Source organism: Apteryx mantelli, chromosome 10, assembly GCF_036417845.1.
Source record: "Apteryx mantelli isolate bAptMan1 chromosome 10, bAptMan1.hap1, whole genome shotgun sequence".
In the NCBI taxonomy this organism is placed as follows: domain Eukaryota; kingdom Metazoa; phylum Chordata; class Aves; order Apterygiformes; family Apterygidae; genus Apteryx; species Apteryx mantelli.
Genome location: NC_089987.1, coordinates 9,945,849 through 10,090,027, shown reverse-complemented (window position 1 = coordinate 10,090,027; position 144,179 = coordinate 9,945,849). Strand labels below are relative to the sequence as shown.

Here is a 144,179-nt window from a genome sequence, read left to right as displayed (position 1 = left end):
AATGGAGTTTAAAAAGTTCAAACAAGCAAACAAAGCCCCCATTCCATCTCAGATTCAATTCCAATTTTTTTTTTTTTGAAAATTGAACATAGATTAAGAAATCTTTATGGAAATTCTAAAAATGTCATGCTCATTTTTCTTTTCCCTTTCATATGCTTTCTGAGTCGCAATCAGAGTGATAATTAAAATGCAATGAAATAAGCTGTCTGTGAAGTGTTTCCAACCAGAAACTAAGATCTCTTGCAAGTTTTACAGCTCAGTTTTGCAGACCGAGAGGATCTGGCTCTTTCTGATAAGCCCTGATAAGCCCCTGGACTTCTGAATGCTCATCAGAACTGAATTCAAATTCTGAGCTTGATGAAGTTCCCATGTCTCTGGCTTGGGTATTGTTTTATCGCCTGTCATTGTATCACTTCCCTTCCTCCCTTCCCTCCATCCCCCCCCCCCCCCCCCCAGAATCCTAGCTGGCATTTTAAACCTGAATCTGACTTACTGACTTCCATAAAAAAGTTATTAGATCACTGTTTTCTGAGTTGTAGTCTGCAGATCCTGGTAGAGATTGACAACTATATTGAACAGTAAAACGTGCAAGGTGTCAGTTCTATGTGGCTCCTTAGTGACCTGTGAGAGCATTTGGGAGACATGGGCATCTCCCAGCTCAGAAGACTGGTTGGGAATCTTGTCTTTATCTGTAAAATTTTGGACCCCATACCTTAAATCCATAAATATTTAGTTGTTAAATATTATTTATATAAGTAATTCCATTGAAATCAATGTAGATTTACACATAAGCCTAACTTGTTAGAAACACTAATTTCACACTAAGACCTGAACTGGGGAAAAAATGTGTTTCTATTACTGTATTAAACACAATCCTATATTATTCTTTAGTTTCTACAAGACCTCAAAATATTAGGAATGTTATCAAATATTTTATAACCTTTTTGATTGCGTGGCAAGGAAAAGCTGGCTGAATAGTTCTAATTATTTTCCAAACATAGTACCTATAATGTTGCTATTGTAATTAGGGACAATTCATTATAATGGTAGGATTTTTTTTTTTGAGAGTAATTCATGCTTGCTGATCTGTGTTCAACAATGCTCATCACTTTAAATTTAGAAATGTTTAAAGGTAATTATACTTATCTTGAGCTGTACTGAAGAAACGTACAATTACAAGTTTGCTTAAGGGCTGTTCAACATTGGTGTTTTCTTTTTAAACTCTTCACGCTTCAAAATTTATAATTGTCCAGGACACTCACATGACTTGCCTAACTGACTTTGTTACCGGAGTGATACTTGGTGATACATAAGCATAGTTGGGAAAAATACATCCAGAGGCCTGTAACTGGAGCCTAGTCCTGCCTCCTGGAGTTCAAGGGAGTGCCCCTTACGCTAGTGGTGTTTAGAACATCTGATTCCATGATAGATTCGGTATTTCATTATTGATATTGGATTCTGTAATTACTAGGCATTTCAACTTCTCATCACAGTTCAGGAGGGATTGAAAAATGGTGACTTTCTATGGGACAGAACTTCCAAATTCCAGTGAGTTTGATGTTAAGTTGTTGCATTTTCAGATATGAAATAATTCGGATTAATTATTCTGGCATTTAAGCTGCCCTTTCACTTCATTGCAGTGTCATTTCCACTCCCTATTGAGTTCCTGGGAACTTTTAATGTTCTACTTCTACTCAGCACTGGAAAAGAAACTCGTGTCAGGAGAGGAGAACCTAAATATTTCTAGCAGGCAAGGTGCATATGTAATCTCCTGCATCCTTAATTCAAATTAAATAGGAACATAAAATTTATGTGAACAAACATAAAAATCTGGCCTTTTAAGAGGCAACATCAGATGCTGGAGAAAATAGAAAAGTAGTGGGGTTATATAAGATTGCAAATTCAAGATTTAGTGTGAGGAAGCATGCCTTGTCTAACCTATATTAGAAGGATAAGGTCATGCCTATTCCAAATGCTGCTGTGCCCTGGACCAGTGACAGTAGTGTAATGCAGTTATGCTGTTTCCATCTAAGAGAACAGAATAACTGCTCCTTTGTTTGTGGAAAAAATTTTGCAGAAATTGATAATTAAGAGCAGTTCTGGTAAATACTGTAAGACAAAGCGGTTTCTGTTCTGCAAAGTGACAGAGTGAAGCTTCTGGTTTGCTTTGTATCTCGTGTTTGAAGGTAGAGGTGACTCTCCTATGTACACAGACAGCTTGCAGAGCTGCATTTTTCCCCCTCAAGCTGTGTATTTAAAGGTCCTTAGGAGATTATATAAAAGATGTTGGCAGTTTCTGAAAGACAGGAGTGCTGTAGATTCATCTGCCATGTAGATGAATCTTTGTTTCTATCAATTATAAAGTAATTATAGTCAGGCAAGTTTAGAAAGCTGCAGAGCTCTCACGTGTGCCGGTTCAGCTGAACTTGTTAGCTGAGAAGGGGAGTTTGTCCAACTCCCGGATCAAAAGACTTGGCACGGCCGTCGGTCTCCTTGGTGAATGGCGTTGCTTTAAATACAGACTGAAAATAATAATATTATAATAGCTGTAATATTATTGATTCTTTACTGGGGATATTAATCTTTTCTTTTAGCACTAGATAACAGACGTGGGGGACCGGGAGCTAAGGGTGAGATAGGCTCTGCTTCCCAATGCAATATTAAGTAATTAAACTTTGAGCTATAGATGTTGGATGTAGGTATTTCATAGGAGGACTCTGTTTTTAATACATCATTTTCTGCAAAAGCATTATATTTGCATTTTAGGTAGAAAAGGGTGAACTTGGTTTGTGCGGTATGAATTTACTGAACTTCATGGCTTTGGGAAGCTGACTCATATTCAATTCCTGCTATAGAGAGTCTGGAAAAGAGCAGGATGGAAAACAGAAAGAGAATACTCTTTCAAAAGAAGTAAAAAAACAAATATTGTAAGGGGCAAAGTCATGGCTTGAGGAAATAGGGCAGTAAGTTTTTCGGAGAACTGCAGCCTCAGGTTAGATTCTGATTCATATTTAGGCTGAAAAAAATATTTGTCCTCATTTTCAGAATTATTCAGCGCATTCTAAATTCACTAGGAGTGATTTGAGCTCCGCGCTTTTAAAACCTAGACACTTATTTTACCTTAAATAGGGACATGAGGCCAGTTATAACCCTTTTATTTTAAGCTGCATCAAGGTGTACTATATACCATCATAGCATATTCACAGACTATCTAGCTAGTGAAAGACATTTTTATATCCCTTAAGACATTTATGAAACCAAAATAAAAACTCAGCCTGGTAAAATGGTTTTAATTACGCAGTGGCAGAGCTTGCTAAGGTGGTTGAGTTTTGTGAGCCTGCAATAGCCTTTGAAAGGTATGCACGTTATCCAGTTGCATGGCATGGAGCTACTGCTCAGGTAAGCGATCGTCTGGACGGCACGTGGCCCGGTGAGGCAAGGTGGGGCGCGCTTGGGACTCTCTTGGGGTTTCGTGGGACTGAGGGCATCTGTCCTTTCCAGCGCTGGATGCAAATTGTGACGGTCTGCCGTAATTGAGGTCGGGACTCTGTACGCTTAATAGCCTTGTGCCTCGGCGTTAGTTAGATATCTAGCGCAATCTAAAATACTTTATGTGTAAGACAGAGACTGGCAAATTTTAAGAACGGCAGCTGGAAATAGTTTCTTTATTGTAACTGACAGATTAAGGATGTCTCTACCTTATTGATGCTGCTCTAATGAACACTTTCAGCTGGTGACATGATCAGTGACGGTGGTAACAGAAAATTGCGCACCTGTTTTCAGCAAGGTCTTGTGGTAGCTTACGAAAAGCTAAATGCTGAGAATGCCCAGCCTTCTCCAAAGCAATCCTGGCTTTGCTAGTTCTCCTCGTATCTGTGAAATTAAAGTGGAGTCTTCCTGAAAATGTTCAGATGAGATGTTGTATTTCATTCTGTTTTTCAGACTGAAAATTGGATTTTCTGGACTATTTTCTGCTGAAAACCTTAATTTGGATCTGCTGGATGCATGTTTTAGTTTGTGTGTTCCATGTTTTCTTTCATTTCCATGGCCCGAGACTTTCCTCCCTGGCAGCCGAGCCAGAAGACTATGCTGCATTCTGGCAAGAGCAATCTGAGGGTGTTGATCACCTGAGGAGGACAGGAATGAAAGGTATATAGATAATACAGGTAATAAGAAAGCAGATAGCTTAGAAGTATTCTGGAATTGAATGTTTTCCTCGTCATCCCATATTCCAAGAAATCTACATCTTCCCCTGGAAAAAATAGCATGCAAATTCATGGTTCCAGCATGAATAATCCTATTTGTTTAATGAATACAATATGACATAGAAGTTCACTTTTGACATACTTAGTTTGAGAACAGAATAGACATATGTGAGAGAGAAAGAGATGCAACCTCCTAATCATCTGTCTAAAGATTAAAACTAAACTCAGGTTGCTCAGAGGACAGTCATGGGGAAACTAAAACATGGGTTTAGGACAAAGCTCTGGGCAATACCAATGCAACAGTCATCTGCATTTTAAAAACCCTGCATTTACGAAGTGTGGTCAGTTTATGCTTTCAGAGACATGCCAACATTTAACACCCATTTCTGTGGCCTCTTCTGGAGGAAGTAAAAGCATTTTAGTGTATTTAGAAATACAGAATGTATTGCAAAAGCACTGTCCACATTCCACATTCCTGTCCAGATGACTTTTAATTCCTAAGTCAAGAACTGTTTAACAGAATGCTAGCCCTGCATGCGAGACAAATTAGGAAATTCTGTGTTCTGAGCTTTTTGTACACACAAAGCATAATCATACGTATTCTGCTAGTAGAACACATCATTTATTTTGCATGTTAAGCAGCATGTTAACGTTCACTGTAGCTGGTATTGACTAATGCAGTCCAAATAAATGTATGATTTTCTGGATCAGATTCAGCAATTGTGCAACCCGTCCCCTAGAAAAATAGTTCATGCTAATAGTGCTGGTAAAGGACAAGGGATCCTCGCGGACTGCTCCCCCCCAACATGCTGCCGTGAGTGATAACTTCTGGCTTTGTGCCGTGGCTGGGTCCCACAAGATATTTTCAGGAATCACGTATGTTTGAGGGCAGTGTTTCAAAGCTTGGCATACAGTAACATACAATACCAGTTAAATTAACAACAGAAACTTCACCGATTTATGTATTTTTATTCTGGTTTTCTTTCTCTTCATGCTTTCCCTTTTCAGGCTAAAAATCTGCAACATGCATCAGTATGTAGGAGTGCCTCTAAAAATGCCTCTTAATGGAAGGCTTGATTATTAATTCAGAGATTGGGAGCTAAAAGCAGGGTAAATTGTGTCCAAGAATGAGGACAGAGTATGACTATTGAGGCACTGCAGTTGTTCAGTACAGCAATTCACACCTGGTTTTTCATCTCATGTCAATTAAATGTCCTCAAAACTGACTTCTTGACTGATGTGTTGGGAATGGACAGAAAGGGGATTCAAACCTGAGCCGTGCTGGCCTGTGGTGCTATTCACCTAACTGTAAGTCTAAAAAGGGCCCAAGAATTTTTTAATTTATAGTGTTTTTTCCAAAATAAAATTTGATTATTTGTGAACAAACAAATCCCCAAATTAAAACAAAAAACAGATACAGTGGTAATTAGAAAGTTCCTGTACTGAACAGAAATAGTGAATGGCTCTCACAGTTGCCTAAAGTACATATAAGAAATTTAGAAAGTGTATTTGTCATGGGTCAAGCTATAGCTAATATCTACAGTACATCAGTGTATTTTATTGTTTATGCCAATGGTCTTTTTTGTTATCGTCTCTGCTCATTGGTGAAAAAAAATAGAAATAGAAAAACAGGATTGTTCTAAAAAAATGCTTAATATTTATTCAAGTAACTTGGTGCTGGTAGGTACTTGCATCTATGCAAATAGAAATGTAGCTATATTTGTGCAGAAATGCAATCAAAATACTTCCTTCAAGTTATTTTATCTTCCTTTTAATTGAATATAATGTGTGAAATATTTGAGGCTTTAGGTTGCTTCCTCCTGGTAGCACTGGGCCTTGTTCATCTCTTGTGGCTTTTCATAGGGCTGGTCAACCTGAAATTTTTTATGCCCATTTTAGGACAAACGCTGTATTCCCATTTTTCTGAGATGAGGTGAGCCTAGGGTAATTGTACTAAACTTTCTTCTCAATTTCAGGATAAGATGTTATTGCCACGGTGTGGAAAAAAAGGAGCAGAAAGAGGAAATTGTTCTATTTTTAAAATAGGCGTTTTATGAGTGCCTTCCAGGAGTATATTAAGCAACATGACTTACATCTGTCTCATCTGTTTTGTTCTCTGATTCTCTCCCTGAGGGAGAGTTGTGTGTGCAGTGGTGCATTTTGTTTTGGTAGGGTTTTTGTCATTTGTTTTGTTGTATATACAAGCGGTCTGAGTTGAGGTTGGAGGGGAGTGTGCCTTGCATTTGGAGCCCAGGCAATGAAACTGGTGATGCCGCCAAAGTCCTGCAGGAGCCATTCATGGAAACACCACCAGGCTGACCCAGGCACATCCCTTTAAAGAGGGTCTCTAAGCTGGAACAATACTCGATGAGGCAATTCTTGTTAAACATTTTGAAATCACACTGATTCAAAGCGTTTTGTGGGGCCTTTCATTAGTTTTGATTTGAGGGCTTCATTTTCATAGTTGCGTTGGTAATTCCTGCAACTAATTGGAAAACCTCTGTATCCAGAGGTGAAACTGGGTCATACCATTGCCCAGCTCCCATAAAATGAGGGAATTTTAATTTAGGAAATGTCAACCAGAGTTCCCTTTTTAAAGACCAGCAATAAAAACCAAACCTTTGATTTGCTAACAAAAGCATTTTTCAATCTTTTCAGTGAAGGGCACAAGAAATAAATGATAGGAGAAAAAGCTGATGGGAACAAGTACGGTTTGCTATTATTACCATTCTCTGTTTGGTTTTAGATAGTGTCCAAAAAGACCAATTAGAATTAGTCCTCTTGTGTTAGACCCTATATGAACTGGAATAAATTATACAGCTTTTTCTCAGCTGTATATCCTTTAGATAAATAACTCTCATGGCACAGACAGGCTGAATACCAAGCAATAGAGAGATGCAGGAAAACATGTGGCCTCCTTCATGAAATCCAAACGTACGTAATGCGTATTTGTTTCTGCTGTTGTGTTCACCGCTGTGCAACAGAGAAGTGCATGTGTATCTGTGCTGCAATTTTCCTGTGTAATACATTATCTACTAGGTATCAACAGCTAAATTTGGAATGTATAGAGTACTGAATTTAATTTTTTAAATCAAACTTACGCTAGAGCTGTGCGCACAAGGATGCCTTAAATTGAGTATTGAAGGACAAAAGAAATGGACTAAATCACTTTTAATTTATCTGAGAAAAAATCTGTAAAATATGTCCAAGGATACAAACAGGCAGAGAAATACCATTGTAAACGGGGATTCAGCCCTGCCGGTGTTTCTTTGGCCAGCTGTAAAGCGAGGGAGAATAGAAGCCTTCCCGAATGGATGCGGTCCCAACGGTGTCGCTGTGATGCTGGTGCCGCAACAATGAGATCATTGCCTTTTGTCGTCTAGCAGATGCAGAAAGGATGTGTATCCTTCTAAGAAGAATCAAACATAATTATCTGTAATTTATGGAAATACAGCATTGCCCACATAAGTGGCATGAATATTTGAAAGTGAAACAAAGTGCAGTCTGATCTAAAGATGTCTCCTAGAAGAAACTCTCAGTTTTGTTTTGTTTTCATTTTATTTATTCTAGGGGCTCAATAGATAAAAGTGTAGACAAGGAAATTTCTTATCAGTGGAATTTTTATGCTATTTACACTTTTGCCACTTCATTATATGGTAAGTTGGGCCAGACATTTAAATGTAACAGAAAATCTGGTGTACTCCAACGCAATTTAATATTGGAAGCATTAAGAAATTTAAGGAAAACACACACACTTTATTAAAGATGCTTCAACTTGTAATTGAATATGTATATAAGGCCTATCTTCTTACAGAACATGTAACTAAAAAGCTACGCAGAATCTGTGTATCTGCATATACATGTCTATGCATTTTTAACATTTGAAAATAACCTTTATAAATCAAGTCATTAAGAAATCCTCTAAAACTAATAAAAGCATCTTATATCATTATTAGTATATAAATATTTTGAGGTTCTTCTATCCCTGTTAGTCTTGAAATCAGCAGAAGTAATGCTCTCATGTTTCCTGCAGTAGCCACGGCTGGAAGCCTGGCACTGCGCAGATGAGCTGTGTGGCTCTAGTTGGTGCGGCTATGCCTACTGTCAGGAGGGGCAGCTCCGTCTTCCTCTCATGGGCAATCCCCTGCTATTTTCTATTTTGAAAGATACCAAATAGTCTGTATTTTGCTAACTGCACTTATTTGGAAGTCATAAATTGCCCTATTCTGAGTAATTAAGGATAGTTTCAAATAATGGGGAACTAAATTATTTATCCTTTTACTCTACTTTTCAGATGGAAGCCATATTTTTACTTTTTTTTACCTTTTTAGAGAAATAAAATTTACCCTGCTCAGGGAGCTGGGACTGTAAGAAAAACATGCAGTATCTCAAAATTTGCAGTAAGGTAATGAGCTCTCATTAACACTTCATTCCACCCAAAAGTCTCTTACTCTTGCTGATAGTTTTATATATCAACACAGTTTTTCCCAGTACAATTAGAGACTATGTATAGTACCTAATTTTAAAATGACAAATACATTCAAAGACATGTTATTGGCATTTTTACTGAATGATTAGCTAAAATAAATACACATTCGCTTATAATTTCCATGAGCAGGAAAAGGAATACCCACAATTGCATCTTGCTAACATGGTTACGTTCGTCAGCTTTTTTGGAACTCTTTGTAATACATCGATTCCTCAGAAGTTATATTGTGCTTAAAGGTATAATGTTAACTGAATTCTTGTAACAGGTCTCAGCAGTATTTCTATAGAAAAAGCCAAAGAGTGGAAGGACATTAAAGTAAGGATTTTTTTTAATTTGTTTTTTAGCTTGAGTCATTCTATGACTTAAGTCCAAAATCCAAAATATCCCAAAATAAGCCCAAATCCAAAATATCACCAAAAACCACACAATTGAGGATTTCAAATTATATTAATATAAAAATGGATACAGTAACTGGGTGCACACGTACACTGCTTTGGTCTGTTTATTCAAGTCTTAGAAACTAAACAAAATTGAGCTTGCACTAGGGTAGGCAGAGCGTGTGGGCGGAGGGTGGATGTGGAGTGAAAGAGAAAGTGGGTGAGAGCTGGTTGCCTTATAAATGTTTCAGCAGGAGGTACTTGGAATGGCTCCCTCCCTCCCATGTTGCAAAATCATGAGGGAGTTATGCTGCATCCCAAATGAGTGCTAATGAAACCTTCATACCAAGCACCATCATGTATTCTGCGTATGCTACATGCAACGTGGGAAAACGCAAATTAAAATTGAGGGAGAGAGAGAGAATATGTGATGGAGTGACATAAAGGTTTTATCAGCATGAGGTTGAGAGGGGGTGCCTTATGCACAAAAGCAAAGCTGAATTTATTAGTTGGATTTTTTTTCTGCCTCTGAGCTCTCAATCTTGGCACTCGCTGTGGAGCTGGGGCTTATGGGCATAGGCTACAGAAATAGTTCTAATAATCTATTTTAAAACTCCTTTTAATCTTTCAATAATTACTTATTTGACAGAATATATGAGCTGGTTCTGGGTGCAAAAGTCTTACCAGCAGTTGTTGGGAATGTTCTGCATTTCTCACTCATAGTTTTGCAGCCTGGAAACGTATATGCGTTTGCATTTTGAGTGCTTTTAAGCTCCTTCATCTGAGCTTCATCCATTAACCTATACAACTGAAATAAAAACGTCTTTTTAAGAAGGAACTTTTCTTCCTTCCCTTCCTCCTTTCCATTTTCTCTTTTCTGCCGCAGAAATGCTTTGTTCCTTCGTCCTAGGTGTGCCATTTGCTCTTCCCTTCCCAGCGGTCATCGCCTGGCCACTGTGCGGCTCTGGGTTGGCGAGTTTGATGTTGTGCCCCGTCACTAATCAAAAGTTAGAAATGTGTGGGGGTGTTGCACAGACTCTCCCAAGGTATTTAACTTCAGTGTTACAGTGTGCTGCTCATTACAGCTGTTGGAGTGTGAATCAGACTACCTTGCCGCTCTTGCCAAGTCCAGGACAGTTAGGAGTCGTGCCGTCTTTAGAAATCAATAACCTTTCAAGAAGTCTTGGAAAAGACCGAGGACTGACGTGTACAGATGTACATCCTTTGGCTTGTGATAATGACAAAGCATCATATATGCAGAATTTAAGCTTTTCTAGGAGAATAACCACTGTGACGTCTTAGTGCCATTAGGAAGTCACCTCCTACCTTCACCGGTGGCTGCGGCAGTAAACTTCCTGTTCTCGCCCTCCCCTTCCCTGCCGTTTTGTTTGACCCGTCTGTGTCTGTAGTCCCAGAACAACCACTAGCCCTATAATTTTTTTAGTACGTTAGCTGACTTGAGATTTTAAAACTAATAATAGACAAAAGCAGTCTTTAATAAAGATAACCTTTATGTTACTTGTACTTTAGTTGCACTCTAAAAAATAATTGAAAGACTGACTAGGAATATACTAAAACATGAGGATTTTGTGGCACTTGTTAGTGATGGGGAAAAGCAATGCAAGTCTTTTATTACTCATTATTGTCAAATGGTCAATATGGTCTTGCGTCTATTGACTTTGAATCATGGAGGAAGAAAATCTTTCCGGATTTTACAGGGAGCTAAGGTAGCTTGGATAAGGATTTTTCCTTCCATGCTTTGTTTTCTTTCTCTCAGCAGCTCGAGTTTCTCACCTGACTTTTGCCTGCTTGTCCAAAATGAATGCTTCACTAACCAGAAAAAATATATAATATCTACAGAGAAAAAAAAATTTGGGGGAGCAAAAAGATCTGTTCCTACATCTGATAAAGTTTAAACTTTCTATCCTGTTGTTTCTCTCCTTGAACATATTCTCTTTGATATGTGGACAAAGGGAGAAAAATCAAGTCATAGAAAAGGAAATGGAAACTATTCTTATTAGAAATCTTCCCTTTTACTCCATTTACAAAAATGGAAAATTATCTAGGAATTGAAATACAGAATGTGCGTGTATGCATGCATGCATGCTTCTGAGCCTTCCTTACTAATGTAAGAAGTGACATTTTCCTAATTTCAATTTATATAAAAAAGGCTTTGCAGGACTTTGATTTTCATAATGTGAAGGTCAAAATTCAGAACAGAAGCAATAATACTCTCCAGAAACTGACCCATGAAAATGTATTTAAGTTTTTCTCTGGAAAAGTGCCCTTCAAAGCTCCTTCCCAAGTAAACTTGTAATGACGTTTCAAAAATGGAACATGGATGCCAGTAACTATGGGGAGTTTTTGAATTGCTTCTGCTAATTTGCTAACCACGCACAAAATACCTGTTACACAAATCAAACTCCAGTAATTTACTATCCAGGTGCCTGATCTTGTGATAGCCAACACGCTGAGAAAACATTTGAGGATATTCAGCTTGGTTTATATATGTTCCATATTGCTTTTTGTATTGCTCTGATTGCTGGTCTAACTTCCCAAGGCCTTTAACATTGAGAAAGATAAAGCTGCTACCCTGTTAAGGCCTAAGTAACTGTAATATCAGAGTAATTTTTGTCAAATGGGTCATTCAGTTAATTAAGATTTCTTCATGGTTTTATATCATTTTTTGTACCTTTTCATGAAAAAATGAAATGTGGTGCTGCTTAGGTGGGCTCAGTGTCCGGGTGAGTAAGGTAAATGTGCTGTGTAGATACAACACCCCCATGCCTCTAGCAGTAAGGTGGACAGGAAGGATTGCAGGGCTGGAAGATCACAAGTCCAGAGCATCCAGGGATCTGCGTTATCTTCCCGTCAGACTTCATTAATGAAACTCTGTGACAGCCTTCAGAGGTAAGCATGGATACCCTCATTTTACAGGATACTTATTGATCATTACAGGATACATTTGATCATCAAAAATGAACAACAGAATGATTCACAAGAACGGAAATGCAGGGTGTGAATTTTAGCTGAAAACACAAAAGAAGCCTGACAGAGCTGGGGAGCTAGCTCAGAGCTCCTCATGAAGTTTGGTAGAGAGCATTTGTGTGGCTAGTTCATCCTCAATTTTCTTCTAATGTAGAAGTCAAGCTAGGAATCTTTGCTCTTATCAGGAACATTGCAAAAGGGTGAGAAGGGGAAGATTTTTTTGATACACAACATGCTGGGAAAATATCTTTATTTACCTTCTATCGATATTCTTTGACTTCTGTCTTGAGCTCTTTCTCCCTCTTTGTTTCATAAGAATATTATTGTCTCCATAAGTATATTCATTTAAACAATATATTACAAATGCATCAAATTATGCATTGAAAAACATGTGAGTCAAAAACACAGTAATGAAGATCTGGTAAAGGATAAAAAAGTCTGCAATCAACTGGTTGTATGTCTGGAGGGAGAGGAGTTCCATATCCTGCGACCACGCAGATCTCCCTGGCCTGACTCCCTCCGGCCCTACTAACCCTTGAGCTGAGAGGACAGTGCTTTAACATTTAAGGGCCTGATTCCTAGAGGAAATCTTGCTTAAGTGCAAGCAAGTTTTGCCTTCCTAAGTAGCACAGAACTGACTTAGCGGTTCTATGCAGTGCCTGAATCCCAGAAGTGAATTACTCGACACCACTCTCATTAATATTAGTCTTGTTACTATATTTTCAATAGAAGCTGAAGAAGCTTGGCAGAATATCTGGTGGATTGCTATTTAAAATATATCTTTCCTCTTAAAAACTAACGGTAACTTTGGGTGAGTATGTGGGTGCGTTCACCCTGAAGAGATAGACCCATGAGAACAAATGTGATGAGTTGTCCCTGTCTCATTTTTATCATGTGGGCAGTGATTGCCCCATGAGTCTCTTCTGCTTGTTCCCTGTGCTTTTAATTCTTTAAACTTAGACCTGACCAGATTTTATTTTTCTCTCTACAATTGTAAAGCAGGAAAAAATATTTCCAGACTGAAAACCCTATGTCATTATTGCTAAAGGAAATGCCACTTATTGATCCATAGTCATATGGTCTTTTGGGGTTGGCACTGTTTTATTGCCTAGGTTTAATAGTTTTTATTGGTTAAAGCTTTTAGTCTCAAGTCACAGCAGTTACAAGGGAGCACTGTGGATGTAAGCAGGGTATTAACCTGTCTCATTTAACTGCTAGTTCATTCCTCCAGAGGCATCATGTTTGTCAGATCGTTTTTCAACTGTGCCACACAAGCCTGTGTGTGATATTTATTCTGCCTGTAATAAGTTCTTTAATTAATTTACAGATGGGGTACCTAGGAGCTCCATTTTGTTACTACTCTTATTATCATTACTTTTAAAGTTAGTTTTAGATAAGTCTTCATTTTGTCTTTTTTTTTTTTAATTGGAAGGATGTACTCTGCCCTCAATAGCCTTGGTATAATATTGCAGCAACCACTGAAAGTCATATGGCTCTGATCGGGGTAAGCATGAGCAGAGCATGGCCGGATGGACTGGTATCTGGTGGAACTTCTCTGGTTTTTTTACTGAATTTCTGCTTATCTTCCTGAAGAGCGCCAGGTACTTTCAGAGGCTTCTCAAAGGGTGCTAGAATCACAGGCTTGTCTGAAGAAGGACCCCAAGAAGATTGCTGTTTGCTCCAAATCTTTCAAGATCAATTAATTTTACATCTACTTCAGAGCTGAAGTTCCTCGCTCTCGGCTCTGACCCTTGAATTTGCGTACTCATTACACAGAAACAAACAAGTGGAAAACACAGCTGTGTTAAAAAATCTGATATACAAGGTGAACAAGCGCTGGCAGAAGCACTGCTGTGTCTGAGCTGCCTGTTCCTTAGGTGAAGACCAAGGAAGCATTTCCCATCTTGAAGCAGTTTGCTGCTTCCTTTTAGCTGCTGTCAGTCACCTTTATCTATTGCAGGTATTTATAAGGCACCTATCACTACAGAATCTAAATGGCATGGGCCTCCCATGAAAAGCAGTTTAGATAAAATAACTGCATGGCATAACTAACTGACAGACTGTATAGGCTCTTCAGATGTGAATTCACTTGGGAGAACGAATACAGCCCACAACATTTGACTACTAATATGTAAACTCAATTGTAAATATTCATACTCTACATTATAACATGCAGTTTTGGCACATTGTCCGTAAGATCTTTATATTTTGAGGCTGGTAGAATTAATTTTCATATATTTTATACAGCTTTATTTTTACTTGATTTTCCACAGACTTGTATGCTGAACTGCAGCAGGAGTAAAGTAACTGTTAATGAAAATACATTTCAAATAATCATTTAATAATGAAGATATATTGCATAAGACTAGAGCATTACATGTTTTATGCATATGCAAAAATATCCTTGGTTAAATTCTGAAGTATTACTGAGGTGAGTTTCCAGGGCCTCAGTTAGCAGCTGACAAACGGAGGGATAATAGATTTGGGGCAGTATATGTTTTCCTGTAGGCATGAGCAGAAACATTTTGCAGAATGTTGCTTGGGTATCACTGAAATGGTATTTTCTGCAGAAGTAAAATTCAGCATCAGAAAGCTCTTTTACATTAGTTTGACTTTACAGGAAGAAGTAGTTCAATTCATCTCTGATAAAATATCCAAAAATCATTTTAGTGTGAAGCAGAAGTATTCAGAAGATAGAGGTTACTTTAAAAGTGGTGCCCTCTGGTATGAGCAGAGGGAAATTAAAGAACTCTTAACATGTTCTAGTAAAAGTGCTTAAATACAATCTAAACGTGTGTATGTTTTAACCAGGGGTCCTGGCTTGCAGTCATTAATTATACTTGAAGCTGTCATTCCCAGTGATGTTGAACTCTGGTTTGATTAACTGTAGTGAATATACAATGAAGAAATTGGTATAATTTATTCAGTTAAAATCTGGATTTCCTGAAAATTTTGGGAATATATTTCTCTACAGGTCCTAGACTTGCTCTCCTCCTCTTATCTGGAATATAATGAAGTGTCCTTTGAAAAACCTACTTAGGCATTTTATCATTGCCATGATTCTACCACCTAAGCATCAGCGAAGCACTAGTTGTACGCAAGTAAAGGAAGTCTTTTTGGAACTAAGCTGGGTACCTCACAGTGGATATATTTTATCCTAATGGAAGAAGGAAGAAGCCAATTATCATTCTGACATTCAGCGCAGTCTAACTAGGTTGTAACCAAGGCTAGACACAGTCCTGCTGCGGAGATGCCTGGGGGAAGAGATTGGTCCTCTCTGGGTCCTAGATGTTCCTTTTTCTTCTGGTCATCAGTTCCCAATTTTTGGTGGGCTTTTTTAGCTTTAAGTTCCTGTGGGTGCCACAGTGACAAGACCCAGTGTTTATGGCACCATCAGGGGTGCACATAGGTCGCTGCCATAATGAGATTGTAGTATTGGTCAGATGCTATGCTTTTGTGTTTAGCAGGTAGGATACTGGTGAATCTTTTGCACAGAATCACCCAACATTGGTCTATATAACTGGGGCCATGCTAAGACGTTTCGTGTCTTGAGTAAGAGGTTCATGTACTCCCATCCTGCTCTTGCTCAGCTCCAAGAGAAGGATGGTTCCTCCTTGTGCTTTACAACACAATCATGGCTAATGCCATCTACGAGAAATCAGGGGAAGGGAAAACAAGTTAGAAAGTTAGAAAAAGTTTAAAAAGTTAGGAAAAAACAGCTGTTTTGGTGTTATTAGAAAAGCGAAAGTTGTGGGGTTTGGGGGAGTTCTTTGTTGTTTGCACTAAGTATTTCCTATGTTGAAGTGCTATGTAGGTAGGCAAAAATACTTCTGTGAACTGAGACACAAAACGTACCTTCATGTACTGTGAAAGTTTCAATTTATCCCATTCTTATGAGCTCTAAATCTGAAAAGGTGACAAAAATGGCTGTTTCAGTGAGTTCTTCCACAGTGTCACACTAGACCTAAAACCCACAGCATCTATAAAACATGTGACATACTTTGAGCAAGTAAAATACATTTCCTTTTCCTAAACAAAGTTTAATATTTTTCATCTGGACTTGGTTTTCTACTGTCAGCAAAAAAAGACCATGTATGCAGTTGTGTATTTATGAGCAAGTTTTATCTCTAAACAGATTTGTAACTAAAAACAGAAATATCTTTTTATGGGAGACAGCTGGTTGGGAGATTAAAGAAACACAGCAAGGGAGGGGAGTTCAAATTAACAAACATTCCTAGACAAGGAATGCCTGTAAGCATTAGCAAGCTTTTAGCTTGCGACCTAAAAACGTATCTAATCTCATCCACGGGTCTGTACTGATGGGTTTCACTTTGTTATTTGATGATAAAGAAGTCTTTGAAAAGCCCAGTGTGGAGCCATAACTCTTGTCCATCTTAAAGTATGAGACGGAGTCTATAAATATGTGTCAGTGTAAAAATTTCCAATTAGGCTATGAGTTGGGGCTCAGACAGTGACAAGCAGTTAAATCTAAGGGATTTTGCGCTGGTGGAGTTTTTGCTGGAACAAACTGTACTGACTCTTCAGTAGCTTCCCCAGAAGCTTCAAGGTCTTTGAACACTGGCGGAGACGGTTCAGCAGAGCAGACGTCGCGTTCTAGGGAAAGCAAAATTTGCTCCCTGAAGAGCAAAATATCTGAAGATGGGCAGCCCAGAGGCAGCTTGTCCACAGCCCCTCAGAGTATAAGTCAGGTCATAACAGTCCATTGCATCGGTCATTTTAAAACCAGTTTCTGTCACGAGAAACTGTGTAGGAAAATCCATGTGATGTTCTTGCTGGCACACAAGATGGTAGCTCTCAGCTGGGAGCTTCGAAGGAGATTTTTAGTAACTATACAGAAATCGAACTTTTGAAAAAAGCAGGCATTTTTTATATGCTGTGAGCATTTACATAGCTGGACCTTGAGTTATTTGACAAGTCTAGTTGAACTTTTCTCATAAAGTATACAGTAATATGTCATTTAAAAATAGTTAGAGAATGCCTATGCATATTGTATTCTGTCTTTCCTTGTTTAAATATTATTATTGGGAATGCTGCCAGTTTCTAACAGACTATTGTTTGTTTTTAAGTCAGTGAAGTTCCATTTGGAATTGTGTACATCCTTCATAGCGGGTTCGTTTTTATGATTTTTGAAGTTTGTCTTACAAGGGCAAATGTTCTGCTGGAATAAATTAGCTCAGATTTACTGACTTCCAATTGCACCATCATAGAATCGTATCCATGTTCAGAAAATTTCCAGAAACAATTGGTCCAAGGGGAGAAACACAGTATCAGCACTCTTACCAGCAACTGCTTCATAGCCAAGTTTCTTCTTCTTAAGTTCTACCTATTGTGTTTTTATGCTGCATCTCCTACTTTCTCCTCCAAAAAAGTAACTGAGGGGTGGAAAATCATGTCCTCAATGTGGTTAGTTAAATCAACTCTCCTGATATCCACATGTTCCTCACATCTGCTCTGCTTGTCCAAAAAAAAAAAAAATTTTTGCTCTGAAAGAATGAATGGAAGAAAGGAGACTAAAGCTATTTATCCTAATGGCTAATAAATGTATTAAGGATGGAGAAGATTGGTCAGTATGTGGCTTTCTTTATGTTATAGCTCAGAGCTTGGAGAAAAGTTTTGAGGAGTATATATGCTAGGCTGCATGTGCTTGTGCAGATCTCTGTGCTCTGCCACTGACTCCCCTAAAGGCTTCTGGTTCCTGATATTTAGCCATACCTTATGGCTTACTTAATGCGTGTACGTGAATGAGTGGCAGTAACTTGAGATATTTTAGCTCTGTGTTGCTTACATGGCATCATTTCCCCTGCTCCACTCAGGATTTTGGTGCTGTATGGAAGATAATTTGTCTTACCTGTAGGTGACATCTGTGTTAAATCAATACAGGTTTCTCTGGAAACTCACAAACCAGACTTTCCAAGCAAAATATCAGGGATTATTTGAATGTTGTACCCAACACAAAGACTGGGTCTGTGCACCTTTGGAGATTTCTCATCACTGTCTTCTAGATAAAACAACAAAATAGATTGTTTGTAGAAAAACATTCAGATTAAATTTTAAAACTGAAGTATTTTAAGATCTCTACATAATGTCTCTGTCAAATCATTGATCTGATGCAGAATTTTTTCCTGTTTTTTTTTAAGCTTTTAGATCTTTAGCCACTTGGGTAGATATAGTTTGTTTTATTTTCCTCTGCTGGATTGTGACTTGAATATATTGGGGGCTAAATATGAAATTTTAGAACCGTTCTATTTACTTTTTAAAGTGGATTGGCTGCAGGTGTTTGTGGCAATTTATGCTTTCTCCTTCATAGCTGCAATTATGTATATACATTACAAAATCAGAATCCTGCCTCTCAAAATCTGTTTCTTTCATTGCTTACTGAGAGAGTATCTTCAGTTTAGATCTTTCTGGTGCATGTTCATGATTATATCCTAACGAGGAAACATTTTTCAAATTCATAAGTTAAGAAAAAAAGGGAAACAATATATCTGATGCTTCAACCCAGGAAAATAATGTGGTTTTTTGCTTTATTTTGACTAGAATTCTGTCTTCATTATGTACAATTCTAAGCTGAAACTAATTTTTATTTCCCTCAAATTGACATGCTTAGTTTCAACAAGTGCTTGAATAGACATCTGCTTCTGTGAAAAGACTGAAATGCATTGTAACAGCTCAAGTTTTGGTTATGTGAAGATAGTATTGGTGGATAGCTACTCCATATATTTACACAGGGAAAACTGCGTTTTTCGTAGTACTCTCTTTAGGTTTTCCAATCATAGAAATTGAGATGGAAAGGACTTGTAAATCATTTGATATATTTGTGTGCCATACAAATTTCACTGCATATTTCAAAATCAGCATTGTCTTTCCAAAATTATATAATTTGGCTCTTCCATTTACAGTTATGCCATATTAACTAATCTTGTCAAGCCTCTTCATAGCCATTTCTGTAGATAGCACTTGTTTCCTAGTTTTATTCCTTCTGAACGTATGCCTTGAATGCATCCTTGTACATTCTTTTGCCCAGAAAAAAGGATAAATATTTATGATTATGAAAGTCAAAGTCAATGTGAAACATGAACATTAGATAAATATGAAAAAATCTAAACTAACATTTTCATTTGAGCAACATTCATTGTTTCAGTATGAACTAGTATTTTCAGTATGAAGAGCCAAAATTTTATAACTTTGAAAAAACAATACTAATTTTGAAATATGTAGTGAAATCTGCATGGCACACAAATATATCAAATTATTATTTTAGCCTTTGACTGCCTGGTACATACTTTAGAGCACCCATACCCTTTGCTGGTAAGGAATTTTAGTGTTAAAAATATAAGCCATATGGGGGCTAGTTATATAACCTGTATTAAGAAGAGATACTAGACTTTTGCCATCCTGTTTCTTCTCCACAGAAAAATCAGTGTGGAGAACAGTAGTAGTTGCGAGTAAAGGGGCAGGATGAAGGAAATTCTTTCACTGCTCCTCTATAGTGCAGGCACTTAGAAAGATGTGCACATGTACAGAAACCAGAGAGTAAGTAATCAGAAAGTGTTTTTAAAGTCAGGACTGGGTGGAACCATTAAATTATCTAGTTTGACCTTTTATGTGCAATAAATCTTATCCTTTTGCTTTACTGCACTGGGCCCCATGATGCGCATGTGGCAATAATATTTTAATCAGAAAAGCATCTAGACAGGAAGCACCGAAGCCTCCATCCTTGCTCTTGTTTACTGCTATGCCCGGTTCCCCGTTACAGATACGCGCCTGGTTTGACTTTGTCTCTTTTCAGCATGTTGTGTGTCACATATGTTTAGGGTTTCCCCAGCTAAGTTTGCTGTCTATTAACTGTATTCATCAAAGAACGTAAGTAATACTATTCTTCTGTAAAAAGTAACATTTGTTCTCGCATGCCCTCCGTTTGTCACTGGAAGCGTCACGCTGACATTACGGAGACGGAGTAATTATATGCCAGCGCAGTTCTAGTCACCAGCGGAGCCGTTAAATTCCAGCCTTGCTTGGGTGTTTCAGGGCTTCTGTGCGGGGCTGCCTAAAGTCCTGTTTTCTAAGCCATCTCTTTTCTCTTCCAAGGATTATCTCATCTTGTGGAGTCCACACCATTTTCTATGTGCATAGTCAGGCACATAAAGGAAACGCTGAAGGAATTTCCTAACAGCATTTCTGAGAGCAAGACCCAAACATTTCCTTAAAATAGAGAGCCACCAGAAAGATTTTTATTTAATTTCACAGTTTCATTTATAAGCATTGTTTGTTTTAAACATTAATGTTAATATTTTTAATGCTTTACAACACTTTTGCTAGTACCTTCTTAGTAGCCATAATACTTATAGCTATTAATTCTGTTAAGAAGACATTTATACTCTGCAGAACTGAAATCATAAAAATCTCTGCTAGTGTAATAGGATATTCAGAATTACAACAAAACTGAAAAGTAGGTATGCTATGTTTTTTTCTTTAACGTTGCACCACTTCCCCTTATTGCCAGGTATACATCACCACCAGTATTCTAGTACTTACCTATCACCTTGTTAGTGAGGCTTTTCAGAAATTTTAAATAATTCTGATCTGAATTTTGGAGGATACTGGGGTCTGAGCAGTTGCTGTGGCATGAAGAGGTCTAGAGAAAGGCCCAGGACTGAAATAAGTCAGGATGAAGAAATTAAGCCGAGGAACTTAATTTTGGTCACTGTTGCATTTTTCGAATTTTTGGAATCAGTAAGTGTCCGTGTAGTAACAATTGAAAGCACTGCAAACATAGAAAATACATTCTTATCACACTGGGACCATGAAGAATGTTATGTTAAAAATGGATAAAACACCCTGACATTAATGCAAAAAGCAAGGAGATTATATACCACACTATTGATTTAATACAATTATTACTGCTGTTTCTTAACAGGTTAGCTGAAGTTTAAATAAGAGTATTAGTAATGTAGAAAGAAAGAAGAAAAAAGAAGCAGAGGAAGAGATAGGAAGATAGACTGGAATTATCTTATCAATAGTCTGGAATCAATTATTTTTTCTCCTGGGAGATTTTATGAGCTATCCTATCATCATCCCTAATTATCTCCTACCAACTCAATAGCTGTTTCTCTGTTCTAGCAGCTAGACAGTTTGGCATCTACAATGTAGCATCCAATTTATTTTTATGTAGTAGTCTTCATTCAAGGAATAACAAAATGCTTTTCAAACAGAGGCAGTGCTACATTTTTTCATAAAATTTCCTTACTGTTTTCCCTAGTGGGTTTTTCCTGATGGAGGCACTGTTCACTGTAGCAGCAGTGTAAGATGTGTAACATCTAGACTTTCTTTGGGCTGGATTAGGAGATACTGCTATATTGCATTGAGCTAGTCAATAGGAACAGGTCACAGATGGAGCTTCACTAATAGAAGATTTTAATAAAAATGTCTAAAATATTTCTTCATTGAGTATTTTGGTATGTTTGGATGAATGTATTAGTACATATAAACCTCTTAGCGCTGTCAAAGTTTGAGGATTTTTATGGCTCCCCCGAGAAAATGTGTAAATGCTAAGACCTGTGTGACCAAAGCCCTCAAGATGATAGGATCACGACTTGTGCAGCATGTGTTATTTAGTCCCATACTAATATCAGAAATTCATTCTTATGCAAGAAAATTCAGAGGGAGAAATTAGTTATGGTGCAGCTTTTCTAATCAGCATAGACTGTGTGTAATTCGGGTCCTAGTATGGTCTATTCCAAAAGGATTTAGGAAAAATGTTGAAGAGAAATGTTGTAACAGTGGAGAAATGACTAAGGCCAGAATAAATATTTCAGCTGAAATGGGGTAGACTTTTCAAGGTGAGGACGATTCCCTGCAGTATCCTTGAAAGAGGAAGATTTACTGTAAGTAAGGCTAGAAAAGGCAAGACAGTCAGGTGTGGCCCTCGTTTTGTGCAATAGAGAGCATGATAAAGGTTAGAAACAAGACAAGCAATGATGGCGTAAGAATCCAGAACAATAACTTTTTATCCCAAAGTCTTTGAAACACTAATTGAGAGAAAATGATGGAAGTCATCTTTATTTCCCCATTCTATACCATATTATTTTTAACCACCTTTGAAAAAATAGCTTCCTTATTTGAGTTAGGATTTTCTAATATAGATCATGAATTCTACTTTCTTGATTTTTTGGAAAATTATACTTCAAATGTTATCTGAATGGGCATCTTACCACATTTAAACCATCAGTGGAGGAAAACAGAGATACTGCTCCTGTCAGAAAACATGTATGAACACTTCAGAAAATGATACTGGGTATAGGCACTCCTAATCTGTAGTGATGGGACTGCAGTGTAGAGTCTGACTTGTTCCCAAAAGGTTTCTCAGGGAGCTCCTAAACTCTAATAAGCTTTTTTGGAGACTAAGAAGTGATTTCAGCCGCCGAATTAGGGCTGTAAATGTATGGGAAGAGCTCCAAAGTTTTCACGTGCTCCGTATCTCCTTGCCTGGAACCTGAACAGCTGAGGATGTATTTTCCTGCAATTTTCTGTTGACTAAGGGAACATGATGTCTAAAACTCAAGAAGAAAATGCATTTTTATGTGTTTATTTTAACAGTAAATATAACAGTTAGTTAGAAAGCAAGCATTTTCATTTTTAAAGTGATAGTTTAAGCAAAGCTATGACTAGCATTATAAAGGAATAAGCCCCAAGACTCCTAAAAACATTTTATTTGTCTCCAGATGGTTGTGCTAAATGATACAAATAATCATGTTAGCCTGCTCACTAAGACATTGCTTACAAAGGATGATGTGATGATTAAAGGCAGCGTATTAGTATCTCATGCTTTATTTTTCTAAAACTGGTCAGATGAGTTCAATTTATTCAGAATATTCCATGTTTTCTTATTTAGATTTTATTTTATTTTGCTCTATATTTGAAGTCCTCTACCTGAAATGTTCTTCTGTACTAATACGAATAATATAGCTAGTTAGAATGCATTAGAAAATTGCATACTTTCAAGCAGAATGGCAATTAACACCTTTTTATTTTAGGATTCTTGTAATATCTCTTTTCTTTCACCTTTGTACATTGCCTTGTAGCTATTATCCTCACTGCTTTATACTGCATTTGATGTCTTGCCTAGTTTTCTTCTATCTTGTGGCTCAAACATCAGGTGTTTATGACTTTTGTAGGTCACCTCAATGTTACATTCATACTGGATTCTTTCAGGCAGTCTGTGCTTTGAACAGAAACAGCAATATGTGGTTTTCTTCCATACTTTTTCATTTCCTTCATTTTATATTGTTTTAGTGCACTTCTTGGACAGTTTTTCATGTCTCTCTAAGTTTTCTAGTAGGAAACAGCACTTCATTTTTTATAACTACATTGTGAAGTGCAGAGGGACAAAGATCAACATAAAGAAACAGCATACCTCTCTTTGGCAATGACATAAATGTAAGTGGGTGCAGTGGTGACCTGAAGAACAGCAGCATGAAAAGAAAAGTTGTATTCTAAATCAGAGAAGTGATCCAAATAAGAAGTTGTGGAGAGTGAATTGTACTTTAAGCAACACTGATTTCCTTGTGTACTTTATGACCTTTCCCTAAAGACCCTGTAAGACATGAAGTAGTGGTGGGCTGCTGGTTCTTCTCCACTGCTAGGGCAGGCAGGAGCTGTTGGCGCTTGCGGAGTTGGCTGCTCAGTCAGAGCCTCCTGAGCCGTGGAGTATGTCCTATGTATTCCACATTGCTCTTCTAGATGGGGAATTAAGTTTGTATGGCCATGGAGTATGGATAATAATTTGTCCTGGTATGAGGAAGGGAGAGAATATATTGCTATTTATTAGATTTTTAAAATTTTGTTTATTCTTTTGGAAGTCATGTTTTAGGAAGCATTACTCAGATACTGTTCTGTAACAAGAGACTTAGGCAGGCAAGCGTCGGTCAAGGCCAGGCTGTGGTAGATAGGTCTGTGGTGTGGAGATGTCATACTGAACTGCCCCAGGAACAAAATCCTCACCTTCCTCACTATGCACTTTAACACTACGCTAATCACTTAGTAGACGGGATTAGCACTGTGCTAGTCATTCCTCTGAACGGTGAGCACGTATGTCCAGCTTGTCTGATGCCTGGTTGGGGTCAGAGATAACAGCCGTGCTGTCTGCTCTTCACCCTTTGTACATGGCATGTGTGTCCTTTAACTAATTACCCCAAACGATTCTGTGCGAAGAGCTGAGAAAGCTGATAATTATGTCCCAAGCCATCAGTAAAAGGAAGGAAAACAAAGAAACTGCTCCAAAACTAGTCTATTATGCTATTAAAAGTAACACACATGTTAGTTTCCAGTGTATTCTAATGGAAACCTTTTCTGTATATCTGACACGATGTTTCCACAAAGAATTACAGTTACCTGGAGCATTATGAAGGCAAAAGGAACCCATCATTCCTTAGAGGAATTTACATAAAAATGAAGCTATTCCACCCCCATATTGTAAGTAATACAGTAATCTACTCTTTATACTCCCTTGGTTTTTTAAGCCTTTTCTAAAGTGTTGTACAATACAATATACTTGATTTAAAGAAACTGTTTCTTGATAAAAACAAGGAGTCTGGTAGAACTTTTCTATAATTGTGTGATGCCAGGAATAATGGGCAGAATATTCTGCAGATGAAAACTGGCACAGCTCCATTGACTTCAATACAGTTTTGTGAATTAATACCAGAATTTAATAGCCATAGGTGTAAGTGGTCACAGGCCCGATACGTGAAGACTGGACAGCGCTATTGAAGTCAGTAACGTTGTTTAGATTTACATGGAGAAAAAACAAGGGGAGCTTGGTCCTCCCCGGCAGGAACAAATGACTTCAGTTGCAATCAATAGAAGTTGCTTTTATCCAGGAGAGGGAATAATTAGGTCCAAAATCTTTAATATACGCATTTACTCTCTGCCCCTAAACAGTAACAAACAAATGCAAAACAGTTCAGGAGTGGAGTAAAACCGAAAGGAGTAGTTAATTATGATTTATAAATGTATTAACCTGCTGCATATTCTAATGAACCAAAGCAGGAATTTAATTTCAATGCTATTCACCTGAGGAATGTTGCTGAAACCAACACCTATGAAAATCACACCTGTCACAGCCTGTTTTTAAGATCAATGAACAATGTAACCTTTTACACCTTGATTTCATTTGCTTGCTTTTAGAAGAGTGAGCAGAAGTGACAGATTTCCAGAGTGGTGCAGCTGAACCTTGAGAAGACCGGTGGGTACTGGGCGGGCAGGGACGCGGGTGGAGGCAGCCCTCGGCGGCGCTTTGCTGGCGCTGGGGAGCCCGCGGCCACCCCGCGTGGCGCTGAGCGGGATCCGGGCCGGGAGCGCCGAGGCATCGCTGCCCTGATGCGGTGCCGCGATGCGCTCCTCAATGTGAGCCATGCCGCCAGCTAGAACCGGGGGAAAAAAAATTTCAGTTTTCAGCTAATAATGAAGGAATTCTGGGGAGATTCAAGCTATTTGTGAAGTTCTGTTACTTACAGAAAATGATTCATTTGGATGGAGAAGCGGGAGAAATATCTCTTTTACCTGGCAAAATTTAGAGGGAAAGGGCCATTTTTAAAAAAATTATGCTTTCATTTTTTATTTCATTTATCTGCATATATTTTTCTTTGGGACACTGTGCTCTAGAATAACGCTTGCATAAAGTCAAAAGAGACTATTAATATGCACGGCATCCTGCAGGAAAGGTGCTCCCGCAGCTGCCACTTGCCTGGGTAGATGCTGCATTGGCAGACAGAGACTAAATGCGACCGTGCCTTGCTAAGCTGTAATTCGGATGCAGTTCTCTGGCTACCGATGACATCTGGGAGCTGGGAATGCACAAATATATTCAGAATAGTTTCACTCCCTGGATCCGGGTTTGGGTCTAATAGTAAGAGCAGCTTTACACTGGAATGTGAGCTGTTAAAATCACAAATTAATTCATGTGTAAAAGCGTCCTTTCCTACAGCACTTTGTTTGATGACAATGATAATACTGCTTTGTAATGACAATACTTTGCGTTTCTTGGGCATCTTTCATCTCAGGGTTTCAAAGCACTTTATAAACCTAATGAATCATGCCTCACAACACCTTTGTAAAGGAGATGCATGGCGGGTTTCGTTATAACAACTTGGTTATGGGGACAGATTTTTACCATTTATTTTTAACGGAGTTATGGTATTTTGTTTGTTGAGAAAGCAGTATATAGGGTTTTAATATATAGCTCTTCAAATCCACAGATCCCTTAGACAGTGTTTCATTTTGACCTAGGTTATGAGTTATTCTTTCCTCTTCTTGATCTGGATCATCCCTCTGTAGATTAGTATGGTTAGGAACGTGATTAGATCTGTATTAGTTCTTGCTTTGTTTCCACCTGATGCTGTGCGTATTTCAGAATATTTCCAAAAAATACAGTTTTGGACACAAGGCCTTCTCCTTTGGAAAGTAGCCGTGTTTAATTATTCAATGCACTGAAATGAAATTTCTTCCCAGCCCTTAGCCACCACCAGAGTCTCTTTTATTTTTTCTCTTTTTCCTGGTTTGAGCTGGTAGCACATAGCACAGGCCACCACTGTATTTAACGGCTTTCTTGTGTTTTGCATATCTGTTTCTTCATTCAGGGCAAACGTTTATTTTTGATATATGGATCATATCTCTTTGTTTTTTTCTGAGTGCATCTTATCAAGACTACAAAACAATATAATGCTTTTGTTTTCTGTGGAAGAACTCCATTATGTAATTATGAGCAAAACTTAATATGTATATTTTCCTTCTTCTTTATTTTTATGCATTTCCATGATTTTCTAGTTATGCAACAATATCTGACAATGGATTCTCTAGTCCTGTCTCTCTCTGTCATTTAGATACACAGGTTTTCAAATATCTGCCTTCAAGGACTTTGATTACAATACAGTATTTTGATGGTCAATGAGGCTTACCTGCTATTCCATCCAGAAAATGCATAATAGTGTGGTAACCTTGTTATCTTGAACATCACACTGCTTTTAATAGAACTTCACTTAACCATCTTCATCAATCATCAAATGTCATGTAGTTTGCACCATGAATAAGTCGAAAATTGTGCTCAGGCTTGATTGTATCATTATAAATGTTTGTTTTCACACATTTCAGCTGCTGCCTTTTCACATTTCATTGCATGTTACATACCTAATATGTATGAAGATCGATAAAGATAGGCAGGTTTTTTTCCAGGAATATAAAAAGATATTTATACTGGATACATTATCATGAGAAGCAATCCATGAGTTCGTGAAGAACAAAGTCATAAAAATACTTTGTTATCAAATCAGTGAACTTCATAATGTGAAAGTTCAGCAGAATATTTTTTGTACATCATTAAACAGTTTAAGCATTCAGTTTTTCTCATTCAAATGAAACTCTCAAACTATTTTTACAGTTGAATTAAATGCTGTATTCTACCCCAAGAGGGCATTACAGTTAGATTCTAATCTTGTAGATTTGAAATTTTAATTTAGCTAAGTTTCATCTTCTGTTTTTCATTTATAAGTAACTTTTTCATGCATTTTGTTTAAACATATGAAAACAATGCTTTGACTTTTCTAAAATGTTTTCCTTCCCCACCTCCTCTCAGTTAAACCTGCTCACTAGATTTAATGTCAATTTACTAATAGTTTTTTGTTAAACCTTAAATTTAATATTTTGATTTATAACATAAAACTTCAAGTAAAGCTGTTATGGAATGGAACATCCTAAACCATAGCTGATAAAAAGATAGACATACAAATTAATACCAAATTAGACAAAGCACTGAATATTTTGTGCTGAAAATAAATATTCTTTTCATTAATTGGGATTTTAATTGGAGTTTTACGAAAGCAGACATGCTAAATCCTTTGAAAGGTGTGTGCAAGGAGGGAATCAGCACAGACTGAATGGTAGGAGGGCTATTTGATTTAGGACAGAGATGTGAAATGCATTATAGGCCGTAGATGTAGCTTTAAGCTACACAAACTAGGCATATTCTACTGCAAAAATAAATTTTCTTTAATGGATTTCTTAGGGAGATCATGTGGGAGATGCTTCAGTGCATGGTATATACTTTGGGGGATTTTTACTGTAATTAATAAAAGGTATCAGTATTATATTTCCCAGTGACAACTTTGTATCTAGAGAATGAAGTTGTGTCAAGATTTGACTACTGTCTTGTTGTCTTTTGTATCAGCCTCTGCAGCCTTTATATCTGATTCAAGCCTTAATTATTCTGGGTGAGAGCAATAAACTATTTTACTTTGTATTAAAAAATATATATCTCATTTTCTTTCAGAAAATCTGATACATAATTGTATGGAATGGGGACTAGAGCTCTGTTGCATCATGTAGTCCAAATATTGAAGAATAACTTCTGGAATAGACAAAAGCATTGCTCTGAGGCTTTTTTCTCAACCAAATTTAAGGACAGTGGAACTTGGAGACGTCTTCAAATTAGTCCATGATATAATGCATACCTATTTATATGTAGTTTAGATTATTTAAAATTATTCTCTTGGTATCTTTAAAAACTGAATACTTCAGTTACTGCAGCACATCCCTGAAGAGGATGATTTACGGGGCTTGCTTTTCAAGGTTAAAGATGAAAAAAATCTGTCTACTTTGTGTGGGTTTTATTCAATACTTTTGCCTGCACAGACATCATCATTGTACTCAGAAAGCATACATGTATCTAGTCAGCTTCATGTCTAGTCATCGTGTACATGAGTGCATAGACAAATTAAATGGGTGCACAATATGCAAAAATTGCACAGATGGCTAGGGAATATAGCATTCAACTTTTGAATTTTAATCTCTCCATCAAAATCTCTTATCTGTAGATCAGTACCAGAATGCAGTTCACTATTTGTTAATCAGTTCTTTGAGATTCTCATTTTTTCAGGAATATTTATCAACTGAGTCTATGACTTTCAAAGTATCAGAAAGATGGATATTGTGTGTCCTCTTATGCCAGGTGAGAAATTAATTTGAATGAAATGAAAATCATCCTCTGTCTCAAGAATTACAGATTAGATAGCTGAACTCATCTTGCTGTTGCTGTTGAGTATCCTGCAAATAACAGAAAGATCCAAGAACCCAGACTTGCAGAAAAAAGATCCATTAAGTTCTGTAGGAATATTGTTTAATGAATAGAAGAAAGCAAGATGAGGCACCTTCTGTGTGTCTTTAAATCAATATTCAGACATGGAAATGCTGAATACCAGTCTTGTCCAAGCAAAAAGCAAAATAATTTAGGCCAAGATACTGAAATGTCTACTGAGTTGATTTCAATAAGAGTGATTCATGTAAGCAGGAATTAGGTAGCTAAACACTTTCAAGGACCGGGGCCTTAGTATCAAAATACACGCAGCTACGCTTTAAACCTGAGCTCAAAATTTTACTGAATGAGTGCATAAAAGAATAGCACAAACCTTTCCAATACCTGAGGTCAAATGTATCTAGTCACATACGTGTGCTCTTAGAAATACTCCTGGAGTTCCCTTCTCCCTGCTTGCAGACTCAGTCGCTCTGTTACCCTCCTCTGTGATGCTCAGTTTGTCTGCCAGCTTTCAGGTCCTTAAAACAGGTTCTTTTGGCAGCTGCAAATGCTCTTATCAGCAACTGCATTTGAAATTTATCCAACTCTCAGACAGTTGTAAAATCTTGCAAATTGAAAAATCCTTGGATCTCCTGGGATATCACTGTTTAAGATCATGTTTAATCTCCTTTTAATATCCTCTCAGCAGTTTGATCCTGATCTCACAGAGATGTAAATTCAAAGTAACTCTCCTGAAGTCAGTGTAAAATCTGAGCAAGCCAATGGTGTTATTTTGGATTTATGGCATGAGAACAGAATCTGGCATATCATCTTTATGTTTTAGCTCATTGAAATAGCAGGTGTAAAAGCTTCTGAATTGTGTAGTCTTGCTGTTGCTTCTTCAGTGGCCAGAAGGTTTGTTAAGTTTATTTGAGCCTGATCTGAAGGATAATTACATAAATAATTAAACAGATACATTTTCTAGCTTCTATGCTTCATCTATCATTCTGCAGTTCTCCTATATTGTTTATTTGTGTGTAAAATTTTGAACAGAACAGATACAGAAAATGTTAAAGGAAGAGTATTAATTTAATTGCCTGAATCACTGTAATGAAAGAAAAAAATATCTCTCCTTTCTGCATATAATCAGGAACTTCAACCATTTGGGCATATTTTTTGATCTTTGTTTTGTTGGACATTTGCAGCCATCAGTACTATCAGTTTTAGTATTACAATTAACAGGCTATCATGGTCCATGGGTCCAGTCTTTTATGAATGTGTGTCTTGGGGACATAAGGGTATTATGTATCAACACTGTTCTTTAATTCTCTGTTTTTTATATTCTTGAATCAAAATTTGCAAATACTATTATCTATCACAACCAGTGAAATTTAATTAAAACTTTAAAACAATGCCGAAAAACACTGTCAAACTAAGAAAAAAAAAATGCATGGAGATGTGAGATAGTACCACATACTTTATGTATGGCACTATAAAAATCAAGTTGTTGGAGGCAGGGCCAGGACTTTGCTTGCAGGAGGCCAAATGAAACTCCACTGAAATCGTGGGTCTTTAAAATCTGAGGAATCTACTTATTGGCTAATTTTACCATCTTGCGCATATGCTCTTGAAGTTTTAGATGAGTATCTTGGTCGGTTCAGGACATGTCTCAGGGCCTGCTGTGCAGTGTAGAGTAGCTAGCAATGGGAGAGAACACTTGCTTCTTCCTGAAATGCTGGGAAAGCAACCGCTTTCCAAGAAGATGCTTAGAAAAGCTGAGGAGAGTCAGACTAATAGCTACGCACCTAAAAAGGGAAGGCAAGAAAGCAACCACAGAGTACCTCTTAAGGGTAACTACATGGGAGAGGGTTGCAAACTGCTGGTTTCCATGGAAATGAGTTCATCTAGATGCTGAACAGTTAAGTGAGGACCACTTCCACATTCCTAGACTGCAGCAGTGGAAAACAGAGGAAGATGAGGCTTTCTGTGAGTAGGTTTCATGGAAATGAGGGCTTTTTCCATGGGTTAAGAGATTGGTAAATTCAGAACATCTGTAATTTTCTCCAATGCTCCTAGGACTGAGCCACTTGGATGTGTTAAATTGTCTGAAATGCTTACGTGAAGCATTTTTTTGTGTTGTGTAACCTGAACGCTGGCTGAGGAGGCCTAGTCCAAGTGGAAATTTGTGCTAGTTTCTTTTTTAATTATGCTGGTTTTCTTCTGCCATTGTTTAAATTAATGGGATGGAGTGTTGAATTTTAAGGTGGAATATGTTTTTCTTCTAGTTGTGTTTGGCAGCGTGGCGGCATAGTCTGAGCATGTTTCCTACGATTTGCTAGCACCCACAATATTTCACTGGGAAAAAACTGACATTGTTTGATGTTTTAAGCGTCTGTGTTAATCTGCCTTCTGATTTTGAAAAATGGATGGCAAACAGTAACACATCTCGGCTATTGAATCAACAGAAGATTTGGGTTCTTTCTCAAAAACATCACCAAATAAATAATGAGAACGAATAACCAGGAGCAACCAATGGCCAAGAAACAGCAAGTGCATTGTGAAAAGCGGTGTTTCTCGCTGGTGTCATTATAGATATAAAGGGGGCAGAAATCTCCCTTCTTCAGTGCACATCCTCAGCCAGCACCGCGCCGCCTCCGGCCATGGCAGAGCCCCGGGGCTGGCTCCAGAGCTTGCTGAAGTCGATGCAAACCTTTCCCTGGCTCCCGGAGTCGCTGGGCATGCCCTGTCCAAACGCCTGCCTCGTCTTCCCTCAGACGTACAGCCTTAACGTTGGTGCTGATTTCTAATAGGGGCTAAATGTTTTTCTTAGAAGTCTGCCAGGTTACCTATCCAGACACCAATTAAAGATACATATATATTTGGACTTCCTCAAGTGAAGCCTAACATTTTCAAGCATGCCTCCTATCACATCTCAGGGTGTGATTTATACTCCTTGCCCTAATTGTACATCAAACTAAAAATGCCATGCAGATTGTTTTTAAGTTATCGGGAAATGCAGAAAAAAATATCACCAGACTCTTTAAATAATCATCTAGACTCAAATAAAATGATACCTTATTATACATAGGATTTTCAAAAAAAAAAGAAATGATATTGTACTCAGTGATCAATGGACTTTTAAACTACATGGCAGGTTTATACTAAAGCAGCATAGTTTCATTTTTCAACAAGTTAACTGAGATTGTTTTCCTGTTTTGTGATTGATTATTATGTGAATCATCTAATATTTTTAGTTATGACTCATCTGACAAACTGTAAAGTCTAGTTATATTTTTATCTTATGATAAAAGCAATATTAAAGAATTATAACCCAATGGACTTTAAATAGTCAAGCAAATCTATATTTCTTTTTATAACATTTTTCCTCACTTCAGCTCATTAGACAAAAGTGACTTTGTATTTTTTTCAGCATCAGATGGATATTAATGCAGTGATAGCAGCTCACTCAGTTCACTGTTATGTATGGTTTACAGTAGAATTCATGGTTAAAGATTTATCATTTTGTCATTGTTTTGCTAGCCTATATACAGCAGCTCAATTTTTAGTTTTTCACCAAACTCTTACAGTCATAGTGGTTGAGCTCCTGGATCTGTGCAACACGGTCATTCATATACTGGTATAAAAAGGCCTTTGATTATGGCCTTGTATGGGTAGATAAGTAGCTACTGGCTCACAGTAGCTGGAATAGCGTAGGGACATACACAAAAATCACAAATAAAAATCAGAAATACTTGAGGCGCATGCTGGCAAGATTGACTATCTCAAGCTGCGGGCATTAAATGAAGAAAGATCATTGTGCTAGATAAGCATGACTGCCTGGTGTTCATCAGTACAGAAGGGTTAGCAGCTGAGATTACAGGAACATCATTCTCCCTTAAATCTTCTTGGACACAGTTTGGACTATTTGCAAACTGATGTTAGATATACCCAATATACATGGAAAAAGTATTCCTAGCAGAGTGGAAGTGTATTCTAACAAATCAAATATGTATTCTTTAAACAGAACATGGAAAAATAGAAAAAAGTAATATTATGAAGACTTTAAATATCCTTTTCTCATGTTTTGGAAGAGGCATAATCATTAATTGTGAAGCACGTCTTGCACAAAACAAGTGTGTGGTTGCACAACACTCAGAAACAGAATTAAAAGGCATAATTGTTACTAAGTATTTAGCTGTGCTATATTTTACTGTCGAATGATGTGTGCTCAATATATGCATGCTGTCTAGTAAGAGGTAAGAGATTTTTTTCAAGCTTGTTTTCTAATAAAATGAATTATGTAAGCTATTTTATCCATTAACAATAGAAGTCAAATAGATTAGAGGAATCTATTTTGAGGCCTCATCCTGTTTGCCAGCCCATGCAGACAGTGCCATACACAGATGTGTGTGCATACACACATATATAAAAATGCATTTATTTCTTTTTAATGTGCAGTGTCAGGAATAAATGAGTCTCAAGTTCCTAACTAAATAATACCTTGTCTAAATGAGAAATTATTTTTCTGATCTGTATTTCTAAAAACCCATTAGCAAAAGACATTGATATATTAAAAAGTTTATGATGTCTGTCTGACTTACCATTTACGCCTTTTTTTCCCCCTGAATTCTTTCATGCTGTAATTTTTTGGGTACTAGGTTAGAAATATAAACAGAATCTATAGCTGCAAATCTGTATTGGTCAGCAGACTCTTTGCATAAAGTATTTTTCTGTTAATGTGGATAATTCTTATGGATACTATTCTCTGTTAATGTACTTAAGTATTGTAAAAAAAAAAAAAAGAAAACATTTTGGACTTGGTTCTTGATTATATCAAATCTGTACCTTAAGTCAACCAAAAGGTTGACTCAGGTGCCTCTAGAGATTTCCAAGGTTTGAGCAGCATTGAAGCAGACTAGTCTAGTCCTGTCTAGTCCTAGTCCGTCACAGGAGAACTGAGGAAATGGGACGAAGGCCAGAACACCACTGCATCCTTACTTATCACAGCAGTTTTAAAAACTGAATAAAATAGTCCCGAAACATCCTGAGCAGTGTATCAGGGTAAGATGGTCTCAAAGCTCAGACAGTGGCAAAAGCATCTCATCATCTATGTGCAGTACATACCAAACCAGATCCTTAGATTTTATAAAACAAGGTAGCTCTCCTCATTAAAGTCATAATAAAAGCAGGCCTAACTTGAAAAGGTCTGCAAACTGGAGAGAGAAAGACTTTTCTTCTATTTCAGCCTAAGCTAATTTGGACTCAGTTGGACTCAGTATCCTCTGTTGGACATATTTTATGTATGGGCAGGTTCTTATTCTGTGACCTGTGTCTGTCCACTTGGATTTGGTTGAAGATGGAGAATCTGAAGTTAAAATGTGGAATGCTGTCAATGAGACTACATCAGCAGAGTGGTGAGAAGTGCTTTGCTTTGCTCTGGTGTAGGAATGAGACCTTTTTGCAGTGGACGGGGAGAGGAGATGACCAAACCCAAAGTCTAGGAGCCTCCTTGATACACCAGGCGTGTCAGTCCTGTATTTGACAGGAGAACCACCCTGGGCACCACTTGGATTAGGTGATACAAGTTGAAAGTTTATCAGTGTAGCTTGTGCATTTACAGGAAGTTGCAGGTGCACATCTAAAAATGAAAAAGAAAAAAATAAAGTAATTCCTCTGAAAAGCACTGTTCATAAGACTGCAGCATTTCCATAGTTCACGGTTGGTTCTTTACTGTAACCCTCTTCCCACTTCAAAATTCCCTTTTCTCTTCAGGTTTCAATACTTCAAGTAACACACTGGTATAGCCAAGGAAAGACTTTTACATTGCTAACTTTATGGAAGTAGCATCTGTATCAGTTGTGTTTTATGTTTTGGTTTTTTTTTACTTCAGTGTTTTTGCCCTTCTTTTAGCTTTTCCCAAGTAAACACCTGTTATATTTTTATATTTCCACAAGGAAGACATTTGCTATTGGAAAAAACAGTTTTAGATTCCAGCTGCTTTGAGCTGTCCATTCTCCATTGTAAAGAAGCCTTGTTTCCTCCCCAGGAGATGCACGCTTTTAAGTTACACTCTTCTTACACACTAGTCTTCTCACTGTGCTGGTCCTGCGGCTTTCGTTAGCGTTCCTTCTTTTGGTGTCATTAAGAACAATTTTTGTCTCTGTGCCCACTCTTTGCTTTTTCACACAGGAAACAAATTCTGATTTGTCTGATCAGCAAAATCACAGTGAAGTTGTAGGGTGTTTGGGAGGAAAACTTTACTCAGGAATAGCCTTTATTATAACTCTCTTCCATCCTTCTCTTTTACTCTCTGTCTTCCTCCTTCATAAACTCCCAGCTCCTGCTGCTAGCAATATGCTGTTTGTGTGGCTTTTAAATCTCCAATACTTGCCAGGAGAGAAGAAAAGTGTAGGAAATTGCATGTCTGTTAAAGGTAGCTGAGAAGGACGAAAGTCTGTGGGAAGCCATATGGGAAATGGGCCTACCCTGTTTTCTGCAGGGCCAAAACATGGAAAGAAGATTCTTCTTTCATATTGATAGTGTAGATGTGCCCAAGTTATTGAGAAGATGACGTATTGATAATTTTTAAATTTTGAAAGGCTTACTGGAGTTCAGTTTCTGAGCTTCACAATTCAAGCTTTTTATGTACTCTAATACAAATGTCCAGCTTAAACTTATGAGGCACCTGCTTATGAGTTTTAGCTCAGTCATAAAAATTCTTCTGAAGTGTGGCTTTCTCTGCATGTATTTGAGGAAAATTTCATGAACTCAAACACAATACTACGTTCTGAGAACAATAATTCAATTAGCAGAACGGCGTGTACCTCTTCAGATTCTTGGAAAACAATTCAGCTAGCTTATTTTCAGATGATAAATGTGTTAACTTAGCAAGCAAGGAGCAGAATTTTAACAAACTTCAGATTCTGCAAACCCACAGTAGATAAAATAACCTTTTTTTAGATTTCACAGATTTGTTATCACAGATGTTCTTAACCTAAATATATGGATATGCATAAATAAATACTGTTTAAAATATGTATAAACTTCCTTTATTTATGTCTGATTTCATTCTAACACCAGGTTTCAAGCAGCTGCAAGTGCTAACTACAGGCCTTGCTCTCACTGCTTCTGTGCCATGACTTCCATGGCAGCAGGCTAGCTAAGGCCTGCTTTTTTATTTCACATCTAGCTTTTTTGTGAAGAGAGGTGGCAACTGTATTTAGAAAGATTTTCCACTAATTATTCTGGTACAGTCCACATTCAGTGTATGTTGACTGCAATGTGCCATTCTTAAAGGTAGTGTCTGGCCTAAGGCTTCATTCGTGAAGAGTCACCAAGCGGCAGAAATAGTCTATAAGGAGCAGAAATTTACCACAGTGTATCCTCTTTTCCATCAATCTGTACGTAGCAGGAATGGCAAGATGTGATTTGGATAGTCTGTGAATATGTCCCATCTAATGTCCTGTGAAGCACACATGAATGCTGAGCTGGCATAAATTCAGCTGAGTAGTTCTGCAGATACTTCGTGGTATCCTTCCTCCCTGCGCATTTCTCTTTTATTATTTTCCTTGTGCAAGAACTGTGTGCAATAATTCTCCAGAAATGATGTCAGAGTAGCTTGGAACTGTCCAGATATAATTTGTAATGGCTGAAGGGAATGTCCTCATTTGTCAGCACTATGTACTAATCTTGATTTGACCACTTCTTATTTTCTGTATTTAACACAAAAAGGTAGGACTTATCTCATCTGATTTTTAGATAGTCAAAGGTAGGTTTCTAGTCCAAGCCAGTTGTTTAGAACCCTTCAGGGGATAGAGAGAGGTATCTTCAGCAGCAAGCCATCCAGGAGACCTTTTTCACTGATGCTGAAGGAGCCTTCACTACTGCAGATAGCCTAATAAATACTCAGCTTTAAAATGGCTTGAGTTAGGTGAAATGAATTCCACACTGATTATTAATGTAATCAGTCTGGTGACTTAGCAAAGAGATGCAAGCATATAGATCGCCGTAGGAGTTTTGCTTTGATTTTGGTTGCAGATAGGACCTTCCATCTATAGATGCTGTAGAAAGAGGAACAAAGGGGAGGAAAGTCATAGCAGAATCTGATTAGTTTTACTCTGAGATTTCAGTGCAGAAGGAAGGGAGCAAACTCAAGTCAATCATCAGATTAGATGTTGCTATACTCATTTGTTAACATGCCTCCTTGAATGGAATTAATAAAACCTTTCATTATAGATCAATATGCTCTTTGATGAGAATATGATGCGTACCTATTGTATATGCCTAATTAGATAGAAATTGCTTTCACATTTCCTTTATATCCAAAAAAATCTGCTCTCAGCAGTTTAAAAATGGAATTACAAAAGTCATCCCTCCACTATGCTGCCAAAGCTAGCAAGAGAAGGGGAAAGGAAAAAACTCTTCAGCCAGCTGCCCAGCTCTGGGTTTTAGTTTACTGGCAATTTTAGCAGCCACAGCAGCAGAACTGCACTAAGCAGTACTCACGACAGTGTATCTGTAAAGAAAACACATGCTAATTCTCATATTATTATCACAGGAGACTAATGGTATCTGTTAAAGTCAATCAGTCAAAGAGTTGGAATGGGACTACTATTCTGAAACTTATTCCCGTTCCTCTCATTTTCTCTCCTAAAACAATTTCTTAACAAAGTTCTCCCCAAATTAATGTGCATCACCTTCCTTCTTGAACTTCTCCTCCTCAAAAAAAATTAAGTGCTCCTTTTTCATGTTTTATTTCTTGATAACAACTTAGTACTCCTCAGATTTCCTATCAAAAGCACTTCTTCCCAAAAACAAGTTTTCTTATCACCACAGCCCTCTTCCTATTGGAATAAAGCCTTTAGTACTTTAATATCAATTAATTGGCTGTCTTGCTACCTCATTCTTTCAGCTCAGCCCAGGGCGTTTCTGGGTTTGTCCACTTTTTTCTTCTGTCTTAGCCAAACTCTAGGTTTTCTTGTTCCTTGCCTGCCTCGTGCTCTACCAGCTGGGCCTGTGGGGGAGGTTTTGGGGTGCCATGAGGGCACATCAGCCCACCTCTCCCTGCGCTTCCTCAGACCACTCCTACGTGTGCCCTCCCACCTCATGGGGAAAGCAGACCTTTCCCTAGGGTACTTGGGTATCAGCTTGTGAACTCTCAGTTTGAAGCAAACTTTAAGCTTTAAGTCTCATTGAATTCTTGTTCCCAGTTCTCCAACCGGGGAGACTCCTGTGCTGTCCCTGGGACTGACATGGGTCAGGAGGAATTACTGTGCTGTGTTAAGGTGTTTGGTGTCCCGCGGCCTCCTCAGGACACGTTATTTATCAGCTTCGCTCTTCCAAATTCTTCTGTTTGTATAGTGGCAGCTTTTGTGCCAATTTTTTTTCTTTGCCTGGAGTTATTGGCAGAGCTAATTAACCACAGAGTACAAAAGCCTTGCTCTTGGGGCCTCGTGGTGTGGTGGCAGCACAGCGTGAGTGCTGCCTGGTGGGCTGGGAGATGAATTGTGGGATGGGTAGCCTGAAGATGGCCAGAATATCTTCACAGAGATGTACCTAGTTATTTCCAGCAGCGAATGCAATCCCTCGTCTTGAGGGACAGTGTACTGCATCCTTCCCTGCTCTGCTCCACTCCACTGCTACACAGATGGCACCTACTGGGCTGGCAGCAGCCTCGGAGAGCACGTAGGTCCTGGCCACGGCAATGGAAGCTGGTGGACGGGAGAGTGGATGTGCAGGCTCACGTGTGCCTGTGCAAACAGGATGCAAAGGGGTTTGGATGGTTCGTCTACTCACTGCGCTTCCCCAGAGGTTCACAGAGCTGAGCCGCTCGGCCCCACCTGAGGAGCTGCCCCTGGCAGTCGCTTGAGGCGACCGAAAAAGTGAGAGTGGGAGAGTGGCAGCCCCTCGGATGGGATGTGTTCAGAGAAGGAAAGGATGGCCCCGTTCACCCCCAGGAGAGGAGAGGGGAGGCTGGCCTGGGCCTCAGACCACGAGCTAGAACAGGCCAATATTTTCCAAATCTAGAAATGCCTAGGAAACTTTTTTTTTTCCTGGAGAAATGTCTAATTATGACAGGAAACATGACTGGATGCAGCACAAAGCACTCCTGCTGTTTGTCCGTCTCGGACGATAGCTGTGCCGGGGCCGCGAGGCGGCGGCAGGGGAGCTGCCCAGGCAGGAGAGCCCCGGCTGCCGCGGCGGCGCGGGGGGCCGTGGTGCAGGCTCGGCCCACCCGCGGGGATGCAGCCCTGCGCTGGCAAGCGGGGTGGTTGTGGGCGGCCTGGCGGCGCAGCAGCGTGGGCGGCCCTGTCCCCCCTCGTGGCGTGGGCGGGTGAGCGGGGCGCAGGGCCAAGCCATGGGGCACGGGGACACTGCACCCCTCCAGCCCTGGGGGCACCGAGGCAGAAGGTGCCCTGGGCTCCTCACCCATCCTCACTTGGCCCTTCCGAACCCAACTTGGCCCCCTCGCCCCTCGTTGGTGGGCACTCCGGCCGCGGGGGCCCTGCAGGAGAGCAAGCTCCAGCCGCCGCTCCCGGGGTTTGCACTTCTCCTGGGGCTGGGGGGAAGGGAGAAGAAACAGAGAAGAAGCAACAGCCTCCAGCTTTTCCCTTCCTCTAATCTTGCTTCACTCCCCCTTGCTCCCTCTCCCTCCCTCCCTCTCCCCTTTCCTCTCCCCTTTTCCCCTCCCTCCCTCCCTCCTTCTAATTCCTGCCGCTAGCTCGGAGCCTCATTCAGCAGCCGCTGCCGTGGAGTGTAATAGGCTGAAGATGCTGCCGCGCCCGCCCGGCGTCCACTTGTGAATGGGACTCGCCTCCTCTCCCTCCTCCGGCGGCGGCCGCGGGAAGCAGCCGGCCCGGCCGGACCGCAGGTGAGCGGGGCGCCGGGGCCGCGCCGGGGCCGCGCCGGGGCCGCGCCGGGACCGCGGGGCGGGGGCGGCGGCTGGCACGGGGCAGGCAGGCGGGCAGGCGGGCAGGCAGGCAGGCGGGCAGGGAGCGGGCGCCCGGCTCCGCCGCTCCGCTCGCGGAGCAGGAGAGGACCGAGCGGGGAGGACGCGTGTGCGGGCGAGCGCGCTCCGGAAACTTGACAGCGGCGGGGAGCCGCGGGTGGAGGCGCCTGCGGGCGGCGGGCGGCGGGCGGCGGGCGGCGGCGGCGGCGGGGCTGGAGCGGGGCCGGAGCGGGCGGCGGCGGCGGCGGGCGGCGCGCCGGGCGCAGCTGGCAACTCCGCCGAGGCGCTCCGGAGCGAGTCCGCCTGGATTTCCGTGCCGCGGCTCTGTGCAGAGCCCTGCTGGCTCCAGACCGGGAAGAAATAGGTCTTTCCCGAAAGGAGAAAGGCAACACTGTGGCAAACGTTTCTTTTCCTTCTCCCCCCCCCCCCCCCAAGCTCTTACTTAGGGGAGGGAGGGGGAGGGGAGCGCGAGCATTTGTCTGTTTTAAAATGTTCCTCCAGATTAGCAGATACTGAAAGCCCCGAACTGAAAATCTTTTTCTTGCACTGTAGCTCCTAGGCATGAAATGGATATGCAGAAATTATGAGTGCATGCAATGAAGGATACTCTATCCAGAATGAAAAGGGGAAAGACTCTGATTTTTATCTGGTTTTTTTTGTTTGTTTTTTTTTTTAATTTGCTTGCTGGCTTTCAAATGCATTACTATTCACAAGGTACCAAAATGGTATCTGTCTCTAACATGGGCTAGTCCAAAAATCATTAGACTCTTGGGTGATATACACACAAGCACATCTCTGAGAAAGGTAAAATAGATCAGGCTGGAGGTCCACATAAATACCATTAACTTTTAGAATATAACTGCTTCCCGTGCAGTCCTTCAGGAGCGCATATTGCAATCTGACATCATCATATAAATGCCTTTACCTTCTATAGAAGTCCCCCTTTATTGTCTACTCTTTTAAATATTCATTTGGTGAGGAGAGAGCTGGTATATGCTAGGAGATCTTCTTTGTAGCATTGCTACAAAGGACAGTGTGGCTATGTAACACAGTATTTACCTACCAAGATATCTGTGACAAAGAAACCTCTTTAGCAAATGAGGTCACTAATTCAGAAATTGGCCCTTTATAAGGAGAATGCTCATTTCTTTTTCGCATTCTAGTGGCTAGTAACTCCCTGGGAAAGACTTTCTTCCTGTTGATTTGTGATGGTCATACAATAGGAATTTCACAGACTGAACCGTCTATTAAGAAATTAAATTTTTTTGATTATTTAATAATAAAAGTCTTGAATGAAAAAAGCAATAACAGATTCAGAAGCAGGGAAGCAAACACTCAGACATGACTGAATGTCTTTTTCCCCCCTCCCTTCCTCTTAAGCTTGCTTCAATGTTTCTAAAGTGTGTGTGATTCTCCAGGTAAATACTTTGTTCTCTTTTCTACACTGGCTAACTTAATAGATAAATTTGCTTTTGATAATGAAATTCTGCAATAATTAATCTGATATCTGCCTCAAATCAGTTCTGTCCACTGAGATCTGAAACACAAATCGATGATCGTACTCAATCCTTTGGATGATTTTATATGGAGAGATACATAGAAGTAGATGGAAGTAGAATTGCAGATGTTTTCTTATGAAGAACATTTTCATAGCAGAGCATCAGCACAATTCATGTTGTTGGCAGACAGGCAGTAAAGAACAGGGGGGAGATTGAGAGCAAAAGGTCTGAGCTTCATACCTTAATGCACGAAGCATTTTTCTAGCATATTTCTCAGTCTACTACACTCTAGAAAACAGAAGTTTCTGACTGTACTTTTAAAGCAGTTCTCCTTCCTCTTGGAGGAGAAGAACAAAATAAAGTTACAAAACAAAGAACTACATCTTCAGTAAAAAATGTGAAATTCTTTAGGAAAATTGCTTCAAAGGCATCTTTCTCCTTCTGACTCTTGTGCTTTGGCCCTGCAATAGGAAATTTATATTTTCACCTCAGCCTTGCACTAGAGCATCTGGGAATGAGCAGGGACAAAATATGCTATTTGTAGCCTTCTCTACATCAGCTTCAACTTCGCTAAAATTGAAGTGTTTTGTGTCCAAAAAAATCACTAAGAACTAGATTACTTCATTACCGCAGAAGCTGCTACAGTCAAGTATGTCAAGAGATGAGATAAGTCATTGCAATTTATCATCAGCAGTTTCAGAAGGAAGATGTGTATGGAAACAGTTGACCGAGAGACAGGACAACAAAATCAAATTTTCGATTGCATAACAATATGGGGAAACTACAAAGATTAGAAGCATTTTCATGATTTATCTGATAAAATGTTTTAAAATATAACATGTGATTTCACCTTCAATTAATATGCCATTTCGATAATTTTTGATGTATTTAATTTAGTGCAAGAAACGTATGTGAAGTTCAGAGATGCAGTAGTTTAAGAGACTAACATTTTTGTATTCTGCAAGTGCTGAAACTGAACAAAGCATTTTGATTAAGAAGCTGTTGAGAAGAAACAAACGTTTTATTTCTGAGATTACTATGATATTCTCAGATACTGTTTTCTAACTCAGGTATCATAAAAATTTAAAGGAATTTCAAACTTAAAAGTAATATCTCCTCTTTCTTGGTGAACTCCTTAAAACCATTTGAATCCATTTTGTGAGCTGGATGTTTGGCCAAGTATCTTTAGTGTGTGAGAAACAGGCTTGTCATCTGGAATCAATTTGTTTGAAACAGTTATGCAGCATACTTTCTTGACTTTTTTTTATGTTAGAGCTTTTCTATTTGTATTTAAAACTAAAAGTCTGTGCATAGTTTTCTATGCTACACCCATTTGTTTTAAAACAGCACTTCAGTTTGTGTTGTTCATTTGTTGGGTCCAAGGAATGCTATAGAGTATCAGTCATATACTTCTAAGACTGTTGTAATATTTTAGGGGGAAATGTAGTCTTGTGTTTGAACTTCCATGCTGAAGACCTGGGATACTACTAGACTGTGAAATTATTGGTTCATTTACGGGCAAGCCTGCCTATGCAGAATTATTAAACTCATTCATTTTCTTTTTTTCTGTGCAAGGAAGGCGTTTAAAGTCATTGAAATATTACTGAGCGATAACCAATTTGTAACCGATACTCCCCGAGGGGCAGGTTTTGTGGAAGGAGCCGGAGGTTTTTCAGGAATCCGCGCGAGCGCCGAGTTTTCAGCACGGCTCCGGTTGCATCAACAGGTCCGGCGCGGGCGGCGGCGGGGGCGGAGCTGGGGGCGCCCGAGCGCAGGGGGCGGCGGCGGCGGGGCGCTGCGCGGGGGGCGGCGGCGGCGGGGCGCTGCGCTGCGCGGGGGGCGGCGGCGGCGGGGCGCTGCGCGGGGCGGCGGGCGCGGGCGCGGGCGCGGTGGGGCCGCTCGGCGCCGCGGCGGCGGGCGCTAGAGGGCACTGACGCTCTTCCGTGCCCGCCGCCTCCGGCCCAGCTGCTTTCCAGGGCGCTATGAAAAGCCGTTTTGTTACCACCAGCATTGCCGGCCCTCTCAGGGGAGACAGAATTCAATCTAGCTGCGGTTCGGGCTAATGCTCAGGCAGTTTGTCAGGATTAACATCTTTCTAGTCGGCGGATCGCGTTACCTTCGGCGTCGCGTTACCACCTTGGCGTGCACTACAAAGTTTGGAAATCGCGTAACTTTAGATTGTCTGATGAGTGCCACAGCTGGAGTCTCGATGTAAAATAAACAGCATCCATCCTCTCAGCCGCAGTGGTTTTTCAGGGACTTGCTGTCTCTTTCTCCCCTTTTCAAAGGCAGTGTCGTTCCCTGCTAAGCCGCAAGAAAGAATCTGGAGATAGAAAAAATGATATGGTAAAACAAGAAATACTTCTTTCAAAAATATTGTCAGTACTTGAGATATCTTATACACACATTATGGATAGGAAAAATACATTTATATTCAGCAAAACTCTGGTCTGATTTTACCTGTACAAATGAAAGTCTGTGGAGCTTACAACAGGAGAGCTGAAAACAGCAGTTGGTCCAAATTGTTTCCCAGGATCCTGGAACATCTTGGGAAATAAAGGAAATCGTTGCAGCCCATCATTGCAAATACTGACCAGAAAGGGCATGCACAGTGGCGTAGATATTAACGGGTTGCAGGCATGCAAGGGATCTCATTTCTACCTGCCCTGTTCCTACGTTCTTCCCTCGACACCACGTCTGGGCATTGCTGGAGGCAGGATGGTGGGCTGCACACATCTCTGGTTTGACTCGCAGACCAATCTAATCTCCGCGTGGGAGAAATAGGAACTACTGGTAATGGAGTGCAGGATTTTATAGTATTGTATTAGATCCACTTGGGCAGATACACAGCCAGACAAGCTAAAGTGTCTAACAGAAATTATTACCTATGACTTCGATGCCAAAAATGTCCGTGATAGTTGTGCCGTTCTCTGTCAATCACCTATTTTAGGGTATTAATTAAGAATTGCCTTATAGTGACAACTCTTGATGCGAGAATTAATACCTACTGTACTGGAAAGTGAGCCCTGCTTTGCTGAGGAGCAATGAGTTGCAAAGAGCAGCCAGAGACCCGTTAAGAGCCCGTCCTCTGTGCTCCAAGGCAGGGAGCATCCCTTATGCTGTTAGATGTGCTCCAGGTGGGTGGAAAAGTTAGCACTGCCAGTTGTGTTCGAGGCCCTCCAGAGAACATGACGGCATGGCTGGGACATTAGCAATGAGCTCAGAGACAAATATGTGGAGCAGCCAGCCGGATCCGCTGTGAGCAGTGCCCTTGGGGAAGGAGACATTGTGCCTGCTTCTGCCTGACAAAGGCGTGAGGCCTTCTTCCATCCCTGCTTGGGTGGTGCGGTGGCTTTCAGACGTCCCAGTCCCACTGAGCTCTGCTGGCCCCATGAGCTATAATTTAGCTCTTCAATTTTAAAGTGCTGGCTCAAGCAAATTCTAAAGGGTTTTTGTGTTTTTTCTCCAAAGTTTGGCAATGAGTAAGAGCCCTCTCCCTTCTGAATCAGCAAGAGTTCATCAGAATTCTTAATTGTAATGCAATGGCAGGCTGAGTTGAAGTAGTAGAAATCAATGTAAATGGATTAAAAGAAAAAGGACGAAGTAACTGAATGTAAAAGAGGAGCCAGGATTTTCCGCGGTGATTGGTGAATCATGCTGCAATAGGTTTCCAGATATAATTCATTATTATAATGATGATTTAATAGTTCATCAACAGGTAGACAGTAGCCACATTATAGACAAACTAACAGAAAATACAACTGTGGATCATGAAGCATTATAAAGCAAACAAAATTGAACAGAACTTTGATACATGAATACAAGGTATGGGAAATACTTATCTAGAAAGTAATCAGACTTAAGCTTTCATCTAATTGTATAGATAAGGTCTCACACTGTTTCACTGAAGTAAGCCACTGAACTCCCAATGATGTGATGGAGACACAGGCCCACATGGGCAAAGACTAGAGTGATGAGCAGAAAGAATTAAATTCAATAACCCTTTAAAATACAATCCACAGAATTTTAGTGTTTGGGAGCTTGACAGTACTAAGAGTTTAGCTCCCTTATCTTCCAGGTTTGTACAGTACTACTAAGGCAAGTTTTTTTATACTACCCTCACGGCAGGTGTCTGTCCTACCCAACAGCTTGGAAACAGCCTGGCTGTGATGGCTGTGCACAGGTTTTTTCCTTCCTTCTATCCTCACCCTAGCAAATGTGATAGAAATTATATTTATGGTGTACTCTCTTGCAGCCACCATTTCTTTTTGCGTGATCTCCTAATCATACAGAGCCAATGCTAACTTGGTAGGCTAAAATGTTCCTTAACTTAATGTAAACACCGCTGAAGATTTGCTTCTTCTGCACTGCATTTCAGTAGTCTTCATTTTATACAGTGTTATCATCGGATATTCTATGTGAAAGTATTTTATTTAAGGTTAAACTGATGTCATAGAAACTCTGGTTCAGCATAATTTTTATCCCAGTGAGGCTGCTGATGTATATTTTTAAATAAAATAAAACTTCAGAAACATATTAATTGGTCTCAGTGGTTAAGTTAAATAGTTAAATACATGCATACATATCATTCTGCCACGGATAAGTCATTAGTTCGGTATAAACCAGAAATGATAGCTCTATTTGAATCAGGAGACTAAACCCTATTTCCATTAATGCTAACTGTTTTATTAATACACGCATGTGTCGGCATTAAGTCATAAATTTAAATGGTCTGTCCCTTCTTGATTTAAAGTAATTATCTCAAAGATCTTGGCTGCTGAATGAATAACTGCATTACTCCTTTCATCTTTTATCAGCTAACTTTTTTTTTTTGTGTGTAGACATTGTAAGGCAAACAAAAGAAATAGAGTTTGTTTAAAGTTGGCTGGCATTTGATATTAGAATTTTAGAACCAAAAATATGTGTTTTTATTATCAGAGCAGAATACCTGTAACTATACCAGTCCTTGGATAAGGACTCTCCAATCTTTTTTAGAGCTGTTTAGTCACATACCTTTATGCATGTGCCTACAACCTGGGTGTATTTTATACATATATGTGTGTATTTTCATTTATATATTTAGAATTAATTTTTATTTGCTACTAGAAAATTTTAATTGTGGAAACAGGCAAAAAAATGCAGCCTTTAAACTATGAGTTCATTTTAGATTGCCATTCAAGATGGGATTGTAATGCATTTCTTAACTACAGAGTAATATATAGTCAGGGCAGAAATGATTATAAACTTTTTTTGAGAAATGACCCAATATTAACTGTAAATGGTTGAATGCTGTCAGATTAATTCAATGCATACAGAACAGTGATCAAAACCGCTAGTTTCATGTTGCATGTAACCATCACTATTTATCTATGAGGATGACGAAACTGATGTAACTGAAGAATCACTCAAACTTTTATCCAATGCATACAGCGGACAGATTTTTTTTTTAAAGGTAACTTCTCCTTACCATTATTTTCCAGCATATTTGCTTGCAATTGAAATTCTAGTGAAAATTTTTAATATTTCAAATTAGTGAAAGTTACCATTCATTCACAGTTTCAAACCCAATTTCTTCTGGACATAAGGGGTTCCAAAATTTTGAAAAGCAGTTGAATAATAATTTTATTTGGGGTTCGGATTCAAATAGGAAACTTTGTCCATCACTGATTGTTGCCTTTTTATTTGTTCCTGTTCCAGTTATAGCTGGTATAGCTCAGAGAATAAGCCTGATTAGTATGCATTTCAATTCTTTTAGCACGGTTGCAATTTACATAGCATTTCTTTTTCTATAGTAAGAAAAACATAGCAGGCATTGGCATTTACATACAAAAGGGCTGATTAGGTAGCAAGGCAAGTAATTGGAGGTCAGACTTAAGATGGGCGTTAGGGTTCCTTCTTTCCTTAAAAATTGTGAATTGCGCAATATTTATATGAAAAAAACTATGTTCATAAACTATGAGTATGTACCTGAGTTTCAAGTACTGAATTTAACACTTCTCTTAGAGAGTATGTGGTTTTCTAGGCTGCAATCTTTGCCTATTTTCTCTCCTTTTTTGTTTTTCTCCATGTTTTCACATGTCAAGGCATAGTTTCATAGTACATGACCCTGAGTGGTGAAGCTAGTTTAAGGTGATCCCTTCCTCAGCCTTGGTAAGACTCAGCCTCTGGGTCAGTGTCGCTGCATGATAGTTCCTGATTTCTCAGGTTCCTCCATCATCTCATTGAGTTCACTGAGTTGTTTACATTTAGATGGTATTTCTTGTACGTCAGTTTACTAGGTACTTCTCCCCTTCTGTAGCAGAAAGTCTACTATTCGGTGAACTTCTTACCTTCAAAGTTTCACACTTTTCCGTACCAACCTTGCACTGCCCTCCCATTGCCTCTGTTTTATCAGGTACGCCAGACCCTGCTTTTCCAGCGTTCTTTTTTCTCTTTTTCTCCTTTGCCCAACCACCTTCGCTCATCCTCAAATGTGGAGACATCCTTCTCTGATTGACTGGGTCAGACTGAATCAATGCTTGCCTTGTTCGAGTTTCTCCTTCAGCTATTATGAAGGAAGCAAGGACTTCCCACTTCTAGACTGTAACTTGATAAAACCCTTCATAATCCCTCTCCAGTGCAGGGTGCTGGGCTCTAATCATCTGTAGGCAGGTGGGCAGTCTTATAGGTAGTAAAGCCCAGTTACCTTCCTCACACGCTACTTAGTTTGTTGGAACCATAGGCAGAAATTTTACTTTCTTTGTATTTAGTCAGATTCATGGCAAACTACTGGGAACAGTTAGATACAATAAAAAATAATTCTCAGTATTTTCAGTGACTTCCTACATACTTAATTCATGACCAACAAAGCTCCACGTTTCAGTAAGATGGTATTGGTGTGATCTGAGAAATACTCAAGCAATCTCATAAAAAAAGAAATGGAAACCAGCCTTACTGCTGCAGTAGAACATGTCTATACAATATGCATGTATATTGCATGCATGTATATATGCATGAATATGCAGATGTCATATACAATTAGGACATGATGAACTCTATTGAAAAAAGAAACACAAGGATTTACTTCATGCTACAGTGGTGTGCTGCAGCTCTACAGCATCACAAATTAGTAAGTGGCTGCTGGCCTAGTTTTCAAAAGAAGAAATCAAAGTACACTTAAAGCAAAAGTAAAATTACAAAAGTCTACTTTGTTTTGAATGGCATTGAATTGACATTGAATACTACCTTACTGTGGCATTAAGTGGCTGTTTATATATTTAGCAAGCTATGGAAGTGTCCACTTTAGGTAATACACTCTCAGAATTTTGTCGTTGTTGTTAGCAGAATTTTTAAAATGACTTGTATGAGCAGACAAGAGAGGATCAAACAGTTTATCTGGTGTTACCTACTTTGCTAGGTAAAATTCTGCCTGGTCCCTCTGGTATGAAACAGGGAAGCTGTTTTGGAGTCCATGAGGTTATTCAGTTGATACAGGTATTATTGAACAGGGAACATGATACAGAAATTTAAACTAGTCTTTTTTTTTACATTGACTCATGTTTTTAAACAGAGCTTAGGAGGAGGTGTGTGTTTCGTGGCTAAGTCAGTTTTTAATCCTACTGGCGTTAGGAATGCCACCTACACCCTATCATATGTGAGAAATTGCACTAATATAGGTTTAATTATCCAATCAAATTGAACAAGAAATGAGTCTGGCTGAAATAATCAAGTCTATAGAGAAAATGCCAGCTCTGATACTTCCCAAGATTTGACAGTTGCTTGTTGTCGTGACCTTGGTTTTTTTATGTCTAGCTAGAGGTCAGGGAGTATGGGATCTGTAATTACTCTGTTCAGAAGATTGTGTAGGCCATCCTCTGCAGCAGACTTGAACCAGATTGTCTACATCTATCAGATTACTGACTGACTGGCTACAAAGCTGGAAATTTTGTTCTCGTAGCCATTAAATCCTGTTTCCGAATATCATCATGTACAGTCTGTGGAACAATTTAGCCTTTATGATTTTCACATTCAAAATGAATGATCAGCAAGTAATTTTTGGAAAGCTGTACAAAATGGGAGATATACCCAAAATGGGGCTTTTAATTTTTATTTATTTTTTACAAAAAAATTATAGAAGGCCATTGTTACTGTAAACATTATTAAGTAAACAAAATTTAAAATGTCTATGAGAGACTTTTCCCCTGGTGTTAAACCATTTTGCATACTGGAGGAGAGAAGAATGTTTTTGTTCAAGAGTTATACCCCATCTGGAAATTAAATCCATTTTTACTAGAAATGAAATCATTCAAAATAAACTGCACAAAAACTTGTGTTTTAACTGTTCCCATGTGCTTAAAAGTAGGCTATATTTAACCCGTAAATACCTCAGGCAGTTTATTAGTCAAGTTAACGAACGCTAATTGTTTCTTGAATTAGAGATCATCAGCTCCTCCTTTCATGCTTTTCCATAATGATACAAGCAGTATTTTGTGTCATTCAGATATGACAGTTTCCTGTTTCATGTTATTTATATATGCAGCTCCTGTGACTTAATGGAATAAACATAAAAATTGCATACGCATTAACTTCCTTTCTCATTCTTACCAACAGATTTTACATGTTTCCCCTTTGGGTTTCATAAAAGGCTCCAAGCCTTATTTTCCAACAAATTAGAAACATACCCAGTTTTTTAATGACATATGAAGTGTTTTAAATGCAAAGACATGAATTTCTAGCTATATCTTCATGCCTCAAAATAATTTGTCTGTTATCTTTAGTAAGCCAGGCATATTCATTATGCCTTCTTAAGCCTGTATCCTTATGAATTGAGATGTCAGTTTGAATGACATGAAGCCTTTTCACAGCTGTGCCTTGAAGGACGGACACCTTTCTGCCATGAATGATACCAGAAAAAGTCCTACTGCAAAACTGTTTTTTCTCAGTTCTCAGTAGTGTGGTGAGGCCACTTCCATAATCCATGGAACTGTTGCTAAAATTAGGGGTATATGTATGGCTATGATGTTGAAGCTGTATAGGGAACTGAGTAAGAGATCCCTGTTCGTTAATTGTGCCTTCTCATTATGCACTTTTAGTATCCTCCCTACATCCCAAAAGAATCCTAGAATGAAAGAAGAGGAACATTATTCCTCATTTCTGGAGAGGAATTCTTTCTATCTCAGTAATCACCTTCAAAATTACAAATCAGCTGAGAGGACAGTGTCTGGGCTGACTTCTAGCTTCTGTTCAGTTTGCAGGCAAAATAGTGGAAAAGGTAACTTCGTCTAGGTGCTTTTGCTAATGGAAAGGGAAGAATGAAAAACTTAAATCTATTTATTTCTCCTATTTCAAGAGAGTTCTTTCAGCTGACTAGAAGTGTATGCACCCACTTGTGTCTCCTTTGGGGGAAGTATTTGGAAAGTGTGGAGCATTTGATGAAAACTCTTGTATTACAGAGGCAAAACCCCTTGATTCTCACAAGTACTTTTGTGTGTCCTGGTGATAGACCATCTAAAGAGCAGCTTCTAAAGCATAATATTAAGACAAATTAATTCAACTGAAAAATAATTTCAACTTGATAGGGCATTTTCAAACACAGAATGAAGCCCTTCAGTAATATGCATCCCATCAAGTCTTTGGTATAAAGATCCTGTTGGACCTACTATATTTGATATATATCCTATTATATATTTTGTGTGTGTGTGTGTGTGTGTGTGTATGTAATATATCCTATTGGAGCAGCATGCCCCAGAGATACTGTAGTGTTCATTTTGAAATGCTAGAACATTTGCAAAAAACTGCTACTAGTGGCAAAAGGGTTAAAAAACATATGGGCTAGTTATCTGTCTAGAGCTTCAAACAGCCACATTCTACATCAAAAAGGGACTGCAGCAACTCCTTGATCAAAGCTAAGGTAATTTAATTATTTGCCTTCATGAATTAAGGGGTCCTTGAACAAGCTCAGGATGTCTGGGTATTAGAATATGGGAAATTTATTGTTTCACTCCTTCTAATATTCCAACATCAAAGAGAGCTTTTTCCTATAAACAAAGCAGTCTGAAGTCAACAAATTCAAGCAAGGGCTAGTGTGGACAGATATGGTTTTCTAGGATCACTGTGAGCTATAAATTAAGCTGATTCCTGTGGGGTGAGATATTTACCGTTGTAATTCTTTGTGTTTATTTTATATAGCTAAACATCTGTACTGAATCTTGCAAAGCAAAATGCTTAGTTCCTACTTCTGTAAGCTCACTTAGTTGACATTGTTTTTCCTGTTTCTTAATTTTACATAATTTTTCATGTTTTGTTTTGTAAACCTCTATTTACCAAGCTATAAGGGGCTTGTTGACCACGTCATACTTTGAGATTCTAATTAACATTGTCTAACGTTAACTGTGCACCGTAAGAGTTCACAGGTGATTTCTCCAGCACCCCAACCAAAAAAAAAAGAAGGAATTTGGGGTGGCAAAATTTATCTAAAAGAACATTGCTTAATCCCAAGCTCTCTCTGTGCTTCTGACCATTGATGATAGTCGTGCTGGTTCAGGATTGTATGGTATTGAGGCAGAAATTGGTTGGCATTTTCAAAACTCTAAATATGGCAGTGATGTTCACGCTAATACAAGAAGGGATTCTCAGCCTGCAAAAATAAATGTCACTTTATTTCTGGGAAAGATTCCTTTGTATCTTCCACCTTCATTTTTGTTTTTGCCCTTTCTTCTTTTGCTCAGCCAGACTTCCTTTCACTGTTGGGGCCCAACCCCTATTTTTTCCATGTTCATAGTGTTCTGAGTGGACAAACATACATACTGATATTTCACATGGTAAGTGCCAGTCTTAGTATGTGATGTATGTTTATCTGCTGTATCTTTTCTGTGTAAAAGCTTTCTCTTTGCATGTGTTGTCCTGATTTTGTATGTGTATAATGCTGACCTAGAATGATCCTGTGTGTCAAACTGCTGTTGAAGCCAGTGAGATCTCTTTGCGCAGAGTATTTCCTTCTATCTTAGTAAGGAACAGAAATAAAGTAGTGGGATACAAGTCAAAGAGACAAGAAACAAATTCAGTCACTACATGTGGTGACAAATGCTTCTGAGACTGATATAAAAGTTATATAAATAGAAAGAAAACAAAATGGGTTGGCTCTTCTCACCTTCTCATATTTACCTGTGACATAGTAATGCCACAGATTTCTAATACTGCAGATCCTTTTGCAAATGCAAATTTATCTTTACAAAAAAGTCCCAGAAACTTGTATAGAACAAAAGGAATGTAAAATACAAAATGATTATACATACTCATTAATTATTTCACCTAACACAGTAAGCAATAAAGACAAGATAGTTTAATGTGATATTCTGCAAGTCATTCTCATGCTGGCAAGGAGCTCTACAAAGTATTTTATTTAAACCAGTGTCATGATGCTTGAAGTAATGTGCTCCTCAGCTTAGTGCAAAGATGGTATAAACTGCTTTACCTATTGGCTAACTGTAAAACAGCTCTATCAGCTATGTGCACTGCAGTTTCTTACACTAGGGTTGCAGAATGAAATTCAGCTATACTCAGTGGTAAAGACATTCCAAATACCAGCCATAATTTCCAAGGAATTCTGGTACTGGAAAAGTGAATTATTTGTGTGAAACTTATGCAACCACTGAGTCTGATTTTCTTAGCTTACTCAATCTGAATAGAAAACTTTTTTTAAGCTTGAAAGACCTTGCTTTTTGTTTCAATTAACTAAATATGTTTAAGTTGTTACCGTGTAATAGTCTGATTCCATATTTTCCAAGAGATCAGCCAGCACAAAGGTGATCATTTGGCTCAAAGTGAAGTTATTTGGTTGCTATCACACCAAATCTACAGTAGCATTCAAGACAGCACTATAGTCAGCCAGGCAGTATTGCCAAAACCTGTTTTACATATAATATATATGTTTTGTACATATATATACGTATATGTATGCACGCACACCCCCTTCTTTAATGTCTATTATGGTTTTACTGTGAAATCAGTAATATTAAACAGGACTGTATATGTGATTTTATAGAATCCTTAATTTTTGCTATATCAACTGTGCGGTGGTGTGAGTGGTTACATTTGTCTGTGAATGATGTAGTGACAGTGCACATGCCTGTACCATTACCAGAGGAGGAGGAATTGATTAGCAATAACACACTTCATTAACACTGCACTTTCTCAATCATTGTAATTGTGGCTCTTCCCCTAAAACATCAAGTGGAACAGGTTTCATTTCAACCAAATCAATCTAATGTGTTAAAATTTACATAATTTCCTCTCATTGCATTTATAGAGCAGCAGGAATTTTAATTTGCATTGTCTGTATAGTCTATAATCAAAGTGTTAAGAGCACAAGGTTTATTCATTATGTATGGCATGTGGTGACAAATTTACATAATAGGCTGCATCTTGCTGAAATATTCCTTCTTTCCTCACCCCCACCTTTGTAATTTTGCTTATAACTTATTTTCTATAAACCTGTTAATTCAATTGCAGGAGCCTTTGAGTTCCATAGAACATTTATTAGAGAGAAGTATCTTTATAAAAATAAATATGTAAATAAAATGTCATACTGAAAGATGAAAAGTGCTAAGGGAAAGCATTGAAAATTGGACTGCATTTCCTTATTTTAAGAGAAAGCTGGTATAAACCCATTGCAGTCTGTACTCTTACTGTACACTGAAGTTAAACATTCACATACTGAAAGGAAAGACACGTTTTTGTTTGTCCAGTGGTGATTGCTGTATAGAGCCTATTCTGTGAAAGTTTTTGAAACTAAGCTAGGGAGTAAAAAACATTTAAGAAATTAAGATGCCATAAGTAAAATTCTCCATCACTGATTCCTACCTGCTAAGGCACACCTTTGCTTTATGAAGATAAGTGTGATTAACAAGATATTTCTGATGGAAGATTATTATATTTTAGTAAATAGAGGAGAAATAAAGGATTTGTGACAGCTGAAAACACTATATATATGAGCAATGTAATACATCCAGTGGTTTAGATATATGGTCCTCTAAGAAGTGTCACAAATTCATCCATAGCATAAGATTTGTCATTTAGATCTTTGAACTAGCTGAGATTTATGTAAACGGCATGCATCAGACAGCTCCCCTCTTACTGTTCAGTTAAGGATATTCAAGACTAAAACATAGTAATAAGAACTTATTTATATTCAATCATACTATCTTATAGAGCAACAGTGTATATAAATATATTCCATGTTCTGTCGTACAAAGAAATTCAGACTGTACAAGATTGATCTTCTTTTGATCAAACAAAATATCTGTAGGACCTCTTAATAGAAATGCAGAATGTATTTAGATATAGAGTATTTAGATGTAGACATTCATGCTCTTAGTAAGAGGCTATATGATCCTTCATGGAAATATTCATAAAAATAATTTCATTAAAATATAATTAAATTCCTAATCTGATATTAAGAATTTAAGACTGTTGCAGTGTATTGCCTTTGAATTCATTTTAGTCCATGTTAAGCTAAGAAAAGGGTATGTGGGTGTATTACATGCATGATGACTTGTATTTTCAAGTTATGTAAGTATAGGAACAGACACAAATTTGACATTTGTGAATATTTCAATCTCTGTAATGAAATTAGAATGAAACATTGTTTTATATAGTAACTCTTAACATCCAACATGTGCCAAAATACTTCTGAGCAGTGTTATGTCAGTGAAGATGGAACAGCTCCATAGATAAAATTGAAAGAGACTGAACACTCTAAATTCATATTCAGATGTGCTGATAATAAAGTTATAACATTAATACACAGTACAGTTAGATAATGCTGAGTTAGAGTTAGAGAGATGCAAAAGACAAATGTAAAGCCAGATAACCTTTGAGGGAGGAGGAAAATCCTGGGAAGGAGGAGACTCATTTTGCAATTGAACTCATCACTAAAGGGGCCTATTAAAGTGATTATTAAACTGTAATGCTGACCACTTTTTTTCTCAGTTTTTCACAGAAGTTAATCTACGTGCTGCATAATCCTTGAAAATGCCATTTCATTCTGCTGTCAAGCTCCTTTGACAATGACTGGTTTGCCTTTCTTCCATCTTTTTCTTCCTTGCCTATTTTTCTGTCATTTCTCCACATCCATGGCATTTTCTGTTTAAAATTTGGCAAGGAGTTGTCAAGAGAGGAAGTTTTACAGCTAGAGGCTTGTAACAAGGGCAAATAACGTAATAACACTTGTCCGATTGCCCAGTCATGTTCGCAGAGATAACAATATATTTGCTCAGTATTCATATTGTCATAGCGGACCCATTCTGGTTATACGAGCTGTAGAGTAGGGGGATAGGGAATGTGCAACACTTTTTAAATGACTTTCTTTCTACACACAGTGAGTGAGAACCTTATGAACATAAAACTGATTTTGTGAGCTTTGCAGAATATTCCTGTCAAATCTAAATCTCACTTGAACTGCACCTGAGGTTTCCAAGCATCAGCACATCTTGCTGTTGATTAAACATCAGCTGAAAAAATACCAGTTGGAAATGTCATGAGAGCTCTGCTTTGTTCCTGCCCAGCAATTCCCTGCCACCCTGCCAGCTGGGGGGACCTGCCTGACCACGTCAGCGAGAATGGCCGTTCTTGAAAGTGCAAGAGGAGAAGGGAAAGGTGGAAACATATGAAGAGTTAGGTGCAATGACAGCTTATACCAGCTGAGGAGGTGCCCTGTCTGAGGAATTGCTCCTGAAGGTTAATTGAACCAAGTGATGTACACGTGTTTACGTGTAACCCAGGTGGATTAAACTAATGAGTTCAGTTTGGAAAATTCACTTTGTGCAGTAGCACCTCCATTTGCATAGTCCTGCCAATGTGAGCTTTCTAGGAGAGCCGGAGCTGCTGCTCAAGTATAAACAGAAGTACACTCAGTCTACTACTACTATGAGAAAAAATATGATAGTCAAAGCAATGTGTCTTAAACAGTTCTGCTGATGCAATATTCAGCAATGCACCTACTGCTGAGGGTGCTATTGTTTATTTCCCATTTCGCTCAATGTGATATATAGCTTTTGCTTGTCCGTGGCTTCAGCAGCTGTCACGTAGATCAGACTTCAGCTGAAATCTGGGTTTCTAACATGTTTTATGAATAAGAAAAATGTGTTTTACAACTTGATATGAAAGATGAAAGAGAAGTCAGGTAAAGTTAAAATGTTTTAAAAGTTTAGCATGTTTTCTCTTGAATTGGGTACAGAACTTGACCAGTCAGTAAAATACAATAAAATATACATTCATCAGTTAAAATAGCATGTAAAATAGCTTGAAGATATTTCTTGGAAATACTGCGATGCTGCAAATAAACAAGAACACTTCTTTCTGCAAACAAAAATATAATTTCACTATTGACAATATCACAGCTTGAAAATGCTATAGCTACTATAGTTAAAGAAATATCTAAGATTGCTGTCATTGGAAAACCAGCAGAACCAGGAAGGCCCTTCTGTTCTCACCTCTTGGTGGATAGTTTGACATCCAGGCAGGGGGACAAGGGAATGCTTCACTTTGCTCTGAAATATTGCCGTTTGGATAGGATGTAGGTGGGACCAGATCACACTCACTGGGACTGTTTTTCAGTTTGTTTTTTCCTTCTTCTGTAACATGGAATACGATCTTTGTGGTATCATCTGAAGGTTTTATATAACAAACACCTTACTCTTCCAGGACTTACACCTGTGGTGAAGCCTTCTGATTTCTCCATCTTTCTTCTTGTGGCACATTATACTTCTGGATTTTGGTCTTTTACTTCATGTCTTAAGTTTGCTATAGCATGCATTGAAACCTATATGCTGCATTACATACTTATGGTTGTGTTTTTGAGTGGATGCATCTTTCTAAACTACTTATCCTGCCTTGTCTGCTGAGGTGACAGGAATCGGTGACCAAGAAGGTCTGGTTGTGTGTTCCTCTTCTTTTTCATTTAGTAGTATAACAATGCTTTGCATAGAGGCAGTTTCTTTGCTTATGTGCATAATAACACAGACATGAGAGTAGAAAACTTTTTGTTATAAGCTCTAATATTTGCAGGGTGCTTCATTACTTAGTGGTTTAAAAAAATCAGTTAAAAAATAAACATTGACAGCTTTCAAAGGAAATAGATCAGCTGCAAATAGACAAAGTATCCCACTGATTCATTGCTTCTTTCCTGCCTTTATCCTGTTTCAATTCAGGAAGTATACCAAATTTCAGTATTTAATAGATTTTTGGAAACTTAATTTTAAATCAGGAAAAGATCAGCCATATGACATTGCCGACTCCAGAGGAAAAATGAAATGTCATGTAGCTGGAATAAGTGCTACAACTCTTTGTGAGGCAATTTCTCTATTTTTTCCAGTATGATTAGATTTTATAAATATCCTCCCGTGTACAGGTATGTTCTCCTCTCGCCATCTACGAGTGCAGGCTGATGGGCTGTCCTCCACGCTCAGATGACGAGCAGCTGGCAGCAGTTAATGATAGCATTGGAATTTTTGGCACCTTTTTTACAGTGCACTGACTCTATGCTTGCAGGATAATTATCGCTCAGCTTTGCTTTATGTCACTGAATGCAGGACACGCATCAGTGCTCTTTCGAGAAATTTCCAAAGAATTTATCTGTGAAGCTATGATTTCTAAGTGTCTGTGTGGGGAGGAAGGGAACCTTGACTCCAAATGTGACTAATGCAGTGGCTTTACCGACATCTATTTCTTGGTTTCTCTTTTCTTAAAGTGCCATCAGTGAATTTTGGGGAGGGAATAGCATTGTGATAGGGAGTAATAAACAACTTTATGTTTTCCTGGAAGAAGCTGAGTATGAAAGGAATCTCAGTACGTATTTATGAGGAAGAGGACAGTAATTTTGAGGCTGGATTAATATGCTTAAATTGAGGGAAGGGGAAAGATCATGGAGATGTATCTACAATTTGTGTTTCATGGTAAAATAAGTTTTACTCTGCCACAAGCTACTTTTATGGGCTACATCATGAGAAATGAAATAAAAGAGTAAGCAATGCTAGAGCTGAGAAGACCACGGACCTTCTTTTGCTCCATATGCAATCCTGCAAATAAAATCTCTTTTAATTCCTCTTGTATTAAAGAAGTCAGGGAGAAAATGGATTCTTATTCTGAACTTGTCACCCACATATTGTTTGACCTTTCATCTTTTCAGTGCCTGGACCTTTCTCTTAACCTGTGTCTCTAATTTCCCATATTTAAATATACTAATATCATGGATTCCCTTTCCACATTCTTGATCTCCTTGAAATCAGTGGGATTTTTACTGTTGAACTTTAATGGGACAGGTCTAAATGTTTGCAGAGTGCCACATGCAGTGGATTCCCAAATTCAGTTCAAATTCCAAGCATGCTTATTACAGATAATGAGGGATCCCCCCTCTTTTTTTTTTTTTTCTGTGATTCCAATTACTTCAAGAATAATAAGGTACTTCAAAGCTTTTGGAGGATTAAATGATCTGAAAAACACTAAAACAGGTAGATCATGTGCACCTTAACATCCTCAGAGGCGGATAGTATTAGAAGTCTTTTGAAGAGAGCACAGATTGCTGCAAGGAAGCTAAGCGAAGAGGACTTGAATTACTAATACCAGAATATTTACGTGGCACTGAGCCTCAGCAGTTGTCAGAGGAGTTTCTCCTGTTGAATGATCAAGATAAAGCTGCTAAAGTCCTTCCAACTCATTCAGCTGTCCAAGCTTTAATTACCTAAACCTGGACTGAACTCACTAAATCAGTCTGTTTCTTCCGAACTGCAGTCAGATAACTTACCTCCCATAGCGTCCAGTTGGGAGTTGTCACTTCTGAAGTCAGTTGTGAAGAAACACTAAGGGCATGCAGCTCTTCTAGCCAGCAAATACCAATGCTGTTCTTAAAAGAGTCTGATAATAAAAAAATAGAGGGTGGAATTTAAGTTAAGTATGTTGTAATTATCTTTTTCAGATTTATTTGACATCTTTCAGCTCAGAAAAGAGGACCTCTATTTTCAGGGGTTTTTTTCTATATGAAATGAAACTCCATGAATTTCATGCTCTTTCAATTTAAATAGTGAAATATTTGTTATATTCTTACAGAACCTGAGAAAAAACAATGGGCATATATTTGATTAACTAATCTCTATTGAAATCAATAGTCTTCTCCTTAACATGCAAAAGAAAAATTTGTGAAAATTCTTTACAGTATATTAGATCACAAAGTATTCTCTGCATTTCTTTTGCTCTTTTCCAATTCTTTGTCCAAGAATTTAAGTATTACTAGTTCTGTTCTGGTGATTTTTTTCCTTAGATTTAAAATGAAGGAAATGTAAATATTTTACTTCTGCAGTAAATTGTTCCTCAGGGAGGTGATAAGGGTACTATAGAACGAAACAAATTCAGATAAATCCGGCTGTAATAGTCTCCTAAAGAACTGTTATGGTTTTTCAAAACAAAGAACATTAAATCAATATAGTCTATTCATCTCTTCTAAGTATGTTCTCCAGATATTATTGTATAGAATTTCAATAGATTTTTCTTATTCTTCAACTGTTATTATTATCTCCAGCTACTTTCCGAAAAACGTTACCAAGCATCTATTTCACTGATAGACCAAATAGTTGCAATTCTTTATGCAGAAAAGGGCATTTACTCCCTTGAAGGTGTTGTTTCCCAGATGCTGAAATAGGCAAAATCATAAAGCAACAGACTTGCTGTGATTTTAGATTACTTCTTTCCTGGAAAAAAAATAGAATTTTTAATTCAAAGGAAAATAATTCTATCTATTAGTACGCTTAGCAACTTACTCATGTAGGATTCTGTTTTCAAAGTAATTATCAAATCCTTCCTTTGATAAGATGGAAGAGTGAACTTAGGAATTGCTAGCTCCTACAATCATGTCAGTTGGACTCAACCAAAACCAGTTTTCCAGGCTTGTTTATTTGTCTGCCTCTTGTTTCTATATACGACAGCATATGTTTACAGGCTTCTCTTTTGTTGTTTTTTGGGAAGGACAATACTGTCTAAATTCTGGAGTGGGAATGTGGTTTCAAATCATATACAGACATATATGTATTTTTTATATATGAACTTTAAGTGCAAGTAATACAGTTTTAATTACATTTTTCTTAAGTCAACCCTAATGAAAATAATGATTCAATACATCTTTACTGTAAATGTATTGTGTAGATAAAAATCACAGAATAATTCATGTTGGAAGGGCCCTCAGGAAGTCATATAGTCCAACCTCCTGCTTAAATCGAAGCAGGGTCAGCTGTGAGATCAGTCCAGGTTGGGCAGGGCTTTATTCTGTCTGGTCTTGAAAACCTCCAAGGATGGAGGTTTGATTGAGGATGCTGCTCAGGGTTGGACTTTCTGAGGACTCAGCTCTGAAAAGGTCGGTGCTGCCTTACATGAGGGAGTGGGATGTTGTAGCAGCCTGTGGACGTAGAGGCCCGGTGACCCTTTCCTGCGTACCCCAGTCTGCCTTGAGCTCCGGCAGTGGTGTTCATGCCATGGTGGATACTACCACTACAGGAGGATCACACGTAGTGCTCAGCTTTAGCGGGTGGCTTTCTCTGTCAGCTTTCTTGGTCTCTCTGCTGCAAAATGCAGTACTAGTGCTCTTACAGATTTCCCTAGGTTATAGTTGTTCTGGAGAGTGTAGAACTGTCTGTATAGTTAGTAGGAGAGTTTTCTGTTTGGTGTAGTGTCAGCACTGGCTGCTCCTGTTTAGCATGCTGAGAACAGGAAAAAAACACCAGCTCAGACTCAGGAGCTGCAGAATATAGAAATGGGGTTTATAGGTAAGATGTCTGAAATTACTTCTTGTATTTCTATTAGTATTTGTAATTAGTTTTAGCTTGGGTCAATAGCAGAAAACAAAATTCACTTCAAAAGTAAAAGATCTTACCTTCTAAAGAAATTAGCTCTCTCCTTTAACTACGCCCAAACAATTAAAGTTTTTTTACAGTTCAGTAATTTAAAAATGCAAAAAAAAAGAATTCCTCGTGAAGAAGATACATTGTTGGGCCTGTTCTGCAATAGAAAGTATGCACTAATATAGTTATGCCAAGACTTCTACATCCAAAACAATCTTTATTTCAAGCACAGCATGTGTTGACAAAGGAATACTTCTATCAGTTCCTGAATAAAAGTCATATGGCAGCAAAATAAGTTTTCTTTGCCAGCAGAAATTCTTCTGTTCCTGTTTTTTTGTCTTATGCCCTTGTCAGTGAGAAGGGGCTGAAACTGCACATCTCTGACTGATGTAGGCTGGACCCATTTGCAGAGTGCCAGAGAAAGTGAGACACTATGCTAATTTAGACATCTCTAAAGTTTCTGCTAATTCCTTTTAGGTATTTCTAGTGTCACATTTTTAAAGAAACACTGATATCACTGGCAGAAAAAGCTATCAATAAAAAGATGGATTTTTAGAGCCTATAAAAAAAAACCACAAAAAGATGAATAGATAGAATATGTGGGTTAATATCACATTTTCTAATCTAGTGGAATCTTTGCAAAAAATGTGGGTTCTTCTCCTACCGTTGTGGATCCTTTTAATGACTTGTTGTGTGGCCTTTGTCAGGTCATTTATATCTTCATACTTCCCCAGATGGATGTGCCCATCTCTTGTAATATGTTTGTTCAGGGCTTTAGAAAACCAGAGCCTGTAGGGCAATAGGTGCTACTGTCATACCACAAACAATTTCTTATCTAAGTAATTTAAAACATCTCTGAAGAGTTTTCTTACATGTTACATGAAAGCCTTGTGTAAGAGACTCAAAGCCGGTGAAGGTAGTGTAACCTGAGTGGAACTGAATGTAGCCAATAGTTAACTTAAATTTAGAACCTATGGAAGGAATTATTGTTATTTATACATATCAACATTAAATTAGCAAAATCAAGCACTTCTTAACTAGTACATGTCGCTAACAGGTTGTTGGTGGTATATGTGTGTTATTCATATGCAGTATGATACAATCCTTAGTGCTTATGCTTAAGCACCATTTTCCAGTCTTCTGTGTATAAACTTTTAAGTGCAAAGCATGACTAATTCAAACCTAAGGTGTTTTTTTTCTCTCTCTCTGTCTCTCTCATAGTCCATATCTCAAGATGTGTTTGTTTAAGAAGAGGTGGGACAAAAAATAAGTGAAGAAAAACTCAAAATCCTTTGCTATATACCACTCTTTGGATATGTCAGTAGTAGTTACACAGGGACAAAAATGGTAAAGAAATCAGTACAGCTCTTTTGCTTCTTGCCCACCAAGAAAGCTAATATTACTGCAGTACACATGGCTCTCTAGCATTTTTCTGCTGTGCGTAAAAGCACTTCATTATTCCTGATAATGGAGGAACTATCAGTGCCAAGTTCTCTCTCTTTCAGAGTCAGCTGGCTAGTATTTCTTTAGATTAGCGCCATCCCGGGTTACAGTTGTCTTGGGTTAAGATGTGCTGGAGCTGGTAAGCAGGAATGAGGCACTAAGGAAGATGTTCAAGTAGACAAAAGGAGCAAGTGACATGAAATACAAATATCAGGAGCATTCCTTCCTATGGAAACCTGTGTGGTTTTATTTCCTCCTCACCGTTATTGCTTCATATGCAATGTACCTGTGAGTTGATACTATGGGGATTTAGCACTGTACAAATCAAAATGAAATACAGGGAAGGAGAATCAGCTGATACTGAATCTTCCCTTTGTCTGCAGGTTGAGAAATACGCTTGGCAAACATATTCTTTTCAGCAGCATTGTGCTTTAGCATATATTCCTGTTCATTTTCTTCTGCTCCTCTCTCCCCCAAAATTAGATTGAATGAAAATGGGATGCAGATTTGGTTTCTTCTGCTTGTATACGTGAGAGAGAATTCTGACTGAATTATATGCATTCCATATTTTTCTACTGCTCTGTATTTTACAGACTGCTTTGAATTTTATTGTTTTTGTCACCTTTTCTACATAAGAAAATCCTGTGAGCTAAGAAAAATATGTTCCTGGCATTTGGTATTTAGGAATAAGAAGGTGAGCTAGGCCAGTACAGGAAAAGAATGAACAATGAAGACTGTAGAAAGAGATTTAAGTTTTAAAAAATTATATATTAAAAGAATATGCAACTTTTTCAGCCCCTAAAACTAGCTTGACTTTGGACAAAAGGAGGGTGACATATTGGCACAGTGGTTGAACTGAAGAGATCCCAGAAATGGCACTTTAGCTGTGTAGGAAAAAACTGTGCTCCGCTCACAGACACAATCAACCTGGTCTTTCCTTTCTTTTGGGTGAAGCTGGTTAATCCTTAGCTCCTGCTAAGCACACAGTGCTTACAAGGTGTGTATGTCCAGCCAAAAATCACCTGAGGGCACTTTGAACTGAAGGTGTTACTGAGTTTAGCGCTAGTATTTCATGCAAGATAGTGAGACAGATTAATACCAATTTACTGAACTGGAAGTCTTCCTTCCCAAGACCAGGAAAAATTTACTCTTGAATTGTACACCATTTATGTGGGGTTGTACTAAACAGTAATGAGGTAGGATGGAGGGCTTGCTAAATATTGTAGAGCTGCTCCTAATAAGAATACAATCATCAAATCCTAGCCAGGGTTTCAGAGCAGTACTGGTAATGTTTCAGGATGGCTTGATCTTTGTAAAAATGCTAGTAGAGAGGTGTGCTTGTGCTTGATTTATCCACTTCTTACTAATTTAGTGGGACTAAGCTTTGGGAAGAAGGCAGATGTCTTCTGAATAGTTCTTATCACATTTGTTGTTTCAAAGAAAAAAATCATTTGTACTTTTGGATAATAAAAATAATAGTTGCTTGAGCTGATATATTTCATTAGCCTTAATATCCGTGGAAAATTCTCTTCATCAAATCTGTATTTCAGCCCAAATGATGGAAATTACTAAGCCTCTCTTGTGATGTTTTTGATTGAGGCAGCCGTCAAGTTTGCTAATTATAGCTAATTATTGCTGAAAATAGGGCTGCAGTTTGTTTAGATTTGACAACATCCAGAAGTGTTGGCCGTTCAACTGGACATAGATAATGAGAAATTCTAACAATGGTTATTACAGTTATCCTAACAGATCCTCCTAACTTGCCATCGAGTCATGGTCATGTATTGTTCTTTCTTCCTAATTTCTAATTATAAGTTAAAATTAAACAAATGGGTGTAACATCTAATCTCACATGTGCTTGAGCTGTCCAGAGTTTATTATGGCATTTCTCCATAGCTAGATATCCCGATAGTGTCATTTGGCTCACAATATATAGCAGCCATGGTATGAACGGGTGAAACTGAAGCAGGCACACATTGTGCCACCAAGAGGCTTGCTTAAAAAAAAATCTTGGGATGTTTATTACAATGGTTGAAATGAGAACTGGCAGCTAGGGAAGCTTCACAACAACCTCATATTAGTTAGGCCTCTTTGTGTTTCATAATCCTTCATATACATGAAAGATATGAGGAGATACAGTACAACTCTTTCTGAGATTTTGGATCAGTCATAGTCTTGTTAATAATGATGAAGTATAGAAGCATGTTTAGCTGAATGGGTTATATTAAGAAAAAAAAGCAATAGGAGCAAACCCTGCCTAAGAAGTAGCTTTGCTGGATGAGAGTCACTGCAAATAGTTGAAGTATTCTCCCTTACTGGGCAGGCAGAGAAATATAAATATTGGCCAAAGGATAATACAAACTGTAGGAGCTGAAAATATTTTGATCTAGTCTGATTAGGAACTTAAATTAATCTTCCAGTTTGTTTCACCTACGTGTTTGTGCATTTGGTGACTTTCAGAAATAGTGTTTTAAAAGTGAAAATACAATTTCATTAGTAGATATTGATTTCATCAAACTAATGGATAATATTTTAAGGCACGAACAAGTAGCTGCCAGAGCATTTATTTAACTGGATTGCATTGATCTCCGCTGAAGCTGTGTTGGGTCTACAGAGAACAACATCAAACCACATTAACTTTATTTTCAGTTGTTTATCCTAAAGTTTTATCTTTTAATAAAGCATTATGAATGTGTTTAATATAGAAATATTTTGTGTATATGGTTGAGATTTTTAAGTATTTTTTCTAGGAAGGGGGTTAATTTGTAACAAGGAATTCATTAAATGAGGGACATCTCACTTTTCTATTTGCAGTATGTTCATGCATTAGCTACATTCTAATATATTCATTGAAAACTAGTTAATTTCAGCAAAATATTCAACAAGCACTTAGGTATATCTTCAGCTTTCTTCCTTTCAGTACACTGCTTGCACAATGTCACTAATGTGCATTGTTAGCAGGATTATATTTTATTCTGGTAATTTTTGCAAGCCATTTGATGCATTTTAAGCCATGTTGATGGAATGTACAGTAAGGGTATAACTTTCAGGTCCCTGAATGGGTAAGTGCAATTCCTCGAATTAGGTTTGATATGAATATTAGCAGTTACAAATTCAATATCTGCCGTGATAGTTACTTAACATATGCAATTTCCGCAAACATGCTTGACAGTAAGCTGAATTCAACAGAACATTTACAGAAACAAAATATGAAAGTTTGTGAACTTGGTCAAAAAGATTTAATATGAAATGAATATTTATAGATACTTTGACAATATTTGCATGTCTTTTATAGTTGCTCATGGGTATATCAGAACAACTTCTATTTCTTACCATGTAAAAGGAATGAATAGATCATGGTAAGTAGCTAGACTTAACGTAAACAAGCTGTTTTCTGACTTCAGATAATTGGAATTAGGTTCTCCTCAAAGCAGCTGATAGCTAGAATTGTATCCAAGAAAGTCCAAAGTAACTGCTCGTCTTCACAAGAAGACTTTTGCAATCATGCAACCAAGGATCAGGAGCGCTGATTCGGCAGTGTAGCACGCAGGCAGATGGTTGCGCCAGGGCAGAAGATGAGCCGGCTCCCCACACAGGCGCAGCAGCATGCCTGCCCACGCGTGCCTGCTGCTCAGAGCCCAAATATTCAAAAAAACCCTTAGCATAACACCACCAGGATCCTACATGAATCTGTCACTCCCTTTGGATCCCTTAACCCCATACAGCCTTCCTGTTCCATGCTACGTGCTGTTACTATCTGTCCCAATCCAGAACAGAATCCATTTTTTTTCCCTGAAAAACAGCATTGATTTATGGACTCAAGAATCCTGGGTCCCTTTTATCTCATGCTGTGGTGCTTAAAATTTGTTTCCATTCTTTGTCTTGCTCAAAGACAAAAATGGAGTTGTGTGTCTTGTCCTATATCATAATGTAGCCATGAATGTGAATTTAATGCCAGCTGCTTGTATAAAAATTTCATTGGAATTCCTAACTTTAATTGGTCTACAGCCCTGCTTTTGAAGGCAATGAAAAGTTTGCAGTTAAATCTTCCTACTACTCTTGGAATACATAAAAGTTATTTTTAATCTGTTGGTTATTGTTGCAAGCCGATGGCTTCAGTTCTCTAATGCCATTTTCTTACTGACACTTCACTGAGTCATATAGTCCCTTTTATTCATTGTTTTATTATTTTTCCTGTGCTGCTGATATATCTTTTGATCTGTCTGGCTTCCATGTCCTTAAGCTTTGAATTCAGATAGCAGGTGGGACATGACTGTGTTAGACTATTTGTTTTCAACTACTAACTTTGATTTACTGGCATCAGATGTGCGCTTGACTACAATATTCACAGCTGATTTCCATCAAGGACACTAGTTGTGATACTAGCGGTACTTCTAACCAAATTAGGAAGATAGTTTTGTTGAGAGTGTGAAAGTTAGATAAAAGTTACTTGCCCTTGAAATTTTGTTCACATCATTCAGATGTCCTAACTATTGCTGATTGATTATGGAACTACAGTTTTGACTAAAGCCTTCAGATTTATTCCTGATTCCATGTTCTTCATATTAAAATATATAAAAATATTCTCTGTTTAGTAATTCAGCAATTCAACAAGATCTGTTGTGGTTTTGATGGTGCTTTTTGTTTCAGAAATCTTGTAGAGCAGTAATATATATTCTTTCAGATCATTGCAAGTACTGAAATTATAGTCACTAGTTCTTGCCTTGACAGTGTCGAAGTTGTAGTCTGGTTGAAAATCAGGCACTGTCTTTGCAGATACTCCAAGGGGTCTCCAGCTTCTTCCCATATGCTGTGATTTTCCATGAGTGTCACATATTCCTCTGTCCACGCGTGGGGTGTCCGCAGCCTGGATCTGGCCACAGAAGGTCTGTGATTAGTTCGGGTTTGATCACAGAAATAGTAGATCTCCATTTTGCAGTGACAAAATTTTGTCCTCTGACTCATTTGAAATTTCAGAATGTCTGATGCTTTTCCGTTCTCTAATTGGGTTAAAATAAGTCATACGAAGAACTTGCAGTCTTCTAGCTAACAACAGTGGTAATACACTTAACAGTGCCTGCTGGCAGCTAATAAACTCCCAAGGAAGCTAGTACAAAGAGCATATTACATATATCTTTTAAACTTCCTGATCGAGCTCTGTTTTATTTATTTGTACAATATACTTATTTAAATGAAATAACCTTGCTTTTCCCTTGCAATTTCTGATAACTTTGATATCCATCTCAGTTATTCAAATATGAATTTATTCCAAATGCTTTCACCAAAATAATCTTGAGATCATTTCTAGGCTTGTAAATGTTATTCAAAACCAGCCTGGAAAGGCTTAGTCTGTCCATCTTTTACTTCTTCCAGTATTAACTAGTGTAATCTTTCCTTCTCTAGCACCCCAGAGAGGTTTACTGAACAGCAGCACAGAATCAAGTCTGTGGCATGCTCTCATTCATTCAAAAACCCTGTCAAAATCCTTGGTCTCCTCAATTTATGTATTAGCTTTAAATGAGATATCTGCTGGGGCAGATGTTTCACCAACACAGAGGAAGCTCTGGCCTGCTCCGCTCGGGTGCCCTTGCTTGGTACCAGCCCGTGCTCTGCCTCTGCCGGGTAGGGAAGGGCAGAGGCGGTGGAGGGATGCAGAGGAGCCCTTGCAGTGCCTCCGGCTGATTGCAACAACTAGTAGCTCGTGTTTGGAAATTTCTGGTGCATATTAGTTAATGTGCTAGATTAGATACCAGTTAACAGAACACTTTAGGAAACAGCATAATTTCTCGATCAAGTCTGCCTTTAAAAAAACACATTTGTCATATAGTTCAGAAAAAGACAGTTTTTAACAGAGAACGGCTCTTGCATCCTAATATTCCATGTAAGACCTCTCATCTCAACTGCTTAAATTACTCATTTTAAATACGGTTCTATATAATTAGTAGACAAGATTGTGGTCTATTTAATTTGCCTATCATGCAAGTGAAAAGAGCGGCAGGAGCTTCTTCATTACCATCCTGCAATGTTGAGGGAAGTAAGAGCTGAAGGAAAAGCAGTCTTCACAGGGCTTTTGCCTTTACTTGTGAGGTGGGTTGCTATGTTATATACCTGATGCTGCAGCTGGGTCAGAATAGCTGTATCAGGTGCGTTCCCCGTGTGTTACTGAGTAAGTTTAACATTGTACTGCCCTTTACTCATGGCTTGAGACGAAGCCTCAGCTCAGAGCTCTGTGTGCAATGTATTTTTTTAACAGCAAGATATAAAGAATGCCAGCGAGTGAGCCATTGTGCATTTACCAGCGACTGGCTTAGAACAATGTCATCTGAATGACAATAAAAAACCTTGTAAATCCATTTCCTGTCTTGCAAATGCATATGTGTTGTTACCCAACCATGTTAAGCACCCAATTCAAGGAGTCCTTACTTCTGATTCAAAGTACAGTGACTGTTCTGTGTTCTTTGACAAGTTGGGGAAATAACCTTCATTTTAGTAGTCAGTCTGTCCCTTCTTTTTCATCCCTTGCCAAATCTAAAATCAGTCAAGTCTGTTTGATGCAGAGCCCCAGAGCAAGATACTACTTGTGTGGAGACCTGGAGAAGCATTGTGAACTGCTCATCTGATAAGCTGCTGTTGCTTTAAAAATATAACGTGAAAAATATAATGAGAAAAGCTTGGATTTTTGCCAAAACTCAAAAAACCTTTATGGTGGCTAAACTGTTTTGCAACTAAATACTGCTGTTCTCTGAAACAGTCCATTCCCTTATGCAACTAAATACTGCCATATGTTTAAATTCTTGCAGGACTCCTAAGGCTGACCCAGAAGAAATGTCAACAAATGTTTGTGAGTCCTTGTGGCCCTGTAACATTTTCTTTAAAAAGTGAAGAATGGAACAGCAGGAGCTGTAACACTCCCCCAGAACAGACATACGAAGGCATATGGCGAACACGGGAGCCTGCTGGCTCTCCAAAGCTTGCCGGTTTCATTCTTAAGGCTCCCTGGTTTTTATCAGGACCACTAAATCTGTCTTCCTATTTCACAAGTTGCTCTGTTTTCTTCAGAGCTGGTTTTAGCAGGCGTGGTGGCCTGTGTGGCCGCTGACCTGCCATGGGGAAGTGGGCAGCTCCTAGAGGTGGCAGATTTGCTGTCCCGGTGCAGTGGGGTGTCCCTCAAGATTGCTCCTAAGTCCAGCAAATCCCTGAAATATCTTTAGATAGTGATTTGCCAGGTCAATACAAAAACTCTGTTAGCAATCTGCTCCCTCCCTAGTTTCTGGGAAGGTATACTCTTTAAAGCGTAACCCTAATACTGGCTCTGATTTTGGAAATAAAAATAAATGACATTTGTTGAAAGGTCCTGAACAGTTGCGTTTAATTTTCATTGCGCATGTGGGTTTATTACATTTAACTATGAGGTTTGAGTTTGCTGCTACAGGGGCAGATCTTTATATGCCTGAGATGACAAGGTTTTTCAAAATCGATGCGATTTAACCATGTAAAGACCTAAGCCCTGTGACTTCAATAGAATTTGTGCTCCTAAATCTCTTGGATGCTTTGGAATTTTTTTCTTCCCTGTAAGTAACCTTTCCTGCAGTTATTCTTTTTAATTAATTGAGTTATTTTTGTGCAGGAGTGAAGTAGATTTAATATTGGAAATTCAGGGCACAAAGAAATCTATAGGGAAAACATACAACTCAGCAACTCCTCTTACCTCCCGGCTGTCTGTGCTTCATATTTTTGATAGTATACAATTTTATTTCCTGATCCTAAGGCATTTATTAATATCTATATAGCAGAAAGAAGAGCTCTCCAGGTTTTTGTGTTTGCAGAGGCTATAAAGGCCGTGAGCGCACCATGCGAGCTTGGGTAAATGCACTGATTATTGTATGCCGAGACTGAGCCCAGGCTCAGTAACGCTGTGCTCCAGTGTGAGCCTGTTTCCCGGGCCCTAACGTTGCGTTAGGAAAGGGGGTTTTGCCCTTGTGCTGGGCAGATGCATCTGTTTCACACAGCACAGGATTTTGCTCTGAAATTAGCAACTTTTGGTCATTTTTGTTTGGTCTATTGTACCATATTCATAGATGTGCAGTGTTTCAAACCACGAAATCTTGAGCTTTTGAGTTACAGCATTATGTATTTCTCAATACCACAAGATGTTTCTTCACAAAGTATTTTGGAAGATAATTTATGTAGCCACTCATAAAATTACACAGTCTTGATGTGGGGGATTGCTGAGGTTTATTTTCTTAAATGTGGCTGGGGAGGTTCCTGCGCCCTGAAAAATAAAAGAATAAAACAGCACATGAAAAAAATACAAATACAAAAGCAAAAATCCAACATTTAGTGGAGCTTCTGTGGTTTATTCTTCATCTTCTCTCTTTGCACTACAGTTACTGTAATAAGTAAACATTAATATAAAAACTGAACATTTTGCATGAGATTGACAGAATGAATCATCAGATTTCTTCTTAAAAAGGGAGAGGGGAAGCTTATTCTTGTCACTTGCAACTTCCCAAATAAGTTTTCGAAAGTGTTCAGCTATAATTTAGCATAAAGAGTGCTGTTTGTTAAAAAGGACTACATTATAATTACAGTTGCTATGAATACTGACCGGAGAATCAGCAACTTGTTGAAGCAAAGTCATCCACACTCTTAGGTAAAGCCTACTAGGTGATTTGTTTTTAACAGAACTCACTTAAGCTGACACTTTCTGAAATGAAAATAACAGGTTTGTTGAGATAAGTAGTGATATAGTGATACATCTCATTAACTTGAAGGTAATACCAAAGGCATTAGTGTCTTTATTTATATTATCCAAGCTGAGAGCTCATCAAATTGAACATAAAGTATGTATATGGCTTTATGTTGACTCAATGCCGTAGCATACATAGGGAAAAAGGTATATGACCTTAAGTGACCGCAGTGTGGCTATATGGTTTTCTTACTAAATAATCTGGACTAACACAATGCTACTTTTAGAGCATCTTAACATTTCACATGAGACTAAATTAACTTACCTTCACAATATGCTTTTGAGATGCAGGCGTTAATTATTATTTGCAGTTTTGTGATGAAGCTGAGGAACAGAGGGCATGTCTACAAAGTCTTCTGTTGGCAGCTGGACTGTCAGCCCAGCCGTGCTTATCGCAGTGCCAAAACTGAATTAGCAGGGCGGCTCACCAGCTAATGTGACTTGCCGCGCAGTAGGACGTGCTGGGCTGGGCTCAGCGCTGTGCTAACCACATTTATTCAGCTTCAGCTCAGCTTGGAGCTTGGGTGGAAAAAGTTCACATCTGCCAGCAATATACCATGCAGATACTCCTAGCAAATCTGCCCAAGGCCACCTTGGAGACGTAGGTTATGGCCTGGAATATTCTGCCATCTCTGAACTTCCAGTCCAGCTGAAAAGGAAGAGAGTTACCTTTGTATGGAAGTTGTTCCACTTTTCTTTTTTAAGATATGCTTTTTGCAAATAGACATTTTCATGCTTTTGCTGGGGATCCACATTTCCACACAGTTGGCAAAGAGACCTCTGTTATTATTATGAAGTTATCTCTGATTTTTATTAACCGTTAGCTTGTTCCCATATGTGCTCTTCCATTTTGTCCGGACGTGTTAACACTGGGTGTCCTTGCTGACTCCAAAATGAAGGGAACTGAAACTTAGAGTAGGCGCTTTTCAGGAAACATTTGAAATAGTAGAGATAGTCTCAGCTTTTAGACAACCAGTTTGAAAAAAAAAACAACTTTTTTTCCTTACTTTTTATTATCCTCAGTGTTTCATAAATATATATTTTCTCTTCGCTGGATGAGTATGAGTTTACTAGTTAATTGCTAGTGGTATGGTACTCTGGAGCTCATTTATCATTGTTTAAAGCAATTGCATTTATAGTACCTAGGACTTTCTTCATCAGGCAAAGCTCCCATCAGCATCAGTAGGAATTCTTCCCTCATTATGCAGTTTCTCCTGAATATGGAGAGCACTTGCGATGTTATTATTTGGTTATGCATATTTCTTTCTCACAATCATTGTTTTGAAGAAACCTCATAATGCACTTGCTCATAGCTTATAATAATTACACCACAGAAAATTAAAGTCTCGGTGGTATTTGGGAGGCATAATGAATAGCAGACAAATGTTAAATATTAATATAGTAGAATATTCTGGTTAATTTTAGCTGTGAACTTGAGTGTTATGAGCACTTCATTACGCTATGTTGCTGAAACACAGATCTGCATCTGTGGTTTAACTCTCAAGAATACATAGGTAGGCATGTTATCCAATATAGACAAAATAACTGTCCATAAAAATTAAAGTATATTGTAATTTTTATTTAGAGTGGAATAGCCTGAAATGATAGGGGGTGGAAAATCGTATTGTCCTTGCTATAAACATTGCTGAAATGCTGGAAAGCTGCATTAGTTGTGAGGGTGAATTGCGCACTGTGCCTAATGGAAACTCTTAGTATTTGCTCATATTCCAAATATTATACTTACCTATGGACATTTGGTTGTATCTCTAATTACCTTATTTTGAAAATGATAAACTGTTGGGAATAGCATCAAACATTACTTAGTTGGTATTGTTCAGTTATTAAAACTGAAATGTAGCATTTAAAGGAGGTGGGGGTTTTTTTTTTTTTTTTTTTTGGAAATCAGTAATGTTCAGCTTTTCTTTCCTGATTTTTTTGGCTTTTTGATGTCAATAAGTAAAGACTGGTTTGTGGACAAAACAGTGTATTTAACATTGCCTTGTTCTTTATTGGGAAGCCAACTCTGTAACATCCCTGGAGAAAACACAAACGGAAATGAGGAAAAGAAGACCAGGAAAGACAGAGACCAAATGGCTTTAGGTTGACCTAAAAAGAGTTTACTACCCCTTTCCCCCTCATTCCACCATTCCTAAATCTAGACAAGCTATAACCAGTGGGAGTTTGGGCAAGGGATGGGGGGGGAAGAGGTGTATTCAGTACAGAAATAAGACTAAATTAAATTTTTTCTAAAACTTTACAAATGTTTGAAAAGTCATTGCCAGATTTGCAATAGGCTTTCCAGAATGAATCACGAATCTTTCTGGGATGACAGAGAGATTCAGTGAGTTGAATGAGGCACACAGAAATTCAAAAACGTCAGATCTCTGTGGTGGCTTTAAACAACTACTCTTTTCTTTATTTATTAATAAAAGGGAGAAGGTAGGTAAAAATGTCCTTACGACCAAAGAACTCCATCTCTCTCGAGTCCCTTGGACAAATTCTGTGCTCGTCTCCTTTATAGTATCTCTGATATCTCAGGATTATTCTTTCTTGGGTGTCTCTAGTGGACCTGCAACCAGCAGGATAATTTTGTGGAACATTTATATAAAGATTTTTTGAAAGGTTAGTTGAATTTTTTTTCCTGTGCTAAGTGTCCCCTACAGCTTGGCTAATGGGGGCATTCAGCATATACTTCAGTGGCTCTCACTTTTTAGGATTTCTTTTCAGGTCACTAGAAGAGGTTGATAAAAGAGAACAGAAGAAAGCCAGAGGAAAGAAATAGAAAACAGCTTACTTAAATTGGCAGCAGAGAAGGATAGGACAAAGTAAGCACCCAATGCTAGTGAAGACAGTTGAAGCTTTGCTATTGATCACAGTAGAAGCAGGATCAGGCCATTTGTGTACAGTGGAAGGAAAGTGCAGAAGAATACGAATGAGAAAGTGGCAAGGGAAGGAAGCAAACAAGCAAAAAAAATAACTGAGGTGAAAATTTGCCATAAAAATGTCAGCGGTGACAAGAACCCACTCTAGTAGTCTCTGACATCTGCTCTTGGTGGAAGCCAACGTCCAGCATGACTTAGCAGGGTTTAGAGCAATTCTGTATGCTTTTTGTGATGGTAGTAATTGATTTTGAGTGCTTTGTATGTATAATACGTTTATTCAAGAGAGAATATATATGAGTATTTTACTGCTGGTGGTTTAAGAACATATGTTTAAGTTAATCTAGTAGACAGCAAGTATAAGAAGTCTAGCTCTTAGGGCACAAATGGAGACTTTCTCCAAATGCAGGGAATTCAAATTATAAATAGTGTGGTGCACTGAAATATTTCCTATGTGTGAAAAAGATATACAAAATGCTTGTATTAAGATTTATTTACATGTGTGTATCTATATAGGCATGTATGTGTAAAAAATACATGTGCTTACTGTGGATCCTCTTCTACCAAATTTAATTTTAGAAGAAACTCAGAGAAGTTGGATTTATGGAAATGGAAGGCTTGATTTTTATGATATTTAAAATGACAGAACATACCTGCCTTCAGGCCTCCATATCCACTTATATTCTTAGTACCTGGATAGGATGGGACTGAAGCATCATGAAGCTAATTAATACAGACTTTATCCTCAAGGGGTTATCATTTGCCTGCAGGCACTTGTGACCCAAAAGCAAGAGATGAACTGATGAAGTCATATTGTATTGGGTGAGCACAGGGCCTTGTGCCTTGGTGCACACGTGATCGGTGAAGTTTTCTTGATGGGGGGTAATTTGTCACTTGTGAGCCCACATGAAACTGTTATCTTATTGCTATTTATTTTGGCCTTGAACAGATAAGATCTGGGCTTTAGTCTGCAGTCTATTAGTACTCTCATCACCAATAACATATTTTTGTCTCTCATGGAAGTGTGTAGCTATTCTGTTATAGTACACAGATATTTTAGTATGTTAATTGCAATCATTGTTTATGGCATTCATGTCTAACAACTTAGTATGTATGATCAACTGGTTGTCAACACACGCTATCTGGAAGCAGTCAGACCAATAGCTTCCTGTTCCCAGCGTTGCAACACGCTGGACATCTCCCATGTCAGCAGTGCGCTCCAAGGTGGCTGCTCGTCCTGTGAGGGATGTCACTCACAGGGGAAAACGTTTTGATAGAGAGTATAATATAAAATCAGAAAGGTCATAAGAAAGGGCATAGTCTGACAAGAGAAACAGGCGATTTGTCTGCTTTGAGTAGAACCTTGTTTATATGAAACCTTCTCTACATGTCTTAGTTTTTGTCCTTTTCGTGCGTATGCTGCCTTTCCATGAGGTATGCCTGCTGGGTGGCAAGGTTCTTCGCTTCTTGTCCAACTGTTTGGCTAAGGAGTATATAAAATCTATTTTCAAGCCCTCGTTTTCCAGGTTTCCTATGCAATTGTGGGCAGAATGCTTGGTCTCTCTGAGACTCAACTCTGTGTCTGAAAAATACAGATATTACCACTTCCCCACCTCAGAACCAGCAGATAGTATATATGGTCGGAGGAGTTTGGCTATGACAGCAGTAGAAGACTGTACCGGGGAACCGAGTGCTCCTCCAGGACAGCAGCTGCCTGGCCGCGGCTGCTCCGACACTGCGGCTCCAGGGCTCCAGGACACACACTGAGCACCGTGGACCAGGGTCCCAGACCTCAGATATGGGCAGTGTCAAAGTCCTTGGCCCTGCCCTGCCAGTAGACCCTGTAATTGTGTGCGTCCTTATTCATAAAGCAGATTATACAACGTTGTCTTTTTATGCTTTCTGATGCAATGTTTGCCCTTTGCTTTATGTTTCTTTTCATGTTTCCATCTCTCAGCATAAGATGGTGAGCCTGTTGGGCTCTCATGTCGACACCAAAAGCACTTGTCATGCTGCAACTTGAAGCTATTAACAATGATAACGTGATATCCTTAATTACCCAATGTAACTTTGAAGTTGGCCCTGCTTTCACTGGCCGAGTTGAACCAGATGACCTCCAGACATCTCTTCCCACCTAAATTATTCTATGATTTTATATTGGTTGCTGCATGTGGGGATTCACATTACCCAACTTAGATGCCAGTAATAAGTGGAAAAAGACAGGTTCTCCTGGAAAGTGATTCAGAGCATCAGCTTATTTAGGTGCTAAGATGATTGCTTGCAGGAGCCATTTATACATAGCCAAGGAGACTACCCTCCTAACCAAGGCAATCCAATATATATATTCCCTAACAGGGTTAAATGCTGTGGAGTTTTGCATTAAGAGATTGAAACTTTGAAGCAGAACCATTTCTTTCTTCTTGAACAGAGACTGCTAACTTTGTCAAATTGTGGTGTGGCTTTGGGTCACGTGGTAGGAACTAGAATAAAGCAGAGAAAAAAACTAGAGAGCTGGAAGGAAACAGTTTTGTTTAAAAAAGTAAAAATAAAAATAAAACTCATGCCTGAATTGCAAATTACCTAATGATCAGGATAAATTTATGCAAATTTTACAGATGATACAGCTTCAAGAGGGAGGGGAGTTTTGGAGACACATAGCTCAGAATAGCAAACATAAAAAAATGGCATATGAGAACTCAGGTTCAAACTCTTTATTAAATCAGAACTTTTACCTATATCTTCAGAATAGTTAATTATTTACTGAGGAGAGAGAGTGAGATAAAAAATGATAAAGGTCTGCAGCCAAACGGAAGAGATACTCAGCTGGCATGTGGGAGGTCTGAATTCAGGGCTCTTTCCTCAGATTTTTGTACTGATTACTGCGTTTTTCATAGGTGAAATGTTTTATAGCATGCCTTTGTTCACTTTTAGAAATGGCTCCAAGGTTAAGTGGTGTGTGGCAGGGTCACACAGGAAATTCATGGTAGAACCATGGAAAGCTCACGTATTCCTAAATCTTGTGTTCCATCTTTGTGTGATTGTGAGCTTATATTCTTGTTATTTTTATTTTAAATGCTTTTAAACTCTTTGTTGTATTTTTAACAGTATCAAAGTTGTTCATTGTGTACAATCTGAATATTTCATTTTCCCACCTCCTTGAATATGTGTTTAATATGCAGGTTAGAAATATTTATATGATTTTGTAGGCTTGTAATAATTAGAAACAGAAGGAAAATTATTCAGCCACTCAGCCCATTTGCCTGGGCTATGTAAAAACCTTGTTTTCATATTGTATTTGAATAAATAATTTGTAATCAATAATATAATTCACTCAAGAAGATTCAATTTCTTTAGGTTTTAATTTAACCATTTTGATTATGTTGATACTTTGCATGTGGTCAGTACTGATTATGCTTGAGCAATACTTTAGATTGGTAGTGTTTTTTCCCTTCCTGATTGTGTATGTTGGAAATTCTCTTCCCATAAGCATGTTTATAGTAAATTGTAATCAAATAACTATTTAAGTGGTAACCTGATGCAATAGAATTCTGAATGTGGTAGAAATGCAAATAAGTTTAAGTTGTAAATAAATATTTTTGAATATTTTTATTCTTTCTCTCATTTCTGTCTATGGTAACTGCCAGAATTTTCATTAGGCTTCTTGAAAAAAAGATGCAGTAAGCTGGCCACCACTCTTTCCTTTAATTTAATTTAATTTCATTTCATTTCATTTCATTTCATTTCATTTCCCTTACACCTTTGCATCTCTTACTAGTAAGGAGTTAAATATATGTAGTTATAAATTTCCTTTTTTATTCTTTTTATGATTATAAATATTTTATCACCATTTCATAAAACTTTCTGATGTGTCTGTAATTTATTATTTCTGTAATTGCTAATCTGGAAATATTTTAATTTTCAAAGCACATTGGACACAATTTTGCTCTAATCTGAAATCTTTCCAGGTTTCTAATATTTTTCTTTTAGTTAATATTCTATCCCCTAGGTCTCTTTTATGTAGAGAAATGTGTTTTCAATGTAATTCACTGTAATAAGGTGAAGAGAAAATGAAGAGAGGTTTGGGGTTGTTTTGTGTTTCCTTGATTTAAATCTCATATTTTGCATGTTCCTTGATTGTATTAGTTTATTCCTTTTGCCAAACAGCCCACAAAGCTGTGAATATTTATTTAGTTCTGTTCCTAATAGTTTTTCTAATAGGGAATTATTTTGGTACAATGAAAGACATTTGTAAATGAAGCAGATAAGCCCTTTGGCAGACAAGGAGTGTTTTGTTCAACACAAGAATTCTATTGTCCACTGCTTTAGTTGTCAAGTGCCTGGGGAGCCCAGGATTTATGATGATGCTACAATGGCCCTTTCAGTGCAAAGTCTAAGAAGCTGTGAGATTCCGTTCCTCTGCTTTTCAGACTCGCAAATCTTTTTATCATGCAAGGACAATGCAGGATTCAGCTGCTTCTTAGGCCACAGGACTGCCCATTTAACATCAGGCATTGTGAAATAATTACCATAGTGACAATGGGGTTGGGTGGGTTTTTTTATTCCCCTCTAACTAGCAGCATTTCAAAAATTGTTCAAGTTGTCACTTTGTATAAACCAACTCTGAAGACACGGCTTATTTTGCCAAAAAAAAAAAAAATCTTGTTAGGAGATTTGATTTAAAGTGCCACTGTGTCAAATCTATTTGGTGCTTTGGAACTGTTGAATGGATGTTTTTTGGAGTTTTCTTGTAATTATAATTGGACTTTGAAACAGACTTCTGTAAATACAGCACTTGTTTTTCTTTTGCCTTTTCTTCCAGTTTCGAAGATTATACAGTTAATAGAACTTTGCTGTTGAAAATATATTCAACTGTAGCAGAAAATAATAAACAATGTAATGTACAATAAAGTAGGTAATACCTGTTACCTATATATCAAAATTTATCAGTTAAGCTATACCCCATGCTATTTATATTAACAATGAATTCATTCAGCAGTCTTAAATAATGTTTGTCATGAAAGTTCATATCTGGAGGAGTTTCTCTCTCCTTCCCTGATGTTAATATGAAGATTTATTTGCTTAAAATAATGATCAGTACTATCAAAAATATTGATTTGTAACTTCTGATGGCTGTTTAAATGCTGTGTAACTGGCAAATGGAGCCCTTATTTGACAGTTAATTATTAGGTATGTAGGCACTTCACTGACTGGTGCTCAGGTTCATATACAGAAAAAAGGCTTGAATAGTGTAGCAGGTCAGGCTGAAGACTGGTAATATCTATTACCAGCTATATTTGCAACTCCGAAAATCAAAAGCAGATCTTGAAAAAATTAGACCATGGGGATATGTAAGAGCATATTTTGATAAATATGAACCTAAGCAACTTCAAATGTCTTGAGCAAAAAGGAAATTGAGCTGCAAATTCATCTGTAAAGATCTTGACGTCACTTGAGCTAATTATCAAAATGAGAAAGTTTATTCAGTTTCTGTCGTTCTTATTCATTCAAATGAGTTGTGAATTAATTCAAAAAGATCCTCTATGAAAAGAAAAACAGAATTTGCTTGCAAATTAGCATATTTTAAAATGCCGTGTGTACTTCATAGTAAATTGCATAAATATCTTGTATGTGCAGCATGTTTAATAAACCAACTGCTTTGTATATTAACTTCTCTGTCATCACATAGAGCGTACTGCACTTCATAGAGCTTATTTTAACAAAACTCACTTTCCAGGAATGTGTGTTTATTGAACATACATCACAAATTTTTTTAAAATGAGTCAATCAATATATCTGCAGTTAGAATTGGCTGTAGAAACCACATGGTTTTATATCTTCCTTTGAGGGAGTTAGTGTGAAATAAGTCTTTATGTAATATTGCATGTAAGATTCCGGCAATGTCTATTTATTTCTCCTGAACGCTTTTACCAGCAACTTTCGAATTTGCTGTGTGCTGCTGAACAACTTTTTGCCAGTAAAATTTGTTTGCTTTAATGGCAGTGTAAAGTGAGCATAAAATGGAGGATTGGTATAGCTGAGGCATCTTTAACAGTAAGATATTGCAAAAAATTACTGATTTGGATGTACGTAAACTTATTTTAAATAGTATCAACCCAAATTATAGAGGCTATTTTGCAGTAGCTTTTCTTAGAAATTCTCAATTAGTATACTTGGAAGATCTAGGTAATCTAGCCTGATTTCCTAGGAGCATTCACTTAGTAGCCATATAAGAGTATATCAAGATATCAAGGGAGTATCAGAAATACAGTGTCTACATCAGTACATAACAGTACTTCTTTTGCTTTCAATCATGTTAACTACGTATTTGTTACTTTTATGGCAACATACAGATAGAGAGCATTCTTAATTGCTTAATTTAAATGCAAGAAAGGTAAAGGATTCTCTTCACCTCATACGGAGCAATTCAGTACATTTCATTTTGTTTCAGTGTCATTTATACAGAATGTCTCTACTCACTACCCCATTTTATGAAACAACTATAAATGGACTTCTTATAGGCAGAGGCACCTCTTGCCTCTTTTTTTTCCTTCAAATGTCTTATCCTAGATATATTTTCCCTACTACAGTGGTAGTTCCACTTACTAAAATAATCTTTTCCCTTCTCCATCATAATGATAACAATACTAATTTTCTAATATGCCTTTAGAGCACTTGGAAATGTTCAAAGCACATCTTATTGGCTAATGATATCTGCAGCTGTTACTTTTTTCCCTACAGTATGTCTTGTATTGGATAATATTCCCAGAACAGATTTTTCCATAGAACTTTGTTTATTCAGGAGGTAACGAAAAAGATGTGAAGGAATATTGATATGGCCTCCAGCATTTTAGTTATGGGAACATTCTTGTAAGTCTGTTAAGGAAAAAGCTACTTATTAACTCTGTCCTTGGCGTATACATACTCTTTAATTGCTAGTCTTTAAACTCTCTTTGGGCTACTGGGATAGTTTATAGGCTAGACTTTAATTTTCTTTTATTATGGTACCAAAGTTTCATTGGATTTCAAAGGAACTTTTTCATTCTTTGCAGCCAGAGCTGAAGTACTGGATAAGTGGCAGCAGAAAACTTACATCTGCATTGTCATCGTAGTCTCGTTAAGTGGCGTTTCAGATGTGTGGAATATGCTACGTAAGTTGGCAACAAGTTTCCAGTGGGTGAAGGTGAGTAGTACATCTGACAATATGATCTTCTGAGCGATGTCAGATACGTATAGCTAGTCTCTTGTTTCTGCGCTGTCTCTGATATATGTACAATATAAGGAAGTTTCTGCAGTAAGTAATCCCATGCTTGATGTGCTCTATAAGCCAGTTTTTCTCATCCAGTTTCGTAGAGTGTATCCATCGGTCTTAATTGTCGCTCAGGGGAGCTGATGCTGTAGGACCCTGGCCATTCTGCTATGCCTAGAAAGCGTGGTTTGAGAAGCTGCATTTTTTCGATCACACTCATTTAATGTCTTGTTTAAAACATCAGAGAACCCCTTGAAAACTCAGAAATGTAGCATTTATGAGGAGGAATGCAAGAAACTTTCTAATAGGTAGGCTTGTAACTTTATTTTATCGGTCAAAAAGATTCATACTTTTCTTATTCTAAGCCTATGCGAATGAGTTATTAATTCCAAATTTGTTTTATCTCACCAACAATGTTTTGTGTAACCACAGAGCTTCAAAGAATGCTCAGACTGGTGTTAGAAAATGAGTTTAGTGGTGACTTTTAGGCTTCAGAGAAGGCAGCTGCAGAAGGTGTGGAAATAGGGCACTACTGGAAACCCTAAACCTGAAAAGGCTATATATGCTGCTGCGATAGCCTTTAATTTTTCATATCCTCTTTGACTTTCTATTGTGCTATTACTGAAACCAGTGATTCCTCAGAGGTGAGAATTTGCCATCTATAGAAGTATCCTTGCTTTTCTAAAATTAACAGGGAAACAGATTAAATGTAATAGATAATAATAGATATGTAAATACTGTCATCTTTACAGAGTCAAATGCATGATCTCATCTGAATTTTCTAAGATAAAGAGTACAAAGCCAGGATATTAAAGCTCTTTGTCTAGCTGACTCATTCACAGGTTTTGCATTCTGTGCATTCAAGTCCTGCTTGACAGATGCTTCACTTCTGTGGAAATGTCCTTGAATGATAATCCTATTTCTGGCAGCCAAACGGGCTGTGTACCACAACATCCTTGCCACCAGCTATACAGGTAGACTGCAGCGATGAGTATCAGGCTCCAGCATAGTGTATTTGACAGTGAAACCAACAGCACTCTGTTTAGAAAGTTGGGATATCTGCAAGCTCCTTTGCTTCTTAGCTGCAAAGAGCTCTAGCTCAGCATGTGAGATTCTTATTCCATCATTCACTCAACTCAAGGGCCAAATTTTGCAGGCAGTGCTCAGTTCTTGTTCAGACACAGCTTGTCAGCAGTGAATGAGGTTAAAGGAAGTTTGGGTTGATGGAAGACTTCCTGACTGGGTATCAAGTTCCTATGTAGGTTTCAAAAAGACACAGCAAAAGTTAAATTAGTTATGTCTTCTCTTTGACTGAGTGTCCCCTCCATGCACAGTTATGTAACTATTGTTGCGTCTGTTTTACTTTGCCTGTTCTGGCACTCATTCTTGTATCTCTCTTCACGGTTTAGTTCAGGCCTAGTTCTACTCTTCTGGTTCTTGACTTTGGAGCTACACTTCCAATTTTAACAAATTAAAGGACTGTAAGGTATAGCCTTCAAGGAAAACTTGAAAATTCACCACTCTCATGAGATAAGTGAATCTAACAAACCAGGTCCCTACTCAAGCTTTCTTCATGTCTAATTTTAGGAGCTGTCAGGTCTATTTTTATAGACTCTTTTACATTTCAGAGTTAGAGGAAATCATCTTTGAAAGAAAGCTTCCCGCAGAGTGACTGTAGGGTGTTCACTCTGGTTGGGATGTGAAGTGCCTCCTTGCAAAGAGGAGGAACAAGCACTGCTTTTGTTGATTATCATGTAAACCTGGGCATCCATATGCTTCTTAAATTCTCTTCTCTTCTTTTGAAGGATTTTTTTTCTCTTAAATTGTTTCCAGCTGTGCCTGTTCAGGAATGCAAATTTCCTGTTATAGTATCTACATAATCAAACAGTTGACAAGGTAAATATTCATGTTTAACTATTGTTAATGGAACAAAGAACAACAGTGCAGAGAGAAAGGCACTACTGGGCTTATTTGGAGCTATAACATGGGCTAGGCTACTCATTTGAACTAAAGATGGCTAGAATTTCATTAAGTAGCTGTATCCTGATGAGAGATTTCCTCCTTATGTTTATTGGAATATTTATGTTTGATGGAATATATACACCTAAATTCTAAAGGGAGTGACAGGAGGCACAACTGATAAGTTTCTTTTCAGATACATTACTTTTAAAAGCATTATATATGAATAAAGGGTCAACCCATGGGACCTCAAATAGGGAATGCTGGCATAATTAAAGACCAAATAGGGCTGAGAAACTTGGTTTCCCTTATTGGATAGATAAATTCAGGCTTGTAAGATGTATAAATTGCCTCATTCAGGTACAACATCCTTTTTATAATTTGTTTTTAATTCTCACATAGTAAACTTACATTGGAACAGGAAAAACATGCTGTTACTGGCATACAAAGTAGATCATGCAAGGAAATCGTCATATAGCTTTGTTTCTGCACAAATGCCATGTGAAGAGAAACTTAATTTTCAGTTACTTAGAATCACCCTGTCTTATTACAATGCTAGCACATGTAATGAGGCCTTCATAGCTGAACAGAGTTAAATTTTCAGGTACCTGCTTTGACCTATTTTACACATCTCACTTCATTTCTGTACATGTAGTCATTTATATAGGTTTTAAGACCAGAATTTTTGAATTTTCAACTTAAACCCACAGCTTTTCCACAGTGAGGTAGAAGAGAGTTTGATATTCTGTGTAGCAAAAAATTGTAAATGGGGAAAAGACACACCCAAGCTTGTACCTCTAGTTTAAATTTGTACACCAAAGGAAACAAGCTGTCAGAATTTAGTTTTCTATATTCAGTACCTGAAGAGAAACCTTAATTGCATAAATAAACAGTATTTCTGAGGCATTTGCTTATTGTGTACATTGTAGGTGAATATTAGTAGTCTAAATGAAAGAGACTCATACATGAGTACAACCTCTTTGACTTTAGTGGAATGACACTGCAAAGTGCATCAAATCCATGGGTGAAATGTTAAGAACAATTTGCTTATGTCAGTCTCATTGCACATACTCAGTTTCATAAGCTGGAGTATGAATTTGCTACCTTGGCTTTGTTGGTGCTGGTTCTCATCATTGCTTGAACATTGAGAACTGGTTGAGCTAAAACACCACTGGAAATATTGTTAGAATAGCTATAAGACATATATCCTGTTCAAACCAAAGACGAATCATTATTTTCTTATAAATCAACTAGACTTCTATAAGACAGTAAGTGGGAAAAATATGTTCATGCAGCACTAGATCTTATAATCTCAATACCTCATAATATGGATGTTTTAAATTTTCCTATCAGCTTTTTAATAGAAAATTATTTCTGGGAATTGAAAGAATCTGATTGAAAGAATATTGATTTTGTTGAAATGTGTAATTTGTTATTCGGAACAACCAATTTGGAACTGAATTGAAATTCAGATCTTATTGACCCAAAGTTGGTTTCAGCTCAAGTGCTGAAACAACTGGTTCATCAAATAGTCATTTCTGTGTTTTCCCAGCCTTTTGGGGACTGTACCTGGGCTGCAATATGCTCTGGCCAGTAGGCTGGAAAGCCATGGCTGGGCTGTGCCACGAGAAACTCCTGAGCTTCCCACAAGGCATGAGAGTTGCTAAGCAAAAGTAGAGACTGCACGGCACAAAATGAGCAGACTGGCCATAAGAGGAAAAAAAGACATGGAAAGATTGGTACATTGACTAAAAAAAAAACCCCAAATCCAAGACCTTGAGAATCAGAACAAAGTAAAAAAAGTTGGTTTTAATTGTGAAATATGTGTTCTAGTGAACACATATGTCTAATGTTTCTGATGAAGTTTCACTAGTTATTTTAAAGGTGAGAAGTGTGAACCAAAAATCAAGTCTTTCAGAAACAATTTTGATGGAAATTTTTGAACTACCAATGAAATGAAATTATTGCATAAAATATTGAGAAAAGTGATGTCAGCCTTAACTATAGTAAGTATTCTTTATAGTAGCTCTCTTTGGGCTTTCATAGTAATAGTAATAAAAAATAATAATAATAATAATAATGCAATTATCTAGTTAAAAACATTCACCATAATGCCTCCAAGAACAAGCACATGCATCCAGGGCTAGAAAAAATAAACGTAAGAAAAAACTAAATTAAAAGTATTATTCTTGCATATATAGTGCAGATACATTCTTGCATATGTAGTACATATAAAAAGACTACTGGGTACTCAGCCCTTCAGGGTTTCATATACAACAAAAACTGTCTTTAATTCTACTCAGAAGTTAATTTGCTCTCTCAAACATGCACTTATTCTGTATGCTATAAAAGAAAACATTTACTGTGTTTAATTCATCCGAGACATTTAACCAAAACAATTACTGCATGGTTAGTCACAGTTGAAGAACAACTTCTTAAAAATATACTCACTATCTTTCAGGAATACATGCTAATAAAATCATGCAAACATATGTGATTTATGTAGCTTTACTAATCTGTATAAACACTAATAAAGTCACACTAGTTGTGACTGGTAAAATCTAATATAATGCATAGGATTTTCCCACTTTATTCCTGACAACCTGCATTTGCAATCATTCAGTTACTTTATTTTAAAATGGCTTTTCAATTATATTCTGGTGCTGTAGGGGAAAGCCTTTTGACAAAGGCATGACATAAACCATTTATATTGCAGCTCCATCATGGTTCCCATAGCTAAACTAGACTGGACAGTTCATTAAAAAGAAAAATTAATAGTACAAGGTTGCAGGGAAACAATAACAGATTATAACTGGCCTGTGGCAGCCCACTGAATTCATGTAGTAGAATAAAAATGATTCCCCTGTCTCGTAAATGAAGGTTTCTTCCAGGGTTTTAGGCAAAGTCTATACTTCTACTCCTTTACAGGAAAAAGCTGTACTCTTTCTTGTCCATAAAAGTAATATTTTGTAATTCCTACAGAAGATTGATATGTACTCTTTGGGATGGAAAGCACATATTTCATTATACTTTGAATGCATAATAACAAGCATAATATAAAAAACAATAGAATAAAGTACCCCAAACAGAGCTACATCAGAGAAAAAATTAACCTTCTGAGAGACTGGCAGAGGCATGGAGAGGGCAAAGTGAGGGCCGAGTCCGGACTCAATCCTGTCTTTTCTTGGCTAAGGTAGTAAGTGCTCTAGATCAGTCTAAGACTACTATCCTTCAGTGCAAAGCAAGGACAAAGGATTTGTGATTCAACAGTCTTTCTCTTAGGTCCATTGCAGATCCCTGTGCAACATTGTATGTGATTTATCTCTTGCTTAAGGTTGTTCTTAAAGGTATAACCAAGTCCTAATGGCATCTTTCTAGATGTTGCTACATATTTTCCTAATTTCCTCAGAGTTTCATGGTTCACTTTTTCTGTATAATACTGGTATGCGTGGCAAGTACACAGACTCATACTTTAATGCTGAAATCTGAGTTTTATTATAGCAGTGCTATAAATTCTTGTCTCAAAAGATGTTTCAAACAATATAGGCTCTGCGATGCATTAACTGTTTCTTTTGGCCAGTAGCCAAAACCTTCTAATGAATTCAGTGGATAAGAGGAGAGGCCAGAACATAGGAAGTGTGAGCCAATATAATGTTTGGAAATGAAATACAGGACTGAGCCTCTTGGGTATTCTCTGGTTCTGTTTATGAACACAATCTCCTCTTACAAACAACAGCCTAAAATACCAAAGGGTGATGATTCTGGGGTCTGATCCCAGAAAAACTGTACTTTTACAGTTTTGTACCTAATATTACCAGAGAATCTTGGGTATTGTTTGGCTTCTCATCCTCCCTTCTCTCCCCCCAAAAAGAAAAACAGATTATGTAACGTTGAAAGTCTGGTCGCTCTGAAAGGCCTCCAAGCTATCTTGGCGTAGTTTCATGCTATAAGCTATATTTTGTGAAATGCGGCTGTACTGAAGCAAAAGCAACCAACCAACCAAAAGCCTCTCCTTAGACCTCCGGAGTTATTTTCATACTTTCACTGCAGGCAACATGTGTGAATTGCAGTATGTTGGCAAGAAGAGCACTTCGTTTTTGAAGTGAATGGATTTGTACAAACATGTAGGACTCACTAATGAGTTGTTCATTTCAAGATTGGAAACTATCTCTATTTCAAGTGTTTGGATACTAACTGCAAACTTCACTACTGTACATGTTAAAAGGTACCACTTCTATCTTCTCTCCCTCTCTGCCCTACACGAGACACAGGAAAGAACAACACCATCACAGCGAAGAGTCTTTCAATGAATTACAATGAGTCACTCCAAGGAAAGCTCAACAAAGACTGTGTTGTGCTACTTCACAGTAAAGCTAGTGACCCGGTGCTTACTGCTACTTCGCTGCATTCTTGCAGGATAAACAAAATAATACAATACTTGTGTATTCAAGAAACCTAGCGTAAAATGGAATGACCCTTTTTTTTTCCCTTGTAGATCTGTAGCAATTTGATTTGCTTAAAAAGTGCTTTCAGATAAGAAATATAAAGATGAGTTAAATATTTAAATGGAAAAACTTCTCAGTAAAGAATAGTATGCTAATGGCTTTTTAAAAACTGTCACAAAACAACTCTCCTAAACAGAGAATGGTGCTCTCTTGGCCCTCATTATCCAGGTTAAACTCCTCTTCCTCACCCCCTGTTAATTCCTTCCAGTGCAGACTTCATTTTCATTAATGTAAGTGAGCTCACATATGGCTGGCAGTATCATCCTTTGTCCTGCTGAACTGCTTTGCCTGTGAGCTGTTACCAGCTTGTTGCCTCCAAGTTACAGACTAAATTGCTTGAATCAGTTTATTACACTGCACTTTATTTAGGCCAAAGGAAAAAAACTTATATGCAAAGCCAAGAATTTATTATTAGTCTAGTTAAAACCTTAGCAGTCTAACCAAAGAACTGTTAGTCCAGTTATATGGTGCATATGATATATGGCTAAAACTGTTGCACACGAACTTTCTAGTATCTACCCTTTCCGTGGGGTTCTGCTCCTCCGCTGCATCTCTCTGGATGATGTCTTCGGTGGGGGACCCAAGGCATTGGCATCCCCAGAGGAGCACGATGACGATGATGGTTTCTTCCTCCTCCTCCTAGAATCCACCTGGAGCCATTTCTGTATGTTTGTTAACACACTCTGCACCTTGCTCTGTCTTCACTGCTCTTCAGTTCCGCATTACATCTGATTTTACTATATAAGGTGTGTTTTTACATATATTGAATAGTTTGCCCATTGTTCTCTTTGTTATTCCTAAAATTGGTTTGGAGCAGCTTCAAAAGTTGCATTCTTCTGATGGCCAGGAAATGACCATTGGCTGTGGGGCCTCCAGTGTCATCTTGTACCTGGACTTTCAAAGCTTCTCATGTCATCCACATGCCCATACTACCCTCTGCTGCATTTTATTCTAGGGTCATAGATAGTTCATTCTACACAGAATAACTACTTGTTATTGCCATCTATTCGTAACGAATATATATATAATAACCAGTATTACATCACAAAGTCATACAAAGCTAAGCAAAAAGCCAAAACAAATTAGACAATAGTCATCTGGTCCTTAGATAACCTGTTACAGCCAAACAAGCTAAATAAAACCAAGCCCCAGGCAGGTGGAAAGAAGTCCAGACAAAGCCTGACAGGTCCTGAGGCCCGTGTTGTTAGCTTAACGCAAAGCCTTTGGCCTGTTGTAAGCAATAACAACACCAGAATTACTGGGTTACACGGCTCTGAAAATTTAAAGCGTTTGTGTTGCTTACACATGGAAATATCTTTAATCTATTTAATTAAACCCCATTAATAGATAGGCATTTAGTAAACATTTGTATTTGCTGTCTCATTCTTATATAATCATTTGTGTTGGTGTGTTACAGTTGGGTTTAGTTACAGTAGTGTTTACAGGTAGCATAATACAGCATATATGCCCGCACATGACATACAAAATGAGTTCTTATTGCTTATACATTTATCATTCTTTGACTCCAATGTTAAGCTCACTCACAGAAGCTTAAACCTGAAGGGGTCCACAAAATATGCGCAAAGAGTTTGAAAAAATCACATTGCATTTTTTAAGGCAATGCTTACCCTGACAGCCATTCCATTTAAACAAGAGATACGGCTGTCTGTTCAGAAAGATGTTCCCAGTTCTTGGATGAATCCCCAGATCCAGTTTCTCCAGCTGGTTCCTGGCTTCTGCTTTATTCTCTCTGACCATTGGATTTCCAGGAAGCTATTTTGTGATCGTAGGTGAAGGACAAATAGTACCAAATCATTCTTTTTTTCTTTTTCCTCACTCTTGTGAGTTTCTGAGCTCAAAACACTGTCTTTTCATCTTTTGAGTGGCAAAGAAGTACAGGGTTAGCATCTAGAAGGGGACTGTATCGTTATCCTTGGATGTGATATTGTAAAGACACCATAAAGAAATTCAAATACTAATCCATACTGTTTAATCTTTAGCCTCTGAGATTATCCTCATACTATTTACCAAAGGGATTTAAAGCAAAAAGGAAAATGGGAGTGTTCAGCATTATACACACAGAAAAGCCAATACCCACTGAAGTTTTGCATCAGCTTTTACAGGAGGAAAAACTCCAGGTTGTCTGTAATGTGAGCAAAACCAGCAAGCATCAATATTGCATTAAAGTCCTGTGAAGTCTGAGATACTAGACCAGCCCAGAGAACAAGGTGCGGAGGGTTGTGCCACAGGTTTCATAGCACATATATGGTCGGTTTCCACAAATAATAGGAGAATCTTTAACCAAGTTTAAAAACCTGAGGAAAAACATAATTAAGTTCATGGTATACTTGACACATTGCAACAAACCATTTTAGCCTGACTTGTAAGCAGGAGGAGAAGTATGGATGAAACATAGTTACCTATTAAGAAATTACTTGTGGGTCAGCCCAAGAACTGTAAAAGCATCTCATTTCGCTCTAGGATGATACAATTCATAGAGGTTAGAGGTGTTTGATGAATTGCCATGCTCCTTAATAGAGCTACGGTACACAGATCTCCAAAGCCTCATGCTCTTAGAAACATGATGTATGTGTACTTGCACGCAGAATGTCTTTTTATGCAATGCACTTACCCATTAGTCTTAGGCTTTCACTTGTCTTCATCTTGTCCACCACTCACTTGCCTCTAACGTAATTTGGACTTCTAGTTCACACTAGCTCTCTAGGGCTTAACACATGTGGTCTTTAAAAGCTTTCTATTGACTCACAACTTCCATTGTCTTTCTCTCTGCATTCCCAAGACTGTCAGCAGTCATTTTAGTTTGTTTCCTATTTCAACTGTCAGGTAGAAATTTCCTTTAAAAAAACTAAAAAGGTCCAACTTTTGTAAGTGCTCCATCCTTCTTCCAATAAATGTAACAAGCACAAATGTATTCAGAAAGATTTTGTTTGGTGACAGACTCTCTCATATCTCTTCACCCTAATAGTTCTTTTCCAGAAAAAAACATAATTACTCCAAGAGCAATTTATTTAATTACCATTATGGAAGACTTTTTAGTAAAAAGGAAATTGGTTGGATTGAAATAGCACTATCATCTCAGCAACTTTTTGAAAAGAACATTTTGGTAGAAAATATGCTGAACTTTAGTAGAGTATATTTTATGTGAAAAAGTTGCCTGATCTCATTCTTATAAATGAAGTTTCATTCTTCTTTTTATATATACATACAAGTTAATTCTTATTATTATTATTATTATTATTATTGGCCTCCATTTTTATTCTATGAATATAAATTCTTTCCCCTGTACTTGCCTCATATTAAGGTCATTCCATCCAAAAATCATAGTGTTCTTGATCCAGCAGTTATGCCAAGTGTCAGATTGTTTTCTTCTTCTTGCACAAGCTTGTTTTTAAGTAACACTTCACTGGTCTCCATTAGAGAGAAAACTCTCTCTTGTTGATCTGGAAGCTAAAGCTTTACCAGAGTGGCCATTCATTCACATATTCATTCACAGTCAAATAGTTTTATACTGTCCTGATGGTTAAAAAAGACATTGGTATAAATGATCGAGGGTGCAGATATATGCCATGGTTCCCGATTATTGCACCATTAAGGTGAAGACTAGCCTTTGACATGAGTGAAATTATGGCAAAAGCTAGAGCTCATATCTCCAAAACATATAATGAACTTTCAGAAATATATCATATTTGATTTATAGTTTCAGCCATGAATAACACTAATCTAATTAAAGAAATGCACATTTTTGACAATTTCACGTGTATGCCATTATGGGACAGTTCTTTCTAAAATTACAGCTTTTGTGCAAGAACAGCAATAGGTTCAAAGTATTTAAAATTTGCCTCTTCTGCTTTGTATCTTAGGGCCAGAGCATCATTCCAACTGTAGCAAGTTGATGCCTCAAAACTTATGTTAATGGTTTCTATCAGAAAAATAGAAATGTTTTGTCAAAATCATCTGTAACTACAGATCGGAAGTGGTGTCAGGCCATAATCTCCGGGATATGATATTGTTTCATGTGGTCAGTAAGAAATATATAATAAACAGGTCTAACATGGAATGAATTATGTCCATGCAAAATATATTGAATTATTTGCCCTTTTCTGGAAATGTACCACTCACATGAAAAACACATTTTAATTGCAAGTTGGCAAGCCTGTCTCTTTTGTACTGTTTATACGCTCAGCACCTGATGCTCTTGTTGCATTTTTTTTTAGTAGCATAATATTGGGAATTATGTTTTAGCCCTTACAGTTTTGGATCTAATCACATGTAACACTGAAACCACAGACAGCTCCTCTGATCTGTGCTCAGAGCAGGTCAGGCTGCCCAGGAAGCAGAAGGGAAGGTTGCATCTAATGAAGGTGGTGGGGTTTTTTTTAAGTAAATTAAGTGGAAATATTCCATGATGACTACTTAGAACATGACATTTCAAAAGATATTTGTGCAGATATTGTTAGAATTATAATCTTGTGATTTAATGGATTGTAACTAACATTTAAAGTTGCAATTTTAGCCCTTTCTCCTTTAGCCTCCCATTAGGTACTCAAACAGTGATGGTCTCCTTTATGATGACTATTGACATTGCATTAGGGATGTATTTGAATATTCCAATGTTATTGTCTCGTGCTATCAAGCCAGAATAAGTCTCTTCACAGACAGTCTCTGCCTGTGAAAAATTTAATTATTGATTCAATTGTTCATTCATAAAAATCTCAAACTGGCTTTTATGCACCAAACTTGACCAGTTAAGCAAACAGTCAGAAAGAATCTTGCATGTGCAGGGCTGAAGGACCTGAGCTCTTCCCTCTGCAATGCCAGGAACATCAAGAAAGGGAGGAGGCTCTTTGAGCAGAATTTTAGCCCTCACCTTTCTTTCCCTAGCAAATGTATCTGAGAATGAGAGAGAGAGAGAGAGAGAGAGAGAGAGAGAGAAATTCACTAACTTGTCAAGTTTTATAAAGATAAGCGTTACAGAAAATCTAATTATGTGAACCTCTCTAAATGAGAGTCACAATGGTTGCTAGACTTAAACAAACTGCTGTCTTTTCAAGGGGGCTTGCATGTGGCTCTGAAGTGGCGATCTTTTATCAGAAACTTTCTACTTGAGGGAGACCAAATTGAAGGGGATCAAGTAGTCTAGTAGAATTATATTCCAAGGGGCAAAACATTTTGTAGAGGGAGGCCTTGACCACATGAAGAAATTGATTGATTATACATTTAGCAGAATAACCTATTGTGCACTGCATTCTCCTTTCAGAAATTTTCTAGAAATAATTTCCTCTGTCATAAATCTTTTTTTTTTTGGAAGTAAAATAATTTTTTAAAATAATGTTTCATTGTTCTGGAAAAGTGAAATCATATAGGAAATTACATTCAAGTTACTTCTATATATAGGGAAAACTGCCACACACATTTCTGTGTGTGCATGGGGTATGCAAAGACTATGCAATATCCACTGTAGATATATATATGGTTTTACTACTCAATAGGACTTTTACCAGAAGAATCCAAAAGCTTTGGCACTGTAAAATATACTGTAGAGAAAGCTGATTCATAGCTTTCTTGCTACTCGGAGTTATATTTTGGTATTGGTCATGTAAAGGCCACACAAGGTTATGAACTATTTTCTTATATACTGAGATGCTACAAAGGTTTGAGGGTTCAACAGCACTGTTGAAGTTGCCTCCAGAAATGAAGCTGTAAGTAGAATATCACAGATGCAGTTCAGATTTCTGCATGGGTGGAGAATGTTGACCCTTCAGCATGAGGCAGTAAATCAGAAGAGCAATTGGTCATTTGCTGGAATTCTTTTTGGTTCGGTTTGGTGGCTGAATAGGCCTGCCTGTAGTCATGAATTTTTGGTAAAGTTTCAATTATCATTCTTTAAACTTGACTTTCTGTATCATATTTGGCATTAACCAAAAGGACCATCAGTCACAGCACAAGGGTGATTTTGTCATCCATAAGTATAAATTCCTAGTAAGAGAAAAAAAAAATATTCAGGATTGGCTTAGTGTGTGAACACAGCATTTAGTAGCTGGAAGTAACTTGACTTTACTTGTCATTTATTTTCCTCCTCAAGGTGTCATCTATAACCACTTACTTACGTAACAGCAAACTATATTGAAACTGGAGTGGACATAGGCTGCAGCTATAGCGGGTTTTGAATGTACAGGAAATTACAAGAATTCCGATTTGGCTGAGATGGGCAAGAACACAATTACTATTTAAAATAAGCTCTTCCAAGGGCTTAGTCATTATTTCAGATGACTCTATCGATCACCATGTTTTTTAATAAGACTACCTTTCTTATGCTGGTTGTTTTCTTGTAGAGTTTATGCTTAAAAACAAGACAGCCTCTGTCACATTTATCTTAAGTGGATCTCCCCAGGGCAGCAAGTAAACTGAAACTCCGTTTACAGACATTTTTCATTTCCAAGTCTTTTAATATCACTCTCTCAGGCCTATTTCTATGTCATTCAGTTCATAATGTGCTAAGTTGTCTTCCTACCTTTCTACTGCTTTGTGTGAGGTGCACCAAATGGCAATTTCACTCTTCTAGAATGAGTACAAACTAAACCAAAGTCTGGTGAAAATGATTTCAGAGGTGGATACTGAAGGAAATAACACATCATATTAGTCAGGATGCTTATTTTTCCTCCTCTTTGCTGCAAAATGACTTCTATTTTCAAAGAGCCATCATTTTATGTTTTAGTCTATGACTTCCTTATATTGAATCTCAAAGCTGTTACAGAAGAATATGGCTACATTTCAAAAGCTATTCTTAGGAACAGCTGGGGATTATTGGCTTTAAACATCTCAGTAATCCAATACAGTGCTATAAAGCATAATTTAAAAATGCAAAGGATTAAGATTTCCTTTCCTAATGAACTCAGAGTAGGATTCTACAAAAGTTATTTAGCATTTTTTAAGGTAACTTTTATAGCTGAAAATGAAAATCCCCTATTCTGTAATGATTTTATTTATATATTTAGCACAAATAAACCTTGCCATGACCTAGAACCCCTGGGCAGTAGGATAGCCCTAGATATCCCCTAGACACCCCCTAGAAACCCCTAGGCATTTGCATGCCACATGTAGAATTATACAAATGCCTAATTTGCTGCAAAACTGCAGCCTAGATGATAACCATTTACAAGGGCCTCATGCTCCCATGCAAGACAATGCAACATGAATTGGAGGAGTATGAGGTCGTCTTTGTTAAGTGGAATACCTAACAGATTTTCTCCCCCCAAATATCTCTAAATATGAAAAATTTCCTTTTCTGGACAAAATACTTTGTCTCATAAGACTAATAATGTTTTGTGAATGACACAAGAGACTATATCAATTTGCATTAAGATTAGGATGATTTAATGTTCACTCCAGTGAAAACTGAACTAAAGTTCAACAGGAAGGAAGATTCAGTACTTCAGAAGGGCTCACAGGGAGATGTTGGTGATCTGTTTCAGAATTACACTTTTGGAAAAATGGGATTTACCAGTTACGTATAGAGCATGAAAATCTTTTTCTCTATCAGAGATCAGGCCTTTTGTCATTTAAGTGAAATGTTTTACATTAGACTACTGCATATTGGCCTTTAATGCCTGATTCCAAGTAGTTACTTGTATATGTACGTGACTCGTCTCATGGGATTAGTCATATTCATAAAGTCAGTTTGCTGGGTTTGGAGTCCTGTAGTTTTTCATTTTCCTATTTAGTATGTGAGGATTAAGAGCCATGATTGGGCACTTAGCAGTGGACCTCTGCTGGTGCGTGAACAAATGCAGCCCTGGGAACAGGGCTTCATTTGAGGAAGCAAAATCCATCTCCTGATGGGATTATTTCCTGAATGGAAAGACATACACAAAGCCATCAACTGCTGCTGTGCCCTGAGAGTTGAAAAAAAGAAAAAAAAGCTGTTATTGTCTCATCCTCCACTTCATCTCGTTGCATTTAAAGTAGACCTTGGGAATGATGATATGACAGTATTGCACCATTCTCAATTCTACATATCACGTAGGCAGCTACATTGTGGAAAAGACTCTAGTTCCAGCAGAGAAACACAATAATCCTGATTCTAATCCTGTCCAGCTTCGGGGAAAGAAAGAGTATGGCATGTTTCAGAACTGAAGGACTTGCTTTTAGAACTGAATTTTCTGTGTGTATCATGCAAACTAGATATGCCATATAGCAGATCTGATACTTTGCATACCATTATTTAATGCAAATAAAATGAGATATGACTTTTTCCCCCCCACAAGAATGCTGTACAGTTAGTTTTTCTATGGTAAAAAGAGGTTGGTCTGATAATGTAATGTAGTTTAAAAGCCAAAAGTCATTGAGAGAATTAAGTTATTCTGACTATTTTCTTTTGTTTCATAAATAAAAGGAACCAGGCTATTTTCGTACCTTTTTGTAATGTTTTCTTGAAATAAGTCAAAGGGGAGAACAAAGTTTTGTTAAATTGGGAAAAATTAAATTAAAACCGCGTATTAGGTTATCAAGATGGGTGAAACTAACTGGGTAGGACTGAGTAGTTTTCTGCAGCAAGAACTGTCCTCCTTCAAAATGTTTTCCTATTACTTATATGAATGTCTTGAAATATTTATGAAAAGGGCATCAGGTATGTGAATACGGCAAACTAAGAAAGAATAAAAATACATGGCAGTGACTCTTGCCTTCCTACTGCTATACATGCATTCACCAATTGCACACTTGCATGTGTAACTATTCTGTGTCCCTCATTTAATCTCTTTTTTTAAAAAGTCCCAAAGTAGTTAAATTCATGATATGCCCTGAAGATTAAGCAGTATGGGCTCAGTGGGACTCGGCTGATTATTTGATCTGGAAATCTCTTTCTTAGCTTCTTTCAAAGTGAGCTGCTCATTTTTCATGACCCCTGTTACAGTTTTGAAGGAAGAAAGAGTCTCTTAGCTACCCAGTTGTGTTAAACCATGGCGTAGGAGCCCTAAGTGAGAGGCTGCTCAAAACAGCCCTGGCCCGAGAGCAAAGATCAGGGTTCCTGCTCACTTTGCGATGCCGATAACGTGGAGGGAGGCCCCCGCGACAGGTGCCCCCAGCGAGGGGCACAGCCGACTGCGCCAGCTGCTCCGTCCTTACGGCCCGGCTCCGCGCCTGCCGCACCCGTTCTTAACTCCACAGCTCATGCGGTCCAATATTTATTCTGTCATTAAAAAACTATTCATTTACTCATCTGTCGATAAAGTTATAGTAAAAGACATCATTCATCTTTTCAGCTAATTCTAATTACAGCTAAAATCTCATTTGGATTGTGAGTTTGCCATATTTACTTGATATTCTTGCAAAACATTTCAGAACATAATCATCCTTCATTATATTGCCACACTGTGCTCTTGACTGCTTTCTGCCAAGTGTATTCCTGAGAACAATTGCTATTTTAATGTATCATCCAGAAGTTGTAGCCCAGACAAATCAGAAAAATTGTTTAGTCTATTCTAATTTGACATATGGTCATTTAATAGCACACAGGAAGTCAGCATGGATGTTTGGAATTTTTTTGCTATAAATATAATGAAAGATATTTAAAATTGGCTAGACTTAGCTTCCGCAACTGGTCTTGTCATTAAAATAATCTTTGTTGGCTCTTTATTTTTGTCTATTAGTCATGTATAAACAGTCATTCTAATTTTTGTGTGAAGTTTTGTAGAGCACATTGACTTTTTAGATTTGCCTCTTAGAGTTGGGATAGCATCCTAATACCACCTCTCTACTGTGCCGTGCTGCACTTTGAGAGTTTTGCAGGTTTGTGGGCTCTCAGTGGTAGGATGCAGAAGGATAGTTGAGTTTATGCATTTCGGAGTAATCCAAACTCTGGCTCTATTCTTTGCCATAATCTGAAGACATGGTCATATTATTTTTCAGGTTTATGATATATGAGTTCTTAATGAGTTGAATATCATATTTCCATTATGAATATTGATGGATTGTGCTATATAAGGGTAGATCAGACTGTTCTTGTGATAAAATTGAGACTTGCAGCTTTGCATTGTCAAAAATAAGTTAAAAATGGAAGCACAAAACATAGACCACATAGCTAGAAAGGCCCTGAAGGCATGTCTTCGCAATTATTTAGGGAGAGCTGCTATTTCCATGCAAATATTTTGTGTATACACCTTATGGTGCATTATGTTTTCCCAAGTGTGGACTCCATGCCATTTTAACATTTCTCTGTGCTGTGCACCCCGATTGATCAACTTTCAGAGGTAGCATTTGAGAGACTCATTGCTTTCATGTGCCTCTGTGAGTGACTGGATCTTGGATACTGGCTGATTAACTCTTGTTTTTCCCCTATCCCTGACAGAGCTATTATGCGGTACCAAAATTGCCATAATTATGAAGCTAAAATATATTAACAGAATTCTTCCTTTTGGGAAAAAGTCATCTTAGTTCAAACCTTAGTATCCATTAAGTTTAAGGATGTGGGGGATTGAAGGATTAGATTTTCATAGATTTCTAAGGAAAATGTAGAATTTCAAAGTTATATGCTGTGCAATTCTAAACAACAATGAAAAAATTTTGATGTTGCAATTTGGGCAAATGCCCACCTGAGATTCAGTTTGCTATAGTTTAGCAATATAATCTACGTGCAGAATTGTTTGAATAATTACAATAATGTTAAAGGTGTCCCTCAGATCATGACTTTAAAAAAAAGAATAGAAACATTAACAGCAAATGATTCTAACTGTTCAATATATGTGTAATGTTGTACAGCATCTGAATAAAACTGCTACACACTGAGAATTTACGGACACCGAGCAGCACTTCAATCAGCTGTTGCAATTGCAGTTCTCATATCTTTATACCATGCTTAGAGGATGATGAGGTATTTTTCCCTCAGTGATGTCCATGGGAGAAAAGGAGGTGCTTTATAGATTGTTTAGCTGTTTTTCCGTATTGGCTGTTTGAAGAAATAGGAAACCATTAGCTTTCAGCAGCTGAGTTACATTTAAATGTTTGAAAGGCTTTGAGTAGATTGTCTAGGAAACAGGACTTCTTTCTTGTTAATGATGCCACTTTGGTTTGTAATGCAGTTTATTTTAATTATACCTTAAGAGCATCTCGTGCACCTTGCCTTTTAGGAAGGAAGTAGTTTATAAAATCAGACTGTAGCTGTTCTAAATTAGAGTCATTTCACAGACTTCAGTGGAGCTCTGTTGATTTATTCTACCTAAAGATTTAACAAGGAGCTATTAACTGTTCTTCGTAAGATAGGAGTCACAGGGCTTACTACTGTGGCAGCGTCGGGGAAGCTCTCAACAGCGCGTGTGAGCGTTGGGAAGGGGGAAGCCGGCAGAGGTGCGACGGGGTCAGGCACACCTCGCCCGGCTGCCGCTCCAGCTTTAATTGCAGCCCATCGAGCGGCGACTCGCTTCCTAAAGAGCCACCTTGGTGCTAGTGGCATGGAGTCCTCTCGCATTACAACCCCAGACAGAAGCAATTACCATAAACAGCTCCAGTGACTTCTGCCCGAGTAGGGTTCACGGGATGAGATGCAGTCGTTTTTTTTGTCCCAAAGACATAGCGTTAGTGCTTCCTCTCTCCCCACATATACACGGAGGAAAGAACTAAAGGTAGCAAGCAATTGCTGCTTTAAATCGTCATTAAGCATGGATGTGTGGTTAATGTTTTGTTTCATACTTGAACAGCTGATAATAAGCAGCATATATGTCAGCTTGGCTTTTCAGTTATGGTTAAGCATCTTTATAAAGTGTTTACTGACTTACATAACAGTCTTGCAAAATTTGGGAATAATGGCTGTATTTGTTTACTTGTTTTCATTGTTGAGACCATAATTTGATATTAATGATCTGAAGAATAATTTAATTTTTAAACATGTCCAAAATCTATTAAAGCAAGCAGTTTACTTGTTAACCATTTCTAGCAACAGGTTTAAAAATATACTGCTGTCTAGGTGCAGCAGCCTTTTTGTTTCGTTTCTATTTGGAGCATGTAGGCCCTGTTTGACAGTCCAGGAGCCAGGCACTGCTAACTGCTGCACACGAGGAACACACTAGATGCTCGTAGCAAATGTACTCGTCCAGCATAATTAGCTGTAGGTGCAGGACATTGGAGGCTATTCAGCTGAAAGGCCACTCCATAGCAAACCACTTGCGAAACAGCAATAGCATTGATTAACTGAATGCAATTACGAAGAGGGCTAAAGTGGCTATAATATGTCGAATTTGGTAACATCAATAAGTTTCTGTAGACAAAGTACCCAGGAGAGGTAACCTCAGAGCCTGCTTGCTGTGGGGTTAAATTTACACCTGTCCAGGGGTGTAAATCCAGAGGTGTGCACTGAACAGGACAGAGGAACACATTTTACATCTATGGGACTGAGTGGAGAATTTGATGGATTATTTTTAAAAAGACTTTTCTGAACTTTGAGGGAGGTTTAATAAACAGTTACTGAAATGACAGGGAAGCTTAGTCAGTAACTACTGCATAGTAGGTGCCTCAGTTCAGGTTTTTTATGCATAATTGAAAAAAAAATGTCAGTTTCCTCTTAAAATTAATGTTATCATAGAAAAGGCCACTGTAATGATTCATGCTGAAAGGCTTCTGCTATTTAAGCTGCTTCTAAACCAGGATAAATATTAGTTTGCAGCTTCTTTAAGTCCCGCTTTATTTTTGCCTCTCAACAAAATGGAGACAAGAAACAAACTCAGAAAACCCAGGCCTAATGCTCCACAGCTCACACACACATTTTATGTCTGAATAACTGAATTTAAAATCATTTTTCTGACCAAAATAGTAGAGAGAGTTTTCTTTTTCATATCTGCCATACTGTTATGGGTCATCTGTAATGTGACATCATGTAACAATAGTGAAAAATTAAATGTTTACACCAAGTGTTGTACTTAATAAATAAATATGCTTAAGAAAGAAAACTGTAGAAATCCCTCCCTTGGTGCCAGATTATGTTTGCGTATATATGTGCGACTACCATTTAATTCATTAGGCTGGAGTCATTATGGTGTGGTAGTTGAGGTGATTTCTGTTTTACAGCTAAAACAAAAAGACAGCCTTTTTGGAGATAAGGAACACAAATATTTCCTTCCTTATTTATACATGCACCCTATTTCTCGATGTTGGATGTGGTTTTTTTAGGTAACTGCAAAAGGGACTGTAGGGGAGGACATGACTGCCCTGGCTTTGAGAAGGACACCCCCGGGGGGGTGGGTTCAGTACTGCTGAGCTGTTTATCTGTTGCTGGAGCTGTAGGATGTGATGTAGGTTCAAGCTTTTCCTTATATTCACATTTTCTATGCTACAAATACTATGTGCAAGACCTCCGTATCTCTCATAAAAAAATCATTCTCTTTTAATGAAGATGGTAGCATGTATTTATACATATGCCTGTAAGGATATAGCCTTGAGTATTTTATTAGTCTTGCAGAATAACAAAGTGAATTACACTGAGAGCTGAAACAAACATCCTAGGAACCCGTAAAAATTGGCTGTTCTGTAAAGCTTGAAGGAGAATGTATTGGAAACCCCAGGGATATGTCAAAGTGGCCTCTAAGATGGATTGTTAGCTGCTGGAGGTGTAGACCTTAGTTCAGGTTTCACTGTATTATGCAGTTTCTGCTTCAAATATTAATTCTGACCTACTGATTTAAAAAAATTATGAGAAATTAAGAAAATACTATACTTCTGGTAATTTAAATCACAGCAACAGCAGGAATAAATAGCTACTGTCAATTGTTACATTATTAGAAGTATCTCTATATATTTGTATTGGTCTGTGACAGTTATAGTCACCAGAACAAAGAGAGGAGCATTGGCAATCAGTGCTGCTTCTCACCTTTGATGACGTGATCCTCGGAGGGAGGTAGAAGGGCTATTTCAAGTGCCTGAATCCAAAATTTAGGTCTTCAGATTTCTGTCAGCCACTGCCCCTGCCTAGGTACTTATTTGCAGCATGAAAATCTGTTGGTCATTAAAAGGCCTTTTTCTGGGCATGTGTAGAAATATTCCATTCTTGATAAGCAAGTATCTTGGTATCTATCTTATATCTAAGCCTGTGGCTTAAAGGCTTATATCTAAGGCTTAAATCTAAGCTCCTAAGAGGGCTTAGATATAAATTAGGTATTTCTAAAGTTACCTTGCATCTTGGGCTAAATCCATTTGGCAGGATCATGAAAGAATATAATTCTCTATCTTCCAACGTTCAAATGAGTGCCCTAACCAGCAAGTTAGGAGATTTTATAAAATGGGGGTTGCATATAACAAAACACCAAATATACTCATTACTTAATATAATAATTATTACATTTTAATCTTCTTATCTTGAAATGTTCCAAATTAGTACTAGTTTCATTTTGCTTAGTAAAGAAATTATTGCACCTGAAAGACATGAAAGAACTGATATTTTTCTCTATTTCATTTTCTTTTAGGAATTAAGTTGGGAAGCTGCAGAGCATTAAAGTGAAGCATTTCATGTGTGGTGGCATTTTATGTGCAGAACATTTAATCTGAAACTTTTCAGTAGCCCCACATTTTTTGACTTCCAAGGTGGAAGGGGTAGATTCCTGGATACTCCTGTGCCTACAGAATAACCAAAAATGAAGGAGGACAATTGTTTACATGCCGCTCTAATCTGCATGGGCATGCTGTATTACAGCCATGCCATCACTACAGAAAAACTGAACAACGCAAGGCCGTCACTTCATGGTCACCATGAAAAAGGGAAAGAAGGACAAGTTCTGCATCGTTCAAAAAGAGGCTGGGTGTGGAATCAGTTCTTTGTCATAGAAGAGTATACAGGACCAGATCCTGTACTAGTGGGAAGGGTAAGAAAGAAATTATGTTTTTTCATTCATTTGAATATTAATTATGTTCTGCTTCGTTATTATGTGAGTTGCTTTTTTTCTTGCCACTGCTTTTCTGTTATATTAGCTGCTTATTCAGCAAGCACTTATTCACCTAGAATTAATCATGTTGTTGTAGCTCCATTAAGGAGCTAAGCAAAAGACTCTTGAAGTGATTGCAGGTTTTTCCATTGACTTCGGTAGTCTTTGAATGAAGGTGTACAAGCTGTCATGTAACACCACAGCAGGGACCACAGCAACCATTTGAACTAAAGTGTGTCCCAAGAATATCTGGTATCATTCTCAGGACTTTTATAATAGTAACTAAAAATGTAACATCTAACCCAGCAGCTTAATAAAAGTGTACTGCTCAATAGCTACCTCTTCATCCTTTCATTTTTAAGGTATCAGTAAAATTAAATACGAAAGGTATGTATACATTGAGACATATAATCTGTGTGAACAAGTATATGTACGTACATACTGAGCTAATTATTTTTTCCTTTACTGTGAACTACCAGTTTATAACTTCCCGTTAAATCAGTGGAACTGCATCGACTTAACACCAGCACAAAAGAGAAGAGAATTGGGTCAATGACACCAAATTCCATTCTGGGTATTCTGGTTTAAAAGATGGTTAGAAATGTACAATTTGTAACTGTGAATGTATGATCAATAAATCTATAATTTGGCTCAATGTTTCTCTCATTCATCAAACTGAAGTGTGCACAGGTCATGAAGGTAAGAAAGTTCAGTAGCATTTGTTACTTATTTTATAATAAAGAAGTTGTTATTAAAAACTTGTTCGCAATCAAAGATTGGCTCATTTGTTACAGCTCCATGAGTTACTTAACTTTTTAAATGCAACCTAGTAAAATCTGATTAGTATGAAGAGTACAAACTGTTTGTAGAAGTGACTCTTCCTTCCATCCTCATTTGAACAAAGAGCCTGTTATAACTATCTCATTATGTATTTTCTTCCTTAAATCTTAAAGCTTGGGTCTCAGTAGCTCCCTACATGTGGCAGCATGAAAATCATCAGGACAGCTTCCCTGAATGCAGTGAACAGGTACTCACAGCATCAGCCCATGCACGAATTAGCTCTTGATCAAGGACAAGACTTTTTGAAAACTATGAAAATTATAGTAATTTCAGGAACTTTTTTTGTCTCATATACATATACATAAGATGGATACCATCTTGTTACCTTATGTCTGTTTCTCATTTTGTAGCTTCATTCGGATATCGATTCTGGAGATGGAAACATTAAATACATTCTCTCAGGTGAAGGAGCAGGAATCATTTTTGTTATTGATGACAAATCAGGGAACATCCATGCAACAAAGACACTGGACCGCGAAGAGAGAGCTCAGTACACTCTCACAGCACAAGCTGTAGACAGGAACACTAACAGACCTTTGGAACCACCCTCTGAATTCATTGTTAAAGTTCAAGATATAAATGACAACCCACCAGAGTTTCTTCATGAAAACTACCATGCCAATGTGCCGGAGAGATCAAATGTAGGTAAGTACTCATAAACAGACGTCAGTGCCTGGCTGTATAGAGGAAGTTACTTTTGCAATACATCTTGGCCTAATTTAATTATTATTATTTAGAATTTTGGGAGGTAAAACTTACTTCATCCTCAGCCAACTACTCAGTCAATTTATCTAATTCACTGATCAAATCAAACCCTGCTGCAGCTACTAACTATCATGGTCAAAGTATCTCTGCAGAAGGTTCAGGGAATGGCACTGTTCCACCCTGGGAAGGAACATGAAGGTTCCTGGGTATTTATGGAGTGTGAGTCCCCTGGGGTAAACATCAAGATCATGCTTTTGGCTGAGCTGTTTAATAAAGCTAAGGAGTTACTGCCACACTATCCATTCAGTTTTCATCTCCTGTTTGAGCCAGCAAAGAAAAATCTTGTATCTACCTTGGAGATTTCCACGGGAATGATTCCTGTGAAACTTTTTGAGGAAAATGGAAAAAGAAAACTCTTTTGTTTGGTTGTCTAATGTCAAAAGCAATGTAATGCTTAAACTACTGGGGAAGAAGGACATAATGGAACAGCGTGACTGTTGACTTTTATATCTTCACTGTTTAGAACATTAATCCATGGCACAGTTGGTGACGTATTTATGGATCTTATGAGTCTATTTCCTTGTATATAAATTGTTAAGTAAATTTTTTCATTTACCAAACCCGGAAATAAATCATTAAAAAATAGTCGTGCCATACAACTGAAAGTATCTCCGCATGGTTCTCTCAGATATATTTGCTTCTGACTGTATTCCTTCTGCCTTTGCTTTCTGTATTTAGGTACATCAGTTATTCAGGTAACAGCTTCAGATGCTGATGATCCTACCTATGGGAACAGCGCCAAGTTGGTTTACAGTATTCTTGAAGGTCAGCCGTACTTCTCGGTGGAAGCTCAAACAGGTATTACTGAGCAATTTATTTGAGTAGAACCTCATAACTGGAATACATTAAAATGATGGATTAAATATATTGGCCAAGGCATTGTATTCAGATATATCTACTGATGTGTTTGAACAAAGCTTTTTTCATTCTTTCCTGATCCTAGCTAAGTTGTTTTGTAGGTTGGTCCTCTGGCATTTGGTAGAGCTTCTAGGGACACTACACCAGAAAGATGTTACTGACTATTTATTTTGTGATATGATAGAAACGGCAATTTCTGTGCTGAAATGTAATTCTCCAGGGTAGTTCTGTGTTTAACTATGCTGAATATTTCGGCTAGTTTGTTTGCATAGCATGATGCAGAGTATAGAGAAAGCAGAATCTGCACCATTACTGCATGTATTGCTCTATTTTAACATAAGTTAGAAAATGCAGTGTCCAGTGTCCATTTTTCATGATGTGAAAGTTGGAACATTTGCATGTGTCATATTTTCTTTGTATTTATAGGAATTATCCGAACTGCCCTTCCGAATATGGACAGAGAAGCTAAGGAAGAATATCATGTTGTAATACAGGCAAAAGATATGGGGGGACACATGGGAGGCCTCTCAGGGACAACCAAAGTGACAATTACACTTACAGATGTCAATGACAATCCGCCAAAGTTCCCACAGAGTAAGTAACAAAGTCCTTACTAAATCACATTTTTTATTAATCCGTGCATTTGTAGAGTATCTGACATATTCAGAACTTCAAAAAACAGTAACTAATGGATTATCACAGCCCATGTGAATAAATAAATATTATTTACATCATTTTGCTAATAGCGTACTGAGCTTTAGTGTTTGGATGGTTTGCTCTGTGCTGCAAAGTGCGTCATTTTTTTTGAAGTCAAGATTAGAAGTATTCCTAACTGTACAATTCATTTTTAAAACTGCTGGACCATGTTATATTAGAAATATATCTATGATGTGACCAGGGAGACATAGTCCGGACTTTTCTAGTAATGGAGAAGCCTCATTTCTTGGGATAGTTAAAGCAACTCTGGCAAAAATACCCCCAAATTTACCTCCACTGCAGCAGTTCCGGACTAAGATAGCTTACTTTATTTCCCATTTCATAATTATATGGTGGATGTAAAAGACTGTTTAAAAAGGCAAACTGTGTTTACTACTCTGCTTAGACCACAAGAACAGTGAGAAATCTTTGTGGGGAAATAGGAGGAGGTTAAAAGAAATTCTTTCATGTCTCGTATATGAACAGATTCTTCTGTGGCTGGAGAGCTGCAATATGCATCAGAAAGCTCTCCTGCGAGACTTACAGTCTTTGAAAGAAGTCTCCAAGTGGCCTTATTGTAAGCCTTTCAGTATTCCCAGTTCATAGCTATTTGCAAGAATAGAGTTTCAATAGTCATTTTCAATGAGCAAATCCACTCTGTTTATTGATGAGTGCGGACAAAGGAAAGGTGATCTACTTTATGTTCTTACAGCAGTATTTCTCGGGCTACAAGTGCCTTGCTTTTCATGGCCCTTGATGACAGAGCGTTGCATAATCTATTAACAGCTCCTGATTTTGCTCTTTCAGGTCTTTGACAGACCTTCAAGTGAATGAGCATAATTTTTTATTTCACATAGCTTTTCAGTTTAAGTGTTGATGCTTCATCCTCTACTTCTATAAACACTCTCAGTGAACTAGGGACTGTTCATAAGGATAAATCCAGAAGACTGGATACTTCTAATGAGTTATATCTACCATGGCAATAAAAAAACAAATTTAATACAGTGCCATTTTGAAATTGATGCTGGAAGTGTACTGTCAGTGGTAAAATAAAGTTGTTTTTAATACCTGCACTAACTATTAATTTTTCACATATAAAATTAGTCTGGGCTGACATTAATAGGTTCAGTGTTCACAGCTGGATTGGAAGTGCATTATCGGACTCTTCGCTGCCTGAAGGATTTTTTTAGAAGGCAGGGTATGCACCCCCCACCCCACTCTTTTCTCCTCTGAGCAATTGAAGGACACTGATACATCCTGGATTTGGACATCTCTCTAACAGTTCCTCTTCCAGAGTCATAGCTTCTTGGACCCTCATGCTAGAGCTTAAGTGACATAGCCAGACCCTAAATGTAAAAATATGTCAGCATTTTCTACCATTCTAACAGGAAAGCGTTACATTCTAGAAAGTGGTATGCCCTGTCCCTCCATGTACCCCCATTGCGATTCCTATCTGAAGTTAGGTTTTTATATACCTCACAAGCACCCCTTTTCACTCCAAATCATAACCTTGGGCAACAGCACATGGTATTTTGCTGAATACTTCAATCAAATGATGGATTTTTCTCAGCAAATTCTACCCACTTTACTGAGTGCAAAAAGTGTATGTTTTGTGAGACTATTTAAATCAATGATCGGAAATGCCAAATGCAGTTACTCTACTTAATGATTCATCCCCAAGGTTAAAACCTTAATTTGGAATGCTTTGTAAATGAGAGCCAGAATTTGGCCTGTTTATAGTAACAGCCACGTGATTTTCCCTTTTTTTTTTAATACATAGCTGAAATCCTTAATGAGTTATGTGCTTAAATTTTGATTTCTTTGTGACTGGAGTTAATGGTCTATTTCCATGACATGTGCCAATTGTTTGCATGGGTAATGAGCCAAGTCCTGCCTGGTGTAAGTCTCCTGATGTTCCTAGAGTGCCAGTGGTAGCAGCAAAGAGAAATTATGGAGTGGAGGATAAATTAGATCATTTCACTTTCTCATGCTGTTTTTTTATTCATGTAAATATTCATGCTGATGAAATGGCAGAAAACACCGATGTAGATTTGTACATTTAGGGTCAGGTTACGCTACTTAAACTCTAGAGAGGGTCAGGAAGGTCCAGGAAGCAATGTTGCTTAAAGGACAACTGTTGGAGAGAGATTTATCTGGGAATATTAGTGCTCTGCTCTGGTGTCCCTGAATACACAAGGGAAAAACCTGTACAGCAACACATCTGTGGGAGGTTTAGGGCTTGTTTTTCAAGTGGTGTTTGATATGGGATAGCCACTTTTTGTTTGATATGGAATCACACCCAAATTGGTATGTATTCTCTTTTGTGCTAAATTTTAATATTCACTGCTAGTACAAGTTCATACTTCAAGTTAAAGCCATAGAAAGCAGCAGATTTATTCTTTTAGGCAGCACAGCAGTGAGGTCTTATCCAATTCATGTTATATAATTTGTGGCTCCTGACTGAATGGGCAGTTATCCTTCTAGATGCTAAAGAGTTGAAGGTCATACCATGAGTCATATGAAACAGAATTTTCCTTCAATTTTTGTAATAACATCTCTGATACGAATTACAACCTTGATGTCACAATCATTTCTGTATTCTGACAGATGAGTTGGCCTTTTAACTCTTCCCTGAACATGACAGGTAAAGGTTGTATAAAACATCAGTGAGGTGGGAATTTTATGGGGTTAGCAATGCGTTTTAAGATTTCCTAGATGACTTATCTCTCGAAGCTCTTTATTACATAACATTCCTTCGGGGAATTTGAAAAATGTGAAAAATTACTGTGTTTATTTGGAACTTACAAGTTACATGAGTAAATATACAAATGAAGAAGCAGACTGCATATTTAAGGTAAATGCCTTTTTTTCTTTTACCAGGTGTATACCAGATGTCAGTATCAGAAGCAGCCGTTCCAGGAGAGGAAGTTGGAAGAGTGAAGGCCAAAGATCCAGACATTGGAGAAAATGGCTTAGTAGCTTACAGCATCATTGATGGAGATGGAGTGGATATGTTTGAAATTACAACAGATTACGAGACTCAGGAAGGTGTTGTAAAGCTTAAGAAGGTGCGTAATACTGTTCTTTCAAACCTACAAATGTGTAATATGCTTTGTTTCTGACAGAATATTTAGTTGTAATGGATTATCACCTAAACTAAAATAACAGTAAATGTTATTTCACTGAATTTGTTTATAAAGCTGTGATTAACTCTTAATATTCCATTTCCCCATTAGCTGAAATGGAATGGAAGAAAATAACCAAGAAGAGTTACATAAAAACTGTACAGTGGATTAATGCAAAAACTAAATGAATTCATAATAAAAAGTCACGGTAAAATACAATGCCATCAGCTTCATTGTTGATGAAGTTTTGCCTAGTGCTGATAAGTAGCAGACATTCACTGTTGCTTTATGTTCGGTCTAAACAGCCTCATGCCCTATAGTTTGAATTCCTCAGCTGTGCATTGTCCACAATATTGTTCTGAAGGAGTCACAGGCTATGCCAAAAGCAGCAAAAATACTGAGCTTATTTCATACACAATCCATCAGTGTGATTTTTTTTTAAATACTATTAAATATTTTTTAAATAATATAAATTATAAATACTATTTTCTATTTTAATAGTATTATTTTGCTCTTCATATCTTTGTAGCTATTCATTTTTCTTGGGGATGTTCAAAAATTAAAAGGAGAAGGCTCTGGGCAGCTTAACTTCAGAGTTGCTTTGCTCTGCACATCAGGTTGGACTACATGACCTCCACAGGTCACTTCCAACAAAATTCCAACAAAATTTATGCTGCAGTTCAATTACTGTATTTGTTCTAGGGGTGGGGTATAGTGCCTGAATTCAGTCTATAGTATTAGCCATACTTTGTGAATTGTGGTTGGCACCTGCTTCTCAGTTACTTAGAGGCATAATCATTTTGAAGCTACCCATACTGCAACCCTGCAGCCATTCCATGTCAGTGACAACGCAGATACGCTGCAGCTTCGATCAGGGTCTCAAAAGGATTTGTCTCATGGGATGTTATTTCACCTCCCTTTTTTAAAGTGCTATGAGGTCTATGGATGGAAGGGACTACAGAAATGAAAGAGGAACAATGAGCCATCTGCATATTTCCCCTGTTACTTAAGTAATAATTGTCTTTGTCCTATCATATGGTGCAGCCAGCAGTGCAAACCACATCCATATCCCTAAAGGAAAGCCTGCCAGCTTGGGATAGACCAAGCCTAGCATTTTCTAGTGATTTCTTTCCTCTCCACCCCTCCTCTGTGCTGCCTGGAAGGCTGTCCTGCGCGGCCTTCCTCTGCTGCTGCTGCTGCATGCATAGAATGTAGCTCCTTCCACTTGAGTCTGCGTCTTTTTAAATATACACATTTCAGTCCAAGCTTGTTGAAAGATATGCTCACATTTGTTTTATGTTATTGAATACTAGGGGACTGTTTACTGCTCTTACACTCTAGTTTTGCTAACTCTGTTCAATGGATGCACCATCATCTTGTTTCTCACAGCTCTTAGATTTTGAAACCAAAAAGTCCTACAGTCTGAAGGTAGAGGCAGCCAATGTACATATTGATCCTAAGTTCATCAGCAATGGACCATTCAAGGACACAGTGACAGTGAAGATTACTGTGGAAGATGCTGATGAGCCTCCCATATTTTTAAAACCAAGTTATATTTTTGAAGTACAAGAAAATGCAGCATCTGGTACCGTCGTTGGAAAAGTACATGCCAAAGACCCTGATGCTGCAAACAGTGCGATAAGGTATGCTTCGTTAGTGCTGGCTGTTTATTGCTATGGACAAGCATTAGCTTTTAGAACTGTTGTGCAACCTTTTTAAGATAGTGTGAGAGACCTATGATAGTAAAATTCCAAATCCAGCCAGAATATTAATAAATGCAACCCTTCAGTGTTTGTCTGTCTTGTTCCATAAGCTACGCTTTCCTCAAAGCCCATGTCACTAAGAAAGGCTTAAAGTGTAATATACTATAGCTCTGTCCACCTAAAATAGACTTAAGGACATCCATGTTTGACTCTGTTCTACATTATATTTTCTATAAAATATCCTATGCTATTATCACAGACAGGATGTTTTTTTCTCAAAAGACAGAAGTATATGCAGTAGATTAGAAACAATCCTGGGTAATTGCTAAGTGTTAATTTCTAATGACAAGCATATACACACACCTACTTTCAGCACTTTTATTGGGTAGTGTTTTATTTGTGTGTTTTTGTTTGTCATGTCTTCAGTGTAAATTAAATTGCAAAACTCTGTTTGGGGGTTTAGTTAACATTACAAAGAATTGCAAGGTGAAGGTAGAAAAAACAGAGCTTCATAAAGTTTGGAAATGTGTAGGTAATGAATACTATTTAATAATCTAGTATGATCAATCAACTTTCCGAGTAATCTAAAGATTGGAAGACTTAAAAGATTTTCATCATTAATATGAAACAGGTGAAAACATAAATATCTCTGTAGACTTTGTATTATGTTTGTAAGGGAAGAATATATAGTATATTCATAGGTTTCATTCTAGAGACTTCAAGGAACAATAATTTTCATTACCCTTACTACAAAGGTTCTGACATAATATTCTTTCTATATGTACAAACCACCCAAGTGCATTCCTTTTAAAAGAACCAAATATCTTTCCGTTGATACATCCATAATGTTAAGTGTACTGCTTAAAATTGTTTAAAAATAATAATATGGTATAAAACAAATTTGGATGCATGAAACTGCTAAATCTTTCTTTTTTCTGATTACTGAATTTCAATCTTCTTTAGGTATTCAATTGATCGTCACACTGACCTTGAAAGATATTTTACTATTAATGCAGAAGATGGCAACATCAAGACAGTAAAAACTTTGGATAGGGAAGAAATTGCATGGCATAATATCTCTATCTTTGCAGTTGAAGTCCGTAAGTATTTCACTGAGGTATTTTATAGTCATTGATATAAATTCTGTAGTCTTCTAATTGTCTGAGTTTAATAAGCTGTGATAAATCCTAATAGATAAGCTTAAGCCTATTTCTTTTTCACTTTTGTACAGCTAACACAGTTTTTTGTTGGGGTTTTGTTTTGAGGGGTTTTCGCTTCCGTTTCATTTTTTTCCCACTTATTCCCGTAGACAAGCAGCACCAGGAAGCCAAAGTTCCAGTAGCAATTAAGGTCATTGATGTCAATGACAACGCTCCGAAATTTGCAGCAGCCTACGAAGCGTTTGTGTGTGAGAACGCTAGAAGCAATCAGGTACGCCTTCATCTGCCGCGTTCCTGGCAGGTGAATTTCTTTCCTCGGGGTACCAGCCCAGTTTTTGATGATTGAATGAGTGCTAGTAACTGAACATCTATTTCAAAGTTTTGGCAAAGATGCCTAGAGCACACAGACAGGCACTTTCCTGGGGAGGTTTTTTTGTTTGTTTGTTTTTTGCTATCAACTGCTATAGAATAGTGTTTCGTGCACTGAATGTGACTGGTGTTGGCTGTGGGAATCCACCAACCATGGCTGGGAACAGCATTCCCAGTTGTGAGCCTGTTGTGGGTATTGCAGAAATACTCTGCATGCTATGGTGAGAATCACATTGCAGCGCTTGTGGTGTGGAGCCTGCAGATTTATCCCTGAACAGCCCATAAGGAATGGGGATGGTATCAGCTGGCATATGGCTCTATGCATTAACTGCACTTTTGCAGTTAGTGTACCAGTTTAGAGAGGACATTGTGCTAACTCCCTCAAAGCTGTTGAGGTCTTTTAGCTTACTAAATTATCATCAGCACAAATTCATATATAAGAATGTGTGTGCATCTATAATTCTGCACTGGTTAAATGTAATAGCAAATAAAGACCTCCTGCTTTAGCTTTGTATCTGCAGCATGTTCATAATTGCATGTGTTTGGGATATTTTGGAGTTTTTTTCTATTATTTCCTTTGACTTTCAAAATTCTTTGTATTCAAAGGTCTCCTCCAAATGCTGTCTATATGTCATATATCCGAAGAAGGAACTGTTTGTTTACACTACTTTTCTTTTACAGCAATTTATTACAGTTACTGCTGATGACAAGGATGACTCAGCCAATGGACCAAGATTTATCTTCAGTTTACCACCTGAAATTATTCATAATCCAAATTTCACTCTCAGAGACAACAGAGGTTTGTATAAGATTCCCTCTATATTAGTGTCCCAAGAAATGACAAAGGAAAAATAATGGTCAATATAATGTCATAAACAGCATTTTCATTAACTTTGACAGAGTACCTGTTTTTCAGAGGTGTAGGGGAAGAAGGTAGGAAAAATATAGCTGATCTACAGGGATGTTCTTGGTATAATGTAATGCTCATTAACTCACTTTCATTTTCCTGAATACGTATTTCAGATTACATAATAATACCCTACATGAAAAATCCATTGCCATTATATTTCCCAGGAAGAGGATAAAAACATTGACAAAAACATTTGCTAAATGTGGTAGGCAGGTTTTTGCGATTTCCACAAAACTACTTGCTATGCTAAAATTAGCTGAGGAAGGATAAATTGTTAAGTTGCTTGGCTTTTTTTCACTTAATTCTGCTTGGTAGTTTTTGTCTATTATGGATCATGACAGAAACAGACTAGAGTTGTAATGGAATAAAATTGCTGCCACACTAAACTTTGGAAGGAAATATGAATATGTATTTCTGCTGTGGAACATGCCCAGATTGGAATCCTGATCCCTTTGCCAACCTTCTTTTAATGAAATATAGGGTAGCCTTGCATTCAGACTGAGTACTGTAGATGTGAGAAACTTGCAGGCAAAAAGACATAGATGAAAGCCAAAACTTACTTAATTTTCTAACGTGACAGCTTCAGTGAGCATAACTTGCCAAAGGTTGAGGAAGCCAGAGGGAGAAAACCAGAAAAAAGACAATCCAGTCATCAGAAATATTTATTCTATTTATTTAATGATAATCAATTGATATTTACATTAAATGTTATTGGTTATTCATTTGTTATTTTCCTGTACAAGGAAAAAAAACTGCTGCAACTTCCAAGAAACTTTTTAATTAGCAAGCTTTAATGTTTGAGAGAAACTTAACTGTTTCCTGAAATTCAGAACTCATTTGAACTGGTTTAAATCATGAAGCCAAAGGAGTTAGTTATTACAGATTGCCAGAAATACAAAAGGCAACATAATCCAGATACATGATTTCAATAAGAACTTTTTTCTCATAAGTGATATGTTGTACCGTACTTTATATCTCTCTCAACACCTGAAGCAAGGGTAATTATCATCAGAGTTCCTGAGCACAATTTCTGTTATTCTTGAAGGATCAAAGTAATATTGTCTAGTGCTTGGCACTTGTACATATATATGCAATTCATAAAGGATCCAGTGGAGGGGATATATTTATTCTCTTTAAGGTAGTAAAACACAATTTTTTTGAAAAATCAATGAATGTATTTTTAAAGAGATGTAAATAGAAATGTATTCTTTGCTTAAGACCCTGAGGTCAAGTTTCTCCTTAGAAGATGTTTTATGGTCACCATATCGATCTGAAAATGGATTAGATTGCACATAAAGATAATGGGCCTTTCACCTTCAGAGACCTAGGTTCCAGGTGCACTTAGGAATGAGCTTAGAAATACCAGCTAAGTCTCTAGTGGATAATAGCTGGTATCACAAGCCCTACTCATCCTTTGACACCACTTGGCAAAACTGATAGGGAAGATTCGCATCTAAAATAACAGAGAAAGTGTGGGTCAGAATTGAGATGCACTGAGACAGCTGCAGGCAAATGGTATCATAGTGCCCAACTCCAGCCAGTTCTATTAATCCTTCATTTCCATATGCATCAAATTCATTTTTTAATGAAAAAATTAACCCAGATAAAAAGGTTTTATAATGGAAATGATGATGTCCACTGAATACAGTGGCTGGACCTGACAATACTGCAAAAGGTAATTTCAACAAGATGCTATTTTAAGGATTAAATCTTCCTGTATAATTTTGCGTTTAGGAAATGTGTAATGAAATGTAATATAATGAATGTAATGAAATCCACCCACTTCCATACTGTCTTTCCATCATTATTGTACAATCTTTATTGCAGTTGTATTGTTAATTTTACTATTTTCTGTTTGGTTGGGTTTTTTTAGTAAGTTATGGTAGAGAGCAAAGGGAAAAGGTTAGAATTCTATGTACTTCTAGATAGAAAACCTTTTCAGAGGAAGTGTTACCATTTGTAAGTCAAATAATTTACATGATCATTTAAAGTTCTCTTTTTCATTTGTAAATCTGAGTAGCCTATGTACCATGCCACTTCTTTCAGAGGGAATTGCAAGTTTCAAAGAAAAATGGCTTTATTAACTGTGGAGAACAGTTAATGAAAACTCCAATGTTTGGGTCTATTACAGAACTTTAAAGTGAATACAGTCCTATAATTATCATTTAATAGAGTTTCTTTCTACCAGCTACTGAAAGTAATCACATATTGCAGTAATCCAAAAAAAGTAATCACATTCTACATCCTATTAATAGCCTACTGTGTTACCAAGTTTTTCAGCTGAGACTATCTTCCATGGAAAACATGAGATAATGGCTTATCACATGCTGTGATAAAACACTGAATTGCTTTTGCACTGTTCACTTACATTATACCACGTAAATAAACAGCACTATATTTGCCCAGACTCCGTTCAGTTTTACTTCCATTGAAGTCAACTTCAAAAGTGTAGCAGAGGCGCATGGCCCTTCACGAAAGAAAGAATGACAGATTCTTAGCAAATGGATTTCCTGCTTCAAATCCTGCTCTGTCCTAAGCCGTAATGACCTTTGCTTGGCCTCACCTCTTGTGGAGGCCTGGCACAAAGCCAATATTGCTGCACATGGTGCAGCAACCTTGTTTTTGCATGCTGCACAAAGCCGAATGACACCTCGCTATCGAAAGTGAGGTATAATGATGTTTTAGAATACACAAGACATAATTTCTTTAGAAAGCACTGACTTCAAGTCAGAAGACTGAACTTAAATTTGTAAGGCCACTAAAATCCGTGACCAAAATCCATTTTTTCAATAGAAACATGTCCTCTGGCTCTCAAATTCAGTCTCTTCAAGAGATTTTGAAACCTGTGGGCAGTGAAATGATGGGGTTTTTGCCCTGGATTCTCTGCAGCAGTCGCCACTGCCTGGTACTGATCCGAGGCAATCAGACCCCACCTTTGGTTAGGTTTCTTGCCGAGGCAGCTCTCATGCTCTGATACAGCTGCTAATGTTCACACTGCAGTCAGCTGCTTTTATCTAGAAGCCTCCTTACAGAATATCTACACTAACAACCCCAAAAAGCCCGAGCTACGCTTGCCTTTATGTGGAGGAAAACTTGGGAAACCATTGAGAAGATCACTAGAGGAAAAGAGGAAAATCAAAGACGAGGAAAAATCACCATAAAAATCACCATAAAGTGATGCAATTGCAACTTCTAATTATGAAGATTTCCTGGCAAGTATAGGTAATCTGTTCACTTACAACACTTTTGGACATGGGATTTCCCAGACAATACTAGCAGGGAAAATGAAAGCATGTATATTTTTCTGGACGGTGTTGGGATGGATATTTTCGTCCTTCTATCTTATGTTAACCCACACTGTGTTCTTTAAGACTGCCGGTCAAGTAGCTCCCATATGTGTTAAGTAATAGTTGTAAGCTGGTATTGACATTTAACTTCTTTTTCTTGGCTTAAAAAATGCCATTATACCTGGATTACAGTTATACTCCTGAGACTTGAAAATGATGAAAAAGAAGGGATGAGAATATTAGCTAGGATTATATGCTATCTTTTATCTAGGTTAAAGAGCTTTTTTTCTTCCTCTCATAGATATTATGTTCCTTATAAATATGAGGAGTGAACATCAACAGAAAAAAGGTTAAAAAAATGACCTTTTAGGGTTGATATATGGTAGTCCTTTTTAAACTTTAGCTTGGCATGTTGATTGGATTTTACTTAAAAAAAAATATATATATATATATATATATATGTTAAACCAGAAATCACCTTTAATTAAACCAGACAAATCAACCATTGCATCAAATTCACCCTTAGTGTAGTGTAATGTAATTGACTGCAGTGGAATTGGCCTGGCTGTATCATAACAGAATATTTGCCATCCTTTTTTTACTTCTTATTAGGAATACTATTAAAGCTACCAAAATTCAGGAAAAATATAATATAATACAAAATATGTGGCCAGCAGACTAAACATACTAATGTGTGATATTTTTCTTGCTCTACATTATTACTGGGTAGTGTATGTATAGCCTATGCTATATATCTGCTACTATCGTTATGATCTAAACAAATCCTATTGAAAATAATTTTTATTTTATCAGATGATATATTTAGTGAAGATGACAAGGTTTAATTGCTTCATTTGTGGCTGATCTGTTTGGTCATTAAATTGTAATATTATTAGCAAAAGGTAACCAAATCGTAGACATAACTAGCCAATCAGATGCTTGCATGGACTGTAAACTCTTGATTGCCTATACTGTTAAAATGGGTTATGTGCATGGGTTTTCTTAGGCCTGGATTTCCTTCCAGGTTGCCTGTGCAATCTCTAGGCAGTAGCATCTTAGCTCTCTATTAATGTTCATATTTTTTGCCACAAAAATAATCTGTCCTATCGCAACCTTTTGTTTAATAGAGCAGATCTTTGTTCTCCTGTAGAGGAAATGAATTATTACATGCATTTTGGAGAATTCTGTGGAATAGTTTGATTCTATTGATTATATAAGTATTGTAAGTATTAGCTGATAGATTTATAGATGTTAGATGTTACATTTCTATTTATAACAAATTGTAACAAGCTCATTAAAGTTGTAAAATAAGAAGTCTATCATACAGACACTTACATCACTAAGGTCTTTTTAAAAATTGTGCCACAAAGCCTAGCTGAACAAATGTTGCATGTAAACATTTAGGAGGTCGAAAAAACTCTGAGAAGATGCAAACAGCACCTCCAATAATGACAAATAATCAAATCTTTATCAGCTTCTCCATCCTTAACAAACATGACCATCACATAAAGGAGAAGTTGACAAGGTGTTTACCATCTGCATGTTAATTCTATGAAACTTAAGCATCTTACAGTCTGCACTGCTGTCATATAGAGAGAGAACCAAATTGGGCATCTGTTGAGGTTGGGTCTAGCAGGAGGCGAGGCGCAGGCACGGGGAGATGAATTAGTTCCGCATGTATCAAGCAGATCATATCTAGAACAGTCCTAAATAATTTCATCCTTTTCTGATGTGATCTGCAGAATTTTCTAGAGGGGAAGTCCAGATAAACAGGGCGATAGTACAAGCATCCTTACCATCCGATAAATTTATCTGAGTCCACCGAACTTGGGGACAGTTACAGACCTTTTCTCCCATCATCAGGGGTAATGTCTGCAAGGGTGGTTAATCTAAGGCAAGAATACTTCTCTTTTGGTATAATTTATTCACAGATTTTCATGGAAATAGCAGTGGTCAGATCATTAAAAGAGGTTTTATGATTCGCATTATTAAATTCTGGAATTTATGCTGACTCTTCAATAGGAATTGATTAATCTTCTGCAGTACCCCAAGGCAGCAGTAAAATGGGTACCACTGAAGGTGAATAGTTCTCCTTTAGTAGATAAAAGAACCATCCTGTTCTCTTTTCCCTCCTGTTATATGGTGAGAAATAAAGAGCATTGGCAAAACAGAAAAGGTTGCATGAAGTAAATCTGTATCTGAAACTAAATCTTTTTTGAATGTCTGAAAAAAATGGATACAGTTGTTTCATTTTGCTTACTTCAGGATGTTTACAATTTTATGAACTTTGGTTCAGGCTGAGAACTAAGAAACAAGAAACACTAGAAAGAAATACTGTTTGTGTTTCCTTCTGTATTTCTGGAATGGCTGGGAGCAGGAAACTTTGGCGGTCTCATCCCAGTGTCTCATGTTATGCACTTCCCTTTTGAATGCTGTCACCCCAAAGAGTTTGAAGAACTATCCAAAATGATGCTCTGTGCTGACGCTGCAGCTTGGCTTCCAGGACTAAGATGAAGAGGGACATGGCAATTGTTCAGTGCTGTAAATAGTTTTGGAGCAATACTTGACCTCTTCATCACATCTATGTAATTCATAATGCACCTGGACACACAGCGCATATGTGGTCAAGCTTTCTGAATTCTGGCTTTGGGGAGTTTGGGTGAAAAACTGCAAAATATACAGTGTATTTTGCTGAAATAGGTCAACGTCGAGGCTTAAATTTGCTAATACACAGTAATGTTTGCTTTTCATTTTGGTGGGAGTCCTATTAATACAGGCTATTTTTGTGCAGAATTCTGCCTTCCATTTCTGTAGATCTGACACCTAGAACAATACATTAATGGGATTTGATTTTTTCCCCTCCACTGAATGCTTTAATTCTGGCTTAGAACCAGCACAGACAGCAATGCCAAGGCCCAGTCATTCAATTGGTTGATGAAGTGTCATGAATTTACTTGAAGGTTAGTGGTGTTCTAGAAACACTACTAACATCATCTTCTATAGTAATTATTTGTAGTATGGACTTTCTATGATATATATACTTTTTAGTATGTATAGTGAATGAATTCAATTGCTGCAGTTGATTTAGCTAATATTCAGCTGTGTATATGATATCTCTTTCAAAATAGTCATAAACATTATGATTTATAAAATAAATGCTTTGTTTACCGTGAGCTGTATTCCCTTATAGTATATAATTAATTGAACTCGCATATGAATGATGTTAAGATACTTTGCAAATGAGAACAATTTATGCAAAAAAAAAAACCAACAAAGAAAACCATTTTATGTGCTCCTTGTGTTACCCTCATCACCCTAACATAATTAAAATTGAGTGTGGTACTATATGAATGAAGCACAATACTGTAATTGCCTTTGGCTCATTAAGAAGGCAGTAATCTGTTTATCGTACATGCCTACAGCATCTGAAAAATCAGTACCATTGTAGCAAAATATAATTTTTCAATATTTTGTAAGAGGATGAATTTGAGGAAAAAATAATGATTATGACTTATCTCCCTTCTTTAAACAGATAACACAGCCAGCGTTTTTGTTAGACGTGAAGGATTTAGTCGCCAAAAGCAAGATTTATACCTTCTTCCTATTGTAATAAGTGATGGCGGCCTCCCACCCATGAGCAGCACCAACACCCTCACCATTCGAGTCTGTGGCTGTGACAGCAATGGCTCCTTGCTCTCCTGTAATGCTGAAGCCTACATCCTCAATGCTGGATTAAGCACTGGTGCTTTAATTGCCATTCTTGCTTGCATTGTGATTTTGTTAGGTAAAAAGTTCTCTTCTTATTATTTTTCTACACTTGTTTGTTTGTATTACCATGTTAATCCTGCCTTAATTCTGAGGTGGATAAATCAATCTATCTTAATTTCTCAGCTTTTATTTTTATAGGAGGCACTGATTTATCTGGCTGAAATGCACTATATGATAACTGCAATAGGAAACACCAGTGAACTTGCCTGGGTATGGTCAGAGAATGTCCTCTTGTGGCCTAATATCAATTAATCAGGGACACTGGTTAAAGGAGGTCATGACACAGTTTTAAGTTTTGTGATCTTCCCTGGATGACAGGTTCCTTATTGAGGTCAGCCAGGATTAATGGCTCCTGCCAGCTATTTCCCTCTAATTCTGCTTGTGTTGAAGACAAATGAATGGCTCAGAAGAGCTGCTTTTAAGAAATTGCTATAAAGCATTTCCTGATGATTTGAAAATACTTATATAAAACATTAATTTGCCCATGGGAATTTATGGTCACATTTTTCATATGTAATTTTAAGTTATTTTAAAGAAATTTGAAGTGAGAAGGAACACATCAACAAAAGCATGCGTTTTGAGGTCTTGCTTTAGAAAACTTCCATTTTCATGGAAATGCCCATTTTCATCATTAGCAGAACATGGAATTAGAGTTTAGGTTTGGACATACGGAGGAGAGTAAAGATTCATCTGTGTTTTGCTGCAGCTATGCAATATGATTGGACTCTATCAAAGGCAGTGCCACAGTGGTCATGCAGTGTTGGGGACCCAAAAATACAGTTCCCGAATTGAAGTCTTGCAGTAATGAGCAGTTAGTTTGAGCAATGTATTCAGTCCAAATGTAAACCCTCAAATCAGTATATTCAAATCTATATTCCAACGTCGTGCTTTTACCTAGTTAGATATGCTAAAAATGCAGATGTCAGCAAAAATGCATGAAGAACTAGTGCAGAAGCTGAGGGGCCAATGTTAGGAAGTTGTTAGGTCCCAACACTAATCAATTTATAAAAACAGATACCGCTTTAGAGTGTGGTCTAACTTGCTTTATTTTTTTCTGCAGTCATTGTAGTGTTGTTTGTAACACTGAAAAGGCAGAAAAAAGAACCCCTGATTGTGTTTGAAGAAGAAGATGTCCGAGAGAATATCATTACTTATGATGATGAAGGTGGAGGAGAGGAAGATACCGAAGCTTTTGACATAGCTACTTTGCAGAACCCTGATGGCATCAATGGATTTATTCCTCGTAAAGACATAAAGCCTGAGTATCAGTATATGCCAAGACCAGGGCTTCGGCCAGCTCCCAATAGCGTTGATGTTGATGATTTCATCAACACAAGAATACAAGAGGCCGATAATGATCCAACTGCTCCTCCCTATGACTCTATTCAGATCTATGGCTATGAAGGCAGAGGCTCAGTGGCTGGTTCACTTAGCTCCTTAGAGTCAGCGACAACAGATTCTGATTTGGACTACGACTATCTACAAAATTGGGGACCTCGATTTAAGAAACTTGCAGACTTGTATGGCTCCAAAGACACTTTCGATGATGATTCTTAACAATAAAGTTTCAGATTTGGCCTTAAGAACTGTGTCTGATGTTCTGAAGAATCCAGAAGAAATGTAAGCAGGTATTTTTTTAAAAATCAAGAGAAGTCTCATTTAAACATTTAAGTTTGACAGAGAGGATTCCTTTGATAAAAAAAGGACATAAAAGTGGTAAATACTGTGAAGTACCTTTTCCTACAAAAGGCAAATGCAGAAGTTGGCTATCAACTTCACTAGAGGAAAAACCCACTTATGCGATACAAAATATTTAAATGAAGGAAAATGCTAAAAGCGAACCTACAAATAAGGGAAATCTTTTATGTATTATGAACATCTAAATCTTTTATGTCAAAGAAGCTTCCACAAATTAGAAAAGATAACAGTTCTGAGCTGTAATTTCGCCTTAAACTATGGACACTCTATATGGTAGTGCATTTTTAAACTTGAAATATATAATATTCAGCCAGCTTAAACCCATATGATGTATGTACAGTACAATGTACAATTATTATGTCTCTTGAGCATCAAACTTGTTACTGCTGATTCTTGTAAATCTTTTTGCTTATACTTTCATCTTGAACTAATACGTGCCAGATATAAAAACTCTGTCTTGTTGCAGTGGGAGGCGCCCTATTTCTATGTCATTTTTAATGTATCTATTTGTACAATTTTAAAATTCTTATTTTAGTATACATACAAATATCAGTATTCTGACATGTAAGAAATGTTACAGCATCACACTTATATTTTATGAACATTGTACTGTTGCTTTAATATGTGCTTCAATATAAGAAGCAGACTTTGAAATAAACTGATTCTTTTTTAATTCTTGTTCTGGTTATTAAGCATATAAGGAAAAACATAGTGTTTCTAATGTCCCATTTATAGTTCTGACTAATTTACTACAATTGTGACCTTTTAATAGCCTTATTTATTATGTGTTTGTAGTTGGTTTGTTGCCTTGTTAAGTGATTATTTAAAAATCAAGTACATTTTACAAATGTTTTTTAGATTTAAAAAAAATGTAATGTCTGGTGAACATTTTGTACCCTCTCTATCTACAGCTTGTGGCTGCTCCCAGAACACAGTAATAATCTTCATATAATGATACTGTGTTCTGGGTTAAATTAAGTGTAATTCTTTTAAATATTTCCCATGTAATATGCATTTATCTTATATCTTAGGAATTCCAGAGACTTCAGTAATGACTTTATAAATGGACAGGAGTACACTGTACTTACAATTTACTCCAGGCTTGTGAATTTCAATATCTGTGCTAAGCTTCTGCGGGTTTTAAAGACTTAAATCTGACCCAATTTAGCTATAAGTTCCCTAAAGACTGTTCTACCTGACAATTACTTTACCTGAGTATTAATTAAGATTCTGGCACTTACGTTTTTCTTTTCTTTTTTTTTTTTCCATTTACTACAGTAGAATAGCATCGTCTACTGCTAGGAAGACATTTTAATTTGTAATGACAGAAATACAGAGTGCTTTCAGAATTGTTCTTTGTAATGTATGTTTTTAATCAAAAAATGATCTGTAACTTTTTTTATATTAGTTCAGAATGAGCAAGGGATTGGAATATGTTCTGCGCATCAACATTTTCAGCATCTGTGTACAGCTGTACATCCACTAAATTTAATATAGTTTGCTGTTTAGGGTCAGAGATCAGCAGCTGCAATATGGGAAGAGGCAATAAACAGAAATGATATACATTTTTCTACCATTCATTTTTACGGATCCTGTCCTTCATTTGCAGTCAGGTACCAAACTGCTTGATCTGAAAGGAAATCTGATTTGCTGGTGTATTGCTTTTCTGAATACCCCCGTATATGTAGTTAGGTTAAAATTTAACTCATTAAAATTATGAATGATGTTTCAGCTCTATATTCATAACATATTCACTTGTCCCATTATATTCCTATGTTTTATAATGCAGAGTTTGCTAAATCAGCAGATTTGCTCTACAGTGTTTATTGTAATATTTCACTTTATTATAGCTGTATGCATTCTATATAATTCTATAGTTTATTACTTAACTCAGTTCAAATTTCTTTGGTTGTTGATTTTTCTCTGTTTATAATCCAAAGAATTTTTTGCTAGATTTGCACATTTCTCCATTATAAATTTAAATAAACATTAAAAAATGAAATGAGTATCAATTTACAAATTAACAAATGGAAATAAAGTAAAAAAAAAACATTTGTAGGACTCCATCCTCATTGATGCTATCTGATTTTATTTCACTATTGAGCAAGTTTTAGAATTAATAATTGCATTTTCTACTTTTTTGTGTTTACTTTTTAAGAAGGACATTGTCAGCTACATTTTTTAATAGTTTTAAATGCTTTGAGTTTTAGTCTCTGTTGTTTGTAGCACTCTCGTAGATGCTTGGAAATAAATTTTCTTTCCCTGCTGGTTTTGTCCTTTTTCATTTGATTATTTTCCCCTTCTCAGTGAATATGCAATTATCATAGCTCTTATTAAGTTAGGCTTGCTAATCCCAGCCGACACTACCTCTGAAACGCTGGGAACTGTATTCATTGCGTATCCTCTGCAGCACCCAGATGAACAGTGTGTTTTGGCACAGCTACAGGACATTTGTTTGTGTTAAACGTCACAGCAGTGGTCACTGGAGGCTCAGGCTTGCAAGCTGAGAGTGTGAAAAGTCAGCGCAGGGCAGCAGGACCGGGTTCGCCCCCACCCGGATTAGTGCAGACGTAGGCTGGGACCGCAGCGTGCCGCAGGGCTCCCGAGGCCGTGGGACCTGCGACACGGCCGCTTGGCGGAGGGGCTCCGGGACGGTGCCGCTCGCCTCCTGGCTGAGCTCGGAGGAGGACTGAGCCTCACGTCCCCGGACGTCCGCAGAAGGGGCCGGTACCGCGTCGGTGGGTTTGGCGACAGACCCCAGTTGACGGACGGCTCGCCGTGGCGCTGAAGCAGGTAAGTAGAGGGACGGTATAGCAGGCACAGGTGATATTCAGGCCTCTTTTTCACCTCCTGAAAGTCTTGCCTGGGACATCATTTAGTGAGGCGAGAAAAAAAAGAAAAAACCCAAACTCCAGATCCCCCCGACAACTAAAAGATGCTGACATTAGCCAGGGGTGGTGTTTATTTAGTGAACCGAGTACATGAATGCTGGCAAGAAAACGAGCCAGCTCCTTGCCTAGCTGCTAATGACCAGGAGAGCTTGCGCCTGAGCGAGGGGGCCGTGTCCCCTGCTCACGCTCACCCACGGCGCGTTTGGACACATCGCGCCGCGCCGCCAAGACGCAATTGGGTATGCGAGGGCACTGCTAGTTGCTAAGGGAGCTCTCAGAACTTACACTGATATGGGAGGGGAGGGCTCGCTTGGGATTTTTTTAGATTGCCTCTGTCATGTTCTTGCCATTGCATCAAGCAGTTTTTGATACCGTGTCAAGGGCTATGAGCTGGCCACGAACATTTCCATGAGCGTGTGCCAATCTCCTCAGGAACTGACATGTCCACAGCTAGGAAAAAGGTTTTAAATAATTTGCGTGTTTTCTTGTCTCCATACTGTTGACTGACAAAATAAAATGCTGAATTTGACCATGTTGGTGCTGATAAGCTTACGGAAAAAGTGAAGCATTTAAATCTTTTGAGCCTGAGCCGCCTTCTTTATGAGCCTGAGTTTAAATCAGGCTCATAGCGAGGCAACCTTAGCTTTCCAGGACCCCAAAACCTGGAATTCTTTTATGTCTTCCCTATCCCAGCCAAATTCTCAGAGTTGTGGGGGTTTTATTTAAATCAAGGAAGACCTGATGCAGGAGTCCAGTTAGGTGGGTGAGCTCAGTACTAAGCTACTGTAGTCAAAGTTGAACAGTCAGGACCATAATCACTTTCCATATTTAAAAAGAAAAAAGAAGAAAAAAGAAGAAAAAAGAAAAAAAAGGAATGCCTTGTGTAAGGAATGGAGTGACCTACTGGGCTCCTTAGCTCCTTGGTCTGAAAGGAGGCACGGCTGGGATTCAGGCCTGCTCCGGGTGATGTTGTTGGCACTGGTGGAGCAGCTCAGGCATGGCATGCTAGTGACAAAGTTTTCTGTTATTTAATGTCCTTGATCTCAGGATTCGATGAGGAAGGCTGTTTTAAATCCTTGGCTGGCTGAGCTGGACTGCCTGTGTAAACCTAGGTCACAGAAAGACCAACTTCAATAAACTTGGGGCTCCCCTCAAGTGAGATTTATGGATGGAGGCTCTATGTTATTTATTTGAAGAACATGCCTCCTGTAGCATGTCCAAAGTCCTGCGCCATGCCTGCTCACCAGCGGTACCTGTTACCTCCCGACTCTCGTACTGCAAAAACCACTTCCCAGCTCAGGCCCTTGCACCACCTCCAGGCACATCTGCCCTCTCAGAGCAGAGCAAGTGCCCAAACTCCACCTCCCGCAGACACCGATGTCTTGCCGCGTAGCTGCTCTCTGTGGACGTTGCTCCTCTCCAGCCCATGCAAGGGCCTAGACCTCCTGTCCTGCGTGTGAAGCTGGTGGCAATATATGCTGAGGGCGGGTGCTCACTTCTGCAGAGCACAGGGTACTTTTTTCCTTGGAAAGAAATAAAAGTTAAAAATTTGATCCTTAACAGATTTAAAAACTAGGAAGACAAACAAAACTTACTTACTCTGTCGTAGTTTTAAAAGCCTTCCCTTGAATTTTAAGCCATACTTAGCATTTGGGTCGTTGGTGAAGGGAACTTAGACCTTGTGATTTCTTTGGACTGTTTTTTTTTTTTTAACGTGTGGCAAAACATGTTTATTTCAATTGACTGATTCCATATGCTGTTGCCCAGACCTTTCTGCAAGTGAAGGGGGATTTTTGTTGTTATTGTCTTTTTTCCAAAGTAAATTATTCCACAGCTCTATGATTCACTGCTTTGGCTGCCAAGGCAGACTTCCTCTGGTCAGCTCTGTCACCTTGCAGCCATACCACTGCTTTACAAATAGGAAGCACTTCTGCACTGCTTTTGAGATGTGTGGGGTTTTTTGAAGGGTTTTTAATATCTTGATTTTTTTGGAGGCATGATGCTTCCACTTCTACAGCTGCAAAACCAGCTTTCCATGCTGTGCTCATTGCACTACCACTGAGTGGTGAAGAGCAACATTTTGGGGAGTAATAAACTCCCTTGTGCTTGGCAGGACAGCCCTAGAAAGACCTGCTGTCCCACCCCTGCCAAAGACGGCCTTCCTTCCCGGAGCTTATTCTCCCTGCTGCAGTCTGAGCTCATACTTCCCTTCCTCTTAGTGTACTGAAGAAAGTCATCATTAATCAAATGCAAGCACATTTAGCAAAGTTCAATGTGTATGAAAAATTTATGTCAACCTTTAGGCTCTATGACAGCCCTAAGGCTTCACTTAATAAGTTCTATAATGGCTTACTGTTAATGGCCAATTCACATTATCTCTCGCAGTTCTATTGGGCCTTTCAGTAACATTTTCTATTAACGATTGCGCAGCTGTTGTATGTTTCCCATACATATAAGCAAAACTGTTGTTTGTATTCTTTGCTTTCTAAAATGGAAATATGGATACATCATTAAATGATAAAACCGCATACAACATACTTTTCTCTCTTTTGCATCAATTTATATGGGCCTATCATAGTTCAATAGTGAATGAAAAATGTATCTTTTGGGGAGACTGGCAGAAGCTCTTGAAAACTGCTAGAAATCTGACACAACTTGTCCATTGATTTAGCAGAAATCTACACATCCAAAACCCATCATCATCCAGCTATCTATCATCACCCTTGCTAACAGCCTCAGCAGAGGTCGCAGAATGGCTGGCGGCCCCGGGCTCTGCCACTTTGGTCACTAATGAATCGTACTTAATATCTCAGACATTTAATTCCTTTCAGCATTTTATTAAAAAAAAAAAAAAAAAAAATTGAAATGCTTCTGACAACTGAGCACTGCCTGTTTCTGTGGCTTTACACAATGATCCAGCAAGTGCTTTTCACTAAACACAATCTCTTAAGATTGTTCAGTACTCATAATTGTGGTATTATTATTTTCTAAATCTGAAATCCTGTATACAGTAACTATTTAGCACAATGTTTACTACTGTGAATCAATGGTAGCACTCATAATAGTAAGTATAATGAGGTAACACTACTGTAATCAAAGTGCTCCCACACTACTGGAAGCTAATGTCTCGCCCCGTGTTGGAACATCGTTAAATAAAGGACGCTGAACACTTTCTGTGCCCACACATGCTGCTGCACTGCGGCGTCTACGCTGAAGTGCCCAATGTCACGTTAAATTCCTTTCATGGAGAAAAATTCCTCCAATAACACCTAAGAATCTCACTAAGAAATGCTAAAATGACTCTTTTTTTTCTTTTTTTTCTTTTTCTGTCATGGCCACCCAAAGAGAACGGATTGTACATTTCATTCATTTAATAACAATATGCAACTGTACAAAGGAAAAAAAAAAACACAAAAAACCCACAGAAGTGGAAAATAAATAAAGCCATAGGACCTGCTTTAAAACATTTTGAAAAAGCAAGAAGTGAGTAGGAGGAATTCATAGTGCTGAGAGATGCCGTACCTCGCCAGCCAGGCCAGCACCTATGAGGGAGCTGCTATCACACGCAGAGCCGAACAGCGTGTTTCTGCCTTGCTCCCACCACCTCTTCCCCTTGCATGTACAGAACAAAACTTGCTTCAAGGGCAGAGCTGGGTGACCAGAAGCCATCATCTCACTGAAACGCACCTGGAACATGCATGCTACACATTTTTTGATGCCCCCCCCCGCCCCCCCCCCCCCCACTGGGGCAGAGTAAACCCAGTAAACCCTAGCTGGCTAGATCTGTAAATACAGGACATGGCTTTTGCATCACCTGCTGCCTAACCCTAGAGATTTCGAGGAGACTATCATCTCTGGTAAACTGCTTTCAGCCACAGCAAATGATTAGAAACTTTGTTTGAAACCATATCTTTGCCGTTAACACTGTTTTAAAACAAAGAGGACAGCTGTACTTGACCATAATAAAAATCACTGAAAAATGTCTGCATGAAAATAAAAGAAGCTGCAGTTTTAAGGAGAATCCAGAAAAAAGAAAGGCTGGAATTTCTGAATGTTTATTCGCCCTTGGTGAATTATGAGATGATAATATGAAAGTCCCTGCTTTTTTAAAATATAGGGGTCAATTTTGAGCTTGGGGTAATAAAAGAGCATTAGCCTCCCACTACACCTATAAAGTGCAGAACTTAACTAACCCCCCCAGCAAAGTGCATGAGGCAACGTGCCGGCTCTCACAGCAGAAACAGCCTCTCACTGTCACATGTATAAAGGCAAGCCGAATTTCAGTAAAAGCCAGCCATTCTGTTTATTCGGCATTACGGAGGTTACTGCAATAACCAGCCTCCTAGAGGCCAGACCATGTCCTTTCTCGTGACCTCCCTAGCGAGCCTCAGGCTTTGCCTCGCCTTGCTACCCATTTGTGTTGGCTGCAGCGCCTCCGGGCAAAACGTGCGAGCTATTGCAGGTAGTCGCTAAGCAGAATAGCCAGGGAGGGACATGAGAGATGCAGGATGACCTCACGGGGGTGCCGGGCAGCACCGCGGCTCAGGGGGGGTGCCTCCTTGCACCCCGCAGCCAGCACAGACAGCGGCTCCAACGGCACAGCGGCACCTGCCAGTTAACTGTGGGCTTTGGCCGAGCTAACGAAAAATCACTTTTCATTTTGGTGAGGCAGGGAGCAGATGAAGGAAAGTGTTTTTAGGCGGGCAGCCTGTGTGCAGTCACAGCCAACACAGGAGGTGCCGAGGCAAAGGTGACAGGAGAGGGAAGAGGGTCTCGCCCTGAAGCCGCCTCTTTTCCCCATGCTGACTTTACTGTCTGTCTTGGAAGCTCTTTTGGGGAGGAGTAGGAGGAGAAAACATGCAGACAAACAACTTTGTGGCTGATTTCTATATATGAAGAAAAATACAAGCCTACAAGAAGAGCAAAATAATCCGAGCACCTCTTTCAGGCTGAAAGGACCTCCAGTGTGTGGGCCACCCTTTGGCCTTGGGTCTGCAGACGTCCCTTGTGATTGCATGGTCTTGCACTTCAAAGACTGTTGAGCTTAGTGGGCCAACTTCTGAGTTATTTGTCTGCCAAAGGGTTTCACTGTCTTTCTCAGAGACTTCAGAATTAGTCAGGGTTTGTTATTTTGAATCCCTTCATCATTAAACTCAGAAGATTTTCTTGCTGCAGTTGCTTCATTAGCCCTGAGTTTCTGACACACACAAGCTACTTGCCTGCTTGAGATTCTCCGGGCATAGCTCAGCACGCTTTTTCACCCTGCTCATGCTACTCATAGGAAAGGTCACACGCACAATTTGGCTTCTGTTTTGTTTTGTTTTGTTTTCTGAAAGATTCTGTTTTCTTTCCTGATCTCTCTCAGATTACATTTAAAATGTCTTCTGCCTGCCACCTTGAGTACTCCACTAATATCCTTGCCACCAGCACTCGAAACTCAGCGTATTGCTCTCCAGTGAGAAAATTTACGGTACAGAGTTAATTTGTTCCAGTTAAAGATCAGTGTTGTCATGGAGGAGTATAATATCATCCTCACCAGTTTAACAAATAAACAGTCCCCATGCTAAACCATTGCTCACTTCTGCAGGGCCTCCTCACAGATGGAAAGTGTGAGGAGTGTAGAGGCCTAAGCAAGTCTGTAAAGTTTAAGTTTGGGAAGTTTAGGGTCCACATTCGCATCAGAAATAAGGCCAGAAGAATCACTAGAGTTACACCAGGGAGAAAGGGGGCCATATGCAAATTTAATGCAGAATAGTCTCACCCTGCCAAAAGAAAAAAAAAAAAAAACCCAGAGGGTTTTAGGGGCTGCCAGTGCATATTATTCAACTTTCATTAATTCTCCTAAGATCAAGCCAATGAACTGAATTTGGAGCCTTGGTGGGAGGCTAAACTGCGGCCCATCTGGTTTCCCTCCCAAGCAGTCAATGGGCCAACACTTATACAAAAAATTAGCTCTAGGATTTGAAGGTTTAGCTACCAGTTACCTCAAAATCTGGTGAATCTCCCCTCTTTCAGAAATGCATTTTAGAAGCGCATTATGTGTTCGAGCTTCTTCCGCCTGTGTTTGAACACTGCTTGAAATGAATCAGGAGTTTTGCTTGACAAACACTTGCTGTGATCCAGGGCCCATATGGCTTGTTTTGGAGTGTGTAAAGGTCATTGCTTCTGTTAATACAACTAGTACAAATACTTCCCTGCCATCTGACTATGTTCCTCCTTATTCAGATTGGCAGCCGTTTCCCCCCACAATCTGGAATTTCCTTTCAACGTGGGTTGTTGAAGTGGAGATGATGATAGCAGTTTTAAAATCAAAGGTTGAATGCTTCTGTTGAGTTATACTTGGAATCTACCATGTTCTGTACAGTGAGAACAACCCATATGGAAAGGACATATGTGTTGGATACAATAATACATAAATAGTGGTTATAATTTCATATAACCCTTATATTCTTATAGCTGTTATAAGCTACTTCTGTTACAAGATAGGTGAAATAATAGATTGCTTTTATACTGTTATTTAAATCCATATATTGAAAGCTTAGACAATCAATAGGTGTTTTGAGAGACAGATTTAGTTGTTCAACTATTTTTCAAATGTTTGCATTGAGACAAGATACCTTTGAAAACCCTGACCAAAATTTCCTTACAAAATAACGCTGTAGACCGCACCATAACTTCACATTATGAAATTTGCATATACACACTCACACTCATAAATTGTCAAATGTAAACTATTTAGGATGAAATTTTTTCCTGGATTCTTTCAAAAAAAAAAAGTTAACTTATTCGAGGAACAGAATTGATGAAAAGTTTCAGTAAAAATGTTACAGCCAAGATTAAAAGAATTCTGACAACTGTTTTTGTTATGAAGTTTCAGCATTGCTACGATTTAGAGCAGGATGTGAAAGCTGGCAGGAGGATAATCATTTCGTCAGTGATTTACACTTAGCTCTCCCTAAGAAAATACATCCAAATGTGGAAAACTTATAAGGTTCAGAAGAAAAAAAAAAAAAAAATCTCAGTTTGTAGAAGCTCTGTAAAGACCGGTTAGCATTTGGCAGTTAAATTCTCAGAAGAGCCTGGGCAGCAAATGCTCCGCTTCCTCCCATGCCCTCCCCAGGCTCTGCCTGCATCCTCCCCACAGGCGAGCTTGACTCTCGAGCCAGCTATAGCTAGGGCTAAAACAGAATGGGGCCAAGGGACTCAGTTTTGTTCAACAGAATGACATCCCTCCCCCCCCCTTTTCTTTAAGGCATTTAAATAAATTTTGTTGGCCTTTACTGACTGAAATACTAGACCTAGTTTTGCTAGAATATTCTTTTAGATCTTATTCTGTATTTATTCATTCTCCTATCAGTAAATACAAAGCATTGAAAATGCCTTGCGAGACCCTCTTCTTATGTTTTTTGGTGGGGGTTGGATCTGGGGAAATAAATTATTCTCTTAACATATGTTCCTTTGAATTTAGTTAGCTATATCAGATGAAGAACCTAATGGTTTGTGGCCATGCAGTTATTACAGTCACATTAAGTCCCGGTAATGTAGCTGCCTTTTTCAACAGTACGTCTATAGCCAACAAGCATTATGAAAGAAAGCCACATGCTTGTTATATGCTTTCTCATAACTCTGATTAAAAATTAGCTGTGTGGTCTAACTGTGCTGTGGGTATATAAAAGAAGCATTTAAAAGGCTTCAAAATTGTTCTGTTGATGCCTAGTGTGGGCTTCAAAAGAAACCTAAATTTGAAGTGGTCCTTTTTCCAAAGCGTTGCCTGAGATTCCCCTTGTAACAGGACCGGCACTGCCCCAGCTGCTCTGAAAACTCTTCTCTTCTTGTGCAACTAGCCAGTTTTTTGTTTGTTTGTTTGTTCTTTCTACCTAAATAATTGAAAATGCTGTGAATCAAACTGAGTGGAAAAAAATCCTACAGTGAATTTCAATGGCCAGAGCCAGGCTATTAAAGGATAGATTAACACTGCAGAATGGGAATATTTTAACCAGCATGACCACTGCAAACTGAAATCTAGCTTACTGCACTCCTCCCGGGAGCTGGAGCGCTTCTTCTCACCCAAAGACTGCGTCTTTAATCAACAACTATGCAGCTTTGCAGCTGTAGGAAACAAAAGCCCTGACCACCTCATAAGCACTTACAAGCCAAGTTACCTAGGAGAAGACTTCACCTATTTTCGATGACAACCATATTATCATCATTATTGACACAGTTAGACCTTTATACCAGGTTAGTGGGGTTTTCATGCCCATCCAACATTAAAAGACAAATTTCCGTAGGTTCCTTCCACAAACTATTGAGTGGGGGTGAGCTGCTAAGAGCCTTCTTATACCCTCCTGCTCCCTCCCCACATGCTCATTATGCTGTTCCTGGTGTTCATCCAACTTTCTTCTGTGCTATTTAACTGAAAAAGAAATCTTTTCTTGCTTTTGAGGTGGAGTTAATTTCCATCCAGTTTAATGAGCTGAAATGACAAACCTATAAGCAAATGAACTGAATAACAAAACTACCCGTAAGCCACCCAAATCGGCTGGTTCCTCAGAAAGCAATATTGTACTCACTGTGACTATGACCCTTCCTTCTTACAAAGCCTTCTGCTTGCTGCTGGGAAGTGCTACCACCTCATGATGCAAAAAAAAAACCCCTCCATCCTTTTGAAGAGTGCATAGCTGACTCTGAGAGTGATCCTGTGTATTAACTTTTACATCTTTCCCTTTAAAAACATTCAGCAATACTGTGAAGCTCATTACATGATTCATTTCTAAGTAAAAATGTGCTTTTACCTTTTTTTTAATGTACATATCATTGACTCATGCTGACACATGCATATAACTTAAGATTTACAACAGATTACTGTATATTTTGGCATCCTTCATTTATATGCTATGAAATGCTATAGCATTTATATGCTATTACTTATGTTTTTATAGGACTGACTAATTGTATTGATATCCCTTAAACATTGCTCCTATAGCAACTGCTGAATTCCAACACACCTGAACTAACATTTAAGCAGCAACACTAGGATTTAAAAAGCAGTAACTGGTGTAGTAAAAAAAAGAAAAATACCCCCCCGCAAAGTTTTCCTTGATCATGACCCTGTCGTAACTGACTCTTCAAATACCAGAAGACAATGAATGGGAACAAGACCAGTGGTATAAATTAGTATAATGAACTTCATTTGGGGATAACCTTGACAGTCAAAGATTAGCTTTTTTGCAGAGGTGGTAAGTGCTAGTGAGTATGTATATCCAGTAAAATATATTTTAGGAATAGAGACCAGACAAGATTAGGTCTGGTGTCTCAAATTCAAAATCCTGATCTTCTTTTAGATCTCCTCTGGGACAAGAAGCAAGTTTCTTTTAGTCTTAATTTCGTAGGGTGGGGTAATGTGTATATAATTACAATAAAGTTATAAGGATCACACATACTCTGTCTCTTGGTGGCATGCAGGCACCATCAGTAGAATAGCTTGTGAATATGAAGCTGCATTTTTTTTAAATGCATCATCTGACCTCTTCTAAAGTGCTACAGTAAAAACACGCTATGCAACACAATGCAGAACCACCCAAGCTAAACAAAGGATTGTGGCCAGGTGAAACAAGAAAACAGACTCACAGAATCATGGAACAGCTGAGGTGGGACAGGACCTCTGGAGACCACCTAGGCCAGCTCCCCCTGCTCAAAGCAGGGTCAACTACAGGTTGCTCAGGGCCGTGTCCAGGTGGATTTTGAATGTGTCCAAGGATGGAGACTCCACAAGCTCTCTGGGCAACCTGTCCCAGTGCTCAGGCACCTCACAGCAAGGAAGTGTGTTCTGTACTCAAGTGCTCTGTTCTTTACTCATTTCTCTTCAACAACATGGTTGTCTACACAACTGAGGTGTCACTAACACAGCCAAGCTGAGTTCACATCCTTACCCAGTGCAAGCCACTAATACAGCTACTGGCCTAAGTCTGGCCTTGGCAAGGCTTACCAACACTGGTGCTCTGCAGTGGCTGTAGCACTTCTGGCTCTGACCACTCATACGCTGCTAGAGTGATCATCTCTGTGGACACACCTTCAGCTTGCTTTTTTTTTTCCTTTTTTTTTTTTTATTTGTATTCCTTGTGGCTGGAAATCTGACACTAAAGGCTCAAAAGACAAAAAGGCAAATAAAGGACCGTACATTTATTATTTTTTAAATCTTGAGGTTTTCAATGCATCTGTTTAGGAGGTCTGACTCACAGCTTTTGATCTCTTGGGGTTGGCAGTTTGTGAAGCAGATTTCAATACAAAAAAAACCCAGGTGGCATTCATATTCTTAACTTTATTTTTATAGCACTGCATAAAGTACATCTGTCTTTCTGATACGATGTAAAACAGAAGCCCTGAGCACTACTTACAGATGAGTCCATGGCACTTTTTTTTAAGAGCAGGACTGTTCCCTTGTCCTGGTCAAACTTGAATTAACAGAATGATAGCCTCATTATAAAACTGTACAATTCCTATTTGAAACAGTGTGTAGTGTGTACTGCTGCCCTTTTCTGTCAAAGTATTAGTGTATGTTTTGGCACAAAGATATCTGCATTTCTGTATCTTCTAACAATTTTATAAAGGTTTTATAAGGCTTAATAAATGGAAAGTACTTTGAAAAGCTGTAGATAAAAGGCAATTTTGAAGGCAGTCATTAGTAGTAAATACCCTCATCAAAATTTCTCTTGCTAATCCTTTATCTTCTAGCCTATGAAGGCTGTGCTGACAGCACAAAACTACCATTCCTCCAAGGTTATTCTAATGTTAACTTACTGACGACAACTATAAGAGTCACCTATATTTATAACTTTGCTGGCATGAATGTCACCCTCTCACCAGCTTTGATCAGTTTAAAGTGTGCCACCTTAATACTACAAATCAATAGTAAAAAGAAATTCATAGACTTTCTAATAGTCTCACCATTAAAACTAATATTGTGTAACTGGAAATCAACTGCTTCAATTAATGGGAATATATGGCTTCATTTTGTAGGCACAACCTTTACATTTGAAAGTTCGGTGACATATGGGTTCCCACTGGTGCTATAATTACACTATGCCTGAAAGTCATCATTAGTTTAAAATGCAGAGGTACTATTTTGTTATAATGAACAATCTTGTGCTGGTTAAGAGTGCATGATTCTTTTCTCTTAGCACTGGTTTCAATAGAGCTCATTCATTTAGGTCACAGTTTCTCCAGTGGCTGCTACGTACCCTTTGGCATCAACGTGGGATTTCCAGGCTGACAGCTGTACCTGTGAATTACAGATTTATAATGGTCCTCTTTAAAATGGTCTATAACAGTAAGACAATGTTGTATTGTTTTTCTATGGGTCAAGGGAAACTTCATTTCCAACACAGTAATTAAAATTCTGGGCCTCAGTAGTCCTTCTCTTGCAAGAAAGAAGCAGAAACAGAAATGTTTAACAGGTGGGATACAAAATGGGTCTAATTGAGGTAGGTCCTAAATGACTTATGAGTGAGAAGCTGACGGCAAACTGGGGAGAGTAACCGTCAGAGAGGCAAGAGAGAAAAGGGCCCCCTGAACGGTAACTGCAGTTGTTGATTACCAACATTTGCAATAGGAAGGTCATTTGAAAAGTCGAGCTTCCCCGAGCTGACCACATCACATCATAGCACCATCAGAGTCTGTCTTTGATCAGGACACTGACCGTGCTGCAGCTAAATTAGTGGTCAGCTGTTCCTTTGGAAGTTAAAAACCAAGGAGATTTATCAGAACAATGTTTTTTGAAGGTTTGGGGGGCAGGAATAGACTAGCAGATTACTTGGGAATGTAAACATTGATATGAAATGATCACTTCATTTTGGATTTTCAGGATGCAATTTGCATGGTTCAGAGGGAAAGTTTGCATAAACTTGAAAGAAACTTCCAGATGAAAACTAGTGAAAATGGACAACAGGAAGATGTTTAAAACCTGCCAAAACAAAATATTCCGTTTTTTTTGTAAAGTTTTCTATTTGCTTTTGGGGGGGGGCATGAACATTTCCGTGAAAACAAAATGTGATTTGAAGATGCCCATCAATGCCACGCATCTGCATTTTTCACACGGTTCTTCTTACAGTCCCTCCTTTGGCTGTGGGTCTTACAGAGCCCCGTACACAGCGCTTTGCTGCCTCAGAAGCAGGCGCTGCATGGGCCTTACACCACCACTGTAACACCAAATAAAAAAAATCAGAAAATACACTCATTCCATTTTTACAAATAGGCAGTAAAGAGGCATCAATATCACCGAAATTAGAGAAATGGAGTTATGTGCATTTGCCCTCACCACACCACTGAATATATACGAAAACCATGAAGGCCCTTTTAAAACCACTTGAGGCTGAAGTCAGCAGAGGCCAAACAGCATTTTTACTGAGCTATGTATGACAGCAGAAGCAGTGGGCAACGCCAGCGAGCCTCCGCTGGCTGCCCGCTAGTCTCCAAGGAGGACTCGCCCTTCTCGCCCCCAAATGCTGCATGGTTTGGACCTCCTTTCTCCGGCAGCTACCGTGGGTCAACCAAGGCAGCTGAGCTGGCATTTCCATGGAGCGCAGAGGTGGACTACCAGCAGCATGCTCCCTGTGAGGGCCAAGACTTAAACCCAGCCTGAACTCCGTAAGTAATCTGGAAAACTATGCCGGCACGGCACGCAGGTGGAAAGCAGCAGGAGGGGCAGGTCGGGGCTGCTTCGCCCGCGCTGTCGTTCGGGGTGCGTACGTTGCTCTTTCTAGCTGGGCTACAAGTAGCTCTGTCTCTAGCTCGTTTCTAACCTCGTTGCTGTTCATTATTTCCGGCGTCCATTTGGCTATTTTACACGTTCATTCATGTGGGAGAGAGGAGAAGGTCAGAGCGACAACCCAGCCGACGGCGGGAGCGTGCGGGCAGGGCGGCCAGGGCAGGGAGGGAGCCGCCGTGCGCGAGGCGAGCGGTGCGCAGGTAGGCACCGGCTCCGCGCGGGATCTCGCGGGATCTCGCCCGCGCTTAGCCTACAAGAACCTGCAGGAAGAGAAATGTCCAGGCCTCCTTACTGCTGCCTGAAAGGTTTACTGGCCCAGCCTGTGCGTGCGGTTAGCTCCGGCGGTAAGGAAGCCACCCGAGCCACACAAATACCCCTCCTCTATTTTCCAGAGTTTCATTTTTCACTTAAGAAACGCTGTAGTGTTTGCTTTGCTGCCGGATCTCTAACTGCTTACGAGCTCCCCCAGCCCCCTCACCGCCGATCAGGAGCGTTGCCCCAGCCCGCGCAGGCGGCCCCGCGCAGAGAGCTCGCTGCGCCCCAGCCACCGCGGCCTCGCGGCACGCTGGCCGTCGCCTCCCGCGCCGAGCCGGGGGTCCCGGCGCCCGCCGCAGCCCCTGCTCCCGCCTCCGGCGGGCGCCGCACGCCCTCGCGCGCCCGCAGAGCCCCGTAAGCACCCGCTTTCACCAGATTTCACCTGGTACAGCCACGTGCCGTCCCTGGGGACAGTCACTAGGCAATGTTAATTACGGCAATCAGCCTACCCAGTCTGACCCAATTATAAATAATTAGTTTATCCCTTTATTTCCAAACCTCTCTCCCTCCTGAGACTGTGCTTTTAAGATCTATAACCATTGCGAAGCTCCCCTCACAGGTCTGCTTTTCGGTTGCAGCAACCTTGCCATTAAAGACACAGGTCTGTGAGCAAGGATGTTCAACTTCTTGCAGATCTGGAGGGGGTCTCAAAATATAAGGAATTAAATGCCATGTTCCTTAAGGTATTTCATGGGTGGGGGAGCATATAGTGTGATTTTTGAAATAGTTATAGGCAGCAAAATTTCACTGGATACCCATTTGCCATTAAAAAAATAATTCTTAAATGCTATTTTAAAAATCTTGTGGTTTTAGAAGGGTTTTTTCCTCCCTCTTAGCAAAGGTTGATTACAGTAATGCCTCTCAAAATCATTGTAAGAAGGAAAGCAAGCGTCCCAAACCATAATTGTTTTCAGCTATGCCACGTAGCTAACAAGAGCTTCCATTACTGGACCCTGTGGCCATTCTGGCTGATGTTTTTATTTTATTCTGCTTTTTTGCAATAATGACAATATAGTTAAATAAATTATTTTATTTTCTATCAGTAAAGGAATGCAGTATTTTTCATTTTTGCTTCAAGCAACAAAGATTTGTCTCTGAAAAATGGCATTTACTAATCTGCAATTTATATTAAGAGACCAACTCCATGTCTCACTAAGTTGTTTTCAAAGTTTATATTTTGCTGTTCTCCTGTTGCATTTTGAAATTGAGTACAGTACATGTAGGTTATGTGTGATCTTTTATGAATAATACACTTCACGTAACTGAGAGAAGTATCCTTGTAGTCCCAGAATGTCTCTCCAAGTGACTCTTCCTCTAACAGCTCTTTGAAGATCTTCCTAAATTCTCACTCTCGGGCCAAAGAAACATTTTTTTCTTGAGTTTCTGTAGGTGACTTTTACTTTTGTATGCACATCAGTGCCAAAAAGTATATACCTGACATTTCGTCTTGGTCACCTGTAGCTGACCAAGGCCATTATAGAATACTATTTATAGACTGTGCTTTAAATAACAGCATCCATGGAATTAGGAGCCTCTAATACCTCCTTCTAGGCTATGCTCACCCCTATCTGGACAATGCTGTAGATGTCTGTCCTTTTTAGAACCCATGCCAAGCACAAATTTATATTGCCATACACTGATGTTTTACCTCTGCCACTGGTAAGCCCGCTTAGTGATGTCAGTTTGGAATAACTTTAAAATACTTCCCATCCCAAAGATTTGTGCTCCTGGCCCATTCATGCTACTGCAAAGTACTCTCAAATGTGTCAAAATTTACTACTTTGAATACTAAGTCAAAGCTCATTAAAGCCAAATTACTTTTTTCCCTCCAGTGATTTCTAGGTTATTTGGATCAAACCCTGTTTACAGAATTCTCCTAAGGCTCTCTTATGCTGTTCTTTGCAAAAGACATTTGCAAAGTTAAAAGCCACCTTCATTTCTGTGCACGTCATTTATTAATAGACAGATCAGTAAATAACCGTAACCTGTGGGGTGACACTTTACACAAGAAAAATATTCCAATGACTCTATGTGAAGACTGATTACAAGAAGACTACTTATTTATTTGCTTTGTACAGTGAATTCTAAGCACAGTCTGGGGAGAGATGAAGTTACCTAAAATAAACTTTTTCAACATTTCTGTGAAGCATGTGATTCTGGATACTTCCCAAGGCACAATGCTGGGATAAATGGATGACTGAGCACTGCAAATTCCTATAGTCCATTTTATTTTACATGGAAGAAATGATAACAATGTTCTTGGGTCATGAAAACTGCCTTGCCGCACTGTGTGTTTTGTGCCAACTATCACCGGTAACACAGATTTGGCAGACCAAAGCTCTCTTTAATCAATCTGAATTCTCCTTGCAGCTCTATAATATGAGCATTATTTTAAATAAATGAGGACAATACTACTAGGTGTACTGGTGCTACTCCTGCCACAACTGAAAAGTGCATTTTGTTTAGCACAGCAAATTATTTTAAGCAAACAAAACCCCTCATGACAAAAGCCCCCTCTTATGGATGATAAATTATACTAAGCTATAAAAAAAAAAAAAAGCTTGACATATGTTAAGTTTCATTTCTCTGTGGATTCTTACTCTTGTTTTTATTCTAACCCTTTCGCATCATCTGTCTTGTCTCTTGTTTTCGCTTGAGTACTACAAAACGATCCTTCACTCGCTGGCTCCCCTTTGCAGACCATTATGCCGCCCCAGAGGAAGCCGCGCGTCTTGTGTTTCTCGCTGCAAATCCACAATGCTCCTAACCTCGGCCTCACCTCCATAAAGCACCGCGCTCCGGCAGACCCCAGCTGTCTCTTATCTCTCTGATCCATACAGAGGTGTCAGCACGTCCCAGGGACCCATTAATCAGCAGCCCCACTCCGACATCAGCTCCTTAGAAGCTTTCCATGAACCTCGAGTGCTTCTGGAGGTCTAGAGCAAATAGCACAAGAAGCTTTTACCACCAATATCTTTCATAGATCATCTAACCTGATTGATGATAAGTCCGAGAATTAAATATTTATGGTTTAGAAGCCTGGGAAAGTTTTGAAATACATATTTTAAATTTACATGAGAGGAGTAATGTCAATGCATTCAAGATGCTTTACATAGCACTTTGGAAAAGGAGTTCTGTCCTGCTGTAAATGCCGTCCTCGTTCCCTGGGCATATTATTTCATATAAAGCAGACCTTCCTGAACTAAAAAAGAGCAGCAGAAAAATCACACAAGAGTCAAACAGAAGAAAGAAGATATCTCCGTTTTTTTAGTCTATGTGAGTATTAAGTTGTTTCAGAGAAACAACCCATCATGTTTCATGTTTTTGAAGCACCACTTAAGGCAAACACTATATACATCACGACAATGAATAATTTACTTCAACCATCTCATCTAGGTCTATGATCTCACTCTCTCCGTCCCTTTCCACAAGAAATGAAAGTAACCACCAGGCCTGATAGCCTGTCACTGGAAGGCCTATAGATACAGAGGCAGAAAAATGGGAGAAACTTCTATTAGCAAATCAATCCTGTTCTCTACTATCGAAAGGGATAGTTTACTAACGTAAATGTCATACATTCTGGAGAAAGCTTTATCCTCATTCCTTTTAAAAATCCCATGAGCTCTTCATAGCATTTGAGATGCTAACACAGTTGAAGGACTGTAAACCAAGTAAGCTAATTTCAATTTTACGAACTGCATTTTCCTACATAGATACTGCCTTCTATTCTAAACAGGCCAAATATGACTATTATTATTCATTTTATTCACCTTAAGTATAGTAAAATAATACTTATGCAAGATTAAAATATGCTTCATCCCCCCATAAGAGTAGTGACATTTCTCTAATCCAGAAAATGAAGTCCTACATGTTGTAGACATAAAACATGACAGCATAATCTTCTACACCCATTCTAAGCAACGATTTGCATGAGTGAGAGTTTTCAGGATTAGCTGCATATTTTGAAAGTGTCCGGGGCTTGTTTGGGCTTAAAAGACTGCAGAAACAAGACATTTTTAAATGAAACTGCTGAGTTTTAAAGAATAGTTCCTTAATGGTTTATCACAACCTTTTTTTCTGACTGAATTGATTTTTTTAACCCACATTGTACTGAGAAAGTCTTTTCACATCGGCTAAAAATACAAAGTATTTGGCTACATGATCTACATAGGCCAGACAAAGAAATGCTATTGAATACAGGAATTTTCTTTGGGCAGGCTAGCACCAAGTCTAGGCACTATGCAAATGTTCTGGGCAGCTGTTCAGAAAGTTATCAATTCAGAAGTTACTCTGTTTGACACTTATGCAATATCAAGTGTATAAATGAGTTGCTTCCAGAGGCACCATTAATTTTCATATCCACACTTCCTTAGTCTACCACTACTACCTTCAAAAAGTGCATCCAGGAAACAAAACACTGGAGTCTGCACCGATGTCTGTATGACATCCCAGTGCTTTCTAGAGTCTCTGAACATGAGGAAATGGAGAACTAAGCCATGAACTGCGGCATCCTCAGTTGAGAGCATCATTGCTTTGAACACAGCACACTCTTCTCTATTTGATTCAAACTATATTTCCCTCCAAAAAAAGTTTGATCTGTTTAACTAGCTTTCTGCACAACTGAGAAATATTTTTATAGTTCTGAGCAATTTCTTCAGTTCCTAAGGCATTTCAGTGCCTGCTCAATTTCATTTCCATTTAACGGGTGTCTTCCCTTCTCCGGCATTCCAGACAGTGTTTTGGCAGAAGATGTTCCAGCTCATGCTTATCTAAAGAGATCTGCCCATCTGGCATCAAAAACAGCTCTTTGTGAGATCTATATCTTTTAAGGAATGGCAAATGGTAGAATCAGCTTAAACTGTGACAAGTGGAACATTATCTGTGTTTTTTCTGACTTTGGTGAGTTCATTTTTTAACTTCAGCATTCCAGTGGAGAAGCCTGTTTTTAATATAGACAGACAGCATGATAACCATAACAACATTATAACAAGGAGAGCCGGCACAGCTTTATCTTCATGGGAAGATAACAGTTAATCTCCATATTTAGTCTTTCAGCAAAGCATCTAAAGCTGGAATTTGAGTAAGCACCACATCTTACTGTTTTATGGGCCTGAGCCTTAGGAGAGCAGAGAACTCAGAGACACGCTGCTGAGCGAAACCCAGCTGCAGGAGCCTGACAGCACTTCTTGCATCTGCTTGAGTGAAGAATCAGAGCCACACAGGAACTGATTTTTCTGAGCTGGAAAGACTGATGCAAAATGGAGACAAGAGGAAACGCAGTTCTTTGACTTCCTTAGGAAAACTGAGCTCCAAAGAGACTTGCACAAAATCCCACATCATTAAGTAACATGGACAGGACAAAAAGACTCGAGCTCCTACATCCTGCTCCACTATTCTAGCTCTGCACACTAATTCCATTATAGTATTCATTCAAGTTGCATCTATCTATCATGCTGCTGCCTATCAAATCATGTTAGCTTATGGTGAGGTCTATCTATCTAAGAGTTTTTGAACTAATGTTTACTCCAGGTGGTCAGCATGCTCCCATTTAGTGCATATTAGATAATGACATCTTTTTAAGGTTTTATTGTTGCAGTTTAATGCAACTGCAAAGAGGAAGAAAAACCAGGGCAGAAAAAAGAATGTTGAAAATATTCTCCAGGCTGTTTACCGGGAATTTCTGATAATTTCGTGTGGAATGACAACGCAACAAGATACTTAGTTCTCCAGCACACATCTGACACCAGACACCGATACAAGGAAGCCAAAATGCTGACAAAATGTCTTTGTTACACTGCAAGCACTGCATAAACGTAATAAATCATGAGGAAAAATGCCGAAATTTCTCTTCCAGTTGCAAGATCTTTTTTGGTGTTTC

The 144,179-nt window shown here is 38.3% G+C and overlaps 1 protein-coding gene across 2 annotated transcripts; it reads left to right on the top strand.

The window, feature by feature from the left end:
- The first annotated feature begins 39,876 nt into the window (after window positions 1-39,876).
- On the top strand, window positions 39,877-123,005 carry CDH11 (cadherin 11). Of its 2 annotated transcripts, XM_067302461.1 has the most exons (13): window positions 39,877-40,012; window positions 81,572-81,702; window positions 102,698-103,093; window positions 104,344-104,638; window positions 105,437-105,556; window positions 106,043-106,210; window positions 109,193-109,380; window positions 110,827-111,080; window positions 112,104-112,240; window positions 112,450-112,571; window positions 113,351-113,468; window positions 120,399-120,650; window positions 121,695-123,005. In XM_067302461.1, the coding sequence occupies exons 3-13, from the start codon at window positions 102,866-102,868 to the stop codon at window positions 122,189-122,191; spliced, it is 2,379 nt and encodes a 792-aa protein (XP_067158562.1). In that variant the 5' UTR covers window positions 39,877-40,012; window positions 81,572-81,702; window positions 102,698-102,865; the 3' UTR covers window positions 122,192-123,005. The 2 variants fall into 2 exon arrangements, with proteins under 2 accessions (XP_067158562.1, XP_013796610.1); XM_013941156.2 differs by lacking the exons at window positions 39,877-40,012; window positions 81,572-81,702 and adding an exon at window positions 83,647-83,664.
- The last annotated feature ends 21,174 nt before the right edge of the window (window positions 123,006-144,179 follow it).

Bases quoted from the DNA above. Each gene is read 5' to 3' on its own strand.
- CDH11 (XM_067302461.1), top strand. From the start codon at position 102,866: ATGAAGGAGGACAATTGTTTACATGCCGCTCTAATCTGCATGGGCATG. The intron at 109,381-110,826 runs GTGCGTAATACT...TGTTTCTCACAG, and splicing joins GTGTTGTAAAGCTTAAGAAG to CTCTTAGATTTTGAAACCAA. The intron at 112,572-113,350 runs GTACGCCTTCAT...TTTCTTTTACAG, and splicing joins AGAACGCTAGAAGCAATCAG to CAATTTATTACAGTTACTGC.